Source organism: Haliotis asinina, chromosome 2, assembly GCF_037392515.1.
Source record: "Haliotis asinina isolate JCU_RB_2024 chromosome 2, JCU_Hal_asi_v2, whole genome shotgun sequence".
NCBI lineage: Eukaryota > Metazoa > Mollusca > Gastropoda > Lepetellida > Haliotidae > Haliotis > Haliotis asinina.
Genome location: NC_090281.1, coordinates 75,810,295 through 75,915,752, shown reverse-complemented (window position 1 = coordinate 75,915,752; position 105,458 = coordinate 75,810,295). Strand labels below are relative to the sequence as shown.

The 105,458-nt window shown below is 40.3% G+C and overlaps 1 protein-coding gene across 1 annotated transcript; it reads left to right on the top strand.

Moving 5' to 3' along the window:
- Nucleotides 1–17,341: 17,341 nt before the first annotated feature.
- Nucleotides 17,342–74,526, top strand: LOC137274337 (uncharacterized). The gene is made up of 19 exons (XM_067807484.1): nucleotides 17,342–17,415; nucleotides 17,873–17,902; nucleotides 18,360–18,519; nucleotides 19,653–19,783; nucleotides 20,555–20,684; nucleotides 25,868–25,936; nucleotides 27,059–27,165; nucleotides 29,453–29,537; nucleotides 30,627–30,881; nucleotides 33,312–33,406; nucleotides 50,839–50,955; nucleotides 51,852–51,912; nucleotides 63,052–63,159; nucleotides 64,365–64,429; nucleotides 64,891–64,962; nucleotides 67,216–67,318; nucleotides 68,692–68,758; nucleotides 70,036–70,142; nucleotides 71,063–74,526. Exons 3-19 carry the CDS (start codon nucleotides 18,370–18,372, stop codon nucleotides 71,102–71,104), a joined length of 1,764 nt encoding a protein of 587 aa, XP_067663585.1. The 5' UTR covers nucleotides 17,342–17,415; nucleotides 17,873–17,902; nucleotides 18,360–18,369; the 3' UTR covers nucleotides 71,105–74,526.
- Nucleotides 74,527–105,458: the final 30,932 nt, after the last annotated feature.

The window sequence follows — 105,458 nt, the reverse complement described above, 5'->3', positions numbered from 1 at the left end:
GCATACCGAAAGGTACCAGAATCTGCAAAGTTGTGTTTTACGTTGCATGTGACCTTTAAAATACAACCCAACGAGGCGAAAGAACAGTTATACACTGGCATCTTTGACATTATTACCACGGCAAACCAATGATCACTTTCTTGTGGCAAAACAAGGGGACTTAACTGGTTCTTGCAAAACAACAATAAGCTTTCGTGACCTTCAGTTTGTTTGCTGTATTCGCATAACATTTCCTTAAAGGTCACATGCAACCAAAAACTCAAACATAATTAAAACACATTTATCACTTATTCATGACATATAACATACATTGCTGCTTTTGAAAAAAACAAATAAACACAATTATAAGCGTACAATCGCGATTCAAAAGTGCAATATTTTGTACTTGGGCTTACTTCCCCGGAAACGAAGCCCTCAGGAGACCGAACCCAGTCATAGAGGGTGGATATGCACTCAAGTGTAACGACGGCTTCCGATTGGCTGGTTCATTTGCTGATATGCTGAGGGTTCATTGTGTGTACAGAAAGATGATCTGTTTGATGGGCATTTTAGAAGTATAGCCAGTCACAAGGAAGTAAGATTCTTTATGGATAACAACTTCTTTTTGTGTATTTGATGCGTCGTTTCAGTATGAATTCATATACTGTTGTCAAACAAAATCATATACACGAAAAGAAGTCGTTATCCATGAAGAATGTATATAGAGATGTTGGGTTTGGAAAATACATGTTCTCTGAATTTGCACTCGATCCAATAAAAAATGCATGTCAGCAGAGATGGTAAACTACAGCGTGGCTGGAATCTGTCATTCGTCCAAGTACAAAGCAGGACTTGAAACTGACAAGAGTTTGCACCAGTTTCCGCCAGATCCAGTCATCCGAAAAAGATTAATCTAGTTTGTTTGCAACCCACAGACATAAAAACATGTCATGTGTATCATACGTGCCTAATTACATAATGTGGCAGACACGGGACTCGGGGGTGCACGAGTCATAAATCAACTTATTTTCTTTATATCGTATAGTCTGATAGGTGTTAAGTTCAAATTGCACGTGGTCAATGATTGAAGCTGTGTATTGCATGTTGTCTTTAGCAGACAGGCAGACAGACATATAGGTGTGAATAAACCAGACACTGAGCTTTCTCTGGGACAGAGACTGCTTACCACAACCAACAAGTTGTTTTACGTAATGAGTAGATTATTTACTTGTTTGTGTACACAACCAAGCTCCGCGAACCTATTCACTGCGCATGCGTTATGGACGCAGCGCAGCACAGCTGTTGAAACCAGTTTTCCCCCCAAAGCTGGGGGGAATTTAGTGAAACGTTTGAACTCCGCTTTCGCGGGCTTTTTTTCATCGCGTTTTTTCCAACTTTATAGGTTGACTTGGCATTTTTTATGATTTGTTTCGGTAAGTGCATACCGAAAGGTACCAGAATCCACAAAGTTGTGTGTTACGTTGCATGTGACCTTTAAACTGACCACTGCAGTCTGAAACACTGTCGTCATATTATATGAAATCTGGAACTACTGTGACAAACGTCTGTGGTGTCCATTCGTCAGCGGTCAGGTGAAATGGGGACAGACGTGAGGATAACCACTTGCACTGCGTGCGTGCGTCCGTGCGTGCGTATGCGTGTGCTAGTCCACTACAACAAGGTCATGCCAGCCAGGTATTAAACAATGACATGCTCCTCTTCACAGGCGCTCTATCCGATGTACCCGGAAGGCTCTAAATTCTGTAAGAACAAATCAGTATATGAGAAGGTATAAAGAAATCAGCTGAAGTTTGTGTGTTGTATACAGACCGAAAAAGCTCAAGGGCTTACATAACAGCGTTTGATGCTGTTACAAATACCATTATCCTTACGTCGGTACCATGTTATGTCTTTAACAGAGACGCTTATGTGCGGTAAATCATGTTGTTAATACGGGGTAGATCACGTCGTTAATACGCGGTAGATCACGTCGTTAATACGCGGTAGATCACGTCGTAAATATGCGATAGTTCACGCCGTTAATGCACAGTAGATGACGTCGTAGACGACAGTTCGTCTAAGACAAGGCATGGACATCTGTCATGAGACTCTCCGTTCTTGCTTTTTGTCTTTTACAGAAACAGTGCCATATATTAGAACTATACTTACGTTTTTCTTCGAACAAGGTACATCTTGAAAAGAAGAGAGACAGTTTACCGTTTACTGTGACTTCGACACAAGTTTCAAAGAATTTTTGCGACTGACGAATCCGATCGCAAATCTTTTGGAGAGGGTTTGTTTCAAAGTCTGTTGGCTTTCGACGAAGTTCATAAAAGCAACGGTAGTCCCTCGTCTTAAAGATAAAGGTTGTGTCGAAGATTAATGGACCTTTAAAATACAATGAACACGAAAGAAAGTCAAGTTTATAAATAGAAGACATAAGCATGAACGCTTACCTTTATGATATTTCATTTTCTCAAAACTTGCGTTTTTCTTTTGCTGTTCAGTATACTTCAAGTTCTCAGAGTTTCGCTATAACCTCCAGTGATGAATAAAGAAGACTTGGTTAAGTGAATGGGTCAAGATTAAACTTCGAGATAATCATAACTTAGGCATGTCAAAGTGAAAATGGTATTTCGAAGTAGATACCAATATTTACTGTTCCAGCCGCTAAATGACTGAGTGAATGACTAAATCAGCTCAGTTTAATGACTCTTTGAACAGAATTCAACTTGTTTAAACCCGTTTCAACGCCGAAGTGTGCCGAATAATACTTGGAACAAACCCACCGTTAATGGTTTCTGGGGAGTCCACGGAACGCAACAATGCACAGATGACAGCAGCAGACTGGGACGAGTATGTCACCCGTGCCTCCATCAGCGTGCAAAAACACACACAGAAACAACACAGCGGCATAAACGTACCGGTAATGAATATTGATGCAACTCAGGAAATCTCTAAGTAGCTATACGTGCTTGTAACGAGTGCTCTCACACATAAGCATGACGTATAAAACCAAAACCTTTAGAAAATAATCTCTTCAAACATCATAAAATTGTCTGGGAGAGAAACATAACGCTGGGGGGAAAACAATAAACACAACGATTGGGCATGTTTAACCGAAACGTCTGAAGGGAATATGCGTCGATCTTTCAAACTGACTGTAACGTTGTCATTCCGAAGCATTTTAAGATCTAAATATATCCCTGAATATCCAAACCACACACAAACGTGTAATTTTCCCAACGTTAACTTATGGCAATGTGAAATATATCCGCGCGGGGACATGGCGTCGCTTGCTAAAACCATTAAATAAAACATGTGTTAAAGACTCGGCCATGTTTGTATCCACGTAAAGCATGTCTCAGCATTTGATTGAGGCTGAGGAAGCTGGAAGGATGGAGCTGAAGGATGGATGTATAAATGCCCAACATCAGTCGGAGATCACAGCAGTGGAGGTACCATTTCATCACCATAATTCAAGAATTATCGACATCCGTGAACCAACAGCCTCAACCAGACAACAGCAGGTTCAATGAGAAAATGATAAGGCTGTCTGTTTATCAGGAAAGGCAACTGGATGGATCATTTTATGGAAATATACCGTTTTTCCATGCTGTCTTAAAATATCTTGCTATATCTTAATGTTCAAATCGTCTCGACGAGACACGTTAGACTGATAAATAAGAACACTTTATTCCTTTCTTAGAGGCATTGTGTATTTAAAGACAATTTTACTTTCATATTTAGTTTCAAAATTCTAGGTGTTATTTGCATGTTTAAATAGCCTCACAGAGATAGTATCATTGAAAAAGTGATAAACGTAATCGTTCATCATCAAAGGCTTCATTTCTGGTCATTACATTACACATATGACTCATTATCCATTTAGCTTCAAAATACCAGGTTTGGCTGGCATCTTCAAGTGCCTCAATGAGACAGCTTCAGTCGGAAAAGGCCAGACAATAATAAAGTCAACATGGACAGTACATTTGGTCAGTAGATACAAAACATGTCTCGTTGGACCAGTTAGTTTCGAAATGCAAAGTTTAACGCAGTTGTGTCGAACTTTGATGAGTCACAAAATTTCAGCTATCCCGAAGCTACGTCTTTTTTTTTCTCTTTTTATCATTTTTCGGTGGTCCCGAAAAACAGACGACTGCAAGAATTTACATTTGTGCCTTCAGCTTTGACAAAATAGCAGTCCGATGTACAAGATAACACATTCAGACAAGTGAGTGAGTGAGAGAAGGAGGAAGTATGATTTTACGCTTGCTACTTAAGTATTCCAGTAATATAACTATGAGGGGACAGCAGAAATGGTCACCACACAGTGTACCCACGTTGGGATTCTCGATGAAAGGAACTCGTTATAGTAAACAAGTCTCCATATGGACGTTTTGTTTATTTCAGTAGGTGAGTATGTACATGTGGTAATTAAGTAACTTTATGTGGCTGAAATGCGCAGTTGCTCGGTATGTCTGGACCCTCGTCTGGTGTAATGTACCTTGGGTGTAGCATAACACAACAACGTGCCTCACCGTGCCGACGTTCCCGTAACGTGTTGTATCGGTAATCGGAAGGACGGCGCACGGCCCTCCTGGAAGCAATGTGATTAAAATTAGACAGGTCACTGCCGTCTATTTCTGCTAAATTTACTGTTTTTATCGTTTAAAGAAACCTATACAGACAGGGGGAAAATATCAGGAGTTGGCTGCAGAATGCCGGCACATGCTGTAAAGTACCCACGGTCCTGAAGTTGCCCAAAATAGCCGCGTGGGCCTTACGCAACGTGTTTTCAATTGAGAGTACGTCAAGACGCTTACGATAACAAGATGGCCGACTCGGAAGAAAGTTATACGAAATGCGGCTGGTCAACTCATCAGCTGTCGAGGGCGCCACCTGTTGGCTTCACTTTTCATCCTCTAAAACTGAAGATTTACGTTTTATCGAACAAAGACCGAGTCTGAAGGCAAACATAACACAAGGAGGGAACCATTAAACTTTGATTATTTGGGTATACGTTTTCAATTTTACGTTAAGTTAAGCACTTTACCAGGCGTTGCAATCAATGAGCAATTTCTGCCCCTGCTGGCTGGTAATAGGAGATTTAGTCCCAAATGCGTGATCGGTGAAATGTTGACCTTTCCAGGTTCTTGAAGGTCATACAGGTTTGGGCACGTAATTTTCTTCTCAATCAGGGACGCTGAATATAGGAAAGTGGGTACTCCTTGCTTAAATTTCAATCCCCGTTACTGTTAACTAGTAGCAATTTTTAAACTAGATGTGCAGTTTTAAAACTGAGATGAGCTTGTTGATATTTTACTCCCATCAGTTACATGTAATGTACGTAAAGGCAACATGAAGTACTCCTCAACGACCTTATTGCCAAAGATATGGTTCTATGACATATGTCAATTTGCATAACGTTTGTTACTTTTAGACAGTATAAATCCAGGGCATGAAATACACTGGCTAATGCCATTTTTGGTTCCACAATGTTGTATTACTGCTTAAAAGGCGTACAACCACAGCTAGCGCAATCACGTAAACTCAAGAAAGAATTCCAAAAAGATCCAAACTTTCCTTATCAAGGGATCGAACGCGATTCTTTTACGAGCAAACGCTTTATGCTTGCCCACCTGGACATTAATTTTAGTTTACAGCTTGAGTTTCATTATTATATCCCTGACCAGGTATCAACGTTAAATTAATATCCCACTGTTGTCTAGATGTAAATCTTGTTTTACCTCCGTGTGACCACGGATCTACCACGGCTGCCAGAGATGCATGGAGTACCACAGGGTGATTTGCTATCTCCTTAGTTTATCTCTGGAATAAATATATCCATCAGTTATATACAGTGTGTTAAGCAAATACTGAGTGAAGCATTTATTTGCCTTATGGGCGAAGTGATCAGAACGGATCTACATTTTTTCTTAAAACACTATCCCCAAGCAGAATTGTTGACACCAAACCTTTCCCGTTAACGTTCTGCAAGAAATGCAGTCAGCTGGCACAGTTTCGGGAGCACTAAAATATAGGTAACTAATGTATTTCAAATTCGATCACATTCCATAGTTATCCATTTATGCAGATAGTCCGAGGTAAAAGTCAAATTGGAATCTTCAATGCAGAGCTTTGGAAACGTTTCGCGGAACTTCATAAACAGGTACACTCAGATGTTATGAAAAAACAATTATGAACAAAGGTGACACACCAATATAGGAGTCGTTAATATATTTGATATCGTTGTCCTTTCAAATACCACTTTTCGTGTCCGAGTACTGAATCTGATTACCATTAATACATCAAATGAAATGGCGCTCAGCGGAACCAGCGATCTGTCATCGCGTGCTGACCTTATACAAACGTCAACAGTGACAATGTGACCGATATTTGACTGAATTTGCAATGCCCTGGAAAGCAGCCCCAGAGAACTCACAGACCTTATAATTAACAAATAAATATCACTCAACTTGCTTTATAAACCGATAGGTCACTGAAGGAGAAAACGATGTGACCAGTCTTGCCGCCAGTCATGGAATAACAGATTTGTAAATTAAACAACTGGCATCTAAATGTGTTCAGTTTCTGCCCAAATTGAGTAAATGAGTTTCTCATCACGTCACTTGTAGGGCTATTCCAGCAGCAGCATGGAGGGGGTGGGGGTGGGGGGGCATCTGATCATGAAATGAGTTACATAAAGTGTACCCATAGAACCCGGACTTTTGGTGTGACTAGCGAACGTCCTAGCTACTTTACTAACTCGCTGTGTTCGTCCTAATGGCAGTTCTGTGCAGGTTAAGGCGTTGGTAGACGCGCAGAATATGATATTTTAACATATTGAACAGCAAAAGAAATGATACTTTTTGTCAAGTTTTTAATAGGAGACATAAACATTAACGCTTACTTTTTTTGAGATTTCATATTTTTTCCAAACTTGCGTTTCTTTTGCTGTCTAGTATAGTTTGATTGTACAAAAATCACTACGATCCAATATTAACCTGAATCTAGCTTTAGGATAAAAATTCAGGAAACAAATACTAGTTGATAAGAATAATAGATAATGATTTCTACAAGGCTTTAAATTAAGTGGTGACTGGAATGACATTTCTTAAAAATCACTACAGTACAATTAATGGTGAATAAATTTAGGATGATATTCATGCAACAAATGTTAGCTGATTCCAGACAGAGGTAACAATTTTTATACACATTTGAATGATGTGGTGACATGGGGAAAAATCAATTCATCAGACTTGCACTTGGCCCTTAAGATTCAAAAAGCAGCAACTCCCGTCATCCATCTGGCTCTACCACTTCTCCAGACCTAGGTATTCGAATAACGTTTATAACACAGTTCCGATATTATCAAACCCCCCTCCGAATGCTGTGTTTATAGGTAAGAACCGCAGAGTCGCGAGAGATCTATACTGCAAGACTTGTTATACCTGGGCTATTAGGGAGCCTGGTGTTTATAATTAAAGAGCACAGACCTAACAAACATAGCGAACTTAGCAGTAAACCGGCCTAAAATTAGCTGGCCAGACCTCGTCTGTCAAATGTGTTTATAGATGTGTGTGGTGTTCGGGCTCCGCCAGCAGGAACGGTAGGTTGCCTTGGCGCACCCTTGGCACTGGGCAGTGTCCGATCTGTTCCGCTATTTCCTTGCCCACCAGCTACAAAATTTCTCTGTTGTAGTGTGCCGAAGGGAATCTTCTACCACACCAGAATTTGATCGTTTGTTTGTTTGTTTTGTTTAGTGCTGCTCTCAGTAATGTTCACGCTATATGGCATCAGTTCTTTGAATGGCATTTAGAAATGTTACACATCGGGAAGATAATTTTATCGATGTCATCACTGAAGTCATGATGAAGGAGTAAGGCTATACTCAGAGATATTTTTCCCTTATAATGAAGAAGACGCCATCCTTTATTCTGAGGAACCCAACGTTTCGGAGTATATTATCTTTACTCTTTCATCATCCGCCCTATGAAGGAGTAAGGATATACTCCGAAACGTTGTGTTTCTCATAATAAAGAACGTTGTGTTTAATTTCTCATAATAAAGAACGTTGTGTTTCTCATAATAAAGAACATGACATCCATAAAACCCTATTCCTAAACCCTAACCCAGCAACGACTGATAGTAATACTCAGTTCTGGTTGCATTTCATTTGGGTAAGAAGTAATACATCAGGAATTGATATGTCGGGAACGGAGAGTAACTGGATATAACATTCCTTCGTTGTTTGTTAGGTTATCTGCATATTAAGATGTAGAGCTTACCAAACAGCCTATTATCTAGTACCATATTCTGTAAGCAATTAGCAGTTATTCTATTTTGGAACGTAGTATACGTTATCAGCTATTCTGTTTTGGAACATAGCATGAAAGTTATTAACTATTTTGTTTTGGAACATATCATGTTAGTTATCACCTATTCTACATTTGAACACATAATGTTTGTTATTAATTGTTTTGTTTTTGGACAAATCATGTAAGTTATCGTCAATTCTATTTTGGAACATTTCATGTAAGTTATCAGCTATTCTGTTTCGGAACAAATCATGTAAAATATCAACTACACTGTTTTGGAATAGTTGTCATAATAAATGTCCTGTGAGATATCGTCTATATTTTAGGTTAGAACACATGTATGTTATCAAGTACATAGTTATCAGTCATCTTGTTATCCTACACATTCTACACATTTTACGCATACACAGACGTAATGTACATTGTAACTAGTTATATTTTACCTATTCTGCAAACTAAATAACCTACACGATATCACCAATTTCATAAATATTGTCAACTTTTTCTAGTATTCAAATCAGATGCACCTCATCTTCTCTTCTACCTGCTATATCCTACCGTTTGAGAACAAATGTTCCATTCCGTTTAAGATCTAATTGGAAAGCTTATCGAGAGTTTCATATCGATATGCTCATGCTAACAGCGAGTAATGAATAAGCAACATTCAAGGCAGCGTATCTATGTAAGACAGACGATTGGCCGAGTAAAGCTTTTCCTCTACATAATGCACGCAAGTCGTGTTTTAAGCTTGAGTCACAGGGGAATACAAAGAGCTGCTGTAAAGGTCCAGCTGTGAATTGATCACCGTGTTAATCAATATCTGAACCTCCACACCTGCACAGGTGCGATTTTAAGCTGACTACTTTGAACCAGCCTCGGCAATAGTTGGAGCTATGCGAGGTTCAAATCAGAGGGGGTCGAAGTCACATATGGGTATTTAACGAGGTGACGTATATGGCCATGGGGTATTTAACGAGGTGACGAAGACTTAAGGGTGTAAAACTTTGCCCTTATTACATTCTGAAGGAAACACTTTTCTTTCTACGTACACTGTCCATTTTATTTGGGGTAACTGCGCGTTATTAGACCGAGGATCGCATTATTACAACCGATCGATCATCCAAATTGATCGTTAAGCGTTGCTTACTCATGGAAACTCGTAAAACTGGGGCATACGTTTTATTATTTCGTGAGCGTGGATGCAAATTACGCCAACCTTCAACACTGGGTATTTTATCAGTCAATGTAGGTGACGCCAAACAACGCAAAGGGAGTATCATCATCATCATCATCATCATCATCATCATCATCATCATCATCACCATCATCATCATCGTGATTCCACAGTCAAATAAACTTATGACACTATTAGAACTATCACAATTCCATTCTCAGTTAGGATGTGGTGCGGTCAGGTCTGTGGTTGATTTTGTTGTGAATACATGTATATTTTAAAACAAACTTAACAAATCATGTTAGACGAATCTTAGTTCGTGGTTCAGTGTACACATATCACTCGTCTGTCGAACCACATTTAGGAGCGTGCTCGCGTCAGCGTGTGGTCACGTGTTTCAAAGCATACTGAATATGGTTTTAAGCCGCTTTTACCAATATGCCAGCAAAATCACGCGATAGACACCAGAAACGGGATTCACACATTGTGCCCAGTGTCCCAAGAGGTAAACAGTAGTTTCCTTTTCCTTGTGAGATACATTGTACATGCTTTGCAGGAAACCCGAGACTGCTCTCTTTTACTCTTTTGTAAGTTGAAAAAGGGAAATATCTGTCTGGGTGATATTCGCTGTTTATTGCATGTACTTTCATTTGTGGTCACAAGAGTTGGTTCATTATCAACGTTCACCGATTGTGGAATATTGTGTTCACTCTTGACCACGAATTGTTAGATCAGTCATCTATGTTTCGTCATGGTATTCAACTCAACTCTAATCCAACGTCCATTAGTCCCGACACCTGCTAAGATTCACTGGAAGAAAATAAACTGAAGAGCTTCATAAAAAGATATATCTGAATTGGAAACATATAATTATATAAAATGAGGAGTCAAGGTATATGGACCGATTTTTAAAAACATACAAAAACAAAAAAAACAAAACAGAGCACATAAGGTGTTTATGAAAATATAACAAAATGTACTAAGCGCTGCACACAGAAAAAATATTATCACATGTCTTATTTGTTTACAGCAATGAAGCTTAATTTGTCATCACTAATGTGCAAGACACCAACAGGGTAAATTTGAAAAAAAAACAGAGATACACACAAACTGCATGTGGAAAGGAATAATAAAAAGTCCCAAAATAGTTCATCCTTGACAGACGCGTTTTAGGGGATCACGTTTGATCCTCATAGATTCCACCTCATCTGAATAGTATCAGTTAATAATTAATATGGTACCAAAATAGAAAGCCGTGAATACTACGAAATCTCTTCCAACACGATGGACTGTTGACGTTAAGCCCAGCTCGACTACACAACATCACTCAATGCAATGATGTACCATCTATATTGGGTTGAGGAGGGTTGTGGTGAAATGTATCCTAAACTAGCGTTGTGTGGTCGACGTATGCTGGAGTGTCTGTATATCGTTGGATGAAAGATGTCCTCCTCCAACTCCTTGAAGTTTCTCACATCTTTTCAGAGCGGGCGTCTTGCACCGACACCAGTCTACTCACTTGCAACTCTCCGCCATGAATTTAGTTTGATGATACGATGAACAAATCAGGTCGCGTTATTGCATAAATGTTTTCATTATGAAAGTATTCTCCGTGCAAAGTTTAACTTTGGAGTCTGATAACACCGATCAGGGTAATCAGACATTGCAATGAAACTGGATGTTCTGCTTTATTAGGTTGCATCAAAAAATGAAAAGTTTCTCGGGCACGTTTTTTTTCAAAAGTGACGAGGGCGGCAGGACTTTATTTTTAATTTTTGACTGAAAAAGTGACGCGGAAGGCACACATTTTTATTGCTTTCTCTCGGAAATACAGCTTGGGAAGTTTAACGTGTGTTAAAGAGTTGTAGATTCAGCCACAATCGTTTTCACGGACATCCATTCTTATAGTGGACAAATGGATGATCGGGACGCGGCCAAGTCATTTTTTTTTAAATGGCTGTAAAAAATTGTGACAAATAAAAGTGACGCACCGATGCCCGAGAAACATTCCACTTTTATTTAGCATTGGGCTTTTCAGCACGTCTTAACGTCCTACACAACGAGAATGTTAAATATTCAACCACGAGATAGTGGACATTGTTTTCTACTTCGTCGTGTATTCCACGTCTCTTAAAATTGGATGAGTGAATGAGTGAGTTTAGTTTTATGCCTCCTTTAGCAGTATTCCAGCAACATCATGGCGGGAGACACCAGAAATGGCCTTCACACACTCTAACCATGTGGGGAATCGAACCCGGGTCTTCAGCATAACGAGTAAACGCTTTAACCACTAGGAGAAACTAATCTCTAACAAAGTGACGGACGGAAAAAGTATATGCCTAGAAAATGGACGTGACCAAACAGTTTCCAACGTTATCAAACACGTTGGCAGGCTTTAAACATTCACAGAACAAGTACAAACCTTAGCTCCTACACAAAACTTTGACCCTGCTTTTAGCAGTATCCTAGCAATATTACAGCTGGGGACACCAGAAATGGGCTTCACACATTTTAACCGTGACGAGCGAACGCTATTACCACTTGGCTATCCAAACTACGCTATCAGTATTTGGACTGACTGCATGTAGCCTGTTAACCAATATTAGAACTTGATCACAATATAATCACTGGATTTTCTGGTCCAAAGTACATTATTATATACATCGCTGTTTATGGATTATTGATAGTATTGTTAAATCACACATACCAAATTTTAAACAGGTTTGAGCATTGCTGCAATAAACTATTAAAAAGTGAAAGAAAACATTTACATGAAACAGTTGGAAACACGGTTCTACTAAATTAATTTCCTGACACGATGGCAACCTAGAATTGTGTCTTCTCCACGGTGTCTTTCATGCAAAGGATAAGATCTGGTCCGACTTTGAAAATGGCCTATGGAAGAAATGAGACAGGTAAAATTCTTAAGGTAATTTTAAGCCTTCTTCCCGGTATACCCATCCTGGTAAATCTTCATATGTAGTTAACTGTTTAACTCACGGCGTTGTTGACACGCACTTTGGAGAATGCGTTTCCTATGTTTAAAAACATGGAATCTCTCCAAAGTTTATGCTCGGCTTGTAAAGCCACTCAGTAAATCTCACGAGGAAAATGCTGAGACAGTTGCAAGAAATATCTTTATACTCTAGCGCATCGGAGATAGGAAAGTGAAGGCTGTTAGAACCTCAAACGATCCAGGTAGTCGTTTGCTTCTGTTTGTTGAGGCAACGCACTGGAAAAGCGGTATTTTTTAGAAGAGCTTCCACATTTTGATGGATGTGGTGAACGCAGAGTCACGATGGCGTTGTGTCTACTGTTGCATTGTGGTTCAGGGGATAAAACGCACTTGTTACCCTGTTGCTGTGCTGTTGATGTGTTATAACACAGGGAGTGTGAATCAGTCACACATCTGCCATGACGATGGTGTGCTCTTGATGTGTTATAACACACAAAGTGTCAATCATTCACTCATCTGCACTGACGATGGTGTGCTGTTGATGTGTTATAACACATGTGTCATTCACTCATCTGCCATGACGATGATGTCGTGCTGATGTGTTATAACACATGTAGTGTCAGTCATTCACTCATCTGCCATGACGATGATGTGGTGCAGATGTGTTATAACACATGTGTCATTCACTCATCTGCCATGACGATAGCGTACTGATGATGTGTTAAAACACATGTAGTATCAATAAATCTTACGTGATGACAATGAAGTGGTCAATGATCTGACATGATGCCAGCGGTGCTGTAGATCAATCATATCACAGTTAGTGTCAGTTATTCGCGGAACTGACATGAACATTGATTGGATGTTGATTAACTCAAGTCTGGAGTAAGCAACTCAGTGATCAATGGCATGACCATCGGTCTATGCAAAATATACTGAAGGCCATTTCTAACCTGGATCTACGCAGGTCTAAACGCATCTAGGTGATACATACTGTCTATATCTCTTAAATTCAATGACATGCCAGCAGGGTTTCATATTTGCAACATAACTGTCTTGAGATACGTCAAGGTTCTGTAAATTTTGCAAACTTAACAGCAGGTAGTATTTGATGATATATTACTCATGTAATATCCTTCACAGTTGTATCATCACTTGTCGTTCAAAGGCTGGTATGAATACCCTAGCTATACTACGAGTTTCTAATCAAGTTTCTGAACTTACAATCCCGTGATTGACATCGTGAGCATCGATGAGCTTTGGGACAAGATGACACTCATCAAACGAAACGGGGCGGTGGGGTAGTCTAGTGGTTAATGCGTTCGCTCGTCACGCTGGATACCCGGGTTCGATACCCCACATGGGTACAGTGGGTGAAGACCGCAACGTTCATCTATACACTTGTCAAAAGGCAACTTTCATGAGTGTGGCATCGTCACACTGGATGCTGGTTCTTTAACCAAGTCGATGTAAGGGAAGCAACTCTATTTTCCCTAACACATGAACGCAACAACTGTCGCGGTGGTAGAGTGCACGGACGAACCATTGTTCATTATCGACATCTCTTTCATTAAATAACATAAATAAACATAAATTATGATTGTTCGAGAAATTATTTATAAGCATAGTTCTAAAGAAATCTACACCTCTTGATTAACGAAATGATAGATGAATTAAAACAGGTTTTCTGTGGCAAGTATGGAGAACCACCATGTATAGGCCCTTCTTATCCCTCCCCAGATGATGTAGAAACTTTTGGGATGAAGCTAATACACTTACCAGGGACGGACGGTTGCCGCGTGGTTAAAACGTTCGCTCACCCATGTGTTGATCAAGTATGAAGCCGATCTTGGATCCCCGCCGAGATAATGTTACAATACTGCTAAAAGCGGCCCACTTGGTCTACTCAAAGGGTTAAGTAACTGTGTTGCTAGCATTTAACTCGATACGTTTGCTTTGATGAGAGTTTGAATGGGGTACAGGTGCTTGGACCCCACGACTTATTTAAATACTTTTCATTTTTGACAAAATGAAATAGAAAATAGAACAGCTACATCAAAAGAACATCATGTCGATTCGGCGGTCGTATTTTTACGTGCTTTACAGAAGTCATGTGTCTGATCATTTCCGTTCGTCAGATGTGTTGGAAGAGAAAATATTGTGTCAAGTATCTGTAGGATGGTTACCGTGAAGATCTGGGTTATAATTTATCTTCAGGGACAGATACTTCTACTAGGCAACTGTTACAAGTGATCAGGTGATCACGCTCTCTAGCTACGTTGATTGACACGTGTCATCATCTCCAAAATGCGTAGACCGATACTCACGCTTTTGATCACTGGATTGTCTGTTCCAGACTCGATTATTTACAGACCATCGGGCATGTAGCTGGAATATTGCTGAGGCAGCGTCAACAACAAACAAACAAAAAAGCAAACAAGCACGCTTCAGATATGTGTACGTGTTGACCACCTCCGTTATTTTCATCTCTAGACCAGAGAATTCTTTTCCTCAGCTAAATATAAACATTTTCAACTTGTAGGATGATTCCATTGTCATTGCAGAGTTTTTATAATCTCAGGGGAATTTTCTTTATCTATACGCTTTGAAGCGGCGAACAACACCTCAGTACTAATCAATCACAACACAATGTTATACAAATAAGATATCTAATCAAGTATTTAGAGATGATTACTTATGCATGAATATGATTATGCTGTTGAATATAGCACTATTTTATATATCACTGAGCTTCTAGGAATCTTTGGTGTGTTTTTTTCTCAGGATTTAGACATTTTATTCTATTTTTGTTGGTGTGGATATTGTTTTCTGTTGTTGTTGTTGTCGTTGTTGTTGTTGTTTTGGTTGAGCGACATTCAATTTTATTATTGTTGTTGTTGTTGGTGGTGGTGGTGTTTAACGTTTATGTTAGTTTTGGGGGGCTTGGGGTGGGAGGTTTGTGAAGGAAATGGGGTAAGGATTAGCGTCGACACGTGTCTACTGATGACAGTGTAGAATGCAGAAGGAGCATTAATAATGTGCCGTAACGTCAATTTATCCAAGGTAGGATCTGAGATGGAAATATGGAAATATAATCCTTACCAGCGTCTCACCAGGGTTGCACCCTTCCGAGGGAGCTGAGAATGAAAATCGAGGGGTCGCTGATCCTTGACAACACCATTGAAACCTGACTTGGTTGATACATGTCATCGAACCCAACATATTTCTATGCCTTGAATGTCAGTCATGGGATAGTCTGATCCAGATTCTGTTATTTAAATAACCAGTATCAGCAACACAAATCATTCAGTGGCTTCTCAGATAGGAACGTTATTGTTAGAAGGGACGTAAAATCATCTGACCAGAGAATTAAATGGTGACAGGTAGTTTAACGTCTTTTCCGAAAGAACAGCTGGCTCAGACAGTTTGTTTGAAGAGTCGACTCATCGTGGTCAGTAACGCTGACTCAGCCGATGCATGTATAGGTCAGTGTTCATAACATCAGGGTTAACCTGATCGATTTTTTGTACACTGCTGTAAAATTGTTGGAAGGTTGCTGAGAGTGAATCAACGCCTCTTTATAGCAATATTCCAACAACATGACAACCGGGGACACCAGAAATAGGCTACTCACATTGTACCCATGTTGGAACTGAACCCGAGTGTTCGTGACGGGCTAATTAACGCTAAATAACCACTCGGCTACCCGTTGCTTTGAGTGCTGACAGCTAAAACAACAAACTTTCAAATAACCTTTACGGGTAATAAAGTCAGTGTGTTATGAGTAAGGTAAAACTGTAAAAGAATGAGTTAGGTACAACAGGTTATTTCAGTAGGACCATATTTTCCATCACAATAACAATAGCTTACAACACAGCTCGGCTTCATGTCCGGACACGACCATAAAGATAACAGATGTATATCTATCTCCTCATGTTGTGTGACATGACATTGTTTTATGGCAGAATGGAAATATACTAGGGTATGACGGGGGTTCGAGTGCGGATCGGGTGGGGTTGGGGGAGTGGGTGGGCGGTGTGGGTTGGGGTGGGGGAGTGGTGGATTATCTATATATCCGAACATTACACCGCTCGCTCATTGACACTGTACCTCTCTGCATATTTTCAGTTACTGATCTGAAATTCAATAAATCAAAAGAAGATGAAAATTATTAACCCTACAAATTAAGACAACCAGAGACCTTTCAAGCGTTTATCATGAAGCTAATATGATTGCGTTATTCTCACCCTGTTTGTAACATTAAGACCGTATACGTAGATCTGTTATGAAGTGAACGATATGGCTGTATATGATGGGGTAGCCTAATGGTTAAAGCGTCCTCTCGTCACGGCGAAGATCCAGGTTCGATTCCCTACATGGGTACAATGTGTGAAGCCCAAATTAGGGCTGCATGGTATTACAGTATATTTCAATATGCTTTTCAAACAATATGTATTGCAATATTTCTTCTGAAAACCAGTATCCTGGGCAAAGAACTATGAATTTATTTGTGAGTACCTTAAATTTCGGGTTTAAACAGAAATCTACACATACACTTTCATTCGCAACAGATGTTTTCCTTTTTTATTCAGTGACAAAACTGCGTCCGGTAATACTGTTAGTTGTATAAAGAAGACAATAGAATTCATGACAATGCAACCGAATTTTAAGAACCAGAACTTTTATATGTTTAGAGACTTAATCATAATGTACATAAAAAATATAGCATTGACTTCCAGGATTAGTGTCACTTACTGTCAAACACTTAAGGTCCAAATATATCGTAGTACGAAAATATGAAATGCAATTTATTGCAAAACATTAAGTATAATAAATACACAGCTATAATCGATGCCATATGTGTAATTTAAATGGATATAGGCGGCGCTGAATATGCATTGAGGTCACTCAGAACTTCCGCTATCCCGAGCAAAAGCTGACCTCACTGGTTGTCGAAACGTTCTGACCGTCATCGCGTTATACGTGTGAGTCACTGCTTGTGCATGTTTACTTTTTATGCCGATGGGGTATCTGCATTCAGAAGTATACAAATAATGGCGTGAATTTACTTATTTTAATGTGTAAAATAGTTGGTGTGTGGCCGAGCAATTGGGATCATGGATCCAAGGGAGAGCACTCTTGTTCTTTTTTTGCTTTTCTCTCTATTGTTTGGTGGTAGAGTTACCGTTATCATTAGCAAGGAATAAGGTGAAAACATTATTGTAAAGACTAGTAGAACAAGTGTATTTCATTCATTAATTTGCATGGCAAACAATATATAATTATAATCAAGTTGTCAAAAAAATTGTCGAAAATATATAGTTTCCACTTTTAGCATTTTATTGCATTCATGATCGAATCACATGAAAATTACAGAATTTATGCATTATTAGAGTGCATCCACCCACTTTAGTAGTGAACAAAACACATTCTTGGTTTCAGATGCTGGATACAAATTCATCTATTCATAAGGTATGCATTTCTTTTCTGTGTTAATGAGATAATAATTTGTGACTGACAAAAGCATTATTAGCCTGTCCTACAGACCTTCAAGCAAATACATACAGACCCTCAAGCAAATACATCCAAGAAAGCCAATGCAAGAAAAGAAAACATGGCAAATCTAGATTTCCACATCTTCAGGAATGAAAAAGTCACACGGCTCCATTTCATTACAATATATTTGTTTTACTATGAAATGTGTTTTCTGTAAAATATGTTCGTTTCAGAGACTAGTTGTTAGTATAAAGTATTATTTCGTGAGTTCAAATAAAATTTCTTGACTTCACACAGATTTATCAATCTGTAGAACAAATATTATTTATTTCCAAAGGGCACTCTTGTTAAAAAAATAGTCGAAAACAAAGTAGTTGATATGAGAAATTTAAGTTTCTCTCGTGTACCATACATTGGTATTGTTACGTTTCAGAATTCCGACTATGAGTAGCACAGCGGAAGTAGAGTCTTTATTTGACAGGTTCTGGCAGTGGAGGCATGCAGATAGTCCTGAGTTTGCTTCCTACTGTGGTAACCATGACAACGATGACCGCTGGGATGATATTAGTGAAGAGGCGTATATGAACAGAAAGGTCAGCTATTTCAGTACTATTTACAAAATTTACTATTTAATTTGGCATGAGTGAGTGAGTTTAGTTTTATGCTGATTTTAGCAAGAATAACGAGTCCATTTATATGGTGTCAACTCTGTACACACAGTGGGAAACACCAGAAATAGACTTCACACATTGTGTCCATGTTATGTATTAACCTGGGTCTTTGGCATGACGACCTAACACCTTCACCACTAAGCTACTCCACCGCCCCAAATATGGCATGAGATATGTATAGTGAAGATTTATCCAAGAGTAGAGAGCACTTGCCTATGGTGGCCAGTCATGGAATATTGATTTGTTTGACATTGGGAATTATTAGGAAGTTATTAGGTCACATTTTATTCATATTTTATCAACATTGAATTCAATGCAACAAATTTGATTTATGAATTAAAAATTGTTTTGTTGTTTGTCCTCTGATCAGTGAATGATAAAACTCTTCTAAAACCATATAATGTTAGTTAGAAGCATAATATCATGAATTTAGGGAAATATAACTTCCAGTTTGGGAACTCTATGTCCATGACTGAACGACAAATGATTCATCAGGCTCAGAAAAATCTCCACATAGAATGCTAGAAATATACCCATGGCAGTTGATATTCCTGATTAGAAAAGTATCATTTGCAGGGCTCAAATAATTTTTCAACATCAGGAATATATACTCCTTATTTTTTAAATACTGGAGTACTGGAAAACGTTAAGAGTACATTCACAGTACTGACTGGAATTTTAATGGAGAACCAGAAATCTTGTATATATAGCTTGTAACACAACGTAGCTGCTCTTGTGTAGACACGTCAGTAGACAATAAAACAATACTTTTTCAAATAAATATGTCTGTAGATGATTCTAAGACTGTACACCACTGCTGTGGTGTGTATCTGCTACGTTTTCTAAATTATTTCGTACCATATCTTTTTATCCATCCATACACAGGTGCGGCCCATATCTGGAGATTGATGTGAACTTAGCAGCCACTTCGATCATTTTACACTTCTGTCAAAGCCCTCACTACATCTGATAAAACACATCCAAGATGAGATGTAACGAAAAAGTCAGATTTAGTAACATCTTCTCACTGTCAACGTTTTGTGTTTTATTTTCAGGCTAAGGTTCGAGAGTTCCTGTCTGAAGCGGAATCTTTGGATGCCAGGTCTTGCTCCCAGGTGATCAAAGACAGCCTTGCTCTGATCAAGGAAGAACTGAAATCCTACTTGGATGGGGCAGAGTTTAAGTGGTAAGCTATCATGAAATATTTGCTGAACAAGGCCTCCTTTCTTAAAACGTTAAGGTGATCATAAGACACTAACTTAACCTTAGTGCAGTATTAAAGAATAGGAGTTAAGGTTAACCTTAGAAAAGGTTGCGTCATAATTGGAGCCCCAGATCTTGATGCCAGAAGTTGGTCATGCTATCCACCATTGATTTCTGTATTTTGACTTGTTTATTTATCGTCAGCTGTGGAATGTCTTGAGTATGTAATGTTCACTTCTATTCATAACCCCACACTGTCACTGCTGGTGGTGGTAACATTGCTGTTGCTTACTGCTACTGCTACTGTTACTGCTACTGCTACTACTGAGTGAGTGAGTGAGTGAGTGAGTGAGTGAGTGAATGAGTTTAGTTTTACGCCACACTCAACAATATTCCAGCTATATGGCAGCGGTCTGTAAATAATCGAGTCTGGACCAGACAGTCCAGTGACCAACAACATGAGCATCGATCTGCGCAATTGGGAACCGATGACATGTGTCAACCAAGTTAGCGAGCCTGACCACCCGATTCATGTGCAAACCGAAACCAGGTATCGCCACTGGTTTGACATATACAGATTTTACTGTTGCTTGTGACAGCACAACTGCTGCTGCTACTGCTGCTGCTGCTTCTGTTACTACTACTAGTACTACTACTACTACTACTACTACTACTACTTCAGTGACACTAATTAATACTTGGACAACGATTACTCCTGCAACATATTTAACTAAATACATGATTTCATGTTCAGCTACCTGTACCCAATGAACTTTATGGAGGGAATCCACAATGAGCTGCACCGGATGCTTGGCTACCAAGACTTCAAGTCCCATGTCGGCTACGCCAAGTATCTGGCCAGACTCAAAGCATTGCCTCACAGGGTAAGTTACATACACAACCAGTGTATGAAACCAGTCATTCTCAGACACCAGTAGTAACAAGGGGTGTCAATATGACTTTCTTTTACAATGATACTACTATACACATTTTAGAGTTAGTGGCCTGTTACAGTCAAAACTGTACTTGGAATTGTGGGAGATTATCTCAGGACCATATCGCCTGCTCTGGAGAGGTGGCCAAAACGTAAGGGTTGATACTTTCCAAATTTCTGAGTGTAAACTGATGTAAAGTGACTCTAAATAGTAACAATCTTTGTTTTGAATCACTTGTACATACTACTTTTACTACTCAATCTAAGTGTTGAGCTAAATTGTGAATAACAACATGTAGCTTAAATTTTGCTGAGACAAGAGCATTTTGAAAACTTTAACCCCCTGGATGCCACAGGGACATATATGTCCTTCCTCTACATACCTCACTTGGAAGTCCAATAAAATTCTAAATATACCACGCATATATAAATACTTCACAGTTTTGAATTCTGCGGAAAATTCCCAGTTTCTTGATATCATCCACTATTACCTCAGACCAAGCTAAAGTGCTTAAACTCGCCTTTCAAAATAGGCTTCATCGTAAATGTCGCCATTTTTCAAACTGTACAAAATCGAGATTCACAGCGTTATTAGCAGTATGTTTTGAAATGTGAAAATCGGATAATTACTGGAAGTAATGAATTTCAAAAATAGCATATTAATGATCACTGATATCAAGTTTTCATGTAACCAGGAATGATAATTCTGAAACGTCACCGATGTACCCAGAATCGGTTGGGATGTTTTCGAAAATACACTTACACGAACGCCGAAGTGCGCTTTCCGCCATATTGGATAGTGTTTACAAAATCACGTTTCGAGAAGGCCGGTATTGAGAAGCCTATTACATCATGTATACTTCATAGTTAGCTACGACAAATGTATCACTGAACTCCCCATGCATCTTAGAATCAAATTACAAATGGTCTTTGTCACCAGTACCAACTGTCTAGACAAAACGAAACGAAATATGCTTTGTTTGAAAACGAACGCTGTGCTCGAAAGACAGCGCTTGACTGAAATGTAAACAAAGAAAAATTCCAATTTTACACTGCGTAGCATTTTCGGAAATTTTCCAACATCCAGCTCTCTAATCATTGCTTACAATGGCTCAATATGCTTAGTATATTCAGGGGAAGAGTATTGTGGCAAAAAAATAGCAAATTGAAAATAGATACAATGAAATAATTTGGTAATTCATAAGAAACTGTCAAACTTTTAGTGCAGCGTGACGCCATGACTGACGCAAAGTCACGCAGAACGACAACAGTACTTATCGGCATTTCTGGCTTCTTCCGTCATTTACAATGTAAACGATAAGAACATGTAACAATACACAGATAGTCAGAATAATTCTGATTACTTACATCTCACATTTATATACAAAAGATCCCTGAATCAAACAAAAAGTCGTCGCAAAATCCTGTGTACCCTTCTCAGCGAAGCCGCCATTTTGAAAGAAATCGGTCGTCGGTAGTGATGTCACACGTCAACATTGTTGCACATATTAGGCAATTTCTTTGAGGTGAAGGTCGGTTGAACAAGAGTAAACACAATGCCCATACCATTCCGATTGCACTTTTAGTATTGTGATGTATATTTTGCGCATCGTTCAGATATTTTTTCATGAAATTGATTTCAGTATCTACATATATCCATGTTCAACACCATATCATGTGTGGATATAAGGTATCCGTTTTTATTCTTTGAAAGCTTTGGATTGTTTGAATAATATTTACATGGGAAATTGACTCAGTAAGTGTATTACACCACATTTTAAGCCTCTACACTAGTGTTGGAAGATCACACGTAGCCATTACTGCAACATATGCTTTAGTTCCCGTCATGTGCAATATTCAATACGTTGGGACAAATATTGCAGTTTCATATGAACAGGTTAATAAACAGCGATTTACTTCCAACTTATAAGTAAAACGGAAAATATTAATGAAAATGATTTGTACATTTTATCAAATGTAGGGGCACACATACTACTATTTAAAGGAATTGTCTTGTTCATTGTATTGGTTTGTGTCGTTTTTATAGACAAAACTATTATGAATATTAATTGACCAGGTGCGAGTTTGTCAAAACGTTTCATGATTCATTATCATTGTTTTTCGATAATAAAGTCAATTCAAATGCGATTAAAATATATCTGATGGCAGAATGTCTAACTCAAACAATATTTTTACGGAAATTGTTAAAAATATATAAATCAGGTCAAGTCTTAATTTGGACAAGCCCTACGTCCATTTTCTAATACTTCTTTACTGAAAAAGAGGTCTCTTTGTACTTTTCATTGCATACTTATGAAGGGAATTGATTTCATAATCATAAGAAGAAAAGTCTTTTTCCTAAATGAATACTCAATGAATATTCAGGTGTTGTGAAATTTTCATTTACGCTAAATTGATGCTAGACAGGTGCGCGTGTTGCTCACAATAAGATATGTAGTAAAACCGTGTAATTGTTGATATAATCAGGACACTATTTCAGTGATAAAACCATTCATTTCATATTTTGGCTAAAAAGTGTTGAATTCTGACACAGAAGCCGAGATCTTTTACACATTGAGTAGAAATTAGGTTAGATATATAATAATCAGCAACCAGAGTAGTCTTTTTCCGACGTCACAAAATGCACAAAACATGCCGTGACGTCAACTAAAATGTCGCATTATCTTCAGTTATTTCATTACGTTTGAATATGTGGCTGTTAATCCGTTAATAATGATGGAAAATTAATAAAAATATACACAAACAGGAGAATATGGGAATCTAAGAACTAAAATATGTATCGGATAGGGACATCCAAATCGCTATTGCCTGCTTTTTGATGTAGTACACTTGCATCTTTTCTTACAAATTGTGAAACTACCAAAAGGTATCCTCTCACATTGGGAAAATTTGTATTGGAATAGTTTGGTTCACTGTGAACAAAACATAACGAAAATATACTGTCCATATCCACATCAAATTCTCTCCATGTGATCGGAGTTACATTGACCTAATGTAAACCATAGCTGAGTTATGCAGCCTTACCTTTATACGTGCATGACCTCTCTGTCGACGTTTGACGTCATAGTAGAAAATCGATTTTTGACATTTATTGCAGGTCATTTTTGATTTTGTGAGTAGGACGTTATGCATTAGCACATACATCCATTTCATATACACTTATGTCGTTCAGATATCAAGCTGTATTTTCTTCGCTCACACTTTCCGTAAAGATGTCAAATTAAAAAAATCGTAGCAGAGTGCTTTTATTGGTGTACGATAAAAAACTGAGAAATTTACTGTTTTGGAACACACACAAAAGTTTTGAACAACTTTTAGCAGTGTCTATTTCTCCAACCCCTGAGGTAGTCGCAATTATATTTATACCAACGGATAGGAAATTAAATATTCTACATGTCTGTGCAATTTCATAGCCGTACGCAGATCCAGGACCACGCGAGCGCAAATCTGGCACAACGTTCACTTTGCAAACCTTATTAAAATGTGCGCCTGAAAAAAAACTCGGCATCCAGGGGGTTAAACATTCGGTCATTCATCATATACATCATGTTTTTAGATCACACAAAACCTGTTTGCATATCTATTTCAAAAACAAAAGTTCATTTCAGGAGGGATTAAACTCATATGGATAATCTTTTGTTTTGTTTTTCTCCTTCAGATTAGTTTTGTTTGGTATCAGCTTGTTTTAAACTGTAGAAACTGTATTAAACTTATAAACGGGCCAGTGCCGGTCATACTGTAAAGGGCCAATTGGGCAACTGTTATGGCTGTGTACTGGGCCCAGTGTTCTCTGCCTGTACAGGGCCAGTTCCACACCAGTGTGCAAAATAGTACAGGCCCAGTTCCGCAATGCCTGATGCTCTGACTTCACTGGGTCAGTACTGGCCCAGTTCCGGAATGCCTGATGCTCTGACTTCACTGGGTCAGTACTGGCCCAGTTCCGGAATGCCTGATGCTCTGACTTCACTGGGTCAGTACTGGCCCAGTTCCGGAATGCCTGATGCTCTGACTTCACTGGGTCAGTACTGGCCCAGTTCCAGAATGCCTGATGCTCTGACTTCACTGGGTCAGTACTGGCCCAGTTACGTGATGTTAGCAGTCTAGTTCTATCAAAATACCAATTTTCTTTAAGTGCATCGAGATCTGCATTCTTTTCCCACTGAGGTTAGTCAAGTCCTATCTTCATAGGTACGTCTGTTCTAATAAGGGCCTTTCATGGTGTATTCATGGTGTATTCATGGTGTACTCAAGTTTTCAGGATTCATGATTGGTTTCAGTCAGATTTTGTTGTGCAATCAGCGATGTTATTTCAAAAGTGATCATTTGCAAAACCTTGGTAATTTCCATATGTTTCAGGGAAACTAGAACCTCTTCAAAGATTTTTTACTGCCTCAGAATGTAATAAGAACAGGGAAATATGGCCGTATCGGAACGGAGGTACATAGGAAAATATGTCTTGACTAACCGCTGTGAAGAGAATGCCAGACTCGTGAAGATCCGGGTTAGAATTGGTCTTCAGCAACCCATGCTTGTTGTAAGAGGCGACTATTGTGATCGGGTGGTCAGACCCACTGATTTAGTTGACATTTGTTGCTATATCCCAACAGATCAATGTACATACTGTTTTTCACTGGAGTGTCCGGTCCAGGTTGAATTATTTACACACTATTTCCATTTTGCTGGTATAATGCTGAGTGCTTTGTAAACAAGAAACAGACAATCTGAAATGCAGTTTCTCTATCACTACTGAGTTGTACTGTACAGCTCATGACATATGGAAACCATTAAGCCTTGTGTCACCTGCATTAAGTATAGAGATGGATTCTTGTGTTTTCAGGAACCTAATTAGAACTTTTCCTTTGATTCCATTGATAAGTGATCCAATGTAATGATCCAAAGTATAACACAATAATGAAACGAGAGAAAAGATAGTCATTTAGCCTTTATAAATCTAAAAATTAATTTCAGTAATCTTTGAAGTAGATATTGTTAGGAGAAAATATACCTCTCACATTTAATTAATTTGTTTTATTATCTGATAATTATTGTATGGGATTATTTGAGAAAATGGGTTTTAACACACTTTAGGATTATTTGTCAATTATTTTGCAGATTCTCCAAGTGATTCCCCTCTTAAAACAAGGAATAAAGGAAGGCCTGACTATGCACAAACATACCTTGGTGAGTGTATGACAGGAATATGATTCTTTGAAATTAATTCACTGTGTCACATGTGATAATTATAAATGTACTTGGGACAGTACCAAACAGTGGATGTTACCAAAGATGGGATAGACTTCAGAATGTAGGATAGTACCAAACGTCAGATGGAGTACCAAATATGGGACAGTACCAAACTTGAGTACTAAATATGGCATAGCACCAAACGAGATGGAGTACCAAATATGGGAGAGTACCAAACATGAAGTGGAGTGTCAAATATGGGATCATACCAAACATCAGATGGAGTACCAAATGTGTGATAGTACCAAACATGAGATGGAGTACCAAATATGGAATAGTACCAAACATGAGATGGAGTACCAAATATGGGACAGTACCAAACCCCAGATGGAGGACCAAATATGGAATTGTACCAAAGAATGGAAAGCATTAAACACTGGATAGTTTTAAACATTGGATTATACCTTACACTGGATAGTTTACCCAAACAAAAGATTGTGCCAGGCATGGGACACAGTGGCACATATTAGACCGAATACTGAACATTGGATAGAGTGAAAAAAAATGGATAGAAAAACAGGTATTAAACCAAGAAAAACTGAGTGCCCGGAGCATGAAGAAATACTATATGCTATGTTAAAAAGACAAACAGTAGGAAGTTATATGTTGATCTGACCGTTGACAAGTATATTGATAAAATATGTAACAGTAAGATGAAATCATGTCAGCACCGACTGTTTCCTGACTAGTTGGGGTCATCTCACTTGACTGCTCAGTTGCACCTGAAGCACATGCTGACGCTGTTCCACCAGTCGTTTGTCACCCCTTGGTGTGAAGCATGAACATAGCACAATATTACATGATGGGTTCATAAACAATTTTTTCTGTGATTGGTTGTAAAGTGTCATATTTCAGATCCTATTCGGGACAGAGGTTTCAGGGCTATGTATGTTATTTATGATTCGTGCACTTAAAGCTATTTTGAGTTATTTGTTTATTCATGATTCTCATTTAATTTTGAACCCAAACGGACAGTAGTCTAGATCATGTTCTTTGTGTGACTGTCCAACAAGTGTCCCCTCTGTCCCCTCTGTTGTCATTCTGTTGTTTGTCACCCAGGAAGTGGTGCCAAGTCAGATGGAGACACTGATTACGGAGCCAGTTGAGGAATCACTTTTGATACAGCCGTTCTTGAAGTCAGAAGGGAATCTTTCTACAGAGGAGCTGTATGTTCAGTGAAATCTTCATATTCTTGTCACTCTAACATTTCCCAATACATGTTCTTCCCAGTGAAGCTTCCATCAAGCCTACTTCTCCTTTTTTCAATCTGCAGGGTGGGGTAGTCTAGTTGTTAAGGCATTCGCTCGTCACGCTGAAGACCTGGGTTCAATTTCCCAACATGAGCACAATGTGTGAAACACATTTCTGGTGTCCCCCACCAAGGTATCGTTGTAACATTGCTAAAAGCAGCACCAAACACACTCATTTTTCAATCATGTCCATGTCATTATTCTTCTCCAATAAGCCCTTTGCCAGGTTTCTGGACATGTTCTATCATTGGATCGTGAAGTTGCTGAGATTGATTCATGTTATAGTCTGAGTGAGCGAGTTTAGCAATACACACTTTGTTTAGCAATACACACCTTGTTTAGCAATACACACCTTGTTTAGCAATATACACCTTGTTTAGCAATACACACCTTGTTTAGCAATATACGCCTTGTTTAGCAGTATTCCAGCAGTATTACAGCAGGGAACACCAGAAATGGGATTCACACATTACCCATCTAGGGAGTGGAACCCTGGCCTAGTGAACGCTTTAACCACAAGGCTACATCACCACCCTAATTAAGATGAGATAAAATCATTCTTGATTATCCCACAGGAAATTGACTTTACTCAATTAAAATAACAATTAAAAACACATGGAATACAACAAAAGAGGCCACATACATAAAACCACAGAAACACCAATACATATGTCCAATATAACTAAAATAGCTAGCAACAATGCCCAATATATGACACAAAGATAAATGATAAATAAATAATAATATATTTAGAATTCAGAGCCAGAGAGAGGCGACATTAAAGTATTTGCCGACGAACATTAGCACTAAAAGGATATTAATATAACAGTTTGAAACAATACAGTATTATAAAATGATTAACAAACATTAAGATAGTTAAATGAGGCTTTACTATTCTTGTAGTCATAGTAGTGTTCAGGAAATCAGAGAAGGTTTCACAACCAGTTATTTGCATTCAAATATATACAGTAAATGTTCAGAATGAAATCATTCAATTCACCACCATCATGGATATCTTCACTTTCCTGTTATAAGAACACAAGAAATAGTTGTGTGTGCTGTGGAGAGAACAACGTTAAAAATATTTATATAGATATTATGTAACATTCTAAGAAGGTGATGGAGGAAGTATTGACTTCAATTCTGTGTTAAATTCTGTGTTAGAATTGTTTCAGTGCAACTACTGGGGTGGCATCAACCCATTGTCCAATGTCCCAGTCCAGAGTTTTATTTCTGTTGGGCAAGCATAATTGTACATCATGCTGTACCCATGTGCAGTTGTAGTTGTCATTCCAATGTAAATTATGTTGCTTATTTAAAAAATCAACAAGAAAATTGGCAAGTATGGAGAAATTATTGAGGGCAGGTGATTTTACATACGTGTCAGAGTACACTAGCAGGTTTTATGTTGTTTCTAGCCTGTAAAGTCACAATGAAGTTGGCCCTGACCATCCCTAATATGTCCAAGGTATACTTTCTCATAAGTTTTCACTATACTCGAGATACTCTACAATTCTATGATACTTTTATTACCTCCCTTGGCTAGCTCCGCATTCTCACAGTAGCCAATCAGCGAAGTCGCTGTTTCAACTGAGCTTGCAAGTGTCAACAAAGATAGCAGTTGCAGCTGCCAAGGTTTGTACACAGTGCAACTCAGATTGAAACTCTGAAACTTCAAAAGATATGCAGGAACCCCTCCTGCCCCTTAAAAGAGTACCTCTACATCATTTGTTTGTCCAAGTTTACTCAGTTAGATAATTCAAAAAGTGAAAGTGAGTAGTGATTGGTATGCTTAACTTCCCATCAAAGACACCTGATTGGATGAAAAGACAGCCAGTGGAGGTAATAAATTCTGTTGGGCAGGCCATAGATGCATTCAGGGTATAGTGGAGATTTATCGGAACATATACCCTGGAGATATCGAAGATTGGTTCTGGTTATTCATGTGTGACACATCTGGTTGGATTTTCTTAATTTCATTATTCAGAAAACAAGATCTGAATTATAATAGACTGTTTAGTAATGAGCTAGTGCCGGTGAAAGTATTGTCAGTACTGAGACAAATGGTGATGAAAGTGTATTCAGTACGGAGTCAAACATGAGGCAAGCAGAGAATAAAGTTTTAAGAACAAGTGAAGCTGTTTTCAGCATATACGTTTCAAATGCAATGTTCACTGATCTTATGACATTCTCTTTGTTACAGTGACACAATGAAACAGCAGGCGGAGAGTGTACTCATTACAAACATCAGGCCTTGCCTGGAGAAGCTGAAAGACTTTCTTGTCAATGTATGTATATACCTAGACATGAGATGCCTGTAAATGTTAAAATCTTGGCAAACTAGTGATTGACATCATAAGCACCAATCCAAGCAATTGGGATACAATCACATGACAATCAGTGCAGGGAGCTGATTCCTTTGATCTATACAATCGACTTTTGGGATTGGCTTGCTGAGTCACTGATTGTTACCTCATGTGACTTTCACTCAAGAAAAACAAGAAAGTATTTACTTAGTCGCTCAAATATTATAACCACCAACATCTAGCACCCAGTATACATCAGACTTAGACAGTGGATGCGGAACATTTCAAGTCTGTGAATTAATGCTGATACATAATTTGGTGCGTTTATAAGCCTGTCAGCTAATGCATGATTAAGACATCCAAGTATTTTCAGAGCTGAAGTGGAATTCAGCCCCATGAGCATAGGATTCTGTCATGTCTAAGGGACATTACTCTGAGCACCTACTTGTGCAGACTTATCTTGGATTGAAGCCATGGTGAAAGGATTCTGGTACAGGTTATCATAAAACAGCAGTCATCGTGTTCTGTAATCTGATTGGCTGATAATTATGATCGAATGGTATTCGATTCCCAGAAATTGCAAGACTGTTTGCACTATGTTGACAAATAAAAATAATGCACAGAATTGTTTTGTTGCATCATCAGCAGTGGTGACATCATTCAAAGCATATAGTGATGGAATTACGGAGTGATATCACAAATGAGCAGTTCTAGATGCTACAGTGGGAACCAGCTGTAAAGGCCACTTCACTCCTGTACGTGTATTCAACGTAATTTAGTAGAGACAATAAACCCCATGTGGGCCTTTTGGTTTACTTTTGTGGTTACATTGTCAATAAACACCATGCGATGGCCAGTTTCTGGGTGTTATTGAGTATTTGGAGCACAGGAATATTTCATTTGAAACCTCCATCTGAAGCTGTCAATACCCTTGCTTCAGGTACTGAATAACACCAGGAAATCGGCCAACACATGATGTTTATGTTTCAATTGACATAGCCTTGCATAGCAAGTTATTGTACCTTTTCATCATTATTAGAGGTGTTGTCAGCACATGATGTGATGTTGCAGGAATACATGCAACACCTGAGGACAGGAGAAGGGGTGTGCACACTCAACAATGGTGTAGCGTTCTACCAGATGTGCCTCAACTTCCACCTGTCCTGCGACATGTCACCACAGGAGGTGCATGACCTTGGTCTCAAGGAGGTTGCTAGGATACGCAAACAAATGCAAGAGATATCGGAAAAGGAAGGCTTTGGACAAGATCTTAAAGCATTCCAGAAGAAATTACATACAAGCAAGGAATTCAGTTTCAGTTCAGTGGTAATAAGTTTAATATACATTTATCAGATTATGAATAGAACATGCTGTCTACAGATGTGTATTGCCTTGAGGAATTCATTTTATTATGTATTAATGTGTACATGTGAAAAGCTGATGCTCATCAGCTATTCACTTCTGTATATGAGTAAAAGAGCTGATACTTGCCAACTATTCATTTCTGTGTATAAGTTAAAGAGCTGATGCTTGCCAGCTTTTCACTTCTGTGTATGTGTTTAAGAGCTGATGCTTATCAGCTATTCGCTTCTGTGTATAAGTAAACGAGCTGACGCTTGTCAACTATTCACTTCTGTGTATGTGTTAAAGAGCTGATGCTTGCCAACTATTCATTTCTGTTTGTGTGTTAAAGAGCTGATGCTTGTCAACTATTCACTTCTGTGCCAAATATTCACTTCTGTGTATGTGTTAAAGAGCTGATGCTTGCCAACTATTCACTTGTGGGTGAGTTAAAGAACTGATGCTTGCCAGCTATTCACTTCTGTGTATGTGTTAAAGAACTGATGCGTGCCAACTATTCACTTCTGTGTATGCATTAAAGAGCTGATGCTTGCCAACTATTCACTTCTGTGCCAAATATTCACTTCTGTGTATGTGTTAAAGAGCTGATGCTTGCCAACTATTCACTTGTGGGTGAGTTAAAAACTGATGCTTGCCAGCTATTCACTTCTGTGTATGCATTAAAGAGCTGATGCGTGCCAACTATTCACTTCTGTGTATGCATTAAAGAGCTGATGCTTGCCAACTATTCACTTCTGTGCCAAATATTCACTTCTGTGTATGTGTTAAAGAGCTGATGCTTGCCACCTATTCACTTCTGGGTGAGTTAAAGATCTGATGCTTGCCAACTATTCACTTCTGTGTATGCATTAAAGAGCTGATGCTTGCCAACTATTCACTTCTGTGCCAAATATTCACTTTTGTGTATGTGTTAAAGAGCTGATGCTTGCCACCTATTCACTTCTGTGTATGCATTAAAGAACTGATGCTTGCCAACTATTCACTTTGGTGTATGAGTAAGAAAGCAGCTTCTTGCCAACTATTCACCTCCAACACTTTTGCCAGTATTTTGAGTCTGAGATGTTTGCCATGCTATGTAAGATCTGGGAGGACATTTGTGAGGAACAGATCAGTTGGATTATATGTTTTCAGTCAGATGCTTATCTGATCATATAGCCCGCAAACTGGACATTAGTAATTCTGATTCAAGTCACTGTATGATAGGGCTTGGGCAAGTTTCAATTTGTAAGAAATGGCAATATATTCTTCAACTGGAAGGCTTAAATTTCAAATTTTTCAATATCTCAGTCATGTGTTATTATGTTCAATTCCACTGTAAATAATGTTTAAACCTTCAAAGACAATACACCTTTTATTCAAGACAGCTGGACATATTACATTGTTTTATCTATTTTTCACATGATCATAGCGAGTCCGGGTATTAAGATGGTTTACCCAGGTTCAACTGATTACCAAACCATCCCTGGTATCTGTGTTACCCATCCCAGCCGTACTGTATGCAGTAATCATGTTGCTTGACAAGGAAAGTCAGTCATCTTCAGAACACTGTTCTGTTTCTTATTCATACTAAAATTTTTAAGTAGATCTGGAGAAGGAACTGGATGTAGAGATTCACAAGATGGAAATTCTGTACTTTGACATGTCTGGTGCATTCATAAAACGCGTTGATTCAGATGTTATTCAGCTGAATGATAACAGCATGGCAGACGCCACCTTAGTTTCCTTCATGTCAGTGCTGGAGAATGTGCAAATATGTACATATTACCATGGTAACTACTGTTGAAGGGGGTGAGGTTGAGTTTCGTTTTACGCCGCACTCAGCAATATTCCAGCCATATGGCGTCAATCTGTAAATAATCGAGTCTGGATCAGACAATCCAGTGACCAACAACATGAACATTGATCTGCACAATTGGGAACCGATGACGTGTCAGCCAAGTAAGCGAGCCTGACCACCCGATCCCGTTTGTCACCTCTTACGACAAGCATAGTCACCTTTTATGGCAAGCATGGTTTGCTGAAGGCCTACTCTACCCCAGGACCTTCACGGGTAAACTACTGTTGAAGTATAAACACTGTGAGATATGGTGTTACCTGCATCTGACTGAGTAAGCCTTGTGATTCCTTTGTCCACTCTGTATAGTTTGTAGCTCTTGGTGTTTGTCAGGGTGGTGGGGTAGCCAAGTTGTTAAAATGTTTGCTCGACCCACCAAAGACTGGGATTCGATTCCCCACATGTGTACAGTGTATGAAGACCATTTGTGGTGTCCCTGCCAAGCTATTGCTGGAACAGTACTAGAAGCTGTGTAAAACCATACTCCTTTACTCACACTTAGTATTTGTTTTATGTGGGAGTATTTTGTGTCTAACAGTAACTGTTGATGTAATTTTCAGGATGAAGTGATAAACTTTGTCAAAGACATCTGCTTCAACCAGATCCGCCCCCAACTCCATCGACTGTTTCATACTCTCCCAGACATTCCCCTGGTGTAAGTACTAGCATAGTGACATAATAAAAATTCCAATACAGGAAGAACAAATGTAGCAAGATAATTTTACGTTTATCTTGCAAATACTCTAGATAGCAAGCTATTCCAGAGTCTCCTAGATATTGTCCTAGTGTAAGTACCAGCACCAGAGGTTATCCCTCACTCTCCATGAGATACATAGAGTGTAAGTAATGGTATTGCAGCAATTTACACACTTCCTGAAATATATGTAGTGGAAGCTGTCAAAACTGGAGACTGTCCTATCTGGCAAGTTGTCAACATGGGCATGAAATGTCAATCCTGTCATATAAACACTGCAATACGGCAGCTGTCAAAACTGTGATGAAATGAGTCACCCGAATATGTGTTTATACAGTAATCAAAGCTGTATAATCCGGTGTGTGGCAAGGAGTCCGCTGAATGTATATGGTGACCAGTTAATCCTGCGTTGAAACTAAAAAGATCATTTAATCTTAGTTAAGTGTGGGTATACTTGTACATGGAATTAGTGAGTTGATACATGAGCTCAAATCTTTGTTATTGTCAGTGAGTGCTGTAACTGAGAGAGCCATGTGATACAACAATGTATGTGAGAATGACAAAACTGATTCAGTTCTAGTCGTATTTGAAAGATCACATATACTCTGGAGAGGGATACAAGTGCATAAATCATTTATTGACATCGTTATGAATAAAACCCTGTCATTGAAACTACTGATTTCAACATATAATTACCTTAAATTGGCCTTTTTGACAACAGTGTTCAATTCTCTCCCGCAAATGAAATGTCAACCAATCAGAAGGGTGCACCGCTGTGATGTAATATGAGGTATACCCATGTGGGTTACTGTAGTATTCATCTACATTTCCCATTGAAGATTATCATGTTTATAGGTTTGTCTAAAGCTACTGTCGCAATAATTGTTTTGAAAAATGAAAGCTCTATGTTTTCACAATCTACTGCCATTTAATCTTATCACCTGCTTTGCCTACTTTCCGAGATACAACTTCTGTCAAAATTGCTTGTTGTCATGTTTATAAATTATTCTTGTAGTTCTAGTACAAATGGTGTCATGCAAATACTTTTTGATCATGATTAAAAAAATATTTAACTACGAGTAAGAAGTAGTTTTGATGTTTTAACTTGATGAAAACAAACCATATCTAAATGATTCTCAAACTGACTTTAGATTGTGACTCCACGATTTTAAAAAATGATGGCAGTCGGTTGCAAACAGTCTGAGTATTAATGCAATTTAGGATTGTTTTCACTGAGTTACAAAATCAAAACTACTTTCTACTGGTAGTAAAATATGTGTTTGACTGATGGACATTAGGATTTTGCATGACACGGCTTATAATAACAGTCTCACTCTTAGAGGCAAGGTGGGTGTCAATACGATATTACTTACAATATTATTAAATATTATTGTCACTTCGACCACAACCTCACTTCCAAGGAAGAAATTGTTATGTTATAAGTTGTGCCATCCAAAATCCTTTTGGTCATCAATCATTTACTGCAAATAGTAAGTAGTTTTAATTATTATCCCCCTGGCACGTAATGCGGGGTGATATATGCCTCGTCTCTCCGTCCATCCATCCGTCCATACAGACGCACGACCGTCCGTAATCATTTTGTTTCTGGAGCGTAACTCAGAAACCGTTCAATATTTTTAGACCAAACTTGATAGATATAGTAATCTCAGCCTATGATTGTGCCTTTTGCTATTTACAGATTTTTGGCATTTATATTTTTTCGGTTTTTCCATGGAACATTTTGGTGTTAGTCTTATGGTGGGGTGGGCTTCGTTTCTGGAGCAGAACTCAAAAACTGTTCAATATTTTTCTGCAAAACTTGGTAGATATATCAATCAGAACCTAAAGTGGTGCCTTTTGCTCTGTACAGGTTTTTGTGATTTATTATTTTCTTGGTTTCCATGGAAACGTTTCGAACATAGTCTGAAAAGTGAGAGGTGTGTTTCATTTCCGGAGGAGAACTCAAAAACCGTTCAATAGTTTTCTGCAAAACTTGGTAGATATATCAAGCAGAACCTAAAGTGGTGCCTTATTGCTCTGTACAGGTTTTTGTGATGTATTATTTTCTCGGTTTCCATGGAAATATTTCAGACATTGTCTCAAAAGTGAGAGGTGTGTTTGGTTTCCGGCGCAGAACTCAAAAACTTTTTAATATCTGTCAGTGTTACTTGGTAGATATGTGTGGCAGACCCCAAAGTGGTGCCTTTTGCTATTTACATGTTTCTCTGATTTATTATTTTCTCATTGCCATGAACACGTTGCTGCCTTCCGGAGCACAACTTGAAAACCATTTCATATCTTTCACCAGATCTTGGCAGATATACGAGACAGATCTTGAAATGATGACTTTTTCTGATTACAGATATATGGCATTTATATTTTTCATAAATTCCATGGAAACAATTCTGACTTGGTCTAAAAACGCAATAAGTAACTATCAGATGATTTGTCCTTTCAAATATGTGGGGGCCGGGGGGATATGTCATCTTCTTATGACTCTTGTTTTAACTCGATAGAAACAAATCTAAATAGCATCTTCTATCTTGGAAGCAAGGTAGATGTTGAACGACCTGATTTAAAGTGAACAGGCTTCCACAATGCTCTCTTTGCACTCACAAACTACATCTTTAGCACAAACTGAGGGGTCTGGTGGAAATTCTGTGCATGGTGACACCAGCACCCAACACCTACGAGCATTTGACGGCCACACAACAATTCAACATGTCTTTGGTGATGTCGGGAAATGAGCAACCTGGCGAACTTGTGACACATTTTATATACAACTTACTGAAAATCATTCCTCACATGACGTCACTCGGGTTCACTGCAGTGCTCTGGTGACAGAATTATGTAACTTGTCTGTGGTTTTGTTTGCGGACGAGAGTGAAACAGACGACTTTTTGGCAACCTGTAATCGCTCAGTATTAATTTACCATGCATTTTTTAAGAATGATTTTGTGTTCCACTTAAGACTAACCGCAAGTCTTTCGTGTGTAATGGATTTTATTCGTTCTTTAACACACTGACTGCCTATCATGAGTATACTCACAGAATCAGTTCTTGCCGAATTTGCTAGTATGAGTTATCTGATAGCTATGTAAGTAGTATTTTAAAACAAGTTTCACATTGTGGCAAAACAGGCTCAAGAAACAAACATCTCCAGGCATTATTTTGTTGCTGCTAAGAGACGATTACTTCTTGTGCCTGTTTTGCCAACATGTGAAACTTTTTTAATATACCTCTGATATAGCTACAAGATAACTCATAGTGGCAGATTTGACCAGATATTGATACTACAGGTATACTCAGGGTGACAGTCAATTTGCTAGCCATGTCAGCTCTAATATCGTCCATGCTGACTAAACCAGATTATTTCTTTAGTCTTGATTAGACAGCCTCCACTGTAGTGTCCCTAAATCTTCGTTAAGCAGCTCCCAGAGCTAAAGTCATATTTGGATGAGGTTGGATATTCTGTTCTATTCCATCTAGTGAAGTAGTATATACAATGACAGTTCTGGACCACTTTCAAGAAATGTCTCTACAAAGCCTTATTTACTAAATAAGGCTTTGGTTGGGCCATTAGCTCTTGCTACTATTACCCCTACTACTTAACGTGTGTTGGAGGTAACACTGTGCCGTACGGTACGATCAATAATTCTTCTCTTACAAACCCCCTACCCGGCCCATCCCTCAAGTAGTACAAGTTAGGTTCGTCGGCTTTCATATCCACTTTATCTATGTTGTAAGTTTTGACTGACCATATAGGATCGGTGGCCCGCTTACGGCTATCACCCTCGTGTTCCCCCGGCTGGTATAGATACATTACCCCTACTACTTAACGTGTGTTGGAGGTAACACTGTGCCTATGTCATGTTTATATCGATGAAACAGTTTAACGTGAACCGCCTACGATCTCTTTGGTGTTCATAATAAAGGCTTGCTGGGCTTTTTGTATCCCCTGTTCTATGTACTTTTTTTTCTCGTCCTCGCTGATAGCAGACTTACGAGACTTGGACCGAATATCTTGTTTCATTCCGTTATATTTTGTGAGTTCAGAGAGGATTGAACGAAACTCCTCTTCTGAGATCTTACTATCAGAGAGTGCTGTGGAAATACGCTCACTCACTGTGTTGAGCTTTGCTTCAGCCAGAACCCTGATCTCGTCGTGTTTCAATGCCTTACGATGCAGTCTGCGTGTTACTAACTTAAGCGCCAACCCTGCCAACCCTACCACCCCAGCTGTTATTTCAATACCTAGCACTATAGGTGCGGCCACGATGGTAGCTAACAACCCAACGCCTGCCGCCCCTAGTCCCATGCTGGTTGCCATAAGGGTAGTGTCAGCCCCGTCCACGATATTGAAAGCTCTATTGTACTTCTTACATAGTGCTTTCCGCGTGTCACGGTCTTGTTCTAGTTGACGTTTCACATCACATAACTGCCTCAAGCGGAACCCATCTACGGTTTCCAACATCTTAGCTACTTCCTCTACGACTGGGTACAGACCCATCCTATAATATATATTATGAAAGATATTTTAATTGGGTTTCAGTTAATAGTCCATAAGTGAATTTGAATTCTACAAGGTCTATACCACTAGTCAGGGTAATAGGTGAGAGGTTAATAGACTTTCCTGTTGTAATCAAAACCCCACTGAGGCTTATTAAGCGGTTTATATGACCCGGGGTATCCCGTTGTATAATAATACGACAATGTTGACCTAGGTGTTCGTCATACCAGCGTACTGTCACCCCGGGTACAATTTGGTGTACTCTTGAGTTGTTTTCAGTGCTTAAATAAAAGAAGACTTCTATGATGAGTGTGGAAGGGGAATATATGAAATCCCCGATCCAGCTACCGTTGTTACTAATCTTAGAGACCCACTCATTTTCGTCCATTGTTATATAAGGTGAGGTGAGTGTTAAGTTGATATTCCATTTAGGTTCTTTAAAATCTGATAACGGCACCCGTCTGTACACGTTGTCTGTAAAGTGCAGGATATATAAGGCGTCTTCCTCACCAGGCTGATCGAATCCCTCCGTATCTCCTAGGTCGTTAAGCGTAGTGTTGGGATGATGACTGGTCATTATTATACTATTACGATATAATTTCCAACTGGTTTTCTGATAATAATTCAGGGGTGAACTTCATACCCATGAAGTGTATGTTGTCAGGCAGGAAGATATTGGTTAGTGATATCTTGTTTTCCACGATCACGTTGACCCCCTGCAGACTGGTGTTGGAGCCGACATCCACCCGCACGTAAACGTTGCAAACTTGATACTGGTGTCGTTTCACCCACCCGAGTTTGATCCCCTTCACGATCTCAACATCATTCCCCGATGGTTCCCCTAGGTAGACTTTGATGATCAGTGTTGAGTTTGCCGGTAGATCCTCTAGTATAGTGACCACACCTTCGAATTCAGACACCAACTGCAATTTCACGTTTTGTATGGCTGGTTTACTCGATAGCATGTGGGCTGCCATAGTGTTGAGTGGGCTGACGACTACGCTACGTCTCTGAGTTGGGACGTAAGCCACGAGCAGGGTTCCATTGTTCACGACTTTGTTTAGGTGGTTGTCTTTGTTATCCGTAAACACGTAAGGGGAGACGAGTCTAATATTGAGAAACCAGTCGTTATCGGGTAACAACACCCACTTGTCATCTTCGGTGAAGACGAGCATATATGGCTTGTTTCGGGCGACGGTAGTGCTCTCAACATCGTCTAAGTCGAACAGTTTACCCCCGAACGATGGGTATATTATCCAATTATTATTACCGGTGTTGACAAGGGCGTACTTAGTGTTGACTGTTGCTCTTGTGGTATCTACTATATCACTTAGGGTTCCACCGGAGGGCACTTCAACGCGTTTGTAAATGTTGTTTTTCAGTTGCAAGGCGTACGATTTACCATCTACTCCGGGAGCGTCGAAACCGCGCGTGTCTCCGAGGTCGGAGATCCCGATATTGACGCATTTTTTAACTCCGGGCCCTTGTGCGCTGGTCATTTTACATGAAGTGTTAAGCTGAGGTATCCTATATTTACAGGATTATGATTTATATCTAACACCGATATTGTCAGCTCAGGTATTTTTGCCCTGGGTTAATCTCTTATACTGCCGTGGTGAAAACGACTCGGTTCTACCGTCGTTGTATTTCTCAGTTTTCACCGGCACTGCTCTCAGTATAGTGGAAGGGTGACCTCCTTGAATGTTGTATGTTGTGCTCACCTGGCTGAGATGAATGTACAGCTCTCTTAAAACAACCTTTATTAATATCTTTGAAAACTATATCGTGTCCGTTAATAACGCGCAGGCGGTGGTAAACTGGAATCAAAACCCAATGCAGTTTTGGCAGAACCAACTAAACTTTGCTGTGTGGTGTGCGACGACAGGGTCGGGTGTGACACCAGACTACGGTATAGACGAACTGAGTAAGGCGGTTATTTTGTTTCATATTTATTATCAAACGAGACGAATATTGAAGGAAATAAGTGCTCCTCTTCCCCAAGATAAAGCGTGGAGTATGACGAATAACCCCTATGATAAACGCGCTTATGAACGTGTTTGTGGGGAGTTTGAGATTCCAACGAATAAAGACTTTCGCCTTCCTGGTGTGAACCATGGTCTCGGTATAGTTCTCGTGTACTTCTACAGGTCCGGAACATATCAGGCCAGTTCTAAAGATGGTTCATACAACCCACACCGTCATACATTTACAGGCCCCACAACGAATGAACAGATCCATGTCAGCTGTATAAAGCAAACCAATCCTGATGCAGCCACAGCCTGGACTAAAATGATCTCAAAAACATCGAAAGAATTCACTCGTGCTGGTACAATACGCTTGAACGACTCGATTCGAACGTACGTGTGGGCGCTGTTGGGTGCGCAGTCGATGACGCGTTCCAACATCCTCGGTAAGGGAACTGCTTACGACGCTCAGAAACAGTTCGTTTCCAACGTTGAGGATGCTATCAATTCTCCAGTTGATCTCCCGCGGGCCATCGACCGTTACCAAAACGTGTTAGAATACGCCAGATCGAAAGTCAATTACGTGTTTGGTGTGGGGCTGTACATGGCTCCGAGTGATATGCAACTGAGAGTAAAAAAAGTGGTGGGTTATAACAACAAAATAGTCATAGCCACGGCGGATCAAAAGTTGGGTATCAACCCCGATATTAACACCCCCTATATCCCACACATCCCACCACGTGAAACGGGTATAGTGGCGCCACCCCCGGAGCCTAAAGTTCATGTGCCCCCCACACACCCCCATATGCATGTGGGGGTACCCCCCTATCAGCAGCATATTGATAATAAAACAGCCCTAGTCGTTGGTGGGGTAACTTTTGGACTTATTTGGTTAAAGATTTCTTAGCCGCTACGTACACCAGACCCGCCACGGCGACGATGGCTGCCCACATGTTTTGACTGAGCCACATGGTAGTTTTAGCCAGAGCGCCCAACAACCACGAGACGATGCTACCCAGGATGCCGGGAAGGGCTTCGGCGGCTTTACCAGCCAGTTTAGCTAGGCCTTCCCCGAGTTTTTTTATCCAGTCTTTAACACCACCGCCTGTGGGAGTTCCCCCGCCGCCAGGTGTGGGGGGTGTGGGGGTTCCTCCCACCAGTGACACCACCAGGGTTGATATGATGAAACCCAATGCAGTCAGAATGCTGGCGATGGTGATCCCTTGCTCCCGGAACAATATCCGAATCCTGTCTGCTAACGTGGTGTCTCGGTAGAGGACTTGATTGATGGTTTCCCGTATACGGTTGACCTGGGATCGAAGCTTTTCTTTGAAGGAGGATGCTGTCTCCAGCCAGGTCTGCCTTTCCTCTTCCAAATTACGTATTCGTTCCTCGATGGTGGCTTTCATAGACTCGTCATCAGTTTCACCGAGTTTTTTCTTTTCATAGGCGATGGTGTCGTCTATCTCACTCATTTTGGCTGTGCTTTTCGCGAGATGTCCGCGAATGGTTTGCATCGTCAGATCCAACCCCCGCAGTTCCCGAACGGTAAATTCGAGCCCCGGGAAGGGTTTGTTCTCGTAGTCGGCCAACACTTTTTTAATATCATAAGTCATGTTTTGATCTGATATGGCGTCCCTGATACCTTCCAGACCTTGAACTAACTTTGGAGGATACTGCTTAGGTCGCGCGCCACCGTAATCTATGAAGCCTAGTTCATCGCAGATAAAGTCATTCCCATGTTTACTGCCCAATGTTGATAAGGCAAGCGGTTCTCTAGTGCGTTTATTCATGAGATCGATCTCCGGGCGAGACTTCAAACGCAGCGTGCCATTGCTGATGGTAAACCTGGAATAGTTCCTTCCCAACGGTTTGAGTTTGGATTTATTTTCAACTGCGTTGTAATAATCGTCGACGGCGCCCTTAAGGAGCTCGTCACCTTGCGAGAATGAGGTCTCCTGGTCATCATCGAATGCCTGGGCACTATCGCCCGACATCTCCGTCATATCTATGTCTTCATCCATTAGTATTAAAAATATATTTCATTTATATAACAATGTACGGTAGAAAATTAGATCCTTTCAGAAGATTGAGAGAGCCATTAGGCGCCAGAGCCGTGCGACAGTCGGTGACCATCACCAACAATCCCAGCAAGATAGACCAGAATCAAACTCTGCTGGTTAGATTTCCAAACCTTGGTGAGAATGACCTCATTGTACCAGGCACTGTTCGACTGGCGTTCAATATCACGTTGACCTCCGACAACGACAAACGCGCGCTAGTGTGGAACGTGGGTCGAGCCATCATCAAGAAAACGACCGTCAAGATCAGCGATAACGAGGTGCTGAGCATCGACGACAGTGACGTGTTTCACTGCTACAAGGATCTCTGGAAAAGCGAGGGAGAACGAGTCAATGATGTGTACCAGGGTATCAGCAAATCAACCCGGGCGCGCATAGGGTATGTCTTCACGCAAGACCAGCAAGACAAGCTATCGGACGGTGAAAAGGCCATCGCTCGAGCATACGGGAATCGATTCTGCGTGCCGCTCGACTTCGAGTTGCTCACGGGACACGCGCCGTTTTACCAGGCCGCGCTGGGTGATAGGCTCGAATACGAGCTCACGTTTAACGACTATAGCAAAGTAGTGCGTACGCCGAACGGTGATGAGGCCAGTTATGCCATAGACAACATCTCTCTGGAGTTCGACATGGTCACTAGCCCGGAGCTGGCCAGGCAGGTTCGAAGCCAGTACTCTGGGAAGATGGCTATCCTGTACGATCGCGTACTGAGGCATAGATCAGTCGTGCGAGATAAGAGCGACACTGTGTGGAATATCAACCTGAACGTGCCGGCGCGATCGATGAAAGGTATCCTGCTCATCCCCGTGGAGGATTACGAGCCATTCCAGAGGAACAGCGAGAAGTTTTTCAACCCCGAGATTGAAAAGGTGGAAGTGACCATCGAGGGCGTGCCCAACCAGCTGTTCAGTCATGGTATGAGACCCCACCAGCAGTGGGATGAGATAAAAAAGCTACCAGTGGGGGCCCAACATTATATAACAAAGGACCTGGACCTCGGCTCCGTGCAGATCGGTGAATACCTGACCACCAAGTACGCCCTATGGTTGGACATGCGATCCACGGATGATGATAAACTGCACGGTAGCGGGCGCCGTATAGATAACGGCAGCGAAGGGATAACCATCCAGATTACTAAGAAAGCTCAACCCGCTGGTAAGTTGAAATTATATCTGTACGTTATTATGGACGCGCAACTTAATATAGACAATGGGAGATTCGTGCAAGCCATCTACTGATGGGGGGTACCCCCAGGGGTACCCACAACTACCCACTGACCCACACTGCGCCATAGTGTGCGGGCAGACTGGCTGTGGGAAGACCGTTTTCGTGTTGGATATGTTGGAGGGTTACTACAAGGATGTGTTCGATAACATCGTTATCATGTGCCCTACTCTGAGCATGAATAAAACGTACGCGCGACCTCCGTACGCGGACGTACACAAAATCGACCCTGGAACACGCCTGCAGGACTGGTTGAAAGCTCTTCACGAGAAATTTAAAGGGGAACCGACGCTGTTCATACTGGACGACTGCAGCGCTAATCGCGAGATAACAAAAAAGAGAGACATGCTATCGTACCTGGCCTTCTCCGGCCGGCATGCAAATCACAGCGTCTGGGTGCTAACGCAGAAGTTCAACTCGGTGTTGAAAGACCTCAGGGAGCAGACGCGATGGGTGGCCTTATTTCACTGCAAGGACAGGGATTCATTCGAGGAGTGTTTGAGAGAGAACGATGTGATGAGCAAATTAGAACGGGAACTGGTAAAGAAACAGCTCGCTGAAACTAAACACGCTAAGCTCGTGCTAAAGACCGACCAACCAGTAGCATATAGGGTGTGCTAAAGCTAAGCAAAGCTAAGCAAAGCTAAGCAAAGCTAAGCAAAGCTAAGCATATAGCTATGATATTTGAAGTGTTTGTCGTGTGCAACTTAACCTTCATTTCTCTGTGTTTTGTCTGCATCGGGTATTATATAGTTAAAACTAAATCTTACTTGTTATATTATAAGATGGAGTGTGAGGAATTGCTCGAACAGTTGGGGGTCTCCCCCACGCCGCCGGCAGGCCCCACTGATGATAAGCGAGAGAAACTGGTGGCGTTGGCTGTTGGCGGCAAAGCCAAACATTACTTTGGAGACTACACTCCGGATAAAATTCACAAAATGTCAGCCGAAGAAATCGATAAGCTGTACGCTAGATACGAGTCCCGGCTCGGAGCAAAAATGACAAAGACAATAGGATCGGCTATGACCCAGATATACACCGGTATTGTGTCATACTTCCTTCCCATTCCACCAGAGCGCCGACTTTACCTGTGGGAAGACCTCGAGAAAGACCCTTTTATCGAACACGCCGTGAGCTCTATCAGCTGCGGGCTGTACCACAAATATGGTATGTTGTTGGCTCCAGTGACGGCGGCGATTATCACGGCAAAGCATTGTCAATTTGAGAGAAAAAAAAATAATAATAGTATAGATGGATGCCAGGGAGGAGGAGGAAACCCCAGTGGTGGTACCCCCCACACCCCCAACAGTGAGGGAAACCCCCACAGTGAGGGAAGTGACCCCTTCACAGGAACCCCCAACAGTAACCAGACAGAAGAATCCTAAGAGAGTAGCTGCCGGTAAAAAACGGTGGTGTAACCAACATAAAGTGACCAACCCAACCCGACTGTTGTTGGTTGTAGGCGTAACTGCTGCCTTGGCTATCTCGTGGTTATATACACGTGAGGGAAACCCTCACCGTGAGGTGGTACCCCCCACCCCAACACAATTAGAGGTCGACCCGCATATCATGTTATAATTTAATATTTTTATATCATATACATAATGTCTGAGGAGAAAACGTTCGTCAACGACGCATACCACGCCACAGTGGTCGCCAGTCTAGCGGTAGGGTACGCTCGGTTGACTAAAATGGTGCTTAAACAACCAACTATCAAGCTAGATTTCAACCTGCAGGATATGGGTATGCTTATAATGAACCTTGGTATGGCGATGGCCACAAAAGACATCCTAGTAAAACAAGGAATAATACCTGATAATATAATGAAATAAATATAGGGATGGCCACGATAGCTATGATGGTCGGTGGGGCGTTAGTGAATGCCCTGGCATTTTCTGGGAGTAATTTCCTCTTCTCGAAACTACGAGATGATCACGCGGCTGAAATACAGGAAGAAAGGAAGCGGCACGATCTCGCTACTGAGAAATTACAAAGGGCACAGACTGAGTACGCTAAAAAACGCCTCCAGAGGATCGATTTTATTAATGAACAACTCCAGCGTGAAAACCATGCCGTTCAAACATTCAACGATGTCGATGAAGCAATGAAAGAATACTACCTACTAACTGGTAAACAATTGGAACCGCTCAATAAACCCACACTCGCTCAGTACTACACACCATCCAAGGGACAAATGAATCGTGAACTGGGCTTCATAGTGTTGGGTATAGCAGCTACTGCGTTGGTTGCGAAGCAATTAAATTAAAATACCTATATAAGTAAACATGAGACCCGCTCCATACCGATGCGAATACATACTTATGGGGAAGACCGAGGCCTGTGGTAGGAAATGCAGGAATCAGGGGTTCTGTTGTTTCCATATGGGAAGTCCTAACTACACGTGTTCTGTGTGTGGTATCGGGGTTAAAGGACACTACTGTCTATGTAAAGCTCACGGAGCGAACGTAGTCAGACATCAACTCATCTACGAGAATAAAAAAGGCTACATAAAAGAACGTAGGCGACTGCTAAAGATAGCCACTTAAGGGTTATCTCCCTTTACTGTGAACCAATTAGACATTGGTTCTCTTAGGTGTAAACACTATGACTACTGTACGCGGGCTGAAGCGGGTCGCAAAACAGAGAGGTGTGATCGGGTATTCTCGAATGCGGAAGTCAGCATTGTTGAGATTACTAGGTTTAGAAGCCCCTCCTTCAGTAAAACAATTAAAAGCTCAAGCAAAACAGCTTGGATACACGGGTTATTCAAACCTGGGGAGAGCCGGGTTAACCGCATTGTTATCACATGCCCCCGTAGCACGTCCCACTGTAAAACAACTGAGAGCCGAGGCACACGATTTGGGTTTAGCTGGGTATTCCCGTATGAGAAAACCACAGCTTGTAGAATTATTACGACAGAATAGAGCTATTGACCTGCAGTTCGTGCGCACTGAGCGCGCTGTAGGCAACTATTTGAGAGGTTGGCGCATGCACGTTGATAGAAACATAGACATTACAGATATCAAGCCTCTGGTAGCTGATAAGGTCAACCAGGAACTAAATAACCTAGGAAGTATCAAGTTTCAGATCACAGTGAAAATGTCGCTCGATAAGCAGGTTGGGAGTACCACTGAATATGTTCAGCCTTACTTCCGAGGTCAACAAGAGGTCGTCACACATACAGAGACCATTGATACATCAATCGATACCAGTTTTCAGCAGATACGAGAATACCTAGAACGCTACACACACTTGGGGTCCGGGTGGGCTGTAGATAAAATCGATAATGTCTATCTAGACATAGCTAACTACGTGCCGTTCAGAGGCGGGTCATACCTAGCCTTGCCCCCCTACTATAGGAACAAACATGCCATAGTAAACGTTAAGAATAGAGGAAACGATTGCCTGAGGTTAGCTATCAGGTCAGCCTTATTTCCAGCTGGCACTCATTCAGATAGGCTTTCTAGCTATCCCCAAGACGATGGGCTCAACTGGGATGGTATAGATGAACCCACCCCCATATCCCAGATCACTAAAGTAGAAAAACAGAATAATCTGGCTATAAATGTCTTTGGGCACGAAGGTAACACAACAATAGTACACAGGGTCAGCCCGGTGAAGGATCGCCAAGTTATCAATATATTCATGATCCAACGAGGTGAAAAGTATCACTACACGTGGATAAAACATCTCAGCCGGTTGTTGCACGACCAGTCGAAACACGATGGGGAAAAACACTTTTGTGTACGATGCCTACACGGTTTCAGTCGAGCTGATTTATTAGAATCCCACCGGGAGGATTGCCAAGGTGTGGGGCAGATGGCTATACGAGTCGACATGCCTAAGGAAGGTGATAATATCCTAAAATTCAGTAACCACAAGAACCAAATGTCTGTGCCTTATATCATATACGCCGACTTCGAAGCCTTGGTTGTGGGTGGGGATTCCCCCAGTGGTAGCTTCACCCACAAGACACAAGAGCATAAAGCCTGTTCGTTTGGATACATTGTCGTCCGTTGTGACGGGGAAACGAAAGCTCCGGTAGTGTATAGGGGCCCTGATGCGGCTGAAAGGTTTTTAAAGTGTTTGCAGGAGGAAGAAAAAATTATTAGGAATACATTGTATAAAATCGCTCCCATGCGTATGACCCGAGTCGACAGGCTAGCTCACGCTAGTAGCACTAACTGTCACGTGTGTGACTCACCACTTAACGGTGATTCGGTGAGAGATCACTGCCACATAACTGGTAAGTATAGAGGCGCCGCTCACAGCGTGTGCAATCTCAAGCTCAAAATCAACCCTAAGACAATAAACATCCCCGTTGTCTTTCACAACTTGAGAGGGTACGACTCACACTTGATCATGCAGGCCATCGCGAAAATCGATGGTAATATAACGTGCATCCCCAACAACATGGAGAGATACATCTCCTTCAGCTTAAACGGACTTAGGTTCATTGACTCGTTTCAGTTCCTCCTGTCGTCACTCGACAGTCTGGTCAAGGCCAACAATACCTTCCCTATCACCGATCGATACACAGACGCCGAGACTAGACCCCTGCTTATGAGGAAGGGTGTGTACCCCTATGAGTACATGGATAGTTGGGTCAAGTTCACCGAGACCAGACTACCCCCTATTGACTGCTTTTATAGCAAGCTGAGGCGTCCGTCTCACGAGATGATTACTCGCACGCGACTAACGTATGGAATAAACTGGGTTGTAAGAACCTGGGTGATTATCACGACCTGTACTTGAGGACAGATGTACTGCTGTTAGCCGACGTGTTTGAGACGTTTAGGCGGACGTGTTTCAAGCAGTATAAACTCGACCCCGCATGGTATTACACCAGCCCAGGTCTGTCGTGGGACGCCTTGCTTAAAAAGACCGGAGTTAATTTGGAATTGCTCACAGATTACGACATGCACCTATTCATTGAGAAAGGCTTGCGAGGTGGGATTTCCATGGCATCCAAACGATACGCGAAAGCAAATAATCAATACGTGAAAGGTTACGATCCTAACAAGCCAACCAATCACATTCTCTACCTCGACGCAAACAACCTGTACGGCTGGGCCATGAGCCAGTGGGTACCCCACGTTGATGTTATGGGGGTTGCACCAGATTCGAACAAAGGTTATATCCTCGAGGTTGACTTAGAGTATCCCAAGGAATTACACACATCGCACAACAGCTACCCCCTGGCCCCCGAACGTATGAGGGTTAACCCAGACTGGATGTCTGAGTACCAACATAACTTGTTAGGTGGGCGTGTGACAAACGTTGAAAAACTCGTGCCTAACTTAATGAATAAGACCAAGTACATCGTTCACTATCGCAACCTACAGCTGTACCTGTCGTTGGGTATGAGGCTGACCAAAATACACAGGGTGCTCATGTTCGACCAGAGCCCATGGATGGAGCCCTACATCAGAATGAACACAGACCTACGAAAAAAAGCCACCAGTGATTTTGAGAAAAATCTCTACAAGCTCATGAACAACTCGGTGTTTGGTAAGACTATGGAGAACCTGAGGAAACGCGTGACCGTGAAGCTGGTTCGGTCGAGTGAGGAAGACAAGCTCAGGAGATTGATAGCCAGTCCGGCATTCAACCGTAGTAAGATATTCACAGACAACCTGGTTGCCCTACACATGAAGAAAAGCCATATAAAATTCAACCGGCCTGTTTACGTGGGGATGAGCATCCTCGATTTATCCAAACACCTGATGTACGACTTTTACTACAACGAGCTCAAGAAACAGTACGGTGACAGGTGTGAAGTGCTGTACACTGACACGGATTCCCTGCTGATGGAGATTCGAACCGAGGACGTGTACGAGGACATGAAAAAACACCTCGATTTATACGACACCAGCGACTACCCTAAGACCCATGCCATACACAGTACGGTAAATAAAAAGGTCCTAGGTAAGATGAAGGACGAGTGTGCTGGCACGCCCATAGCCGAGTACATAGGTTTGAGACCTAAGATGTACTCCATACTGAAAGCCGACAACAGTGAGATCCGGAAGGCTAAGGGGGTTAAGAAGTATGTGGTGAAACAACACATCAAACACGCCAGATTCAAGGAAGCCCTGTTCAAGACCCGTACCTTTAGGCATAAAATGAACACACTTAGAAGTGATGGACATAAGATATACGGACTGACTATAAACAAGACGTCCCTGTCGCCTATGGACACGAAACGTTGGATAGCTATTGATGGGATAAACACATACGCGTATGGACATGAAAAAATTTGAGGCTATTTACTACAGCCCGCGTGGGTACTGGAAAGGAGCTAGCGCAGTAGATAAACTAGCTAAAATAGCGCGAGTACCCCCGGAGGAAGCCAAAGTGTGGCTTGAAAAACAAGCCCTGTGGCAGATCTATTTGCCGGCACCACGCTACGTGCCTAGAAGGAGGTTCGGTATTCACATACCTAATAGCGTTCACCAGGCAGACCTACTGTTCCTACCCCACGACAAGAGGTACAAGTATGCTTTAACCGTAGTGGACGTAGCCAGTCGTTACAAGGAAGCCGAACCCTTGACCACGAAAGATTCGGCCCAGGTAGCCAGAGGATTCGAACGCATATACAAACGCAGTCCGCTGACGTGGCCAACAGAGCTGCAAGTTGACCCCGGACGGGAGTTCATGGGTGCCGTGTCACAACTGCTAGCCAAACACGATACAAAGGTCAGGCGTGGCACGGCCGGAGCCCATCGCAGCCAAGCCATAGTTGAGAGATTTAATAGGACTTTGGCTGAGCGCTTGTTCGGCTATCAGTATGCTAGGGAGATGGCCACCCCTGGAAAACGATCGACTGAATGGGTCACGAGGTTACCCAAGGTGGTGTCGGCAATCAACCATGAAGTCACCCGTCTCACCGGTAAGAAACCGGCAGACGCTATCAAACTAAAATCAATAGTTGCAGAGTCGGCCGCTCCATTGCGTGGGAAGGAGAAACAGATACCAGATAGGGCCCTAGTGAGGTATCTATACCAGCCGGGGGAACACGAGGGTGATAGCCGTAAGCGGGCCACCGATCCTATATGGTCAGTCAAAACTTACAACATAGATAAAGTGGATATGAAAGCCGACGAACCTAACTTGTACTACTTGAGGGATGGGCCGGGTAGGGGGTTTGTAAGAGAAGAATTATTGATCGTACCGTACGGCACAGTGTTATCTCCAACACACGTTAAGTAGTAGGGGTAATAGTAGCAAGAGCTAATGGCCCAACCAAAGCCTTATTTAGTAAATAAGGCTTTGTAGAGACATTTCTTGAAAGTGGTCCAGAACTGTCATTGTATATACTACTAGTGAAAGTATAGTGAGCTAATAGATCTTTCACAAAACTTTCTGCTGATCCCAACAGAAATGGAATTGTAGCAAAAACAACTTTGCAAGAATATCAGAATGTAATGATTTCACAGAAAGAATTTGTTACACCAAAAACTAACATTATTGGTTATCATGACCTTGCCAAGAGTAATCATTGATCCTACTCAAGCTGTAACAAAGTTGTGTCACCTGGTTTTCGCATAATGATTTTTGCCAAGAGTAATCATTGATCCAGCTCAAGTTGTAACGAAGTTGTGTCCCCTGCAGGTTGAAGCTCACACCACCTTCCTTGGCCAGTGCACCAGCTGGTTTCTATACCTCTGGGACAGCCGACAAGTCCAGGCCAGGCCTCTACCAGATAAATGCGAATAACTTGGAGTCCTGGTAAGAAATATATATACATCATAAATAAAAGCTGACTTGTGGATTCCAGCTACAAGGGTAATCCTCCCATCTGTCATACATCCCAATAATCACACAGGTTAAATCAACAAACCATCCAGTTCAGTGCACAGTTTATCCCCTTGTTACTTCTTAATGAAGTAGGAATGGCCCTTAAAATTAATGACAGAACAGAACTTTATTACACTCAGGCCTAAATCGTCTGCAAATATGACAATACGTGATAATGTTATGGTGGAATAGTAGTTAGCCAGAGGAGTTTTTTATTTGCATGGCTTATTTACAGAATTTACTGACAATTTTTCTACGCAGTTATTACACATTTGGTCATTGTATAAAGGAAACTGGTATATACATGACGATATTCATCACACAGATTATTCATACACCGTAACTTACATTTTCTTTCATCTATTAGCATCCTGTTTCATCTTCCATTTTCAAGTGATAAATGGTGGCATGGAGTATAAAAATGGAGTGAGGGATAACTTTGTGTCTGGGATTTCTAACTGATGGGAGTGATTCACTACTAGAGCACCCCTACTGAGAACCTGAGAACCTATTGAGAACCCCTATGAGTTGACCTGTCTTGAATTTACTTTATTAACGCTCAACCTGCCTTAGATTTACTGGTAGTCACTGGGTAGTCACTCTATTCACTTCACCACAGAGCCGGTATATTTTGTAGTACACTAGTGTTGGGAATAGGTAATCATAGTAATAATAATAGTTCCCAAACTGTTTGTGTTTAATTATGAGAAAGCATGATCAATTTGGTTGTTTGGTTGTTTGGTTGTTAGGTGGTTGCAACCAATCTTGAATTATTTCAATTAATCAGAACACCACTAGTGTATCCTGATAATTGTTTGTGTTCACAGTAAGAAGTACGAGTTTATGGCATTGAGTCTACATGAGGGGGAGCCTGGACATCACCTGCAGGTAGGTTAGTCTTTATGTATAGACATTCTGGATTGTAACCTAAAATTCACTGTGTTCTTTAATCCAATTTGTTGAAAAACTTGATCAAATGGTATTTGATTAGCTAAAATTTACTTTTTGCTGCATATTACTATGTACATGTATTGCACATAATTGTATTGTCAATAGTGGGGACATATCATACTGTGAGATAAAGTCAGAATGATGTCACAAATGAGCAGTTTCAGATGGTACGATGGGAACCAGATGAAACGGTGACATGATGGCATTTCACTGCTGGTACCTGTACCCAGTGTCAATATGTGCAGACAGATAAATGTGTTGGACCTTTTTGTTAGGGGTCCTTGCTGCTAAGCAAGAGACCTATTGTAATCGTTCATGTTTTACAGATTGAGATAGAAATGCAGCAGAGAGGGTTTGGGTGATCCTGGCACAGTCAGGCTGGTCAATCTCATCATCAGCTCAGGGCCCTCGCCCCCTCTACACGCAGCCCAGACAGCGAATGGGACTTCTTACAGGAAACACTGCCTAGTCGAACCCACCAAGAGCTTTCCGGAGAATATGGAGGCTCCCCAACACTGCAGCCTTCTGCATTACCCAGATTGTCAGAAGGGCTGTGCTCCCGGTGGAGAACCCGGGCACTCTCCTCATCTGCGACGAGATCAGGAGGTACCAAACCAAGGGCACTGAGAACAATGGGGAGCCTGACAACAGTGTACTTGGGATGCAATCGAGACATTTCAAAGGCGAGGTCCGCATATTTATCATGCTTTTCCTGAATCTTGCCAATCACGTTGCTGTCAAAAGGGACAGAAAATTCTATGATATAAATAATTTCATTAGTTTTATCAAAAAGGACAAGATCAGGTTTGTTGGCTGAAATTCGTCTCAGACTGTATATTGGCCTATTCCAGAGAAGTTTAAAAGCATCATTTTCCAGGACGCCTTGGACATGTTCAGGGTCGTACCATGGATGGACCTCGGAGTCAAAGCCACAGGCATGGCGGAGACGATAGTAAAAGCAGCGAGCCATGCCATCATGTCTTTTAAGATATGCTGTTTGTGCCAAGGAAGGGCATCCACTGACAAGGTGTTGGACAGTCTCTGTAAATTCATTGCAAAGACGACATTTCATATTGATATTTTCTTTAAGAATCACATTCTGGCGATTGCAAGTGGGAAGTGACTGCTCCTGAGCAGCAAAAAGGAAGCCCTCAGTTTCACATTTGAGACCAGCCGACTTCATCCAGGCGAAGGAGTCGGTTGGATTGCTGTTCTGTTCCACACACTGCATGTACACTCGGTGCAGTGGCTTCTCAGACAGCTTCTCCACAAAGGACTGACTCTGAGCAGACTTGGTGAAGGACTTCACCTGGTTTACTCCCATCGCTGTACCGTCCAGCAGTACATCGCCATCAACAAAATCAAATTTCAAATTCCAAAAACCTTGGCACGCTTAAAGTAGCTGTGGAATTCCTTGCTTTCATCATGAGTCTTGACGTGCATCACCAGAGGATCATCTGATAAATAAATATGTGCAAAAGTGCACAATAGAATTCTGTCATGAAGAGCTTCCACATTAATCAAACCCCGACCTCCAGAATTGATTGGCATGTATAAACGATTAAGAGAGGAACGAGGGTGGTGTGCTCTGTTATCAGACATGATCCTTCTGGTCAGGCGGTCAAGACTCTGGATGTCTTGTTTTGTCCAATCAACTACTCCAAAGGAATAGGAGAGGACTGGCACAGCAAAAGTATTGGTGGCTTTGACCTTGTTTTGAGCATTTATCTCTGAACTCCAGATTTTCTTTAAACGAGATTTATACTCGGCCCGAAGTTTATCTTGAATCTGGGCATTCTGGAGCTTGTCTCGAACTTGCATTCAAAGATAGGTGTAGGCCTGATCTTCCACAAGATGCTCAATAACTCCTCCCCCTTGTAACCTGACCGATCCATTATTGGTTACCTTGCCACGTTTCAAATGAAGAGTATTACATTTGTCGAGTCCAAAAGTCATGCCAATATCATTAGAGAAGGACTCGACAAGGAGAACTTGTTCTTTCAAATTGGTCTCTCCCTTGGCAAGGAGCTCGATGTCATCCATGTAGAGGAGATGAGTAAGAGGTGTTGGGGATCTGTGCTGAGGAGGCCCGGGATGGTAACCCTCCTCCCTATTGAGCAGAAAGCTCAGCGGATTTAGAGAAAGACAAAAAAGCAAAGGACTGAAGGAGTCCCCCTGAAATATTCCCCTTCTGATTGGAATAGATTCCGAAGTCTGCACCTGCCCTTGCGACTACATCTCAAGTTGAGTCGACCAGCAACTCATTAAAGACTTGAGCAAATCAAGTAGTCGCTCAGGGAGGTCAGTACACTGAAGAGACTTCAGAATCCATTCGTTAGGGACAGAGTCGTATGCCTTTTTGTAGTCTATCCAGCAAATGGAGAGGTTGCGGTGGTATGTTTTAGCCTCTTCCAAAATCATTTTCTGTACAAGAAGTTGATCCTTGCACCCCCAACATCCCTTTCTCGCCCCCTTCTGCTCTCTGTAAATCATCTCATTGGACGAGCAGTAGGATGACACAAGCTTTGTCAAACACCCTGTGAATAATTTATATTGAGTATTCAAACACGTGATAGGGCGGAAGGTTTTGGGATCAGTCAGGTCTCCCTTTTTGGGGAGGAGTATTGTGCGACCTTTGCAGAACCATGGAGGAACATCACCTGTGTCCACAAGAGAATTGAAACAGTGAAGTAGTGGTGCTTGGACACAGGGAAACAGTTTCCAATACTGGTTTCGAATGCCATCAGGCCCTGGAGCTGTATTAGATTTGGACTTTTTAATGACACTTTTCAGGCAATCTGGTGAGATGTAACACACAAATGACCTAGTTACTTTCTCATGCATTGCATGGTCATAATCACTGACCCATGGTGCCTCCAGGTTACAGTTGCCGGGTATAGACCACAACTGTTTACAGAACCTTTCATTGGTAGCCATGGGAGGCCATTTATCATGCTCACCATCACCACTTGTTTTAAGTTGCCTATAGAATTGCTTTTCATTATTTTTGAAAAGTTTATTTTGTTTGATAAATTTGGTTTTCTTTTCCCATCTTTTCTTTCTTTCAGTCCAAACTTTTATTTTTGCCTTAAGGGAATCGACAATTTGGAGCAGTACCTTTTCTTTTGTTGTTTTGTACTGTAATTTTAATTTTCTCCAAATTGTCTTTTGTCATTTAGACATGGGATTCCCTAATGATCTTAATTTCAGGCACAGCTCTATCCAGGAAATATGTTTTCTTGTTTCTGTTAGTTTAACTTGAAACCGGTTTTTCTTTGGTTTATTGTACTTAGTATTGGGAGATTGTTCTTTGGAAACTGTGTGAAGTTCCTCCAAAGTTCGAGCGGCAGCATAGACACAACAATTTACTTCATGTAATGAACAGTCCGCAGGAAATTTTAAAGAGATAATTTCATTAAGTAAATCAATTTCATTTTTGGGAAAAGACACGCTTAGTTGTTTATTTGGCCTCCGTTTCTCTCATGGTAAATCACAAATTTCCTCATAAATAGAAGTAAACAAAATATAAACAGGATTTTCGGTAAGGTCTGCAACTGAAGAAGAGGAAGAGTGAGGGTCCAACATTTCGGGGCCAATTGGCGCTTTCTCAGAAGAGTTTCCACCAGGAAGTGGAAAGAGGTTGACGCGTCCATAAGAAGTTTTGGGTCTACTGCCACTTGAGCATTTTGCTCTTGCAAAGGTTCCTGACGGGCACCAGTTGAACTGGCTCACGGGGCACGAGATGTTTTAGCCGCCGGAGTTGGTCTCGGAGATTTTGCTTTGTCAGGGCATGGCATTGTCCCATTGCAGCTTAAGCGACTTGCCGTTAATTCTTGGATTTTCAGGCCATCCAGTCGCTTTAGCACACTCTAGTAGTGTGGATTTTAGATGTTTTGACCAAGATATTCTTGGTTGGGTTCTGTGCCTTCCCCTGGGGCAAGTCCCATCTCCAGTGTGGTTGGTGTCACTACCGGAGGAAGGCTGCCTGGGCTGCATGTTTTTATTATTATAATTATTATTATTTATTATTCCGCCGGATTTTGTACCAGAGCTACAACGAGCACCAGTGGACAGAATCGCTTGAAAATAATCAGGCAGATGCCCATCGAGGTGTAGATATTCCCCATTAAAATCTCAAGACTGTAGGCGCAATAGCAAAGGAGAGATACATCAAAATCAATTTATTTTTTTCAATTTCAACTTCAAATATCTCCAAAACTACTGATCCTACGAGTTCCAGATTTCTTGAGCAGATGCGCAATCAAAATGTCTAGAATTTCGCCTGGACGGGTTGAGTCGCTAAAATGCACCGCTTGGCCGCTATTTTGGATTCAAGTTTTTGGTGCTGTTTTTCAAGCAAAATCCCGACTGCTTTGCTCTCAAAATCTGCTGCACTCAAACTGCAAGAGCTACGGCTTTCAAACTTTCCAGACTTTGTGACTATCTTGTCAAGTCGAGTTGCTGAAATGCACCCTCTGTCAGCGCGTGCTTTTACTAAAAGATCAAAATGACATTTGAGACGTGCCCCAAATGAAAGTGAAAGAGTGCGAAACAAGTCGGTCAAAGCTTCAGACAGTCAACAGCGGTAATCATGCAAAATTGTTTGAAAGAATGTACCAGTTATGGTAAGCAATACTGGTTCTCAAAACCCACAAGTTTCGGCAGACTAAGAAAATAGGCACTTCTTTATATCACTGACGGCCCATGGATACGCGAGGGAATGTTTGTGAAGTTCCAAGAGATTACCCTCACTAAGCATATGACGATTATAGCCGCTTCTTCAATCACTCTGGCGAGCTGTTTCATGGGGACAAGTTAGAGGACTACACACCACCACTCACCATAGCCTGCATGTTCAAAGTTGAGTAATATATGTATAAATATATGCACGTAATAGCAATTCCGATAATTAACTCATTAAGCCCTGGAGTCGCTCCACTGCCCAACACCTGGCACACCTCGCTGACTGCCTGATTGCTGCGACGAGGCTAATTAGTGCTAATCATGCCTGATTTCCCTTACAGGTCTTGGATATGACAGGAAACTGTCTAGTCTCACAAACAAGTACTGATTATTTAATTGTGTCGTAAAGATGTAAATGGGAAAGAGGCCGATGTGAATACATATATTACAGCATTTCATGTAATTTATTACCTGTGTCTCTTACACCCATTTGCCAGTGTGTGCTGTATTTTTATCAACACCTACACAGTCTTTGTACGTACAAGATGAACAAATATAGAAATTCCTCCTGTCTCTCTCATCATATGGACTGAATTATAATATATTATTTATAATAGAGTTTAAAAAGAGGGGGGCTTGCATTATAATCGTCTAGGTTTTTTGCCAATACATTGCTTGTGCTTACTGACTATTTCAAGGAAAGTATCAATAGGTGTGTAAGTAACATGGAACATATAGAGATTTATAGTTTGTCACTTTGTTCATCTTAACTTAACGCTGCAAACATACATCACCATTCATACACATACGTACTGCATGATACATTTATCATTACTCGATGCTAAACAAAGCTTCCCATCATGTGATGGGATAAAATATCCCGAATGTAACGCATTATATCTCAGTTACTCATTATATTGGCTGATACTTTGACCAATCGTATCGTGAGAACCTGTCACATAGGAAGGCACGGTGATGGGGCGTGGCCTAAATTTCTGAAGAGCACATTTGGACACTCAAAGTGATAGGGTAGAGATTGATTATTGGCTTTATCGTTGATCAATGGCTATGTTGTGTTTCGGCTGTATCAACTATCATGCAACAATTTGTGTATTGTAAACATAACATCATTTACTGTAATGATATATGAAAGAAACACATAAGACATATGGGAGTAGACTGACACTATGATGAGTGTATTCATTCTCAGATGGTGAACACACATGTCTTAGTATTTTGGACATGTACAGGAATAACGACTGAAATGCAACAATTGAAGAGAATGAGTGAATTTAGTTTTACAGCAATTTTAGCTATATTCCAGCAGTATCGCGCGGGCTTCACACATTGTTCCCAACAACTGACAAGAATGGTATACCGTACCATTTGTACAACACAACTTGTGCATAAAGCGTTATCGTCCTTGGAACAAGTCTTTATGGTAGGCCTCAAAACAGTCAACGCACAAAAACACATCACAGCTTGAACATCTGCATTTGATGTCTTGACGTTTGCCAGTCCGTTTCATTGTATGTAAGACATACTTAAACCAAATGATGTCCCACTCATATCATTGTGAGAGATTAGATTGTTCAAAACATCTATGTCAATGGCAGTAAAGACGAATTTATGCACATGCATAATAATCTGTGAAAGAAGCGTTTTTGCTGATACATTGCTAGTGTATACTGAATACTTTAAGGAGAGTACTAATAAGCTAGTCTTTGACTTACATATAACAGATTCAGTTTGTCGCTTTGGTTCATCTAGATTTAACGCAGAAAATATAAGAACATACATGCATACATATTGTATAATGCTATTCCTTGCACATACATAAGACAAAGGGTCATGGGATGGGCGTCATCAAAGTTCCCGAATAGGACGTTTTGTATCTTAACTGTTCAATATAGTCCCTGATTTGTTATCTATGACCAATCGTATCATGAGGTACCTGTCACATTGGAAATGACAGGTGATGGGGCGTGGGCTAAATTTCTGAAGAGTACTTTCGGGCACTAGACAGCTTGGATACAGATTGACTATTGGTTAGATTGTTGACCAATCGATATGCTAGATTTCGGCTTTATCAACTCTGGCTATCATGAAAAACTTTGTGTATCGTGAACATACATAATCGTAAGGATGCCTGAAATGTACACGTAGGACTAACAAGCACTTTGAAGAGTTTTTTTTTTTTCTAAGCGCTCAAAGCGCTACAATCCGATTATTTTTACCCCGGATAACCCAATCCAATCATTGAGTAGAGATAGCATTTATTTGCGTATACTTTTTGCACACACTACTTGTACATCAAACATAATGGCTTGCTGAACATTTCAATATAATCTGTACATTGTTATGAATAAATATCATAATTCAAGTACATGTATCATAGAATTAAAAAAGTAACATGATACTGATTTATTGTGATGTATACACTTGTAATGAATCTCCCCAAATATTTATGAAGATGGGCATACTTATATCTGTTTTGAAAGCAAACGAGGTTCAGAAGATTGGCAATGGGCGTGACTCCACAAAACAGGTTGTCGAATGATGTCACAGCGCATAAGTTTGTTTTACACTTGTCACAGGACAAAAGTTTACCTGGACATGCATTCGACGAGAGGCTGTTATTTTGAGGTTGAAAGAGGTGTTCATACATTTAGTGTTGTCTGATTGAATGATTATACGCATCAATTCCGTAACTGATATATTCTCCTCCTTTTATTGACGATGGATCTGATACACATGATCATTACACAGGATAAGATAATTACAGAGATCAAATACAAACGTTTCTTACACAATGCTTATGTAAATTGCATTGAAAAATCACATTTCAAATAAGCATGAAACAGCTTGAACAAAATACCCCAGTTACCTTTGTATGGTTTATGTGTACTAAATATGTATATTATGAGTAGATGCAAGAGTTATCACTTCATATTCGATTATGTATTATTGTCAACTTTAAAAATCAATAGTCGCAAATGAATTAGGTCTAAATTAGTAACTTGGTTTATTTCAAGTCTACACGAACATGAGTGTAATACAGTATTGCTATTTATGTCTACGATTCATTATATGAATGAATGAATGATTTAATTTAGAAGAAGGTTTCATAACCTTGTCACCGTTAATTCAATCAATGTGCAAACATAGTATCTTAGTATTCACTCCCAATGACGAATAACAAACACGTACCTCCTGTAACAATATCTCATAATCCCTTTTCTCGCAGACATGTGTTCATTTGCCTCTATAAGCCCCTGACATTGCAAGCAATTGTTATCAAAACACATTAATAGTTCTTCTGATTAACACAGAAAGTAATCTCTCTTGTAAGAAAGGTTAATCTTTGATCATTACTGCTAAATTGATTGAAATTATAGGTAATGTACGAATATAAAATGTAAAACCCCCCAATACGCGGCTCTCGCTGAATGAGAGGTGCTTTTCATAACCCCCAATATGCGGCTCTCGCTGAATAAGAGGTGCTTTTTATTACCCCCAATACGCGGCTGTCGCTGTGAGAAGCTAATTAATTTGCCGCATATATGCGGCTCTCGGCCTTAATGAGTTAATGTATGAATGGGCTGATACGCCATCACTTTAATGAGGGGGGCCCTTCCGAGGCACAGTTGGTGTAATCACGGAGCCTATATAGAGAGTTGTTGTAGTGTGTCCCTGGTGTGATCGCTAATACACTCAGAAAAGTATGGAAATAAACTACTTACCCTTCATTTTGAGAAAAAAGAGATAATGGTGATTTTTGCAATTTAAATTGTTTTCAAACCTTTACTGGTACCAATCCCTCAAGCAGCCTAAATGCCGTCTCAATAGTTGTACATTTCATGTCTATTCTTATCCTACTCATGATTTTGCATGTATTTCTCATGCAGGCACGTGCGTTTCTCCTCTCGTAGTGTGGTGCTATCGCCGAATTGGCGATATGTTTGAGTACTCTATGCACATAAAATATGCTGGATGAAGTTTAAAATGGTACAAACATGATTACTGACAGTTAAATGTGATTCACAACTTGTCAAGTACGTTTTAGCATGCAATGCAGATGAAGAGTATAACAATGTAATGTTTGGAAAAGAGCTAGTAATTATAAGTTTTGAATGCTATAAAAACAAACTAATCAGCAGATATTAATAATCGAGCAGATTCATACATCAATCAGTTTTATGAAATAAACAGGAGCAGTTTGATTGACACATTTATATGAAAAGGTGTAGGAATCTTGTATTGACTCGAAGGTTAGCTCTTGTGTTGTTTGTGCTCACTTCTTAGTTTGGGCCACGATCCGTGCGTCATCATTGTTTTGGACATGTTGGAGTGTGGTCAACTGTACCTGAGTAATATTTCCAAATGAGCTATTTACATAGTCAAGTCCTGCTTCTTCTGGTAATAATTGTCACTGCTTGAGTTGTCAAACGGGCAGAGGAGCTACACGGTGAAGAGCTTTAAACATCAGTTTCTGGAAGGCTTTTAAGATGGGCGTAATATGCTTATGTCTGCAAGTTCCTTTTATCAATCTTGCTGCTCAGTTCTGTACCTTCTGAAGGCAGGCACAGTGAATTGATCCAGACAGCAATGAATTACAATAATCAAGTCACAAAAGCATGGACAAGTGTCTTAGCTTCCACAATGCATACATACCACTTGATTTCAATAGTAAGTAACTGTGCTTCATGTACTGTATACAAGATGGCATCCAAAAAGAGGCATTAGTCACTGTAGCAGATATCATTGGCCTGAACCTGAGAGACAACTCTGTATCATCTGCTTATTAGGGAAACTTGTTCTGTTAATAAATGTTCTAGTTTTGCGATTGCTTGAACAAAGATTCCCTTTCTTTTCAGATTCATGATACCTGAGTGATATTTTCCAATCTAAAAAAAAAGTTTTGAGAACAGCTTCTAGAAACTTCCAGTAGTTCCAGTAAAAGAGCATTCGACTATCAGTGATATCATTCATATTAACTAACCATTACTACTTTCAACATTAACGTTAACATGTTACAAACAGCTGAGCTGTATTAAATCCAAGGAGCCCTCATCATTGCTTGCAACTATATTTTACTTTTATGTTTACAGTTTTTAGGTTTGTTTACTGTTTACTTTATTTACCAGTGAGGTGGTATATAAAGTACAGTGGAATCTGTCTATTACTGACAGACTGGGGACAGACTCATTTGTCCAGATTATGAAGCCATCCAGATTAGTCAACTTTTGTTTGTTACCACACATAACCACTGCAAGTCTCTCTTTGGAAACTTTTCCACCCTTTGCAGCTTGGACTTTGTCCCAGTATCTTGTCAGGGTGTTATTTTCATCACCCATGTCCAGATTACAAAGCATTGTTCTCATAGCTAGTTGACTGCCGGGCTGTTATTTAGTCCACAATCCGTAATGGACAGAGTCCAGAACATAACGCAATCTAAATGATAAATTAAGAATAATTTGACTCAGGAGGGTAGTTGGTATACAGATTTGACAGAGTGCACTGTAAGCCTTACATGACCCACAGTTCCGTTGGTTAGACATAACTGAAAATATATAGAAAAGATTGCATTTAGGAAGTTGTCAAATTAGGAAATAAAAATCATGTTTCAAATGAAATATTCCAAAGCATCAAATACTCTTTAAGACCTGAAAATTTTAGTGTCTGCACTTGTAGACATGGAGCATGGGTACAGCAGTGAAGTGTCATCAGCTAGCCATTTAAGCTTGTTACCACTGATGATGCATCTAGCACTGCTCATTTGTGATGTCATTGCAACGTTGTCACAATATGTATTGAATGATGTCACAACTACTGACTACACAACAATACAATTGTGTGTGACATTTGTATGTATGGATACGCTGCGAACAGTCTTGCAAATTCAGAGAATCAACTATCATTCGATCATGTTTTTCAGGTTGCCAGATTAAAGAGGTTACTTTTGGTTTACTATGTGTTATACAGTGTTATACTTGGCACTTCACCTTCTCAGTAAAGTACAGGTTCTGGTACTGATTCAGGTTGAGTTCCATCTGGGGTTAGAATCCACACATTCAGAGTCAGACACAAAGTCAACACCCAACAAGTCAGCGATCTAACCTACCCAGCCACCACAGTTTCCACAAAAATTGAAGTCAGACAACTAGTAGTCTAGGTGGGAGACGTTCCTGTTTACACTTGTTAGAAGGGAACTCAAATTGACACTGTAATCAGGATTATTCTTAAAAACTCTATTTCTATGAGGCTCCATGAATAAATATTTTTGGTTACATACCTGCCAGGATTTATGCATACAAAATATCTTGTTTGAATCTTATAAGGTCAGGATTTAACAACATCTATTTTTGCTTATCGTATGAATCTCTTTCACAGCACAGTCTTTCTATGGCTACAACTGTCCCCTTGTTCAGACAGTATGTAGAGGATGCCAAGTTCTACTTAATACCTGGGACGTTCCCCATGCACACAGCTTACATTGAGGTGAGTGGTCCTTGTGTCAGACAGCATGTAGAGGATGGCAAGTACAACTTAACACCAGGGAGGTTCCCCATACATATAGCATAGATTGAGGCAAGTGGTCCTTGTATCAGGCAGTATGTAGAGGATGGCAAGTACAACTTAACACCAGGGAGGTTCCCCATACATACAGCATACATTGAAGCAAGTGGTCCTTGTATCAGGCAGTATGAAGAGAATGGCAAGTACTACTTAACACCAGGGAGGTTCCCCATACATACAGCATACATTGAGGCAAGTGGTCCTTGTATCAAGCAGTATGTAGAGGATAGCAAGTACAACTTAACACCAGGGAGGTTCCCCATACATACAGCATACATTGAGGCAAGTGGTCCTTGTGTCAGACACTATGCAGAGGATGGCAGTTTGAAGATCGTATATGTGCTATGACATCAATATTGATGATAGCTAAAATCCATACAAACAGTATGGTAAACAGTTTATGCCAAGAGCTGATAACGATATTGCAGTTCATGTCTCACAGCGCTCATAAGAACATTTTTTGGAAGGAAATGTTCAGCCATTGCCTTCTAGTGTTGCCAGCTGCCAATGAGAATGATTGGTGCTGTCATTAATGAAAACTATTTCTTAGGGTTCATTTTTGTCTTGATGTCTTTGCATTAGTGCAGAAAAATAAAAATATGTGTGCTAGAAAACTTTGGATAAAAAAACACTCCTTTGAAGCTTTTGATTTCCAAATCATGACAGCAGGAATATGAAGACAACTTCTTGCTTAAAAACACAAAATCCAAAAATTACAACTTGATATGTAGCGAGTGTGTGAACCCAGAAATGATAGATGTGCAAAATCAGATGTCCATGAATTTACATTACGCCAGCATATGTTGTGTGGATGGACACAACCACTGTGTTTAGGTTTGATTTGTCCACTGCAGGGGAAATCCAGACACATTCAAATTTTTCATGTAATTGTAATTGCTTAGGTAAATGTAATATTTTTGAATATTATTTTATTAAATTGTTTAATTTTATTGGCAGAATAGTATGAAAATTTATCAGACTCTACTTCAATGTATTGTACATCCAAGAGAGATGTACTGAGTAACTGATCACACAATCTGCACACGTTCTTTCTTCATACTGCTGTTTTTAGAGCATAAGTGGTAAAATGTAACAGCCTTATCTTTACTTTATCTCTTGCTACACAGGGTTGGGGCCTTTACTGTGAGTCACTGGGCCAGGAACTAGGACTGTACACAGACAACTACTCCCTGTAAGTTCATACAGTCTTGTAGAGTCCCTAATGGTGCCTTTCTTTTATTATATTTGGTAACTGTCTAAATTACTCTATTACAGCATGGGTGTTGAAGACACCTATCTTTTTGCAAAGAGTTGTGTCCTTATCTGTGTCAGGATCCTCTAAGTGTGGAACTGAATGATGTCTTTCCTATGTTACAGTGGGTAACACTTTCTTAATGCTGTAGCATAGATGTTCCAAATGTCTGTCTTGGTGAAAGGAGTTGTGTCCGTTAGCTTGTAAAGATCTTCTGTTTTGGGGGTTGAATACCTGATTCAACCTGTTCAGGTCAATCCTCTATCAGATTGAATTGTGCTTTGGAGCAGTTTTATGCTATACTCACATAAGTATAATGAATATTTGATGAACTATCTGAAGCATTAAGGTGTTTGCATAGAAGCCATCAGTGATTTCTTAAAAGTGCCTGTTTTTTTCAGGTTTGGTCGCTATAGCTTTGAAATATGGCGGGCAGCTAGACTTGTTGTTGACACAGGACTTCATGCCATGGGGTAATAAATGATAATAATAATAATAATAATAATTCAACAGCAACAAAAACAGCAATCATAATTGTTAGTGCCTTTATCTTCATAGGAGGTTAAAGTACTGTAAAATTATTGTCCCCCTGTAAAGATATGTAAGTCCCAAACCCTTCAACATACATTTCAACCAACCAGAATTTTTATATGCAGCATTTATGTAATTTGAAATTTTGGCTTTACTTTCCCACAAGCTGCTGCTGAAGAGGTTTATTAATCCACCTTGGGTCCATGCAGGGGTAGTAAAGGTAGTGTAAGTCTCCATGGTCACTAGTATGGTGATGTACCTCCGGTTGCTGGCAAACTAAAGCCCATTTTTAATTGTATTGTCCTAATTTGATATCTAGTTTTAGAGATAGATGCTAGTTATGTGTTTCGTGTCTAGTTGTTTTACTGTCCTTTGACGACAGGTTTTCTAATATATACATATCGTTCATAAATATTCAGTTTATTCTCATGACTATATGCCTGAAAAATTGCTGATGCGGCATTAAATCTTAACTCACTCACACACCCACTTAAACCAGAATATTTTGAAAACATGAATCTATGATTGCTGCATGACAATCTATAAAGCTGAAGAAGTTTAAGTCCAAGATTGTTCCAATCAGATTCAGAACGTTATGACATTTTTGTTTAATCTGGTAACAAATATTGAATGAGAAGACAGACAGACATTAGTGATCCTTGTTAGAACATATTCATTACAAAACTTTTCCTACATGAGCTACCAACATACAGTATGGTTCAAAATTATTGAGAATAGCTAAAGCATTTCATATTACTAAACGAGAACAAATCAGATAAAATTGAATGTATTGTGAAAGTGAACTGACCTTTTCATGTTGTGTAGGTAACAATTTAATATTTTATCAAGTCTCCTTGAGCTTCACGGCACAGTCTAAGACGGGTAGGCATACTTCCTATCAGAGAGGTTAGTGTCTCGTGAGTTATGCTGTCCCAGTATCGGACCACTTCTCTCTTCATGTCTTCAATTCTTGTCAACCCCTTTTGATTCACACATTCCTTCATCATCCCCCAAATGTTCTCAATGGGATTTAAGTCAGGACTATATGCAGGAAATGGTAATGCAGTCACATTTTTCTCCTGAAACCACTGCTTGACATGTTTTGCGGTGTGTTTAGGATCATTATCTTGCTGTAAAGTCCAGTCATTTCCATAAAACACATGTGCACTTGGAAGGAGAAAATTATCTAATATGTTAGTGTAGCGTTGACTTGTCAGATTTCCCTCAAACACACACAGCGGGGTCGTTCCTAATAAGGATATCCCTCCCCATACATGAAACTTTGGGCTGTATTTAGGTCGTCGATACAACGGTGCTGACGCAGACTTTGTCCATATTTTCACATTATTGGGATATACCCATATTGAGCTTTCATCAGTAAAAATCACATTTTCCCAGTCAAAGTTTTCATGTGCCAAACACCACTCAACACGCCTGTCTTTATGTTCTTGTTTCATGAGAGGAGAAGGAATTCCAGTCTTTTTCTCCCATCCAAGATCAACCAAATTTCTTCTAACTGTAGATTTTAATACGACTGTTGATCCCCTTTCTATCATTTCATACCTGATGTTGGAGATGCTTGCCCTTTGCTTTTTAGACGCTAAAATTCCCAGCCGGACGCGATCTGAGAAGTCCAATATTCTGGGTCTCCCTGCTCCTTTCTGGTGCCCAAAATCCTTTCCCTCTTTAAAATTCTTCCTAATCCTATACACAGTAGAAAGAGGAGTTCCTGTTCTCTCTGCCAATGTATTTACATCATCAATTCCTTGATTACACAACTCAAGAATCAACCTTCTTTTATCTTCAGCAGACATTGTTGACAGTGCTGAGGAAAATGACGTCTGCTACAAATTCAGGGGAGGTAACTCTAATTGTACTATACTCAGTAGGCCAAGATGAGTTACCTCCCTTATACCATTACTTAGTTTTAAGTATCAGTGAATCAGTTGAGGTGTTAGGATAGCTCAAAGTAAGAAGAAAAATTCTCAATAATTATGAACCAGACTATATATGTATGATGGAAAACATTCAATTTTTGCATCTCTATAACAATGTCAAACCATGGAAACCATTGCTTTGTAAAGTGTCAGACATTTTTGCACAATGCATAGGCACACTATATTCTTCTTGGAAATATCACATGGATCATAGTATGTAGAATACTGAATGGCTTACTAGTGCTCTGACCACTCCAGGTGGACCCAGGCTAAGGCTGTGGAGTACATGGTGGACACTACTCTGTCCGATGAGTGGTCAATGAGGAATGAGGTCAACAGATATATTACCTTTCCTGCTCAGGTCAGTGAAGCTGTATGATGGATAGACTAGCGCTTTGTTTCTGAATAGATATAATTCAGATACAAATCTATTACTGTCCCTATAGTCTGTTTGAGACAAGATACAGTAAACTGCAATTTAACACACAAACAAATAGACATAAAAGAATCAAACCAGCGCATAGTGCAATAAATGCAACTGGCTTACTCTAGAAAGAAATTGCATGATATTTGTCACGAAAATAAAGATGTTGCTGAAGAAACCGTCATCATTTATTTGCCTGTTTTCCCAGACTGTACGAACTGTGATTCCAGAAGACATTGGGTGTCTTGTTTATCATGAGACTCACCAATGTTTGGGTGGTACAATGGCAGCCTAAGCAAAAATCAGCAAATCTTGAGATGATAGTATGAACAAAGCCATGTGACATTTTGAAAGACACACAAGCATCCATGTCACCAGCATTGCCACCTGATAGACTGTTTTGCAAAACACCAATTTCCTGTTATGTTCCTTGTTTTGTGAACATTATGAACTTTAACTTTTAAAGATGAGAAACTGAGAACTGAGTTAGTGATGAAATTACAGAATCAGTTAGGGGCGGCCGGGAAGCCTAGAGGTTAGAGCATTCCCTAGTTATGCTAAAGACCCAGGTTTGGTTTCCCACATGGACACAATATGTGAAGCCCATTTCTAGAGTCCTGCCAAGATATTGCTTGAATATTGATAAAAGTGTCATAAAACTGAAAACTCACGTATTCAGTGAAGTCACAGTGAAATAGGACAAATTGTTATGGATAACAACTTCTTTATTGCGTGACAGAGTTGATGGTGTGAACTGCCACGTCTCCGTGTAGACGGCGGATAACTTGTTTGAGTGGCATTTTAGAAGTTGAGGTGTACAAATAGGACAAATTGTTATGGATAATAACTTCTTTATTGCGTGGTAACTTCACGCAATAAAGAACTTGTTATCCATAACAATTTGTCCTAATTGTTCCTATTTATGAAGTTACCACGCAATAAAGAAGTTGTTATCCATAACAATTTGTCCTATTTGTACACCTCAACTTCTAAAATGCCACTCAAACAAGTCACAATGAGTTCAGTCTACACAAAATCAACTCTCAACTCAGCAAAAGAATACATGAACAAAGTTTGGCACAATCATTCAACAGTTACACACAACCAAAGTTACCAAATTGGTCCTAATTCATTGTCTGTTTCAGCAAAGTGGGATTACTGATGACAGTCTTTTTTATGTGTTTTCACAGTTCCCTGATCAGTCTCGATATCATTGACAAAATTAATGTGAGATGTATGTGGCTAATAAGAGCATTTTTTACTTAGATTTTTTAAACCTAATATTGTAATGATATTCATATGTTTTTCAGGCTTGTGCCTACAAGATTGGGGAGCTGAAATTGTGGGAGCTTCGACACAAAGCAGAAAAGGAGCTGGGTAAGTAACTGAAGCTGCATAAAATCTTTCATATAAGCCTAAAGTGAGCAGGTGTCTGCTTGACCCAACATCCCAGCCATGTTATGGCTTGTAGTGTATCCATTCCAGGGAGTTGAGATTGACTATACAATGATGCCTTTGAGACTGATATCCAATGAACAAGGGAAAACACCAGCCTCTTCAACATATACTGGTTTTGTGGATATTTGCATTATATAGACATCCAGTAATGATAATAATAGTCGTGTAACTGAACAGTAATTAATACTGTAAATCAGTATGAGGACCAAGATGCTACAGATCTGTTGGCAAACTGTATACAATACATTACATCACCAGTTATATTAGTGATGTAGTAGTTGAGCTGTGGGGTAGTCTTGTGGTTAAAGCAATCACTTTCAATTCATCATTCTTTTTGTCCCCAGTGTGCCGTTATATTGCTGGAATAGTACTTAAAGTGGCATAAAACCCAACTCACTCACTCGCTCACATACTATGATTCAAGCGTAGTTACTCTAAACCTTGAATCACAACAGACTACAACAACTACTAGATTACTCAGATTCCAAAGTTTTTGGAACCTGAAACACTAAACATGTTCAGTCTTTCAAGTGACATATCGACAGTTTCAGGTGACATATTCAGTGCTTCAGGAGACGTATCCATTATTTCAGGTAACATATTCAGTGTTTTAGGAGACATATCCACTATTTTGGGTGACATGTTCAGTATTTCAGGAGACATATGCACTATTTCAGGTGACATATTCAGTGTTTGAGGAGACACATCCACTATTTTGGGTGACATGTTCAGTATTTCAGGAGACGTGCACTATTTCAGGTGACATATTCAGTGTTTCAGGAGACATATGCACTATTTCAGGTGACATATTCAGTGTTTGAGGAGACATATCCACGATTTTGGGTGACATGTTTAGTATTTCAGGAGACGTGCACTATTTCAGGTGACATATTCAGTGTTTCAGGAGACATATGCCCTATTTCAGGTGACAGGTTCAGTGTTTCAGGAGACATATGCACTATTTCAGGTGACATATTCAGTGTTTGAGGAGACATATCCACGATTTTGGGTGACATGTTCAGTATTTCAGGAGACGTGCACTATTTCAGGTGTGATGTTCAGTATTTCAGGAGACATATCCACTATTTCAGGTGACATGTTCAGTGTTTCAGGAGACATATCCACTGTTTTGGGTGACAGGTTCAGTATTTCAGGAGACATACCCACTATTTCAGGTGACATGTTCATTGTTTCAGGAGACAGGTTTGATGTGCGAGACTACCATGCGGCAGTTCTTCAGTGTGGGCCTGTTCCACTCACTTTCCTAGAAGGAGCCATAGATGAGTACATCAACACCACAAAGGTTCGTTACAATTCCCTACCACGTTCAGGTAAAGCTTCTTTATTTTACCACAGATGTTGTTCATAAGGCTGAAAACATTTACTGAAGGACATGAATGTCGAACTCAGTGATATGATTACAATATAAGATCAATGTCATACAGCTATGTATTTATTTACAATGCTTAAAATGAGCCTAATAAACCCTGGTAATAGACTGCATCAGCTAACCTTTTCAACTGACCAGTCATAACTCAGCTTAACAAAATCTGGAAAGTTGACATTTGCACATACTTTTTCAACTTCTACCTAAAGACAGTTTGTACCTGAACAGTTCTAAATGCTATTTTCCATATACGATGGGTGATGCACATGAAGCAAGCCACAACAGTGAGTAAACAGTTGCTGTCAGTGTTCAAGGATTCAAGGATGTCATCTTGCTTATGATGACCATGTCATCAGAAAGCCATTAGTGTATATACCGCAGGTCAAATATCTCTGTTTTACACAGTTTTTCGTTTGTTGAGAGATCATTGTGAGTGGATGAAGAATTTATGCCATGCTGAACCCTAAACAGTAGCATAATTTTTCAATTAGTTAAATCTGGTCAGTGGTCTCACATTGATTTTTGATTGTGTGTCATAGGTGGTTCAAATGTTAGCCAATGCGACTTTGGACTAGGGTTTGTTAGACTCAGTATAGCAGTGTAACAAATAATACTGAGACTATGTTTACTCAGACTGTATCATTTTGTAACTTCAGTATATCAAAATTTGGAAATCGGCAGCTCTCTTGTGTCTCTTTCATATGTGTTTTGGTGTTGGTAGATTAGGCATGTAGAACCACCCATAGAGTAACTAGCTCGCTCTAGTCATTGTTTTTACCTGATCATGCTGCTCTTTAAAGATGAGTCAGTGCTTACACTTATATGTTGTCTCACAGGAAAATCAGGGCTCACCTTCCAAGAAATTCAAGGCACAGTAAGTGCTGGATTGGAACAGATTCATCCATTAACCAGAAGATGATACCAGCAAGTTACAGATGTGACCTGATAATCAGTTTAAGATCTAAGACATATTGCCCACTATGATTCCTAAGTTAGGTGTGTTTTTGCCAAGAAATATTGGTATGTCACATGTTGAAGAGAAATACCTGAAATATTACCTGCTTGTATTTGTTAATGCTTTCCCCTAATTTAGCTGTAATATTACATGAAATTGCAAAAAAATGGTTCTTCTTAAAGTAAATGAATCGTCCACAGAATGTGAATCCAGAGATTCATGTGAGTTTCCCTAGCAGCAATAATCAGATGGGTCTTTATACACATGTATTCTGTGTTATTATTAACCCCAAATGGGTATTAATTAGTTTTGATTTGATTGGATAACCCAAACGTGATGTGTAGGGATGTTTTGTTATGACATGTTGGTAGTTATTTTAAGAGTGTTTGATAAAAGTTTGCCTTAAATCTTGCCAGAAACTTTGATAGAAACATTTCTAAGCATGTTGTTCTTAATCTCCTGGGCCCCGTTTCACAAAACTCTCGTAAGCCTAAGGTCTCATAACTTTTCCCGCAGCCTTTGCACCTCCTATGTTACAGTATGCCAGGTACAAATGCTACGAGAAAAGTTACGAGACCTTAGGCTTATGAGAGTTTTGTGAAACGGGGCCCTGGTGTCATTTCTTAATGTGTTGTCCCCACTCTCCTTTCTATATGTGCTGTCCCCAGACTTCTGAAGTCACTTTTGAATGAATCATCCTGGAAACTTGTCCCTGGGCCAGTCTTCTGCTGTCATTTCAGTGTTGTTCCCAGTCTCCTTTCTAAATGTATTGTCCCCAGACTTCTGAAGTCATGTGTGAATGAATCATACCTGGAACCTTTTATGGAAGAGGTATCACTTTATTCCTTGAATTATATCTAAATGAGATACAGCTTGTTCAGCTTTACCAGAGCTACTCTACATATGCATGACCATGGAGATCACAAACAGCCTGTGGAGTTAACTTCATTAAATAGCGGAGTAGTAAATGTTACGAATGCTGCGTTCATGCAAAGCATGCATACATTGGAAACATTAAACCATCTGCAGCTTCTTTTTATAAAGAAAGTTAGGACATTGCTTACGATTTCTTGACACTGAGATGTCAAACGGCGACCTTGTCTCGGCTGTTCAGGCATGTTGACCACACCTGAAAAAGGTGCATCCCTTCACAATAGTAGACCCCATCAGTTGTGACACTGTCACGCAGTGCATTAGTATTCACTTGATCAGGTCAAGATGAACATGCTGTACTTCCACATACATGTCGTCTGAATGAGTCATACATGTATATGTTAAGTCATGTAAGTTTTGAGTCATCCCAAATGGTATCTGATCAGGGAAGTTATGTCCATTTCTCTGTAACAGTTTGCTGTCTCACTTTCTTATAATATTTGCCACACAACTGGAAACATTTTATTGAAATATTTTTCTATTCAAGGTCAGATTGGACACTTTTTTTCAACTTTCTACTAAATACTTTTTATGTCCGATTAGTCATATGCAATTTTATACACAAGATAACTATGTCTTAATACGAAATATATTTACTGCATTTTACTGGAATGAAGTATTTTTAAATAGACCTTTAATCCAAATGAACGAGGAAAGGTCACGAACAATGTCAAGGGCTAGAGCTGTCTCAGCATCAACACCAGGAATATACAGGATCGATGACAAGATGGTTAGATGATGGTTGTTTAAAGCCACACTCAGCAGTATATTCTAGCTGCATGGTGGTGGCCAGTGATTAGAGGTTTTCCTGCAATGACGTCAAGGACACACAGGATCAATGTCAAGAGTTTCTCCCGCAACATAATCAGGGAAGTAAAGTATCAATGTTAGCAGCACTGTGAGAGGAGAGAGGTTAACATGGAGACATCCTTTCCACCAACACCATCGGGGGAAATGAGGGAGAAAAGTCATTAACGTTTCGTCCAGTAACGTCTGGGAAAATGTGAAAAAGAACTAATTCATTTCTTCCCTCAAGATCTCGGACAACGTAAACTACAAAAACAAGGGCAATAGTTTAATCTCATCAACAAATGTGAAATTAACTTTACCTATCTATGTTGAAATTCTTTGCTGACATGTCCCCAAGTCATCAAGATGAATGAAGATCCACTGTCGGAAGTAGGAACACAACGTATCTGAACCCTTACGCTATTAGCCCTCAGTGAGGATCTGTTATAGAATATGTACCCAGCACTCAGATGCTGACTGTAGGGTGGACATTCATGACTTTGGCTATTCATGGTACGAAGAACTCAAAAGAGAGAATTACCACCCCCCTCTGTACAAACGCAACTGGCACCATCAAAATCAAGCCGTTTGCCATCGCTAAATCCAGACTTCATAGATGTTTTGGAACAGACTTTACCCAGAAATGTGTGTTCACTCTCAGTTCAGCAACAAAGCATGAATGACATCATGTTTTGTGATTGGCTGAGATCTTTTGACAGACAAGTGCGATCACATGGTCAACTTGATGATCTCACTTTGTGACAAAGCTCCCAGTCACAAGTGTGCAGATGTCAGACTGACCAACGAGAACGTTCAATTCTTGTCTCTTAACACCAAGCCACACATTCAGCCAAAGGATGCTGGCCTTGTAATAATTTTAAGTTCCCCCACAAGAAATCTCTCGTCAAATATTTCATCCAGCATGCTTATCATGGCATGGCAGTAACATTGACGATGTGACGTTAACTCCCTCACTCACTCATCCATCATACAGAAGACGACCTGCCCCAAGCACCGAATCTCCGAGGAGTGCTTCGCTTACTGAAAAAAATGCCTCATCGGAAGTGAAAGGCTCTACCATTCAGAACTGTTGTCGACATGCTGACATCAGGCCCACTCCATTTGATGCTGTCATCAATGAAGGTGACATTGCCTTGTGAGAACTACGCCAGCTTCTCAGACGCTTCCCAAATGAAAACGGAGATGTCGAAAAAGCAGGTGACTTCACTTACGTTGACAATGATGCAGAAGCCTTCGCTGTCATCAAATTACATTGTCTCGATGGTCGTAAGTGACGATAACCCATATGAATCAGACCGTTGCCCAGAACTTTCACCGCCCCTCTCCTATCAACCAAATGAGATCTTATATAGTAACTTCATCAATTGTTTCGAGTGTGCTGGAGATGACAATTGCAAGAACTTGGAGACAACGCTCAACATGCATGCATCTTTAAAGCCACTCTCCAAGCAGACGGTCATTGGTGACTTCCTTAAACCCGAGTGAGTGTTGGTGGTATGGATCCAGATATTATTGTATGCAAGTATTATATTATTGATTGATTGTTGTGTTAATATCCAACCTGTTATGCATACAGACTCAATAAAGTCATTTGATACATTTACATGTACACGCTCTTTTGTTCTTGCCTCTTTATCTTCTATTAAAGGGTTTACTGTAGTGGTGTACATAATTTTTTGTTCCAGTATTCCGTACATTTCACTGTCCCAGCGTTGATGAAAAACGGAAGTATATTGCGATATTATTTTATACTGTGCATGACAAGGTGAAAGTGAATAATTGAACAATGTTCCAAAGTGTAGGTGGGATGGTTCACACTTCTTATCACACTTTGTACCATTCTGCAAAACGAAATCGACATCCAGACGAGCAAACATTTTATCCCACTCGGAGTCAGTGCCTGGAATTATACTGCAACTAGGTGCTTAGGTTTGGTGAAGAGACGAGATTAGTCAAGTGTTTCCTGAATGAGGGTGGGACACAGAGTAGTGACCAAGCCGTCATAGGCGTCCCGTATTACAATCTTCTGGTCTTACTTCGTCGTCTTTCAGTTTCTTGCTCCATCAGAAATATGCGCTTGTGTGCGAGAAAACTAATGGCAAATAATATCTAAGAACTGCATCACCAGTGTAAACCAAGACTCAATTTAAGAACAGAGCGCCATATGTTGCCTTAATTAGGGATGAACGTGATCACAATGAACATCGATGTTATCTACGAGCAGGGCTAATGGGCTGTCAAACCTTCAAAAGCTAATTAAGCCAAATCGGTATTTGAACTCTTGTAGATTTCGTAACCATTCACAAGGACTAGAGGCGCCTTAGACGACTGAGCAATTGGTGACTAGTCTGAAATACATTGCGTGGCCATCCATTTAATTCCGTTTTTACAAAAAATGTCTCAACATATCGACGTTATCAGCCAATTGTTCACCTGTCCAACATGCACACAAGAATAATTAATTTGCTTGTACCACTGTTAGATTCTACCGTTGCAAGATTCAACCAGGGGTTGTAATATGCCTCAGCAAAGACCAATAGTTTAGGTTTGACACCAAAAGGTATTCACTATTAAGCCCATTTCATCCTTCGTCGAAAGAGGCAGAGGTGTTGTAAATCCACCAAAGCTGAAACAAAGCGTCTGCAGTTGTTTGTTCTGTTGTACACAATTATTTCAAGTGGCAGCCAACCTGTTTACTTGAGACCACCCAAGATGTCCAGAAGAATATTCCTCTCATTGAATTAAGTCATCAAATTGCTGCATATGAACTTTAATTCTCCAAATATTATTACATCTGTCCTTGTCTTGATTTGCTTGCTTTTCCTGCAAAGCAAGGCTATAGAATTGTGAAAAGGGATTTCAATGACGCCCCGAAAATAATCCAACACACGAAAGATTTTATGAAGTGTTGCAATGTGGCAGATAGAAATTGCCTCTTAAGCTGATGAAATCTGCGTAGTTTACAACCTACTGTACCTGGTGTACTCCAATTAGAAACGAGAATGAACATTTCACGCAATCCTCCAACTCCAAAGTGTAATGATGGTAAAACAAGTGCTGGAATTTATTACAGGACCATTTGTTCAATTCCTGACGCTTCCGATCCAGCTTCAGGGCTGACTGCAAATTCTGTGATATAGGACGTATTGTAATATTCCAGCAATGAAACAGCAACAAGTATATAACTGAAAATGGATCAGACAAAAGAGTCATTACGATAATCCAATCAACCAACGATTCCGACGTATTCCTCATATCATCTATCTGGCCACAACTCAGACATGACCTCAAGGTATAATTATGTTCAAAGATATTGGCAAACTCGGGAACTTCAAGTGAAGGGGCAGTGTGGGTGAATCATTTGATGGCCACTGCTTCTAGCGGCTCAAAATAATACTTTTGCATGTTACTTTTGCATGGGTATTTGGTTAATGCTAGTTGTTCACCGGTGTAAACGATCCTTCACCCAACAATAAACGTTAGAACAGCCATTTCGGATAATGTTATACACGAATACTCCTTGTGTTTGCTTGACAAAATCGTGAACAGTGAACCAGGCACCAAATGATCAGGACTAATTCTTTGTTATTGATCACAACACAGCCATTCGCTACATGTAACGTAGTTTACCTGATGCGAAAAGATTCCCTCTTGCAGCAGTGTTGTTTGTCTGACATTTCAAAGAAGAACGGTTTTTGCTGCCGTTAATTATTCTGGCCAAAGGAATAATATTTTGCATATATGTTAGCAATAGTATGAAGCATAAAAACAATAATAATAATAATCAATGATGACGGACGACTATATCTACGAGTGAGTGAGTGAGTTTAGTTTTACGTCGCGCTTAGCAATATTCCAGCTATATGGCGACGGTCTGTAAATAATCGAGTCTGGACCAGACAATCCAGTGATCAACAACATGAGCATCGATCTGCGCAATGGGGAACCGATGACATGTGTCAACCAAGTCAGCTAGTCTGACCACCCGATCCCGTTAGTCGCCTCTTACGACAAGCATAGTCACCTTTTTTGGCAAGCATGGGTTGCTGAAGGCCTATTCTACCCCGGGACCTTCACGGGTCTATATCTACGACGACAATGATGATGACTCCACCTCCATGACTCCACACGTGCCTGAGTGAACAGTTATATCCTCCTCCAAAGAGTACCTGGGCAATGCACCATAAGACACCTGGATCCTGTTCCTTGAAATACCTGGATCCCGTACCTTGAAACAGTTGGATCCTGCTCCATATCACACCTGGATCCTGCTCAAGAAAGCCATCTGAAACGGTTGTAGATGTATGCCATATGTGCACTGAGCGGAATGTTCCACATAAATATACATGCATGTAGGTAAAATGTTGTACATCTGATTGTTTTTCTGCGTCTTCATACACGTGTACGTGTATTTACTCACCGCATAACGATGAGGTGGATTTTCCCGCAATGTGATTGTAGGTGTCGAATGATTCCGAATAGCCCCCAAAACGTATACTGTAATCGACATGATGTCGGCCGGATCCTGTGACCTGGCTCCTTGCATAGTTCATTGCTGTTTGCTGTAGTCACTTACTGTGAAATACACCAAACATTTGCGCATTCTGCAATTGGGTTGAATCACCCAAACAGTATGTACCAGACATGTACACTCTATCTGACTTATCTGGTACTCTTCTAGTCAAACATAAGTAAAACATACATGGCGTCACTGTGGAATATAATGGCGTCGTCAGGAAATTTGTTGAGCGAAAACGTCTATGACAGATGGCTGTTAAAGCAATGCAACGGAGAACTAAACCGAATTTTTTGTTCTAAATGTTAATGAAACGCGATCGTCAACATCCATGACGTGTCTTGTCAGTTCAGGTTACAAATCAGTGACTTTAACGTACGTAAAGTGATACCTCCTCACTGTGTAGGTACAACGTGCTGCATTGCTTTCGGCTTAGTTAATTATCTGCCAGGTAATCACTTCCATACTACCCAAGGCCATGTTGTGTATCTTTGTCCATCATAGCACGTCTACGTATAATGGAAGCAGTCTCTCGGCTGTGTTGATATGCATCGTAGATTCCCTGTACTCTCGCTTGCCATTCACCAAGGTATTTTGGGTGAGTCAAGGTTGCCTGCCTATATGCTTGAACTGTTACTGGACAGTGCTTTATCTTAACAAGCCTCGTCTATAAGTATTTGTCAGTATGGGAAATGTATTACCGTGGTTCCTCTAATAGGACACTGGTGTTTTCACTCAGTTTATAATAGCGTGTCGTAAGACTTAGCTGTTTTCGACTTTATCGCAACCATTGATCTATGAAATTGATTTACAGAACTCTAATACTGTAGCATTGACGTAACTCTTGTACTTCATGGCTTACAATATGAGGGTTGGTCAAAAATGGGGTTGGTCAGCAAATGGTGTTGCGCAGCATAGAGAATATGACCAGTCTTCTTATATGTGAGCGAAGCAAACAAAGGTTGGCAGTGTACTTTCCTCGCTTCGGATCGAAAAATATTTTTCATGTCAAAATAAAATATCGCCACCATCAAAGGTTCACTCACATTCCCTCACTTGGCTGTGCTCTCAGATCTCCTGCTCCATGTTCAATAATTACTCACGTGACACATGTTTTATTCAACATTTTAAACGCCACTCGCAGTATTCAGATGGTTCCTCGCCTCCATTACCCCTGTCTGTTTCCGGTTAAACGGAGTGACAGAACAAGAATAAGCAGAAATCAAACACAAATACCATATTGCCTAATTTTATCATGAACCTGTTGGAATTTATGTGCCTGCTGTGTCGTCGCTATTGTAAGAATTCCCGTAACATTGATTCTACATAAAAACACTTCTGGCGTAACCGGTGAATGAAACAGAGGAGGCAACTGTAAGTATTCCATAGGTATTCCTGTTCCTTCACCCCGTTGACCCGGAAGCTGTAAGGGGGAATGGAGGCGAAGCATGGTCTGATATACCACTAATTGCGCTTAAAATGTTGAATAAAACATATTTCAGCTGAGTAAGTGTTCAACATGGGGTTGGAAAGGTGAGAGTACAAACAAGTGAAGAAATGGGTGCATACTTTTGATAATGGTGGTATTTTATTTTGGCATGAAACTCATTTTCCGAGCCGAAGCGAGGAAAGTACGTTGCCAGCCTTTGCTCGCTTTACTCGCATGTAATAAGACTTGTCATATTCTTCATGATGTGCCAACGATTTGCGCTACAGTTAACCTGTAAACAAACTAACACGTCAGTGCTATCGGGAATCAAGCTCAGCAACAGGCATGTTTTATCTTGCCGTACACGCACATCTGCTTTCATACACGAGTATCATGATAATTAATGGCAGTGAAAACCCTTCGTATCATAGTCACCTTGTCAAGCTCTATAATTCTACTCACTTGCATAAGAGACGCAAGTTTTTATCCAAATAAGAAACGAACTAAATCCATATAAGTTTCTGCCATGTAATAAAGCCTGGGTGTGTTATGAATAACTCCTTTGCGTTTCGAAAGCAAAACGCACCATACCAATGAACACGTGGTTATCGTGCGTGCACTTCTCGTGAAAGCGAATGAACGCACTAACTGCCACCACCATTAGTGAGTATAAGACTGCACATAAGTTTGATCCATCACTCCTTGTTCAACAATGCCACGCTTAACTCAGATTGAAAAAAACCCCAGGCTATCAGACGTTTGAAAGCTGGGGCCTTCGACGTGAACATAACCACGATGTACCGTCTCCAGCATCTACACAAAGATATGCAGACCACAAACGACCTTTCTCGGAACGGTCGTCCTAGGATCACCACCCCTCGACAAGATCGGCAAATTAAGCATCGAAACCAGCCAGATGATGTCGTCAGTCTTAGTAGCTAAGAAATGTCTTCACTCAATTTCTTGTCTGTCTAACCCTATTTGTATTTCTCGTATGTTATGTTCAAAATAAGACAAAGTCAAATCAAGTATTGTTCAACAAAGGTAAATAGACTTAGCCACAACTGTACTCCAACTGTAATTGAAGTTGCGGCCCTTAGTCGTTCTGGGATCAGCTGACTGTTCAAATATAACATTTGTCTTGATAGTCATTTGAAATTCGGAATCACCAATGCGTACGAACCTAGATGCAGCATGTCGGACTTACATCACTGAATACAACTAAAAATATCTTCTAAACGCTACATCTCCAAAGCATTCACAGAAGGACATATGTAACAATACCTTCAACTGTGAAACACAACACAGTCAAACAATGAACATATGATGGTTCAAGGAGCCAAGACAAAAACTGTGTATATGCCGTGGCTCGGATCGTTTTCTATCTTGAATCATTTGACTAGCAATTAGAGTAGAGATAAATGGCCTAGTTCAGTATCAAACAAGTACCCTGTATTCCATAGTGTTATGGTTATGCCATAGAGATTATGTTTAATATAGAAGGAAAACCCATGGCGCTGCAGATTTTAGACGATTACCACCATAGTGAAACTCGCAGGTAGAAATACGTAGGATCAGGGCGAACCACTATTCCCATCATAGCTTCCTGGCAGGCCCAAGGGACGCGACTGGTGCAGCTTGTGCAGGACGAATGTCCTCCCAGTCCACTCTCATCCCCCACTTACGTCCAGTAACAGCCTTTCCTACATGGCGAGTGTATATACCTCAAATTTCCAATGAAGCAACAACTAATGGTTCTTACAAACGTTTTGAATGTGTCGGCAAGCCTAAACTCTCTTGTTTCAGTTTGTGTGTTTGCAGACTGCATGTCATATCTCCTTATGCCCTCTACCAGACTCTAACATCTCCTCGCAATCGTTGCATTGCACCTATCTGTTAATAAGCATCCGGCTGAAAAAGGTTGCACCATATATAGGAGTTGCTGTGTTTTTACACACACTCCCTGCTCTGTAATCCGCTTCCTTCATCACATATAACTCGGCAAGAGCAGTCGCCATGCAATGCATCGGAGAATTTATCGCCCAAACACTTTAATCTCTTGATACTAGGCATACCATCTCGACAGGGTGAAGGAACAGACTGGAATACATTGTGGTCTTCTCCACGTCAGGAGCAAACCCGATAACGTTAGATCGTTAAAACTGTGTCTTTTTTGTCTGACACATTTTAACAAACCTGTGACAACTAGATCTACTTGCGGAGACGATATTTTGTTTATATACGATAGATCTGCACTGGGACAATAAACCTTCCTATCAACGGGGTTGTAATTTTGGCTTCACCTTTGCTGTGAATGTTTACATGAGAGAACGCACTCATCCAAGTCGTTTACACGAAATGTTATGCGTTCCAATGAGTAAAAGCGCAGAAAAGACTGGAGGATCACATTCGTTAATATAACAAAACATATTTAATTCAGGAATAAATCTTTATGCATATTTACACATGTCTGATAGAAAAATATACTAAACTCCCACAAGCACATTGTTATTGAAGCACAGTTTTGATTGAACATCACGGAACCTTTAGTATGTTATGTTAAATACAATTTTAAGTGTTTTCTCTCGTGATTTCCATATAATATCTAGTTTTATTTTTTTACAACAAAACCCCTCGAAATTTCGATATTGCTTCCGTTATTTTAGGTGTCCCCCCAAAAAAACAAGAGAAAACTCTAACAGCTCTCATTATTTCGATCATCTTCTGGTATTTCGATAGTATTTAAAACAGATTCTTTAAAATTGCACTTCTGATATAACAATCGACATTTCTAGGTTTCTCAAAACATCCAATACCGAATAACTAATACAAATATTAGTATAAAATAGAATTAAAAAGCCTTCCTGTAAGGCGACAGAAGATAATCTTTATGACACATCTCAGCATCCAGCTAAGTTGGATGCATACAGTTTCAACATTTGATCAAATTAATTTGAACATTACAGAGGGAGAGGATTCGATTGAATTTCCAATGTACTTATTTTAGCATGCGGGTTTCAGGACAACCGATACTTAAAAGATAAGTGTAGTCGTGTAGTGCCCATAAGTTGTGTAATATGTACTCTGCATCCGAATGTACACGTTCACCAGGGAACACGCTGAATGAAATAACATTATGTAACATCAGAGATCTTGCCCGAAAGATACTGGCTGTTCAAGTGGTAACCCTCATATATACTTCATCAGATGATCTTCGGTAGAGAAGCATTCGTTTAGCTAGAGAAATGTCTGCTACAGTAGAGGGATGCTATCCTCAGTATGGGCAAGGACCATTCTTCAAAATTCGAACCCACAAGAGGTAGCCATGAAAGTAACAAAACAGAAAGGGTCGTTTTCTGTTGTGTTATAGCTGACTAAGAGTGTCGAGGGAGGTTTATTATGCCCCCGCAAAGACCTTTCGTACGACACTAAAATTATTCTCTTTTAGACCCATTCCTCTTTCATCGAAAGAGGCAGAAGGGTGATCAGGAGATACAGTGGCAAGAAGATATCTGGGGTTGTTACTTCTATTGTATACAATTAGTTCATGTGCCATGGTGATGTATGCTTTGGCGTCAGCCAGCTTGTTACATGAAGCCACCCAAGTTGTCTAGAAGATCATCCCTTTCACTGAATTTAGTCATCAACCACTGCATACAAACTGTAACCCTTCAAATATTAATTCAAGTGCTCTGGTCTCGTCTTTTTCAGTGGTTTCCCTGCAGTGAAAAGCTATAAATGTCTTTGATGGGTTGAAATGGTGTAAAGGGGATTTTTTGTGATTTCTATGACGTCATGATGCTAATCCAACTCACGAAAGATTCTATGAAGTGTTCTGGTGAACCAGAAAAAAGAACTGCTTCTCAAGTTGATTGCGTGGCTTACAACCTAATGTACCTGGTGAAATCCAATTAGAAACGAGAATGTGTTCTGTGAGAAGTGAATATTTCAACCGATGCACCCAATTCCAGAATGAAATGGTGGTCAAACAAGTGCTTGCGTTCATTACAAACATGTTTGTTGAATTCCTGACCCCTCCGAGCCTGTTTCAATATTGACTGAACATTTTGTGATATTGGACGTATCTCTAGTAGTTACGCTTGACAATCGGAAGATTCCAGCAACGAAACTGTATATATAGTTCAGAATGGGTCAGAAACGGTCATTGCTATAATACGCTATCAACCGACGATTCCTATCTGGTGTCCACGATTTTGACATGACCTCTAGCTATCCTCGTATTTAAGCACATAGGCAAATGGTGGATATGAACAATAAACGTGGAAAACATTTATTGTGGGATGGATACTTGCTATAGAAAGTGCTTTAAAACAATGTACATGCTCCTCGAGAAGAGTATATGATAGACAACAATCAGTTATTTGCAGTTGTTTTTGTTGAACCATACCACATTTTATTACATGTCGTTGTGTTTAATATATATAGTACGTTTCAAAAAGAGGAATATGCGGAAAAGAGATCATGGAAATTCGAAGAAAGGGATCGGTTGGCCTAGGGACCAATTGTAATTGCAATGTGCAATTGGGAACGCTCCAGGAACGATTTCCATCAGCAAGATTGGATTGGTGTATATTTCCGACAGTGTTGAAAATGGAATAAACTATATACAGGTAGACTTATCTCATTCGTTAGCTTTCCCAGAGTAATTGCCAAGTAGTTTATTCTAGTGTCAGCAGAATGACGTTCTGCTTCTCTGCTTGTACATGCACACTGTATACAATCTACAATACACGCCGTTAAATACAGTAAATAGTGTGTCAATTCAAGACACCTGGGCCAAAGGTCAGTATATTGGCTGTAGGATACTGTCTTCATCTCCTACAGATTTTCATAGTCTAATTCAATGACACGGCGCTTAAATAGCAATTAAATATACCATCAAAAGCAAGAGTCATATGATAATTATCAATCGAGGGTAGTGTGATGTTGAAACGAAAGCATGCGCAAATAATGCCTTCCGCCCAGTCCTCATCTACACACTGAGGTGGAGAGATATTCCTGTTTCCTCATCACCATCACTGATCTTCTGTCCTTTCCCATCATAACCACTCTGAGTATCTCTCCCTAAGTATCTTTTCATCACTACTGTAAGCTACCGACCGCCTTCCCATCACAATTAGCTACTCTCCCTAGGAATCTACTGTTCAGAATAGCAGAGTTTTTTTAGTATGATGAGGCCAGATGGCCAAGAGTACAAGTTGACATGCAGGTTTAAGATGTGAAATACATTTTCAGAGCTCTATTATCTAATATCCATACCTATAGTGAACTAATCAAGCCTCTTGTCGCTACCAGCGTCGAAGAAATACTGAGTAATTCAGAAAATGATTGGCCTAGACAACTTCGACTTTGCACCTTCATAAAGTGGTTATGATCCCGTGCTTATGGCTCTGATAATCTTGACTGGTTAAGTTCATATTTGTCTTTCACATTGAGATGCTGCCGTTGCGATTTTTCCAAAAAACAAAAAACAAAACAAAACAAAAAAAACAAAACAAAACAAAAAACAAAGCAAAAAAAACCCAGTGAAGCAGAATTACCTTCAGCAAGAACAACAAAGAACCGGTTATGCAATTGTGGAGATCGATAATGGCACCCAGTCTCTGTGTGCGTAACCGTACATCTAACCCTCCATTTCTTTAGCATTATTAAATGTCAGCAACACAAGATATGCCAGTCTACTTAAACAGAATATACATCTCGCCTCATGTCATTAATCACTGATCTATTTTAACATCCCAAAGCGCTGGGACAGGAATAAGTTCAATTAAATTGTGTGTCCATTTCAAGCACACATAATTGAAGAAACACGTTGAATGTTCTCATGCCAATATGAAGTGAAACCCTGCAGATGGATAGAACATGTTTCGGCGCTCCTAGACATCACCTGACCTGCATCTGATGAGGCTGCGTAAGTGCAGTTTGATTAAAATATCTTTGGCAATGGAAATGTAATTCAAAGCACCTTTATCAAATGACTTTGTCAGATGTATGGACTGTGCTTCATCTTTATCATGTGAAGAAATCATTTAGAGATGAGCAACTTGCAGGGAATCCGATACACAAAATGCCTCTTCTACATTCATCTATCATCGAAACGTACATTTTCTTTTACTTGTGCATAATCATTGAATTGATGACCCCCTGTAGAAATTCGTAAGCCTGTGAAAAACTGTAGAGTTACGATAACCCGTAAATTTACGGATACTTGTGGATCTGATCCCTGCTGTCAAAATGTCTGTTCTGTGTCAGCGGGACCAGTAGTGAGCAAACATCTTCAAATTCATCATCGATTTATGGCGAATTATTTGTTTCACTCAGCAATAAGTCGTATCAGTCTAATGTGTATAGAGATGCTGCTCTTAGACATGCTGGGAAGCCTAAGATCGTGAGTTGGAATCCTAAACCTAATTTCACCTGATTGTGTGTTCCAGATTTGACAACGCCATACTCGTACTGATGGCTTTAACCAGTATGGTAAATGTCTCCAACCATCATCACTGACTGAATTCGCACGCCGATTTGACATATTCTTGTTGATGTTGAACCAAACTCACTCTTTCACCGCTACACTACGTGATACAACCACTCTGGCATTTACACCTGCTGTAACGGGAACATCCAGCTCATCACGACGTGAAGACTACACCAAATAATTTGATTCGATCCTTTTGAAGCAACAGATACAGATATGTAGATAACGATGAGAAAGTTGTTTTCCTGTTGCGTAAAGATCAGTTTAGATAGCAAGGTAAACACCTCGCAAACTTTGTCTAAATGTTGGCCGACTGTGATAGAACTTGCTGTAACTTTTCTTGGCACAAAGTCATTTCAGTGCCATGTTTCCGTCTTGCAGCAGTGTTCTGTGTTTGTCTTACAATTCAAACAAGAATGGCATCTGCTGCTGTTAATTATTCTGGTCCAAAGTTCCTGGTATGTTCTGCTACTTCATTATCAACAATATGAACCATAACGACAATAATAATCGGCCACTACATCGACTACGACGATGATGACAATGACGACATCTATGACGTGAACACTATTTGAGTTCATCACTAGAACATTTGGGCCCTGCTGGACCCTGCTGTACAAGACACGGGTATACTGATCCCCCAAACACCTGGATCATGGTCCATAAAACACTTAGATCCTGCTCAACAAAGCAATTGCATCCTCTTGCAGAAAGCCTTCTGCAACTGCTGTATAGTGTATGTTATGGCAGTTACTGTAACCCGCTAAGATCGCTCTCTAGAATGCGGTCCTGTATGTAATGCACAGGCAACATGCTACATGTTGCAACCCCGAAGGTCTGTACCAAATATGTATTCAGCGGAATGTTTCAGATGAATATACATGCATGTGCATGTGTAGGTGATACGTTGTACACCTGAGTGTGTCTGTGTGTCTCCATACACGTGTACGTGGATTTACTCGCCACATAACTCTCAGGTGGAGTTGCCTGCAGTGTGATTGTAGGTGTCGAACATCGTTCGGAATAAGCCCAATAAGGTATACTGGCATCGACACGATGTGCTTCGGATCCTTTGACCGGTCCCTTTGCACAGGTTGTTGCTGATGCCTGAAGTCCCTGATCTGGATGGTCGATAATCTTTGGAATATTCCCAGGACTGTGATATTTCTATCAGCGGCGTAAAAACAACAATCATGCTGTCCCAGGTACTCTCGATGTCAAATGGAAGGAGAGCATTATACTGTAGAGGCGAGTCAGTTAACGGACGTAATTGCATCGTAAATGCAACGAATTTCATATCGACCACTTACATCTTGAACACTGTCTGTTACTTCTCCCAAAAACGATGCTCCATTGTGGATAAAGCATCTGTTACTGAATATCGGGCTATACCGGACGATGCGTACGTATTAAGTTCCAGGTCCTTGTTAAGTTAGCCCTTGTGATTTTCATTCTTACTGTTACCAGATGTGACACAATGTGAATACAATATGTTTAAAACAACTGTATCGCTACCTATCTGAGACATGATATTCAGCTTCTCTTTTATCATATTAGGGATTGGATTGTACCGTCCTCTAATATGGAGATGCGCCCCTCAGTCATTCTGAGATCAGCTATATGTGGGTTCGAATACAACATACCGGTGCCCACGGATATCATCAAACTGCAGAAACTCTAAAGCAGAATGCTGGACTAAGCTCACCTAATATAAATGAAAGATATGTTAACACATCATTCGCACTTATAGAATGACCCTGGAACTATTAAATAGAAACGGTTCACGCAATTAGACGAACAAAATATATATCGTGCTAGTGATGCTTCTCTGTATTAAATCCAGGAACAAGTTCGCCAAATCGACATATCTTGTCATTGTCTTGTGATTAGCGGTCTGGTTTGGGACCTGGTTAAGAGATTAGTGCCTAGCATAGTATACGGTTTGACATAGTGAGTCAACTTCTACATAAAAACGAATAATGTGGAAAACCCTAAGTGATGCAGATCTTAGACGATTACCACCATGGTGAAACTTACGTAGACAGGAAGGAATGCGTATAGTCACGGCAAACCCCGATTTTGAACCCACGATCATAACTTCCTGGGGTGCCCAAGGGACCTACTCTGATCAGCATGTTGCTGCGAGATAGACAATAGGTGCTTCGTGTTAAGCACAGGGAGATAGTTTACCTAATCCACCCTCATGCCCCACCCACGTAAACTAAGAGTCATTTCTACGAAAAGAGTGGATATATATCAGGTTTCCCTATAAAAGCACCAAATTCAAGCAAAGTTTTCAATGTGTCTGCAAAACTAAACAATTATATTAGCTCTGTTGTTTTGGCTTGTGTGTTTATATACACCCCATGCCATATGTCATATCTCCTTATGCCATCTACCAAACTCTAACATTTCTTCACAACCGCTGTCATTGCAATGCACCTATCTATTAATAAGAATCGGGCTGGAAATGGTTAAACCCTATGAGTCGTTGTGTTAGTATACACACTCCCTGTTCTGCAACTCGACTCCTTCATCACACGTAACTCGGCAAGAGCAGTTGCCATGCAATGTATCGGAGCATTTACCGCCCAGAAACTTTAATCTCTTGATACTAGGCATACCGTCCCGACATTGTGAAGGATCGGATTGGCGTAAACGATGCTATTCCCGACGTCAGCAAACTCGGTAACGTCAAACAGTCACAGATGCCTCTTTAGTCTGACACAGTTCCACAAACCTGTGAGAACTACATCTGCTAGTATATATTTGGTAAAAATAAACCAGAGGAATATTCTGGTAGCATCCAGACACAGCGCTGACGAAATTTGGTGATGCATGGTGAACTCGCGAGTGAATATTGTTTTTATATGCCCCAGCTGCGCTGGAACAATACATTTTACTATCAGTATGAATGTAATTTTCGCTTCACATTTACAATGAATGTTTACATGCAAGAACAGTCTCAAATATGACTGTAAAACTGTTTGATGCTGAGCCGAAGTGTTATGCATTCCAGTGAGCAAAGTGGATAAATGGTTACAGGATTATATTCGTTAATATGACAAAATATATTTATTTCAAGAAAACATCATTACGCACATTTACACATGCTTGACAGACAAATATATACAAGAATACCTACAAAGTAGATTAATACACAGTGCGATCATGGATAGGGTCTTGGGTCTTGATGAAACATGATAAGTAATCTTTCATGTATCACCTTCAACGCAATTTCAAGCTCCGATTACTCAGATTAAAAATTGAACTAACGAGAAAACAATGTACGTTTCTTGGTTTGTGGAAACATAAAATACCATAAAAATACTAAAGATACAAGAAATAGAATGGAAAGTATGGGTTTAAAACTGATATTATGAGTAATTTCTGTTAAAATGTATGCTACTAAAGTGACTCCATTTGGCTTCATTGAAGCACTAAGAAAGAGGCAAGGGCCAAGTTTCAGCACAGACGTGTGTGAAGATATTGGGTGAAAAATGTACATCGGTGATAAGAGCTGGAACTGTTGTGTACCCGAATGTTTACATACAGAATCGGGGAGATACTTGAGAAAGACGATCTGGCATTCTAGAAAATTAGGCTTCGCCCACCTTCCTTCCTGTAGGGCGACAGAGGGTGATCTCTGTGGCGCATCTGATCATTCAACTAAGCTGGACTGGATGCGCACAATTTCAACATTTGCTCAAATTAATTTGATCAATGCAATCTGGGAGGACTGGATTGCATATGCGATTACTTACTTTTGGCATGCAAGATGTCTGGTCACTAGAGCAGAACCTCCTTGTAGCCATTCTTTCCAGCGTGTGATTTAAGCATATTTGACACCTACAATCACATTACCAGCAAATCCCCCTGGTCGCAGGCACACAATGCAAATCCACATGATTGCAGTGAAAACATACATGTTTATGAAGACACGTGGATGTACGACATATCACCTACACATACACATGTATATTTATGTGAAACATTCCACTGAAAGAACGTATGGCACAGACCTTCGGGGAAGCAGCATGTAGCATAACATGCAACTGCAGGTTCGCATTCCTGAGCCCGATCTAAGGGAATGGGTTACTATAACTCCCATAACTGTCTAAGATAGGTTTCAGGAGCAGGAACCGGTGCTTTATGGAGCAGGATCTAGGTGTTTTGTGGGACAGGGTCCAGGAGGTTTATAGAGCTAGATCCGTGTGGTCTGTGTAGTAGAATCCAGATGCTCAGTGGGCTGAAGCAAAGAGAGAGTCGCCGTCGTTGTCGTTATCATTATCATCGTAAACGTCGATGCAGTCGTCGTCATTGATAATATTATTGGTGTTTTATTCACATTCTTGATAATATGTGTGCAGATCGTACTGCAGATATGGTTGGCAGCAGGTATAATTAACAGCAACAGACACCGTTCTTGTTTGAAATGTAAGACAAACACAGAACACTACTGTAAGACGGAAGCATGGCACTGAAATGACTTTGTGCCAAGACAGTTTACCCTCAGTTCCATCACGCCCCACCAACATTTAGACACGTTCGCGGGTCTGCGAGGTGTTTGCTTTGCTATCTAATCTGATCTTCTCGCTACAAGGAAACAACTTTCCCATGGTTATCTACATATCTGTATCTGTTGCTTCAAAAGGTTCGAATCAAATTATTTAGTGTAGTCTTCACGTCGTTATGAGATGGATGTTCCTGTTACAGCAGGTGTAAATGCCAGAGTGGTTGTATCATGTAGTGCAGCGGTGAGTGAGTGAGTTTGGTTCAACACCGTGTTGAAGAATATGTCAACTCGGCGTGCGAATTCAGTCAGTGATGATGGTTGGAGACATTTACCATACTGGTTAAAGCCATAAGTACGAGTATGGTGTTGTCAAATCTAGAACACACAGTCAGGTAAAATTAGGTTTAGGATTCGAACTCACGACCTTAGGTCTCACAGCAGGCCTACGTGTGGCAACTCAATACAGAGTACACTGATATGACGTATTGCTTGGTCCGATGTAAAACAAAAAATTGAGTTTGTTAAGACTCAACATACATTTTGACTGAAGGGATCAGATCCACAAAGCATTCGTACATTTACGAGCTATCGTAACTCTACAGTTTTTGTATGCATAATTCCAAAAACAATATTCACTTCGATGATAGTTACAAGAGGCATTCTGTGTATCGGATTCCCAGCGAGTTGCTCATCTTTAAATGATCTCTTCACACGATAAAGATGAAGCACAGCCCATATATCTGACACAGTCATTTGATAAAGGTGCTTCGAATTTTATTTCCATTACCACGGATATTTTAATCAAACTGCTTTTGTGTTGCCTCTTCCGACGGAGGTAAGGTGATGTCTAGGAGCGCCAAACCTTGTTTTATCCACCTGCAGGGTCCTCACTTCATATTGGCATGGAACGCGCATCAACATGTTTCTTTAAATATATATGCTTGAAATGGGCACAGAAGCCAGTCTGGAATTTCATTTTAACTTATCCAAGCAAATCCACACGCTTCGGAATGTTAAAATAGATCACAAAGTGACTTATGACATGTTTTCTGATTAAATGACGTGGAGTGGCAAATCTTGTGTTACTGATATTTAATTATTCGACGGAAATGAAGGATTAGATGTGGGGTTACATACACAGAAACTGGGTGCGATTATCGACCTTCATGGCTGCATAACCGGTTCTTTGTTGTTTTTATGCTGAAGGTTATTCTGCTTTGGTGCATTTTGCAAAACAACATCATAACGATAGTATCTCAGTTAACCTGTCTCAGTTAACCAAGATTATCAAAGCCATAACCCCAGGAATTGATGCTTAAAAAGCAGGTGTAAGGTCGAAGTTTATCTAGGTCAATCATTTTCTGAATAATTTATTCGGGCAAAGAGCAAAGGGGATGACGGGATGAAGCCGGTAGCTTAGGTCAGTCAGTTTAGGAGAGGGGTGGGAGGATGAGGCTAGTAACTCAAAGTAAACAACGAGATAGTGGTAAATTCAATATTGTATGAATATTAGATAGAAGTGATGGATATTAGGAGTATCGTTCCTCTCTCTTCTGTACTCTTGAAGAGAAAGAGGCTGGACAACTCAGTGTAGAGAAGAGGACAGAGTAGATGGCTCAGGGGTCACAACAGAGGGGATGGTGGCAGATCAGAGAGAGTGAGGAGAGCGAGTAGGTAGGCAGTGACGAAGTAGCAGTCTGGTCAGTAGTACGGGTTACAGTAGAACAATTTTTTACCTACTTTGATGTAACACATGTTAAATTTAGCTCATCATGTTCCGTTGAATATGTAACTAAAGAAAAATTATGTATAGCAACCTCCGTCAATGTAGCACAAGCATGCACCGGAATGGAAGAGATGACGCTAAAATTGTAAGAAATGGTTATGAAGATAATACACGTCAAAAGGTTCCAGTAAACGGCATGTATACATGACGTGATGCCCTCCCTACAGTGATTGCTTCTACAGCCACTACAATTCAGTACATGATGCATATAACACCTGGAATCTTTGGAATTATCATCAGCTGTCCAGCGGCATAATGTCTGTGAGGTCTGCTGACGAATATTAATGTGAATAATGTGAAGGCAGACAGACTTGTGATGAGAGTCAGCAGCTGTCTTTACAGTGCCATGCTGAACTTGCGATACAATATTCAGTCTTCATGGTCTGTTCATACAAATACTTTTTAAAAGCTTTTAATTTCAAAGTATATTTTTACTCGTCGTTCATCAAAGGACATTTAATGTTCGTTTCATGTCATTTAGAAGCTATTGTTTCGGATTGTTGAATGTATTGTAGCAATGTTCAGCTAAGAACAGTCCTTGTTATGTTCAGTAACAAGTTCAGGCATTGAATCTTTACTATTCGTATTACATGCATAACACATATTGATGCTTTGTACCATCCACTTATGGTAACTTTCTTCGGATTAGATTAGAATTATCCTGGATCTAAAACTATCGTTTTTAAAACCACTCGCCCTCTCATCTCTTTTCAGTAGCCTTGCACAAACTGGCCTCAGCACTTTCTGGCGCCCTGTCAGCTGAATGAGATAGTATCCTACAAGCAATAAGCTGACATTTGGCCCAGGTGTCTTGCATGGCAACGCCACTGACTTTACCAGGAAACCGCTATGATGCTACAAAGGCAGATAACTTCAGTGTGTGTATCGACAACATCGACATGTACAAAATAATACGTCATGATGTTTTGGTGTATTTTTTAACATATACTACCCAGAAGATATGGTTGGTTTAGCAAATGCTTCTCTGGAGGGTGTGCAATTAATTGTGGCATTTTCTAAAGCATGAATCTTGCCTTAAGGTTGCTCCTGCTTTTATTGTTGCGTGGAGGATCATGTATGCCGATGAAGAACATAAGCTGAACAAAAAACATACGTAAAAGGAGCAGTGTTTCGCGATGGAGAACGAGGTGCTCCATCACACTGTTTGCCCAAATACTCCACAAACTCCAACACGTGCCTATATCACTGAAGATGATGGTGCGTGGGGGTCATAGCATACTTGTGGCCCCCATTTGGGTGGTAGGAATCGTTGTTTGATAGCGTGGTATCATGAAGAGTGCTTTGTCTGGTCCGTGCTCAGTCTTAGATAGGATGCTGTCCCCATTGGTTGAGTATTATCTTTGTCAAGGCTAGCAACAGAATGACAACTCGACATACGTCCTTTATGGCTTTGATAATCTTGGTTAAATGAGACAGGTTAACTGACATACTATCGTTACGATGTTGTTTTGGAAAATACACCGAAGCAGAATAACCTTCAGCATAAACAACAAAGAACCGGTAATGCAGCCGTGAAGGTCGATAATCGCACCCAGTTTCTGTGTATGTAACCCCACATCTAATCCTTCATTTCCGTCGGATAATTAAATGTCAGTAACACAAGATATGCCACTCCACGTCATTTAATCACAAAAGATGTCATAAGTCACTTTGTGATCTATTTTAACATTCCGAAGCGCGTGGATTTGCTTGGATAAGTTAAAATGAAATTCCAGACTGGCTTCTGTGCCCATTTCAAGCATATATATTTAAAGAAACATGTTGATGCGCGTTCCATGCCAATATGAAGTGAGGACCCTGCAGGTGGATAAAACAAGGTTTGGCGCTCCTAGACACCACCTTACCTGCATCTGATGAGACAACACAAGTGCAGTTTGATTAAAATATCTGTGGTAATGGAAATAAAATTCGAAGCACCTTTATCAAATGACTTTGTCAGATATATGGGCTGTGCTTCATCTTTATCGTGTGAAGAGATCATTTAACGATGAGCAACTCGCTGGGAATCCGATACACAGAATGCCTCTTGTAACTATCATCGAAGTGAATATTGTTTTTGGAATTATGCATACAAAAACTGTAGAGTTACGATAGCTCGTAAATGTACGAATGCTTTGTGGATGTGATCCCTTCAGTCAAAATGTATGTTGAGTCTTAACGAAATCAATTATTTGTTTTACGTCGGACCAAGCAATACGTCATATCAGTGTACTCTGTATTGAGTTGCCGCCCGTAGGCCTCCTTTGAAACCTAAGGTCGTGAGTTCGAATCCTAAACCTAATTTTACCTGATTGTGTGTTCCAGATTTGACAACGCCATACTCGTACTGATGGCTTTAACCAGTATGGTAAATGTCTCCAACCATCATCACTGACTGAATTCGCACGCCGATTTGACATATTCTTGTTGATGTTGAACCAAACTCACTCACTCACCGCTACACTGAGCGTGATACAACCACTTTGGCATTTACACCTGCTGTAACGGGAACATCCACCTCATCACGACGTGAAGACTACACTAAATAATTAGATTCGAACCTTTTGAAGCAACAGATACAGATATGTAGATAACCATGGGAAAGTTGTTTCCTTGTAGCGAGAAGATCAGATTAGATAGCAAAGCAAACACCTCGCAGACCCGCGAACGTGTCTAAATGTTGGTGGGGCGTGATGGAACTGAGGGTAAACTGTCTTGGCACAAAGTCATTTCAGTGCCATGTTTCCGTCTTACAGTAGTGTTCTGTGTTTGTCTTACATTTCAAACAAGAACGGTGTCTGTTGCAGGTAAGTATACCTGCTGCCAACCATATCTGCAGTACGATCTGCACACATATTATCAAGAATGTGAATAAAACACCAATAATATCATCAATGACGACGACTGCATCGACGTTTACGATGATAATGATAACGACAACGACGGCGACTCTCTCTTTGCTTCAGCCCACTGAGCATCTGGATTCTAGTACACAGACCACATGGATCTAGCTCTATAAACCTCCTGGACCCTGTCCCACAAAACACCTAGATCCTGCTCCATAAAGCACCGGTTCCTGCTCCTGAAACCTATCTTAGACAGTTATGGGAGTTATAGTAACCCATTCCCTTAGATCGGGCTCAGGAATGCGAACCTGCAGTTGCATGTTATGCTACATGCTGCTTCCCCGAAGGTCTGTGCCATACGTTCCTTCAATGGAATGTTTCACATAAATATACATGTGTATGTGTAGGTGATATGTCGTACATCCACGTGTCTTCATATACGTGTATGTTTTCACTGCAATCAGGTGGATTTGCATTGTGTGCCTGCGACCAAGGGGATTTGCCGGTAATGTGATTGTAGGTGTCAAATATGCTTAAATCACACGCTGGAAAGAATGGCTACAAGGAGGTTCTGCTCCAGTGACCAGACATCTTGCATAGCTCGTTGCTGATGCTTATAGTCACTGATCTGGATGACCAATAATCTCTCGAATATTCATATGGCTTGGCTATAATTGATAACAGCGGCGTAAAACAACAAGCACACTATTCCAGATAGTCTCGATGAAAAATGCTGAGAGGACTATATACAGTAGAGGGAAGTCAGTAAACAGCCGCTTGACATTGCTTCAGCGAAATTGCAAAGACTTTCGTATCGGCAATTTGCATCCTTTAAAATACTTTGAAATTTGCAGTCATTTATTTCAGTAACTGGGTAATTTCACCCAACAGTATGTACAAGTAAAATACATTTTATTGCTAACTTTCCTTTACTCTTCTAACCAAGCATACATGGCGTCACAGTGGAAGGTATGGACGGTCATCATGCAATGTGTTGCGCAAACGCGAACTCCCGTAAACACACCGCAACGGATAACTATACCTAATTGTTTGTACTAAATGTTAACGAAACATGATCATGGCATGACCATTATAATAGTCAGGTTGCTGGATGAATATGCTTATGGATGTGGTGAACCAATCAGAATTACCGGATTCAGAAATGCATTGGTAGTTAGTACAAAAATAATCTGGATAAGGCATCTATTACTGTAAATCTGATTATACTGGTCGATCCGTACTTTTACGCTTCAGATCCGTTTTAAATCAAGCCTAATGGCTTCAGCGTATGGCTTTCATCCTTTCTGTAGCCAGTTGTGATGTATCTGCAATCCCTTTATTCGAATATTCAGGGAAGAATGGACAATAGCAAAAGTTGTCGCTTGTATGTATTGACAGGAAGGATTGCGTCGAAGTAGTGGAAACGGATGTCTCCCATCCCGAACCCACCACTCACTTAACCCATCCACTCACTCACTCACCCACTCACTCAGGTCATATCGTCATCTGTGAACTCAATTCTCAGATGTGACTTTCACTCTGTTTCTCTCCACTCTCAAATATTAGAGTTAAAACTTATAGATCCATCGCCATTACACCAAGTGTTGGGCGTTGGACTGTCATGCATCTAACCTAACACCGTCACAGTCCACAGTTCCAGGGTGCCGGTTCAAAAGACAATCATTGTGACTGTTTCAAGTCTATATAAAATAGGAGGAACGCTACGACCGTTTTGTGAAACGGGACCCAGGTCTGTATGGTTCCGAATTACACCATACTTGCTGCTGATCACTCCAGCCGGAATCTCCAACCTTTTACCGCACCCTCGTTTCAGCTCACTATTTCCCTGACAATGCGATTTTATCCGGCGCAGGCCACACAAATATGTCCTAGCGTCAACATCCATGACGTGTGTTGGCAATGCAGGTTACAAAACAGTGACTTTAACGTACGTAAGGTGATACCTCCTCACTTTGTAGGTACAACGTGCTGCATTGCTTTCGGCTTAGTTAAGTATCTGCCAGGTAATCACTTCCATACTACCCAAGGCCATGTTGTGTATCTTTGTCCATCATAACTCGTCTTCTAATAATGGAAACAGTCTCTCGGCTGTGTTGATATGCATCGTAGATTCCCTGTACTCTCGCTTGTCATCCACCAAGGTCTTTTGAACAAGTCAAGGCTGCCTGTCCATATGCAGGAACTGTTGTTAGCGGACAGTTCTTTATCTTAACCACTGCAAAATGACTTGGTTTCCCGAAACCTGGCAACCATCCGGATTGTGGGTAATTGGAGAATCCAGTTGGTTTCCATTCACTGAAACTGACTGACTGACTTTCCAGTTAGATTCCATTTTTGATGTTGTGATTTTGGTTTTCCTGTAAATGAAAACCAAAAGGAAATTAAGGTCAGTGGTTTCTTCTTGGTTTCCATGTCTGGAATTTTCATTTGAAGATTTCATTAAATGGAAACCAAACAGCCTCGTGTTTAAGTAGGAGTCAGTAATGAAAGTATATTTCCGTATTTCCACTAGTAAGTCACTGGTGTTTCTACTGAGTTGACCATGGCGTATCGTGACACTTAGCTGTTTTTGCACTTTATCGTAAGCATTGTTCTGTAACACAGATGTACAGTACTCCAGTACTTTAACACTGGTATACCTACTGTATTCATTACGATAGTCGTACCGTAGCAAGCCATACTGTAATACTGACGTTTGAAAATCGTTGTCTATGCTTAACGGAGATCTCAGATAGTGGCAGCTTACTCCAGACTCAAAAACAGACCAACTTTAATCGTCGAGTAACTTTTATTTTCAACAAAGCCTTACGATAGTCGCAGCCTTTCTTCCATTCGCGAAGATGCACTTAAGATGATCGTAACTTAACTCCCACACTCTAAGATAGACGTACGACTGCTGTGGCGTAAATCCTATACTCAAGCATTAACGTACAACAGTAGAAGCACGCGTGCGCTTCATCTTCCTAGGTATTTTCAGCCTGCCCAAATGCCGGAACTTTTGATTTTTATTATATTTTAACAAACATCAAACATTTATAATTTTGTTGCAAAAAGCGGCGCAAAACTATACTCACTAACTCACTGACCAGACGTGTTGTTGAGACTATGCTTTGATTCTTCTATTTATATTTGATCCAGCATTTATAAAAGGTAAATACGTTATATTTCCTCAAGCTGGAGTCATGAATTTCACCACACAGTGGGTTAGCAGTTTATGTTAGCCGGCGAAACGTAGATGAGGACGAATGGTTCAACAAAATAACATGGCAGTGCTATCAGGAATATGGCTCTATAACAGGCATGGTTTATCTTGCCACATTTGCTTTGATATACTGGTATCGTGGATATTGTTGGCGGGAGAGCTCTCCGTAGCAAAGTCACCTTGTCAGGAAATATATTCGAAATCTCTATCAGAGGGGTAGATAAGTTCCCGAATGCTGTCTCACTGGGGCACATGTGCTGACACAAAACATAATCAGTTATCAAATATATGAAAGTGGAAATGTACATACTTTTTATAAAACATGTTAACACGTTATAATCAAACGAAGTATTGTTCAACGGACATATGAGGACTTATACTACAACTGTATCATTAAATACTTGGGGTATCTTCATCAGTATTTCTTTCATTATCGTTCATTCTAGGACTGGAGTATACCGTCATCTGCGATGAAGTACACATTACAATTATGTGGCAGCGATTCAGCTAAACGTGGAGATGGAAAACCCAACGTGATGCATATCACTGACGAGTGAAACTCACAAATATGATCAGGGTGAACCACGATTTCGAACCCTCGATCATAGCTTCCTGGGACGCTCAAGGGACACAACTCTGTTTAGCATAATGTGCGAGTTAAACGGTCGGTGTCTCCTGTTAACTACAACAGGAATATCCATCCAATCCACCCTCACACCACACCCACGTAAAAAAGAGCCATTTGAGTCAGGCCAGTGTATAGATATCAAATTTCCCCTTAAGTACCAATTTCAGCCAGTCGTTCTTACAGATGTTTTGTATGTGGCTGCAAAATTGCATTAACTCTCTTGTTTTAGCTTGTGTGTTTATACACACTTCATGCCATATGCCATATCTCCTTATGCCATCTACCAAACTCTAACATTTCCTTGCAATCCTTGCCATTGCATAGCACCTACCCATGAACGAGTATCCGGCTGGGAAAGGTTGTACCATAGGAGTGCTGTGTTATTACACACACACCCTGATCTGCAACCCGCCTGAGCAAGAGCAGTCGCCATGCAATGTGTCGGGGCATTTACCGCCAAAACACTTTAATCTCTTGATACTAGGCATACCATCCCGACCGTATGAAGGATCGGATTGGAGTAAACGATGCTCTGCCCGACGTCAGCAGCAAACCCCATAACGTCAGATCGGCAAAACTGCCTCTTTTGTCTGACACAATTCCACAAACCTGTGATAACTAGATCTGCTTGTTTATATTTGGTAAAAATAAACATGAGGAATATTCTGGTAGCATCCAGGCAGTACACCGAGGAAATTTGGTGTGGATTTGGTGATGCTTGTTGGCCTCTGGTGTGAATATTGTTTTTACTTCCCGGAGATGCTCAGGAATAATAAACTTTCCGATCAGTGAAGTTGTAATTTTCGCTTCAACTTTGCTATTAAGGTTTACATGCAAGAACGCACTCATCTAAGTAGTGTAAAATTGTTTGATGCTTGGTCAGATTGCTATGCATTCCCTTGAGCACCACGGATAAAAGATAACAGGATCATATTCTTTCATACAACACAATATAACACAACACATACATTTCAGGATTAAATCACATTTACACGTTTGACAGAAAAATACATAAAACGCTCTACAACGTAGCTTATTACAAGACGAACGTTCAAACGTTTGACGGAACGTCATAAGGAGCCTTTAATATGTCAAGTGAAACGCAATGCAGAGTTGGTTTGTCTCCATTTATGTAACTCTTTTCTTTCAAAAACGCGAAATTTCGATTTTACTCTCGGTGTTTCGGGTGTCTTACAATAAATAACAGGAATCTTCAATATTCTCTCTTTATTTCTATCATCTTCTCGTAATTTTGATGATTTTTTTTCAAATTTCGAATTGTTTTAAAACATGATGCTTCAGAACTGAACTTATGAGAAAACACTTGAAATTTCTAGATTAGTAAAAACATACAAAACTGAAAAAACTAATAAAAACATGAACAATTATAGAATCGAAAAAGAAACAAATTTTGAGATATCAAAGTGACTCCATTAGGCTTTCGTAAAGCACTAACAGCTAATTTTCAGGGTATAAGTGTATAGAGGTATTTGGTAAAAAATGTACATCGGTGATGAGAGCTGGAACTGTTGTTTATCCGAATGTTTACATACAGAGGCAGAGAGGCACTTGAGAAAGACGGTCTGGCATTCGGGAGATCTAGACATTTGTTAAATCTGCATGTGGCTTCACCTCTCTTTCCTTCCTGTTGGGCGACAGAAGGTGATCTCTATGGCGCATCAGAGCAGATAGTTTGGACTAGATGCGTAGAATTTCAACATTTGCTCAAATCAATTTGATTATTGCAGTCTGGGAGGACGGGATCGGATGTACGAAGTACTTATTTTTAGCAAGCTGGCTTCACGACAGCCGATAACATTGGTGTAGCAGTGTGGAGCAAACAGGTTCTGTAATATTTACAGTACTCTGTATCCAAATTCACATGTCCAGAGGGAACAGATAGCAGACAGTATCATCATACAACATCTGAAGTATGTTTTTCGAACGATACCGGCTGTTCAAGTAGACACATTGACCTTATATTTCATAAGAGGATCTTTCACAGGGAAGCATTGGATCAGCTACAGAAATGTCCGCTTAAAGAGGAAAGTTGTCCTTAGAATGCTGCAAGAAAAGTGTTTGCATGAATAAATTTGCATGAATATATTTGCATGAATAGTTATCCTTGAGAAATGGACAAAAAAAAATAAAATAAAATAAATCGGCCTCAGGCCCAGTATTTAGAACTCCTAGGTCAATGAACAGAATGTCTGCATAATGTCTGTTCTCATGCTGGATCTGCGAGTAATGAGGAATGAGTTGTCAAAGGGGAATAAACAGAACAACTTCATTATGTGTCCTTATGTTCAATCGAAAGTGGTCACTTGTTATTGAGGAATAAAAGGAACATCTTAACAATATGTCCTCATGTTACATCTCAGATTACTATTGTTTCCGCGGGGAATCCATGTATCAAATAAATAATGTACCATCTTTATGTGCTGCTTGTGGGTGCAGTAAGTTAGAACCGCGCTAGCATCACGGTGTTGTATGTTCGTAGGAAAGGAATTGTCATCGGCGACACAGCGGAACAGATAGACACATTACAGAACCTTCATCAGGTTGATGTCTCTGGGAAATACGTCGGAAGGACTAGACACTTTATTCCACAGGCAATGCCAGGCAGAAGTTGCTCTTCGAATCAAGAGCACGCACATTATCTTAGTACGTACCTCATTCAGGCGGATACGCCCCTACGAATACAGCATGTCACAATGTATTAATAATGCGACAAAGAAAAGCATTTACCTGAGGAAAGAGAACGTCCAACGAGACAACATACCTAAATACTGTCAAGAGATATTTGGTTCCGAGAAATCAGCAGAGCAGCAGGCACAATGTCTTAATCTCCCATCCGACAGACTTTTCTTCCTGTATCAGGGAGGTGTGTTTGAGATAACGGTTTCATTACAGAAGCCGTGAGTGCTCCATCAGAGGTGTGGTGGCCCTTTAGTATTAGTACAGCTTAACATTTTCATTCATATGCAATCCATCCTTCTATTTCCTGCAAGTATCGGTATGAAAAATCAACAGAAATCAGTACCTCCTCATGTCGTTCTTCACGGATATATGTTTAAAGCATTACACGTACAAGAGACTACATAATAATGAAGTTAGAGACGTTCATTTGATGCTTATCCCATTTGCATTCCTTTTTTTTACCATTAAGCACACATTCCTGCGCAGAATGTTATGTGTAAAAGCACGTAAAAGCAAATTTTCTTTTCTATTGTTCAGTTACTTTGGCAAATGTTTTCTCACCCACCGAAAGACTTTAAGCCTTTCCACACTTTAGCGTAGTTTTAAAGCGTGCATCGTACATTTACTGTACTCTTACCTCACTGCACACTAGGTTTTCAATGAAGAGAATCTATCCGAATCAGGTTCAATCACTGTGTATGGAGCTGCCAGTGTAGGAGGAAGCAGATGTGTATCTCCTTTCACATCTACTAACAGGAATACTTTGAAATATTTTGAATAGTGGCCCGGCAACCTACATCTCGAGATGTTCAACGAACTTTAAACTGATGCGCCATATTCTGGGGAAAATGCTTGCTTTGGAAATTAAGACTAAATGATGTTATCTTTGCTGGTAACATTTTCAGATTTCTCTCTCGAGGCATATCGTTAGCGAGTTTTAGTTTCTGTACTTGCCTTGTTTTCACTTTGATTTTACTGCTTTTCAGTAACCCGATAGTCCCGTGTTGATTTGATAGGTTAATCGGAAGATAAACATGCATGATGAGTTTGGAGCGTTAAGTCACTAAAAGACATACGGTGAATTTAAGATAGTGCCGATGTCAGAAATTCAGATTGCCTCAACCTTAAAGGAGAATACTAACGTAAAACTATTTTTGATAAATGGAAAAGGACATCCTAAATATCACTTTCCGTATCAAAATGTCTCAAAAAGTTGATAAAATCTCAATAAAAACGTGAAAAACGACCTCGGAATTCCGCTTATTACGGAAACAACCGACAGTTAATGAGCAGAGGCGATGTCACGTGACATGACGTCAAATGTGACTATAGCCGGTGGCATCCTCTTTGGTTGTATACCAAATACCAGCTGATTTTACATCGTGCAGCAGAAACTTCCAATGAAGATGAAAAAGAAGAATCCATCGAAACGAAGGCACCAATTTGATGCATTTCATTTCAATTTATTTATTCGGTAGTTTGGCCATGTGACCAAAAGTACAATTGATTGTGACGACATAGCCATAACACGTGACAGGAAGAACATATGTACATCTTCATGAAAAGGAAAACATATGTTTCATGAAAATAGCGACAGACGTTATGGTTTGGGTATTTTATGTACCGAGAACAGACTTTTGAAATTGATATTAAGTAATTATTTTGTTCCGAGATGCGCATACCTTTCACATAAATAATAATACATGGTGCTCATCTTCGAGAACTCCTAGATTATTCAACATACACACATAGTGCATACAGGAATGCTTTCATTAGTACAATGTTCTCAATAAGTTAACTTTTACTTAAGGCAATGCGATACGTAATTTACAGAATGCACGAATCAGGGTGTTATCACTTAGTACTGTAAGGTTTTACTTCAGGCTGTAATTCTAAAGTCGAGTAATTCCTTAAAATTGTGGATGTACAAAGAGAGTCATACCAAGTCTGGGAATATATATCACGGATTCTTCAAGCAAAAATGTTGTTACACATTTGTATTTTCCTGCATCTTGCTCTATCCAAACATATGAAACACCAGCTGCGAAAAATATGTGGCGGATATCTGAAACCCATGTATGCTTACCATTTTCATCAAGCTTTTATAGGAATAGATAACACTGGTGAGGAAGGCGGCGAGATTCCATTCTTAGTATTTCAAACCAAAACTTTATAACACACCTTTTCGTAGAAACGTGCGCGTATCTACCACAACAGCCCAAAATGGCCTTTATTGGCTGGTTTTACATTCACCTGTGAAGGAAATATGCTTAATAATCTATACATGGAGCAAATTACTTACAATTTTAATATCTTGACCACCTGATGTCAACATCGGAAAACTCACAGACTAGTAAGTTCGTCAGATTGTGTTTGTTTCGTAAGGGGGCCACACGCCCATGATGCAGCTACCATATCACATATATTTGTTGAGTACAGAGAGATTGAAATGGTGGCTAACAATTGTAATAAATGTATTTATACAAGAATAACCTCTTGTACAAGATAAATGCATTAGAAATGTTTATCTAAGGGAGACATCGTAAGTTCGTCATATAAACAAATGTCGAATAATCGGTTTTATCGGTTCAGTTATATTGTTAAGTTGTCAAATTGTGATATATGAACTTTATTCATGAATTAATAATTAATCTGTTTAAACAGATGAATTACATAAATGATGGTATTACAGTTCAAACACACAGAGATGTTTTCATTGTATTTTAATATAGTGTGACTGTGATGAGGGCATTCCGATGTCAACTGGTGTTGAAAGTAAGAGCTCCTGACTTTGAATGATCGGAATATTTCTTTTGCCGAAATATGCCTTTATACTTGGAAAACGGATGAAATGGTGGCTCTTTTCATTGATCGATGATTCCATACATCCCCAGGCAACTGAATAAACTATCGTACCATTTGCTGAAACGACAGAAACAACACGACTTGTATTACTGGAGCGTTTGGTCTTTGGAAGCTAGTCACATTTGACGTCACGAGCGGAAAGGTCACGTGATTCCAGCGAAATATGCATACTGGCCGAAGATCTTAGAGTTCAAGGTAGAACTGAGGTATAATGCATCATATATATTAATGTTTCTCTTCTAAATGAATCAGACACAGCTGCCGCCAATACTATACATTGCGGAACACAGCTCTACAAGAAGTGGGCTCGCTTGATAAATAAGACCCTGCATGGTTGGTTGGTTTAATGAATCACTCAGAAATATTCCAGGTATATGACTGTGACTTGTAAATAATCGGGTCTGCACCAGACAATCCAGTGATTAACAGCATGAGCATAACTCTGTGAAATTGGGATGCGATGACTCAGCGAACCTGACCACCCATCCTGATAATTTGTCGCCTCTTGGGTTACAGAAGGCCGCCTCCTACCCATTCACGGGACATTCTTCTCTCCTCAAATAAAAGCGCCATTTACAGTTTACACATAACGCCGCCAGAATGAAGAACACGGTAGATTTAACATAAAATGTGAGTAGCTGAGAGTGGAAATAGCTCAGTTTTATTGTTTTTGATATTCATTGTGCTAATAATTCATCTAATTCTTCCTCAGACTTCTTCTGAGATCGTTACTGGTTTTACGTATCAAGTAGGTGAAAAAAGAGGAACACTATTTATTTTTTCTTTGTGGAAAACAAATACAGCAGTTTGTAACATATGTTCGATGCAGGCATCCTCTTGTCAACAAACAACGCTAGGGCTGAAGGTAGAGACTTATAACTCCGGTATGTTGGACTCGTGCCGCACGAGTGGTATATCCACCACGACTGAGGTTTCAGGCCATTACCTTAGCGAGCTGTACTTGGTAGACGACACAGACATAGTCTCCATACCCCACCCATCTTTCTGCAAATCCAATTTAAAATGAATTTTTCACAATCAATCACTCAGACACTGGGCGTTAGTCTAGTAGACGACAGTGCATACAAAAGCGCATTCTTGTCTTTGCGCATTAATGTGGCTACTGTGAATTCCCAACTCAAAACTACAACGTAAACGGAGACTGGATGAAATTAACAATTGTATCTTTAAAGTGACTTCACAAATTGATACAACTCACTATAACGTATTACACTGAAAGTATAAATTCAAAGGTAGTATAATAAGAAACAGTGATAATATACATAGAGAGAAATGGTAATATTCCTCTCAAAGAAGCAATGTTACATCAATAGGCTGTGTATCCAAGGTACGTTTGATCTCCACACAATTGCTGGTTCAGCTTACGGTTCCTTTAGATGTAATATGAGATGAGGAGCAAGAGTTAGCCCTCTTTGCATGCCCACGAAGAAAGATTCCTGAAGATTCTATAATGTTAATTTTGTTCAGTGATCAATTCTATGCATCCGGGTTAGAATTAAAAGATCCGG

Excerpts from the sequence above, each read along its gene's own strand:
- LOC137274337 (XM_067807484.1), top strand. The coding sequence starts at position 18,370 with ATGAGTAGCACAGCGGAAGTAGAGTCTTTATTTGACAGGTTCTGGCAG. Across the intron at positions 33,407-50,838 it reads CTCCCAGACATTCCCCTGGT|GTTGAAGCTCACACCACCTT; the intron begins GTAAGTACTAGC and ends TGTCCCCTGCAG. Across the intron at positions 64,430-64,890 it reads TACACAGACAACTACTCCCT|GTTTGGTCGCTATAGCTTTG; the intron begins GTAAGTTCATAC and ends TGTTTTTTTCAG.